Below are 136,113 nucleotides of genomic sequence, written 5' to 3' on the forward strand. Positions count from 1 at the left end.
AGCAATTTGTTGGTTCTGTTAGAGTAGACCTGTGTCCTACAAAGGACTGGCTGGAGGAAGATTGCTCATCTAACAGATTCTGCACTGGTGGAATTCTCCCACTAGGGTGTTTTCTGCATGTTCTCGTTTCTAAGAAGAAATTTAGGCCTCCATTCTCTTCCTTTCTTTTCCCCATTTGTCCTTGTGCAAAGAGCTTGTTGGTGTCAGTTACAGATTCCTGTCATCTTGAGAGTCAGCCCTGCTGCCTACCCAAGGATCTGGGGCTTCATTTTTTCATTGTATGTGCAAAGTGTAAACTAGTGTAGCAACTCTGAGAGTAGTTTTATTTTCATGAGGTCAGAAGAAACCACCAAAGGGACCAGCATTGTGGCACAGTGGGTTACGGCACCACTTGGGACACTGGCATCTCCTAACAGTGCAGGTGCAACTCCCAGCTCCCTGCTAATGCACCTGGCAAGGCTGCGGAGGATGGCTCAAGTACCTGGAACCCTGCCACCCTCCTGGGAGACCCAGGTGGAGTTCCTGGCTCTTGGCTATGGCCTGTCCCAGACCTGGCCATTTTGGCCATCTGGGGAGTGAGCCAGCAGACGGAAAATCTTTCTTCCCCTCTCTGCCTCTGCCTCTGCCCCTCTCCCTCTCCCTCTCCCTTTGCCCCTCTCCCTCTCCCTCTCCCTCCCTGCCTTTCAAATAAAATTTTTTCTAAGAAAAAAGGATGTGTGTGTGTCATTCTTGACTTTCAAATAAATCTATGAAAATGCCTCCATAAGCCAAGGCCCCTCGTTTTCCTACAAATCTTGGCCACAGAAGCGAGCTCTGCAGTTAAATGGACACTCCTGCCCCTCTGCTGAGTGGTCCTAAGGGACAGGTGCCAAAACTAAGGCCATTTGCTTGGTCAACTTGATCCCAAGCTGCTGGCAACCGATACCATGACCTTCTCCCCAGACAGCTGCAACAACCAGGGCTCAGCCAGGCCAAAGCCAGGAGCCAGCAGCTTCATCTGGGTCTCCCTAGCGGGTGCGAGGGTGCAAACACTCGGGCCATTTTCCCCTGCTTTCTCAGGCACATTAGCAGGGATCTGGATCAAAAGTGGAGTAGCCAGGACTCAGACTGGCGCCCACGTAGGATGCCGGCGTTGCAGGTGGCAGCTTTACCCGCTATGCCACAGCGCTGGCCCCTCTGATGTATTACGTCCTGGACTTTTCATTGCATATAAAAGCTTTTATTTTCTGCCCAAGTGGGATGATGTGACTACTGCACCATGTCAATATCACACCGTCTCTTGTGTCATCTTAAAGGGCTCGCACCATTTCCATGAATGGATATACCATAAATTGATCCAAATTCTTGTGATATTTATGATGTTGCTAAACTTTTTCTTTTCTGAATAGCAGGTTGTTAAACACCCCTGTGGTTAAATGTGCACATCTCTGATAGTTTTGTGGGGTGTTTTTTTTTTTTTTAAGATATATTTGTTTATTTAAAAGGCAGAGTCACAGAGACGAGACGAGAGGCAGAGAATCTTCCATCCGCTGGTTCACTCCCTAAATGTTCCCAACGGCCGGAGCTGGACCTATCGGAAGCCAGGAGCCAGGAGCTTCTTCAGGGTCTCCCACATGCGTGCAGGGGCCCAAGGACTTGGACCATCTTCTTCTTTCCCAGGTTATAGCAGAGAGCTGGATCGGAAGAGGAGCAGCTGGGACTCGAACTGGCACCCATATGGGATGCTGGCACTGCAGGCGGAGAATTACCCTACTATGCCACAGTGCTGGCCCCTGTGCTAATTTTTCAGGAGGGGAAAAAAAATTCTGGAAGTAAAGTTGCTGAGTTAAAAAAAGGATAACTTTTTATTGTTTTCAATATTTATGTTATCTTTGAGTTGTAGTCCAGAAAAGTCATGTATTTCCCTCTCTGCAGTGTGTGAACGTGCTCCATCTCCCGTCTCTCACCACCTCCAGAGCCCTTACCGACAACTGGCGCCTGGAATGTCCCCCTGGAAATCGCCCGGGTGTCTTCCCTCTAAAGCTCTTTGGCTTCCCCTCCCGTGGAAGACCTCAGTCTCCCCCCACCCCAGTCACCGCCCTGTCTCCCCCACTTCCTCCCTACGCACCTGAAGTGGAACTTTCATCTCCACCGACCTGACCTGTGACCTCCTAATTGCCATTTTCAGGGGTCTCTTATAAGATCTTTGCAGATGCAGACGTAACCCAGACCCTACCTGACACAGTGAGTGACCCGATGTCTCTGTTCTTACAGTTCAGAGGTCAGATTATGTAAACTGGGTTCAAAATTCAACCGTTTGCTCTGAGAGCCCTGGAAGGGTCCATGCACTGGACATGGGTCGCAGATAACCAGGATCTCACAACAACTGCTATTCAAGAAGAGGAGAGGCTCGCAGGGGTGGGAACATTTTCAGCCAAGGACCTTTTAGATATTTATTATGTTTATTACATCCTTGGAGGGCCACACAAAATTATCAAGTTGGGGCCGGCGCTGTGCCATAATGGGTAAAGCAACTGCCTGCAGTACCAGCATCCCATATGGGCTCCGGTTCAGCCCCAGCTGCTCCACTTCTGATCCAGCTCTCTGCTATGGCCTGGGAAAGCAGCAGAAGATGGCCCAAGTCCTTGGGCCCCTGCACCCACCCGGGAGACCCAGAAAAAAGTCCTGGCTCCTGGCTTCGGATCCATGCAGCTCTGGCTGGTGCAGCCAGCTGGGGAGCGAACCAGCGGATGGAAGACCTCTGTCTCTTTCTCTCTCTAACTCTGCCTTTCCAATAAATAAATAAATCTCTAGAAAAATAAAAGTACAAAGACCCGACTAAATACATCTACCGTGTCCTCGCCCTTCTGCGAGGGCCTGGGAATTTTCGGAGGTGACAGCCCTGGTGCAGCAAAGCAGAGACCCGGGAGACCCGGAGCAGCCATGCGCACACCACCGTGTTGTAGGCGAGCGGCTGTGATTGGAGGGAAGCTCACGTGGGGAGGAAACAGCCCAGAGAAGGAGCGTGCTTACCAAGTGGTGTGCGATGCCAGGGCGAGAGGGCCCGGGCGGCTAGCCCGGGGCTGAACGCCGGCTCTGCCGCTCGTTGGCGTTGCGAGCTGGGCCCGGCATCCTCTACCCTGAGCTCCTGCTTCTCCAGTGGGAACCCCAGGGAGGCACTCAGTGTTCCAGATGGGTTCCGGAGTGGGACACTCGCGGCGTGTGCGTGTGCGCATGTGCGTGTGTGCGCGTGGGAGGCGGTCTTCCAAGCAGAGGGGAGAGCACCCAGTGCGCACGGGGGGCTGGAAGGGTGGGTGCTGACGGAAGCGAGTGGATCGGAACCGGGTCCTCGGCAGCTGCCATCCCCTCCCACAGGAGGGAGAAGGAAGGAAAGACAGCTAGAAATTCGCATCTTTGCCTTCCTCCACCTTTTCCGGAAATGACGGAGGAGGCTGCCACTCGGCTGATGCTCTGGCCTCCGTCTCCCCATCCAAAACAGGACAAAGGAAAACTGAGGGAAAATCTGTTGCTGCTGGCTGCCGGGGTCCCCTCGGGACGGGGGGGGGGGGGGGGGGCGCTTCCGCTTCCTGGGCATTGATTGGGAGGTTGTGAGCGCCGCTGGTAGGGTCCCAGGAGCCCTCTCCAAGTGGCGTCTGTGACACGCAGGGCACAGGCGTGGGGACCACACAGCTCTCCGGGTTTTCCCATTTTCTAGCCGGGCGAAGCCCCAGGCTTTGCTGAGCCTCAGTCCCTCCCAGCGACAAGTGAAGACGGTGCGACCAGCGTTTGGGGGGTGAGGGGTAAGCTGCCACCTGTGACGCGGGCATCCATATGGGTGCCTGTTCAAGTCCGGGGCTGCTCCACTTCCCATCCAGCTCCCTGCTAATGCTCCTGGAAAAGCACCGGAGGATGGCCCAAATACTTGGGCCCCTGCACCCACGTGGGAGACCCAGATGGAGTTCCAGGCTCCTGGCTTCTGCCTGGCCCAGCCTCAGACGTTGTGAAATCGGAAAAGACCTCCTAAAATTTACCCTGAAATGTGGCCCCTTAAAGTCCCCTAGAAATACTATCCGGGGTGCCACATGCGCTACCGGAATTTGGGGTGCCTTACGATTTCACCACGGGCTTATTACTAAATCCCCGATATTAATAAGCCCGAGAGGGTTCTTGCCTAATAGAGAATTCTAAATACCGGCACAGATAAACGAGGCAGCATGTTTAGTTTTAAGCTTTTATTTAGTAAGTAAGGTGCATAAGATAGTGAGAGCTTTATTTAGGGGAGAGAGGTGAATAGGGGTTCATACCGAGCACCAGGAACCAGCCATGTGGATGAGCATCTAGGCCAGGAAGCCTAGAGCACTTGGCCCTAAGGCCATGCGCCCTGGAGGCGCAGGGCTACAGCAAGCCCTGTCCTGGCAAGAGGCCAGGGAAGAAGAGCCGGGGCCTGGCACACCGTGCCCTAGGCTTTTAACCTATTCCAAAGGGGAGTGGTTAATTAACCTGATTGGCTGGTGGGCACCGGGGTGTGGCCAGGTAGGGGAATGAGGCCACACAGGGGCGTGATCTTCCAGTTCACAAATCTGATGGATTTTTTTTTAAAGAAATGTGCCTCGCCACATTTATCTTTTTTTTTTTTTTTTTTTTTTTTGACAGGCAGAGTGGACAGTGAGAGAGAGAGAGAGAGAGAGAGAGAAAGGTCTTCCTTTGCCGTTAGTTCACCCTCCAATGGCCACTGCGGCCGGCGCACTGCGCTGATCCAAAGCCAGGAGCCAGGTATTTATCTTGGTCTCCCATGGGGTGCAGGGCCCAAGCACTTGGGCCATCCTCCACTGCACTCTTTAACACGTGCAAGTTGTTTAACGTTAAAATGGTAATATTACAGAATGGTAATCTCACAGCAGAGAGCTGGCCTGGAAGAGGGGCAACCGGGACAGAATCCGGCGCCCCAACCGGGACTAGAACCCGGTGTGCCGGCGCCGCAAGGTGGAGGATTAGCCTAGTAAGCCACAGCACCAGCCAAATCTGATCAATTTTAACCTGTATGCCTGCCTACTTCAGTTGGGGCCATTTGGGGAATGAATCAGTGGATGGAAGATGTCTCTCTCTGCCTCTCTCTAACTCTGCCTTTCTGTCCTTTAAATAAATAAATCTTAAAAAAAAGGGGGGGGGGACCGCCTCCTTGGCCCAGGGCTCATCAGAGCCAGCAGGTCCCGCCCTCCCCAGCGTCCTCCCCGGGCCCCACCCCCGAGCCCCCCTGCCCCTCTGGCCCCTGGGGTGCAGCAGCTTCTGCCCCCTCTCTTTGGAATGCTCCTTTCCTGAGGCGCTCAGTGGCACCACTCAGCCACACTGGTGTCGGTGTCACCCCTGGTCCGCCCCAGGTCAGGATACCCCCTGTCCTATGCCCTCTCACCCACCAGCCTTTCCCTCGCCGTCCTTGTTACGGTGTGGGGTTCCAGGTGTCTTAAACACCTGCTCTGCCGTCCCTCGACAGCTGGCTTCCTAGCCGGAGGACAGTGGCCCCTTGGCTGGGTGTGCCTGCTGCCCAGAGCCGTGCCTGGCGGGGGAGGAGCATGCAGGCCGTTTTGTTGAGTGAATTGCCTGGCACAAAGGCACGCCAGCACCTCACCAGGCCCTGAGGCCAGTGGCAACTTGAAACTGCCCTTTTGTAATGTCTAGGCTTTTTAAATTCGATTATTTTTTATTTGTCTGAGAGGCAGACAGATGAAAACAGAGAGAGAACAATTTCCCTCCCATCTGCTGGCTCACTCCCCAACAGCCAGAGCTGGGCCAGGAGTCTGGAACCCCATCTGGGTCTCCCGCATGGGCGACAAGGGTCCAGGTACCTGAGCCATCACTTGCTACCTCCCAGGGTACGCATTAGCAGGAAGCTGGGTTGAAGCAAAGCAGGGGACTAGGTCTGGAATGCGGGCGTCCCAGGCTGTGGCTTAACCCCAACGCCTCCTCTGACAATAGGATTTTAACCTGCATCGTAATGTTGGATCCTTATACAATTTTCCTTTTTTTTTTTTTTTTTTTTTTTTTGACAGGCAGAGTTAGGGAGAGAGAGAGAGAGAGAAAGGTCTTCCTTCAGTTGGTTCACCTCTCAAATGGCCGCTACGGCTGGCGCGCTGCGCCAATCCGAAGCCAGGAGCCAGGTGCTTCCTCCTGGTCTCCCATGCAGTGCAGGGCCCAAGCACTTGGGCCATCCTCCACTGCACTCCCAGGCCACAGCAGAGAGCTGGACTGGAAGAGGAGCAACTGGGACAGAATCCAGCACCCCAACCGGGACTAGAACCCAGGCTGCCGGTGCCACAGGTGGAGGATTAGCTAAGGAGCCACGACACCGGCCTTCCATGGTTTTCTTAAAAATCATTTTGAAATAATTTTAAGATTCAGAGGGAGCTCAAAAATATTACAGAAAAGATCTTATGTCCCCCAGTTTCACCAGTTTATATGTACCCATTTGTGTGTGTGTGTTTCTATCAAGTTCATCACATGGAGAGACTCGCATATTCACACCACAGTCAAGACACAGACCTGGGGGAGGCGTTTATGGTACAGCAGGTAAAGCTCCCACGTGCCATGCTTTGAGTCCTGGCTACTGCACTCCCAGCCCAGCTTCCTGCTACTGCACCTGGGGAGCAGCAAAGGGTCAAGCATGTGAGTTCCTGCCACCTACAGCAGAGATCAGGAGGGAGTTTATGGTTCCTGGCTCTGGCCTGGCCCAGCCCTGACTGTTGCAGCCATTTGGAGAATGAGCCAGCAGATGGAAGATCTGTCTCTTTTCCTTTCTCTCTCTGCCCCTCCCCCCACCTCTGTAACTCTGCCTTTCAAATAAATAAATCTTAAAAAAAAAAAAAAAAACTAAATTTCTTATGTTTCAAGTAAGTTGAAGAGGGTATGTGGAAGTCACAAAAGGTTATGAAAGAAAGAAATATTGGACATGCTGCTCTGGGAGGTATCTGCCATGTTCCAGGAAGAATGTCGTCTCTGGGTCAATCAGACTGGACAAGTACAAACCCAAATTCCTACTTTTCTGGACAAACACAAACAGCTCCAGGACCAGGCCAAGCAGGGCTGGGATTTCTGGCCTGACATCTGGTCATGGAAATCCTGGCTATTTCCTCTCCTTGGCCCAATAACTTTTGTAATCTTGCTGCTTCTCTCTGGATCGTGTGTTTTTAATGCCCTTGTTTGTTTTGTGTCTAACAGAATAAAAGCTGTCAAACTCCAAATAGTTGTCAGACAAGGCTTCCAGCCCATTCCACTGGACGACCTGAGCAGCCCTCTGGACCGAGCAGGACAGTCTTTCCAAGGCCACTGTCACACACCATAAGACAGATAGCAAGAGGAAATACCCAAATCCTCCTCAATGCCCACATGCCAGTGTTGAAGAAGCTACAGAAAACGGAATGCCATCCATTATCCCAAAAAGAATTTTGGGTATTCCCTCTTGAGGGGGGAATGTTAGGTAGGAAGTCAGATATGAGCTTATGTGTGTGTAACAAAGGCCTAAAGAGAAGATGTCTATGTTCAGCATCTGCACCTCAAAGTCATCCCGATAATGTTTCAGGGGCAGCCCAGTATTGGCATCCTGCCCTGCCCTCTTCTACCTGATAACCTGCCAGGTGGGGGTCCCCGCCCCTTCTGCCTGACAAATCTTCCACAATCTCCCAGATGCAGCCCAGTATCTGCATTTCAAATACCCTGCTCTGGATCCTGATTCCCCAAGGGGTCTTGCTCACCCTTCCTCTAAACCCAGGGCATCGCCAGCTAGGCTTCCTCCTGTCTGATAGCTTCAGGAGAAAACTCAGATAGGAGTTTTTCTATTTACATCCATAAAGTCTTTTTTTTTTTATTTTTATTTTTTGACAGGCAGAGTGGACAGTGAGAGAGAGAGACAGAGAGAAAGGTCTTCCTTTGCCATTGGTTCACCCTCCAATGGCCGCCACAGCCGGTGCACTGCGGCCAGCACACCACACTGATCCGAAGGCAGGAGCCAGGTGCTTCTCCTGGTCTCCCATGGGGTGCAGGGCCCAAGCACTTGGGCCATCCTCCACTGCACTCCCGGGCCACAGCAGAGAGCTGGCCTGGAAGAGGGGCAACTGGGACAGAATCCGGCGCCCCGACTGGAACTAGAACTAGGTGTGCTGGCGCCGCAGGTGGGGGATTAGCCTATTGAACCACGGTGCCAGCCCATAAAGTCTTCTAAGTTTCAGGAGGAGATGTGTGAAGACAAAGACCCATCTCCTTAAAAACTCCCGGCCTCAACCGGATGGTGCGCTTGGCCCTCTGCCTCTCTGCTGAGCTGCCCAGCTGGCCTGCCCAGGTGTAATCTCTCCACTCAACCATGTAACCTCGCCCCCCCACCCCCCCCAGTCCAAGCGACTAGGCACTCTCTCTCAGGTTCTGTCTGGAGAGATGCCCATCCGTCCTTACGAATGTCCCTTCCGTAATAAACCTTGCTATTTACTTTCCACTACTCTCTGTCTCACCCCTGAATTCTTTATTGCGTGAAGACAAGAACCCTGCCAATCACTGGTTTACAAAAGAAGCCTAGAACCAAAAATAAAAATTAAAAAAAGGTATGTTTAGTTTTATTCTACACTGCATTCCAGAGTGAATATACCATTTTACATTCCTGACTACAAACATGAGAAATCCAGTTTCTCTACATTCTTAGAATTTAAATCACTTTTTAAAAACTTTCAGTTGTTTTAATGTGTGTAATAATATCTTATTGTGGTTAAATTTGCATTTTCCTAATGATGTTGAACATTTCTTGGTATGTACATGAAATCCCCCCTTTGGTAAAATGTTTTTGTTTAGTTTTGAGAGTTCTTTATATATCTGAGCTGTAACTCTTTCTTTCAGATGCATGGCTTACAAATTAAGGGCTTTTTTTTTTTTTTTTTAAGATTTATTTACTTGAAAGAGTTACACAGAGAGAGAAGGAGAGGGAGAGAGAAAGAGAGATTTTCTTTCACTGGTTCACTCCCCAATTGGCCACACCAGCCAGAACTTCGCCAATCCGAAGCCAGGAATCAGGAGCTTCCTCCAGGTCTCCCACGTGGGTGCAGGGGCCCAAGGACTTGGGTCATCTTCTACTGCTTTCCCAGGACATAGCAGAGAGCTGGATTGGAAGAGGAGCAGCCGGGTCTCCAACCGGCACCCATATCAGTACTGCAGGCAGTGGCTTTTACAACTTTTAGAACTTTCTCAGACCTCCAGGGTCCCGGGGCCTCAGTGGCTCCCTCTATCTAGGCCACTCCCAGTATCCTCCTGAGCCTGCAATTTGAGCCCCACCTGTGGCTAGGGCGACACCTGAAAATGCTGCCCCCCGGCATCCACCCTTGGAGATTGCCAAGCACAGCAGCACGGCCAAGGCGAGGAGTCCCATTGTCAGCGTGGTGTTCAACAAACTCCTCTGACCTGCAGCCCTCTCTTTAAAAGCCACAAACCCTGTGATGGGCCGCCAGGGGTATTCTGAAACATACGTCGGGGAGCGCTCCGCTGATTCTGTGCCCTGATCTGGAGATGATCCTAAGACCGAGAGACGTGTTCTGACGCAGGCTCTGGTTAGCAGCATCACCAGCTCAAGCTGAGGTCGGCTGACCCCAGCCGCTGCTCCCGCCTGACCAATTTTGCTTTGTCATGCTAATAAATGAGCTTCAGCCAATGTTCCCTCAGGCCCAGACACCAGAGCAATGCAATCCTGTGGCCCACTGGGTCCCTTGGGTGCCTCTGTGGCCCTTCACCCTCTACTGAGCTTGGGCATGGAAAGGTCAACGCCATGGAGTTTCGGTGGGGTCCCTGGCTGGGAGGGTGCCATGTAACACAGGCCTGGCTAATCACGCCATTCTAGCCCCCGGGAGCAGCCGATGGTTCAGGTATGGCCACCCAACCGAAGCTGTCCTAACAAGACTTCATCCCAGAAATCTAGCCGGAATTTTTGGGAAAAGTGGTGTCCCCCCCACCCCCCGCCCCGAGATGATGCCCTGGCTGCTCCCTCCACTTCCGACCCAGCACCTTCTGAGGTGCCTGGGAAGGCAGTGGATGATGGCTCCCGGACATGGGTTCCTGCACCCATGGGGAGACCCAGATGGAGCTCCCTGGCTTCAGCCTGGCCCAGCCCCAGCTGTTACAAGCGTCTAGAGGGTAAAGCAGTGCATGGAAGTTGTTTCTCCTCTATCACTTGGGAAAAAAAATCCTAACCTTGAGTCCCTTTGCCTTGCCTGATGCCCTGCTGAAGTCGGGAGAGAACCACACTCAGGACGCCAGGCAGGGACGCTTGTCACTCGCCAACAGACTGCACGGCCAGCAGGGCTCCCAGCTAATAGCCACTGAGAGCTGGCGCGGAGGATGCTGGGAGGGTCTGCTAATTGCCCCAGGCTCCTGTCAAGAACAATCTTTCCTGCCCCACCTCATCCCTCTCTGGGCCTTCTGCTTCCCACTGGGTAAAAAACAAAAAACCACAGGTAGCCAAAGGCAGCTTGGGCCATACTCGGTATACATCATACATTTATTAGTGAATATCCCTCTGAAATCAGCAACAATATTAAAAAAAATAATGATTGCACTACTTGGTCAAGCAGAACTAGCAACTTTCATTTTAAAAAAAGTACAAATCTGTTAAAAATTTCAATCAGTATACACATATATAATACAACAGACTAGTTATGTTAAATGCTACAAACCAACGTGAATCCAATGGAATGGAAAAAACCACACATTTAAGCTTTAAGAACCATTTTTTTTCTCTATATATTAGCATTTTCTCAAATACATACATGGGAAAAATGAGGTAACTGTAAATGTGCAAGGAACAGGGCCCCCCAAATTACATATATTTTATATCTATATATGTAATGATAGAAAACCTTTCTAGCACAGAACACAGGCGCTGGGCCGAGCCAGGGCTGGGGGGAGGGGCCCGCTGTCACGCCTAGGCCAGGAGTTGGTAAATCAAAGAGTAAACAGTGACAAGCCCTCACCACAGGAAATCATTGCTAACACGGCATCTACAGCAAGGTTGGCAAATCACAAACATCCTAAATAATTGTTTTATAAATCTTGTTTTTTCTTAAATGATGATTTTCGTTTTGTTTAAATGTTGTGTCTCCCCCCCAGCAGCCAGCCGCTCACTGCCATGGCCACTACAGCCTGTCTCCGCCCGCCCCCAGGAACCGCAGGGTTTTGAAAACCTTTTGTTGGGGTGGGGAAGGGGAAGGGGGCGGGAGAGGGCGGTTGTCTGTGTAAAACACTGCTATAAATATAGAAACATCACCTGGAGTTATATATACAGTAAGACTTTGGGTTCTCCGTGGGGGTGGGGCTGGGCTGGAGGGGAGGAGTGGTGGGGGCGGGGCCAGGGCCGCTGCTGGGGTGAGAACGAGGGTGGTTGGAGCATCCCTGAGGCAGCAGGCGCCAGGAGCCACCTGCTAGGATGTGCCGGCCCCACACGCAGTTCGTTCGTTCGGGGCAGCAACCCCAGTTACAGGTAGGAAAGGAAAGCGATGGGGCTGGGGTGGGGGGAGCTCAGCCAGACCCTTAAGAGAGAGAGAGGGGGCCTCCTCCAGACCCTCCCTGCCCCCCATCCTCCTGGGTGTCCCCGGAGGAGACCGGTCCAGGCGGGTGGGAGATGGGCCCTGACTGGAGGGAGAAATGCCCTTAAAAGCGGTGGTCCCGGTGGGCTCGAGGGACGAGCGCAGTGCAGTGCATTGGCAGTTATCAGCTGAGCACAGACCTCCCCCCAACCCTGCCCCACCGCCAGCCACAACACCCAGCCCCAGCCGCACACGCGCGCATGCAGACAGGGGAGGGGGTGGGGGCTCGGCTCTGGTTGGTCCCTACACACACACACACACACCCCCACCCAAAACCAAAAGCAAAGCACGGTCTGAAATACCACAACCCCCAGTCCTACAAGCGAGTTTGGGCCGAATGCATAACAAAAACGGCAGCTCCTCACGTTCATGCAAAACAGAAGAGGGTAGGGGGCGCCCCAGGAACACAGGGGCTCGCTCTCCCCCTCCCAGCCCAGGCCCCCACCCTGGGCAGACAGGTGCCCATCCCAGGGCGCCCTCCAGCCTGGAGGTAAGGCTGGAATGTTGTGCAGGGGGCAGGGGCCCCAGAAGCCAGACCCACCCACAGCAGTCCAGTGGGAGTGGGCTGCCCGAGTCCAGGGCGGGTGGGCAGGGGTCAGGGCTGAGGACTCAGCCCTGGGGCTCAGGAAATGGCCTCAAGCCACAGCCTGTCTGCTAACCTGGCAATGTGACATCCACTATACAGTGCAAGAGACCACGTGACCCAGGACAGGGCGCTCTCCCTCCCTAGCTTTTGCCCATCCTGGGGCCAGGGTCTCCACCAGCCACACTGGGGGAAGGATCCCCTCCGCTCCCAGGGCCAGCAGGACAAAGCAGGACCCCGAGGGCAACCAGGAGGGAGACAGTGAGGAACACTCCGGCAGCCCAAGGTGGGCACACAGGCAGGCAGATGGGGAGGACTCTTTGGAGCTTGGCAAACGCAGGGCCTTATTGCAGGGGCTTCTCGTGGGGCGGACCCTGGCACCAGCTCTGGAGATGCAGGTGGGACAGACGGGGCAGGCCTCCGCCGCCCCCGCCCCGCCTTCCCTGGGTCTCCCCCCACCCCCAGAGTTTCCAGAGCTTCAGGCAGGGTTCTCCTGGGCGGCTGCAGGGCCTCACTCGGACTCCCTGGGCACCTCGGAGGCATCGGCCCGGCAAATGGGACATGTCCGGTTGGCCTGGGGGCGGGGGGTGGGGAGCAGCAGGCACATCAGTCCTTGCGCACTCCCCTGTCCCTCAGCCCACCCAGGTCTGCTTGGCTGCCTGGTGGGCACTTGGTCCCTCCCTGTCCCCTCCAGGCCTGCCCTCCCCGCCTCATCCCAGGAGGAACACCCGGGGAATGGGAGTGGGGGGTGGGGGGGTAGCTTTACCTTCAACCATTTGTCAACACACTTGGTGTGGAACTCGTGGTTGCAGGGCAGGACGCGTAGCAGCTGCCGGGCCTCGAAGTCACTGAAGCAGACCACGCACCTGCGGGGGGCACAGAGGGTGGCTGTGTGCTGATGGGGGGAGGGGGCGCTCAGGGGCCTGGAGGACGGGGCCGGGGCGGGGGATGGGGGGCAGGCACTCACAGGGTCTGCTCTGACTGATGGCTGTCGGGGTTGAAGCGGTACGATGGGAGCTGCTCAATGTCACCTTTGGTGAGGCCTCGGGGCTTGGCGTCTCCCAGCCGCTCGGCCAGGTTCAGGAGAGCCTGGGCGTGGTGGGAGGGGAGGGGAAGGTCAGCGGCTCCCACCCCCCACCTCCCCACCCCGCCAGGGCCCGCGTGCCACCTCATAGTTCTCCATCTCCACATCATCCACGTCCAGATCCAGGCTGATGGAGGGCCCCATCGCTGTGGGCGACATTGGCAGCATCGAGCTAGAGAGACAGGGACCGGGTTCCAGGGTCAAGGTCAGCAGGGTGGGGGGTACCGAGCTGGGTCTCCCGCTTCCAGCCCAGCTCAGCCCAGGTCATGCTGGGACCCTGGTGTTCTGCCCCGGATGTTGAGGGGCAGGGTAGGGCCCCCCACTCCCACGCTATGCTTGTGTGTCTGGGGCCCTGTTTGGGTCTAAGCAAAGGCAGCCCCGGGGGAGCACAGGGCACTGAGCTCCAGGGCAGATGTGTGGGTACTTACAGGAAGTAGGGCAGGAAGCTGGGGTAGTAAGGTGGCGGGGGTGGCGGCGGGGGCGGCGGCGGGGGCAGCGGCTGTTGCAGGCGGTATCTCTGGGTGCTCAGTCTCCGCGGCATCACGTGGGAGTACGGCTGGGAGAAGGGGGCCAGGTGCGGGTCAGCCCAGTGGGCCCGGTCCCCGGGGACCCCTAGAGCCTGGGGGTGGGGGCAGGGGAGGGGCGGCACTCACCACCCCAAAGGACAGCTCCTGGTGCAGCGGGTCGTGGGGCAGGTAGTGCAGGGGCACCGAGGGGGACAAGGTTGGGCCGGGGGCAGAGGTGGAATAGGTGAAGCTCCCCAGAGGGTGCTGGTCCCCCCGCAGGTCCACGTCGTTGTCGAGCCGCTGGAGGGGCTGAAGCGGGGGGGGGGGGGGGAGTCAGCCACAGGCAGTGACAAGTGAAGTCACCACGGCCCCTGCCCCCCATTCTGGCCCCTTTTAGCATCGCATCCATCCCCAGACTCACCAAACGCGGGTGCTGGGTCTGCAGCGACATGAACTGCCCCAGAGGCGCCATGTGGGTGGGCTGGGGGGGTGGGGCCGGTGGCGGAGGGTGCAGGATGTAGTGCTCACTGGAGATGAGGTGGGGGTAGGCCTGGTAGGGCACAGGGAGCTGCTGCATAGTGCATGCCTGGATCAGCTGCTGAGAGAGGGGGTGGGGCTGGCCAGTGCTCCTCTGGGCTCTGGGTGGGGCCAGCCCAGGTCCCAGCTCCGCCCTCGGCCACCCAGGGGGGCCGGCAGCCTCTACTTCAATGTCAGGCCAGGTCCCTGAGGCCTAAGCTTGGAGGCCAGGTGGACCCTGGGACAAAGCAGGGGTGGGCGCCATGAGCTCTGCTCCAGGCTTGCCCTGTGCCTAGGGAGGAGGGGGCACGCACGCACGCACACACTCACCGGGGGCGGGAGGCAGCAGAGGGGGTAGTGCTGCCCGCTGAACATCACGGAGCATGCTGGGAGCTGCTGGGCGCTGCAGCCAGGGATGTGGTGGCCTGCAGGCAAGGGGAGGCCTTGGGTCGTCACTGTGGTGACCGTGTAGGACAGAGGGACGGGTCCCTGGTGCACCTGCGGGTAGACAGAGAGCCAGGGAGCTGTGGGAAGGACTTCTGCCCACACCAGGTCTACCTACAGGAGCAAAAGGTCACAGCAGGCACAACCCTTCCCTCCCTGCCTCCACCAAGGCCCAGGGCCACCCCTGCCCCAGGACCCACTGCAGCCAGACCCCTCCAGGACTTGGGGAGGGGGCATTACCTGGACACCAGGGCTAGGCGTGTCAGCCTCGACCCCGCAGGGAGTTCCACAGGGTGCTGCTGGGGGCCCTGCTTACCTGCTCGTGGAGATCCACCATGAACGGGCTCTGCTGGGTGGCCGGGCGCAGCATCCGGGGGCTCCCGCCGGCAGGAGCCGAGGCTCGGCGCTCCGCTACGGGGAGGTGTGGAGGTCGGGGCAGTGGCTGCTGGGAGGGGAAGCGCTCATCCTGGGCAGGCTGGCTGGCCAGGGGGCCCTCGAGGCCGGGGCTGCACCACAGAGAGGAGGCCCCGGTAGGACTGAGAGGGAGCCACTCATTGTGGGAGCAGGGAGAGAAGCCAGGGTCACGACCCCCCACTGGGGAGGCCCCTTCCTACCTTGCCCAGAGCTGGCCTGGAGCGCTGCTGGGTCCTGCAGAGACGCGCCGCTGACCCACAGGGGCAGAGGGTGGCCACCTAGTCACTGCCAGTGCCCATGGTCGCATCAGGGGGATACGGGGGTGGAGGGGCTGGGCCGGGGCTCACAACCCTAGGAGGTAAGTAAACAAGGAGACTGAGGCTCAGAGAAGGCCCCCTCCCCCACCCCAGCTTAGGGGGTGGGGGAGCAAGCACCCATGGGTGCACTCTTGGTGCTGTCAGAACAGGGCCAGGCCTCGACTGCTGGCTCTGTGAAATGGGATCAAGTCCGTCTGAGTCCCAGCTGCCTCCTTCCCCTTGGCTGCGGCAGGACTTCCAACAGGCCTGCCCCCACACCGCTTTTCTCCCCCCACTGCTGGCCAGGAGGGTCTGACCAGGTTCCTGCCTTCGGGGCTTCCTGTCCAAGACCAGACCAGCACGTATGTTCTTTCCCTAACCTGTTCCCACAGTGCCTACCCACATGGGACTTGATCTACTGTCCAAGGAATGCCTTGTCAGCCCATTTGACAGAGGAGAAAACCAAGCCTCAGAAGAGAAGCTTGCTCAAGGGAGGCAGACTGGCTGCCAGCCTCCCTCTGCACCCTGCAGCCCAGGTAGAGGAGGGCCCGCCCGAGGCCTCGCGGGGGTGAGGAGGGGAGCAAGGCAGCCTGCTGGCTCTGGTGTGCAGCCAGGCCGGTGCTCTGCAGGGCCCGACGCGGCTCCCAGAGTGGGAGGTGGGACATGCGCAAGAAAGGGAAGCAAGAACCTGAGAGAGGAAGTGGAGCAGCAGCGGGCTGGGGCTCCTCCCTTGGGTCAGAGCTGCAGGTCCAGGTGAGGGAAGTGGGGGACCCAGCTCAGCCCCAGCCTGGAAAACTTTGGAAGCCGTCAGGCCCGACACATCGGAAGGGTACAAGAAACTGGCCAAGTCTTTGGTGTTCCTGCACAGGGAGGCCCCCTCCACCCCTTCTGCATCTAACCAAACTCCTACGTAGCCTTGATACCCTACTTTAAATGACACAGCCAGGGAGCCAGTGACAGGGGGGCAGCTCAGCACCTCTCTCCCGGCTACCTCGGTAACAGCTATGTCCTCTGTGGCTCCAACCCGAATTCTCAAAGCGAAGCCTGCACGGAGGATCTTCTCCATTTTCTAGAACTGCGCCTGGTTAGGGCCAAGCAGCCAGGAAGTGCACAAGCCCAACCCACTCCTGCTCACTGGCCCTCAGCAGGGGGCCAGGGCCCAGCTTGCCTCTTGCACAGGGTAGGGCCTCCTGCAACTCCAAGTGCAGAAGGAGATGGACCACACAAGTCCAAGGCCTCAGTCTGGCAGCAGCCACAAGCCAGTGCCCATGATTAAATTATAGGAGATCATGAAGGAAGGGAAACAAAACCCGGTCCCCCTGGGCCTCGCTTCTGCTCGCTGCGGGTCTGTGCTGTGCCCGCCCACCACCAGTGACCAGGGCTTTGTAGCACGGGCCAAGCACACATCCTTCCACACGTGTGTTCACACACAGCCCCAGATGCCTGCTCACAACTCAGCTAAGCAAACAAGGGCCACTGGAGACCCAGAAGAAACCCCCAAATAAGTGACAGTGAAGACTGCCCTGCCCACCCAGTGCTTCCGGGTCAGAATCTTATTGCAGTGCTGGGGAACAAGGGCAATGAAGATTTCTCTCCAGGTGCCCCAGAGGTTCTAAGGTGTAGCTCGGTTTGGGAACCTCTGCCCTAGCTCAGAGGCCTGGGGAGCCTGGAGAGGGGTGATGAGAAATCAGTAACAATCAGTGCCAGGACACATCCCCCAGAGCCCACTGCAGGGCTTCTCACAGCCCCCAGACCTAAGGACACCAGCTGAATCTGGTTCGCGGCCAGCCAGCTAGAATTATGTGTGCTGGGATATGACCCAGCAGTCTGACCGTAAAGAACCCATGAATGGGGACCAGTGCTGTGGCGCAGTGGGTAAAGCAGTGCCGGCAGCCCGCCCCTATGGGTGATGGTTCGAGTCCCAGCTGCTCCACATCCAATCCAGCTCTCTGCTGTGGCCTGGGAAAGCAGTAGAAGATGGCCCAAGTCCTTGGGTCCCTGTAACCCACGTGGGAGACCCGGAAGAAGCTCTTGGCTTTGGATCACACAGTTCTGGCCTCTGCAGCCATCTGGGGAGTGAACCAGCAGATGGAAGACCTCTCTCTCTCTCTCTGTCTCTACCTCTCTCTTTCAAATAAATAAAAAAAAATCTTAAAAAAAAAAAAAAAGAATCCACGAATAGCCAGAGCCAGTGGCCAGTGGTTGCAACCGGTCCTCTTATGCCAAGCTCAGGGTACTGAGCCACAGAGGCCCAGGACCCTGGGAAGCTGCTCTGTGGCAGCCCAACGAAGGCCTCATCCACTCCTCCTGCTGCTGCACCGATGGTGCCTTAGGAGACAGCGCCAACCCTCGCAGTCCCGCAGGAGACCTGGACTCCTGGCCAGAGTCTAAGCTGCAGACCTTGGGCCCCTGGCTTCCCCTTTCTGAGCCTCAGTTTCCTCAGCTGTAAGATGGGAACAGCTAAAAACCATCTCCCAGAGCACCAGCGAGGACCGCTCCAACGCAAGGCGGTCCAACGCAGACAGGGTATAAAGGATCATTAGGAGAAAATCCGATACGTGGACCCCCACCCCCCAAACTGAAACAGGCACCCTTTGAAGCTCTGCAGGAGGCAGCAAGGGACTGCTGGTCCTACCAGGCACAGAGGACACACCCACTTCACAGCTGAGAAAACCGAGGCCCAGACACAGAAAGTAACTTGCGCTAGGCCACAGAACCCCAGGTCCAGACTCTGCATCTCCGGGATCAGCAGCTCAACCCTGTCCCAGGCCTTAGAGGGAGAGAGGGCATTCTCTTCCAAGGCGCCTGCGCTTAGCTCTGGCCTGGAGAGAAGCGAGCGAGCGAGGCCCAGGTGAAGCCAGCACCCCGCTGGAGGTCCAGCAGTAACGGGGGCCACGTGGCCGCCCTTTCCATACCTGCTTGGTCCCTGCTCGCCAGCAGGTCGGGGTAGGTGGGTCTGTGTAATGGGTCAGCATAAATGAGGGTCCCTGTCCCTTCACTAAGTTCCATCTTGTCTGAGGTAGGCACTGCACTTTGCAGAGTTCTCTCCTCCCCAGGCCAGCGCTCCAAGCAGCTACCCTGACCCTGGCTTGGGGAGCGAGCCCCTGCCTTGTTCTGGGCCTGGGGTCCCCCAGGAAGCAGAGGCACTCCCTTTGGGACATGAGCAAAGTCAGACCCCCCCCAAGCAGGAGCAAACCCCTGGGGGGAAGCTCCCCAGTGCACGCTGCCCAGATAGCGGGACCCCCGACCCCTCCCCTCCCAGCCAGATCTCAGCCAGTCCAGACTCCCTGCGTGACCTTGGTCAAGGAAATCCCTGCCTTCGCTGAGCCTCAGTTGCCACGACTGTGAAATGGGGGTGGAGGTCGCTCCTCCCAGAGTGCCCCAATAAAGCCAGAAGACACCAGAGGCAAGAAACCAGATGGTCCCGCTGGTGGGGGAGGAAAGCACGGTTCCCAAAGGGCACAGCTTTCCACGGCGCGGGCCAGGCGCAGGCTGCGAGGCTCAGGGAAGCCTCTCCGGCCATCCCTCCAGGGGACGGGGGCCCGAGCCTCGGCCCGCAGCCCCCGAGAGCCGCTCCCGCGTCCCCCTCCCACCCTTTTGTGCCGCGCTCGGAGGAACACCGGGGCGGGAGGCCAGACTGCGGCGCCGGGGCCGGAGCGCTGTGACTTTAAGAGTCGAGGATCCCGGACCATGTGCTCGGCGTGAGACAAAAGCAACAACAAAGGAAGTGGCGGCCGCAGGGGGAGGGGGCGGCTCCTTCCTTTCCTACCGCAGCCCTCAGCCTCTGGAGAGGGGAGACCCGACCCGGCCTTGGGGGGCACTGGAGGGGGCTCCTGGTCCCAGGGGTCTCGCCGCCCCTAGTCCAGACCGCCTCTGATTAACCCCTGCGGAGCCAGTTAGGTCACGGTCCCCATTCCCAGAGGAGTTTCAAGGGTGCGGGAATGAGGACTTAGGGGCCCCGGCCCCGACTCACCTTCGGCCGCCCGGCCACACGTTGACTCCTTTGTTCCCCGTCTAGGATGGCCAAGCCGGGCCGGGGGGCGAGGGGGCGGCGGCCTGGACCCTTTAAGAGCCCCCGCCCTGCGGAACAATGTGCTCCCCACCCCACCCCCTGTCCGGGGGCAGCCCGGCTCCTTCCGGGGCCCTCTCTCTTTGTTGTCCGCCCGACGGCGTCTGCCTCGCGAGGCCCACGCGCGGTCAGTCTCTCTCGGCCCAGGCCCTCGGGGAGCGGGAGGCGGCGCAGGACGCGGCTTGCTGGTGCGGCTGCCGGCGGCTGGCCCTTTAAGAACTGTCCGCGGCGGCGGCGGAATGTAACAAATCCCACATTTGATTCACAACATTCGAAGCGGCAGGGTCGCGCGCCGAGCGGGAGGGGGGCTCGCGGGGGCGCGCCGGGAGGCTCCGGCAAACAGTAGCCGGAGGCGAGCCCGCGGCCGCCCCGCCCCGCTCCGAGAGCTCCGCCCCGCGGGGGCCCCGAGAGCCAATCACGCTCCGCGGCGGGGCACGTGACTTGCAGGCCGCCATCTTGACAAAAAAATTTTTAAACCTCCTCCTCGCCCCCACCTTCGCACTTAAAGCGACCGCAGCCATAGTGAAAGGCAAGGGGCGGGGCCACATAGCCTGACAAAGATGTAGACCCTAGGGTGGCAAAGAGCAATCAGCTGCAAGTCGAACTTGCTACGAGCACTCGAAAACTGTTCACGCCTCCGAGGCTCAGATTTTCTGCGGGAGAAATGGGTACCACTGGCAGAGCCGCAGGCCAGACTTACTGTGTCATGGTCCCCTCCTCGGGGACGGAGCGCCGAGACACTGAGCTGCAACGAGCCTGACCTCCGACAGGGGCAGGGACCGCCTCTAGCCGGCCGGAGTGGTTAGGAGGATCCTAACAGCCCTGGGCCGGCGAGCTTCCTGGAGATGACGTCACCTCCAAGAGCTGCGGCACCACGATGATATCATGGCCCGACAGCCCCACATCTCCTTGTTTATAATACGCGGCGTCTTTAAAAAGCGGAGACGGCTTGGGTCGCCCGGCAGACCAATGGCGGGCGACCTATGCAAACGAGCTAACGTCTGCTGGGCCGAGGGATTGGCTCTGCGCGCGCTGACGTCACAGAGGCAGCTAACGGCCCCGCCCCCAGCGTGGCCGGGGAAAGGGGCGGGGAGCAGAATGTAGTTTCAGGCTAAACCGCTCTTGCTGCTCTCGTCGGGGTCCCTGCGGGGAGCTCTGCCCAGTGCGGCTCCTACAGTTTAGTTTTCTACGCCTCTCTGCAGTTACGGGGAGGAGGGAGTACCACAGCCCATTTACAGGCGGAGGGAGGGAGGTCACACAGCTGGGAAGTGCGGTGGCGCAAGAATGTGAACCCAAGCCTTCTCCTTTCCCGGGGAGAAACACCCAGAGTCGGGGTATTAGCTCCGCAGGACTTAGAAGCAAAAATCGGTAAAGCCTCAAATAGTCAAGAGCTGGGGGGTGGGGGAGCCTGAAAAAGAATGAGGCGTGCATCCGTGTGTCATTAACACCTGGAAGCCAGCTGGCGCTGCACGGCCACGGGCTGCCTGCACGCGAGGTGACAGAGCAAAATGTCAGCTTCGGTTAAGCCTGTGGGGCAGTGCTGGGTCCGGGTGCATTTCTTAATCCCAAACAGCGACAGTAAAAATGGAAGGGGCAGGAGTCTGGCGCAGCGGGTAAGCCCCTGCTTGGGACAGTCCCCACCCCAGATCAGAATGCCTGGTGGGAGTCGCGGCTCTGCGGTGTCCAGCAAAGCCTCCTGCTCACTTGCACCCTGAGAGTCAAGGACCTGGCTCCCCGCCACCCACGTGAGAGACTCAGGTTGAGCTCCTCGTGCCCAGCCCTGGCTGTTGCAGGCAGTTGGGGAGATGCAAGATCTGTGTGCCTTTGAAATAAAATAAAAGAAACACTGACACCAGGTATCAGCTTCTAAAAATCGGATACATAGGGCAGCCTCATACTACATCCTGGACACTGCTGAACAGTCGTCCTTGGGGCAGAAAGAACATGTATATATGTGATTGCTTGCACTGCCTTAAGAACTAACGCTTTACAGTATAACTTGCCAAAAACTGTGAAGAAACGACTAGAGACCTTTTAAGTGTTTTATGCCATAAGGCTTTTGTTCCCTAAGTCAGAAATCCCCCTTCGGGAAAAGTATCCAAAGGAAAGTCTGCTGGGCAGCCCTGCTATCACAGTGCCCCACCAGCGACTATCGCAGCCAGCAGCACAGGAGTGGAGAGGTAATTAGGGAGACACCTGCAGATCTCTGGGCAAGGTCAAGTTCATGATGCAGGGCTGCTCCATCCACCACTGATCAAACTATGGTACAGGAGCGTGAGGGGGTTTTTCAAGGCAACATCTTCTTTACTTGGCTCCTTACCATCAACTCTCCCCCCAACCCTGTCTCTTCCAACCTTTAATGAGGGGTCTCCAAAAAGTTCACAGAAAATGCATAGGATGAGAAAAACTACAAGTGGATTTCAAAAACTTCTACCAAAATTAATGTTCTAATGTGACTCTTCCATGGATGCTTTGAAGTACTCTTGTATCTTTCCCTCATCACCCTCCCCATACTGCATCTGTTAACCCGCCCCTGCCTGCCTCTTTGGGGAGGGGGCCTAGTGTGGCTCCAGCACACAGCCAGGTGCCAAGCCCAGCCTCGCCTCGGGGACCAAACTTACCAAGCTGTCCCTGGCCACAGTTTTGGGGCTCCCCACCTTCCCAGCCATGGGGTACTCCCCAGGGCCTCTGCCACCTGCCCCCTTCCTGCGCTTGGCCAGGCTGTGCTGGCCACCTTCTCCTCCCTCCCAGTCCTCTCCTTTTCCACCTTCCGAGGGCTCTGCTGCCTCTCACCTCTTACAGAAAGCTGCTTGTGATGTCTCCAGCTTGTAGGAAACTCCTCCACCTCTGAACACAGGGCCAGGTGCACCCCAGCCTTCGGCTCCTGCCATTTAAAGTGCCCACAGCCCTGTCACAATCGGAGTGTCTCACTCAACAATCCCCTCCCGCCCGAGGCAAGTCAGCATTGAGTGACCCGGTGTCTGGCCTTCCCAGAAGGCACTGCTCAAAGAGTTAGGCTCAGCCTCATTTAACAGACAGGGATTTGAGGCTGCCTGGGGCCTGAGAAAGGTGGTTGAAGCCAGTGCTGGAGGCCACAGAGCAAGAACACCTCAACCCTCCCCCTGTAGCCACCCAGCTACGAGCTTGGAGGCCATTCTCTCTGTCTAACGTGTCCTCAACACTCCCTACTCACCTCTGGCCAACTTCTGCTCAAGCTGTGGGGCTAGATCAAAGTCAGCCCCTCCCTCCGGGGCTCCTGGAGCTGTGGGCTTGGGACAGAAGATCAAAAGCCCTCTCCATGTGCAGGCTTCTGCCTGCTCCTAACAGGGCCTGGCTCTTGGGTGGATGCCCAGGGGCGGGCTCTTGGGTTTGCCCCTGACCCTACAGGGCCGGGAAATCCCAGCCATGCCAGCCTCCCCCTCCTGCATGACCCTCATTTACTTACTTCCTCCACCCTGGGCCTGGCCCCAGGAAGCCTCGCTCCCGGCTGTCTGTGGGGTGGGGGGTGGGGTGGGGGATCCTCCCCAGGGCTCCAGGCCAGGTGCGAAGCATTCCTAGACACCTGCAAAAACTCCTTGAAGCGAGTAGAGAAGGCGTTGGGCAGAGGGGCACAACTTGACCAGATTTCCCAGAAACGTGGCCATCTCTGTGAAATCCTTCACTTTGGAACCCCAGCGTGGGGAAGTGGCCTGCACACCTACCACGGGGCTCATTTGCATCACACCCCTGGCTCCTTCGGTCTTTGGACAGAAAATGGTTAGGAAGTCGCTTCCCTCACCAGACACCGCAGAAGTGTGGCCTGGTGGGCAAAGGAAGAGGTAGCCCACCTGTGTCCCAGGCTCTGCTGTGAGCATCTGTAGACAAGCATTTAAGGGTCCAGGCAGCTGCATCCCAAGAGGGTCTTCTAACGAGGACCTTTGAGCTCAGGCCAGTGTCCGCCCCACTTCCCAGGTGCAGAAACAGACCAGAAGTGATCCCATCCCCCCAATGTCACACGGAGGGGCAAACCTGGGACCCCGTTCTTTAGTTTGGTTCATGCAATGCAAATGCCAGCGGCGGGGTGGTGGTGGGGAGCAGGGAGGCTGGCTACAGAGGCTGCTCAAGAATCTAAGGTACAGATGTCCCCCCCTTTCCCAGGAGGAGACGCAGGGAGGTAGCTCCAGGTCACAGAGAGCGCCCAAGCGAGAGATCCTATCCTCTCAAGTTCAAAACACACTGGATCCTACATTCCAGCTTCCTCCTGCCCGCCGCCTCTGCAGATGGGAGGGGCTTGGACAGGCTGAGACAGGAAGAGGAGGGTGTGGTCCCGGCTTCCTGCTGGGGCCCTGCCCAGCCCCAGTTCCTGCCTGCTCGGGAGCCCAGCTGGCTGCCTCCTTGCCTCTGTCGGGGTCTGCAGGCACCAGCCCTTTCTTGCACGGTCCCTCAAACCCTCCTCCAAAGAGGGAGGATGGAGACTGAAGTAGCCCAGGGGCCACAGGCTGATACCGTGGAGTTCACACACCAGGGTGGCTGGACATGCACACACCCAAGTCCCACACTCTAGCTCCCACAGGGGAAGGGGGACCTGAATGCATTTGTGCACGAGGGAGGTGGGAGGCAGGCACCTGCCGAGGTCTTGCAGGCCTGGGGGTCAGCTCTGAGATCTCGGGTAAGTTAGGTGGCTTCTGTCTGCCTCCGTTTCTCATCCGTAAAATCGCCGACAGCAGAAGCACGAGTGACAGATGAGCACTTTGCAAGCGCACGGCTCGTCGGTCCCCCGCAGGCTGCAGAGGAACAGGACTACAGGGATGGTTACAGACAGAGCCACAGAAGCCAGCCTGCTCCCTGACCTTGAGGAAGTGTGCAGGTGCAGGTGCAGGCGCAGGCGGGGAGGAGCGCTCTCTGCGTGCACCTGTGCGTCTCGGTCCGCACCTGGGTGTGGGAGCCTTGCTCGCCTGGGTGGTGGGGCGCCCCTTTCCCACTCACACCCCCACCTCCGCGCAGCCCACACCACTGGAGCCCATGGTGTACACAGGGAGCAGGCACTGTGCCCACAGTGCTCGCAGATGAACACTGGGGCCCGCAGGAGGGCGAGGCCAAGCGGATGCAAGGAGATGAGTCCAAATAAATGTCCCATTCCCCTCCGCCTTAAGGGTCTCCCTTCGCCGTGGCCACCAGCTGGACTCCGACCTAGGGGCCTCAGGCAACGGTGTTGTGTGACCTTGGACAACTCACGGACCCTAGACCCCTGGCCATTCAGACAGCCTGAATGCAGTACCGACGGCTTCGGGGTGCAGGGGTCATTTCCCGGACCCCGGCGGGGACAGAGGTCTCTGCTGCAGTCGGGGCGCGGAGCACTCTGGGACTTGTGGTTCCGGGGGCTCCCCCGAAGGCAGGCACTACTTGGATCGGCGCAGGTCCGGCTCCCGGATCGGGGGCAAACGAGGTCCGGCAGGGCGGGCGCGCTCAGAGGCCTCGCTGGAAACCCCTGCGCTGCTCTGCTAGTCAGCGACCGCCCTCTGTCGCTGTGTGCTCGCTGGCCCCGCGCCTGGGGCGCTCGGCGCAGAGTCGAGGCCCGGCGTTACCTGGGGCTGCGGCGGGGCTCTACCCTCCGCGACCCGGCGGCAGGAGCGCCACTCCCGCTGCAGCCCGGGCTCCCGGGACAGCCGCGGCCCGGGCGCCGCCTGCCGCGACCCCCTCCCTGGGCTGGCGCAGTGGAACTGTCCGCGGACTTTACCAACAGCACGCGCGCGGGGGCCCAAGCCGGCTGCGCGTCTCCAGGACCGCCCACCCCCGCCCCCGCGCCAATGGATCCGCTTGGACTGCACCAAGCGCGCGCGATGGGGGGGGGGGAGCCCGGCGGGAGTGGGTGCGGCGTCTTTCGACCACGCCCACTCTGCGTCGGGCGGCAAAGGGCGCGCAAGGGCAGAGTGCCCAGCGCTTTTGGGCATCCCTGCTGCTCGCTTCTGGCTTCGGTGACCTTGGCCGAGTAGCCGACTCAGGGACAATTGTACGAGTCCGTGGTCGTTCAGAGAATCTTCGCCTGCCGGAGAACTTAGTCCTTCCCCCAGTCTCGGAATGGGGGCGGGCAGGAAGGCAAAGGACAGGCTCTGCGGTCTGCAGCTCCTGGCTCCCCGCTTTGGGCCGTTCTCTGAGCCTGTATTTCGGCTGCCTTCAGGAGGAAGTTGCGAGACTCCAGGAGCGAGACGAGGCGGTGGCCCAGACGCCGAGAGCGGGTTGGCTTTCCGCACCGCTGTGTGCGGGTCGCTGGAGCCGAGCCGAGCCCAGCCCGCGCGCCTGCAGGGGCTGCTCCGGGGGCTGACTGCGCTTGTCGGTGACGCAGCCACCAGGAGGGGGCGCTGTCAGAGCAGTGTCGCCCTGAATAGGGGCTGCGGGGCGCGGGTAGGGAGCCGGTGACCGAGAGGCTGTTGTCCCTTAACTGTAAAACAGAACAGCACAGGGACTTTGAGAAGGTTTTCTTTCTTAAAAGGTGCGAGTATTTACTGGGAAGGCAGAGTTACACAGAGAGGAGAAACAGAGATCTGCAATGGCCAGAGCTCGGCCAGGCTGAAGCCAGGATCCAGGAGCTTCTTCCGGGTCTCCCACGCGGGTGCAGGGGCCCAAGGACTTGGGCCATCTTCTACTGCTTTCCCAGGCCATAGCGGAGAGCTGGATCGGAAGTAGGGCAGCCAGGACTTGAACCAGCGCCCATATGGGATGCCGGCACTGCAGGCAGGGGCTTAACCTGCTATGCCACAACATGGACCCCTGTTTTTCTTTTTCTTACACTTTACTTATCGTATTTGAAAGGAAAAGTTAGAAAAAGGGAGAGACAGAGATCTTCCATCCGCTGGTTCACTCCCCAGATGGCTGCAGTGTAGCCAGGAGCCTGGAACTCCAGCTGGGTCTCCCACGTGGGTAGTGGGGGCTCAAGCACTTGGGCCATCCTCTGCCACTTTCCCAGGCACAGGAGCAGGGAGCTGGATCAGCCGGGACTTGAACTGGCACCGACAGGGGATGCGAGCTATGGAGATGGTGGCCTAACCCACTGTGCCACAATGTCTGCCCTGAGAAGTTTACATATATCCATCCCTAGGGGTGTGTGTGTGTGTGTGTGTGTTTAATTTGAGAGAGCAAGGAAGAACAGAGCTCTTACTGGCTGATTTCCCAAATGTCAAAGCCAGGAGCTCGGTCACTTGAGCTGCCCCCAGGGTCTGCATCTGCAGGGAGCTGGAGCCCAGGCACTGCATGGGGCAGGGGCGCCCTCAGCCCCAGGCCAGTCACCAGGGAGAAAGCCTGTGCGATCCAACTGCGGCCTCACCTGGACATCACCCAGTGACTCGCCCTGCGCTGAGTCCCTGAAGGCACGCCTGGTGAACCCGTAGCATAAGCCCAGCCATGGGAGACTGCCCTATGCCCATTGTACAGAGGAGGACCTGGAGGCTCAGGTGAGGTGCCTTGCTCAAGGTCCCCAGCTGGTGAGTGATCGCAAGGGGACTAGGACCTAGGTCTTCTGGGTCCACGTCCTGGCCTCTGAGCCCTCCTTTCTGCCCAGCTGCCTGCCTCGCCCTGAAGCTGACCCTGGACCTGGACCTGTTCCTCAGACTTGGGTTGTCATGATCCGACCTACAGCCCAGTGAGCTTTCCAGGCTGCCTTGTGGCAGGTGGACAGATGCCCCTTGAGATGGGTAGGGCACCATCTGCCCACTTCCAGCTTGCCCAGATGGCCAAAGGTCTATACCTTTGCCGGCCAGTAAGCATCATCGGACAGCTGGCGCTCTGGCCCTGGCGTGAGAGCCAGGAGGGAGGGCAAGGGCTTGGCTCTAGGGTCTGCCCTACCTAGGGCTGGGCAGGAAGACCAGGGTGTCTGAGGCAGAGCTGGAGACTAGAGCCTAGAGGCCAGGGGCCGGTGGGGTACCTGGCTGTCTCCCGCTAGATAAGGCACCAGCAAAGATCGGTGGCAGTTTCCAGGAAGGAATCACGTGGCCCTTACGTCAGGGCGAGAACTGCCACCCACTGACAGCGTAGGTCTTGGGTGGTGATTTTTACAGCCACCGCTGCGACACACCCAAACCACCATCCCCCAAGGCCTTACTCTGCGCCAGTGCTGTGCCCGGGGCACTGACGCCTGGGACTTCTTTCCACGATCACCATCTTCTTCCAGGGCAGGTGTCCTTATCCGTGATTTGTGGATAAGCCGTCTGAGGCTCAGGGTGGCTGTGTAACTTGCCCTGCGGAGATGGAACCTAGTGGGCAGACCCCTGAGTCTCATCTCATTGCTTAGTCACCGCCTGTGGCTGTCACATCATCTGTGCTCAGAAACGCCTCTCGGGTCTCAAAACTGAGACCTGCACCTGGGCTCCCAGATCCCGGCTGTGTGTGGGTGGATGCCAGGCTTAACTGATCCTGTTACCCACCCACTTTTTTTTTTTTTTTTTAAGATTTCTTTATTTGAAAGAGTTGCAGAGAGGGAGAGAGACAACGAGAGAGCTTCCATCTGCTGGTTCACTCCCCAGATGGCCGCAATAGCTTGGGTTGGGCCAGGGCTGAAGCCAGGAGCCAGGAGCTTCATCCAGGTGGCCCACATCAGGTGGCAGGGCCCCAGACACGTAGGCCATCTTCTGCTGCTTCTCCCAGGTGCATTAGCAAGGAGCTGGATGGGAAATGGAGCAGACAGAACACAAACCTGTGTCCATATGGGATGCCACTGTCACAGGCGGCAGCTTTATCCACTATGCCAAAACTCTGCCTCATTTCCCCCTTGTTTGTATCAAAAATTATAATTTATTTGCGATAGAGAGGGTGGGGGGAGACACAGAGAAAGAGCTCTCATCGGCTAGTTCACTCCTACAGTTGCCCACAATGGCTATGGGGCAAGGTCAGGAGCTGGGAACTCATCCAGGCCTCCTGTGTGAGTGACAGGAACCCAATGACCTTGCCATCACTGGGTTCACATTAGCAAGAAGCCAGAGTCAAGAGCCACAGCCAGGCATCAAACCCAGGCACTCGGTGTGGGGTGTGTGTGTCCTAGCCAGCATCCTGTTCCCCTCTTTGCCTTGCCCGCTGGGAAGCTCAGAACCCGATTCCTGGCCCACCTCTTTTACCTGGAACTTCTGTGGACTGCATTCAGGCCGAGGTTCTCCCTGTTTTTCTCACTGGTTTTCCCTGCACCCAGGTTTTTTCATCTTTTTAAGCTTGTAGCATTTAGGATAATCTGCTTTAAGTTTGGGGGCAGGGGACAAAGTACCTGGTTGGGGGCAGGTGTCATGACACACAGCAGGTTAAGCCGCTGCCTGGGCCACCCATACCTCTCCTATGCCCAGGATAGAGACCCATCTCCGCTTCTGATCCCGCTGTGCTAGCGCGCCCGGGAGGCAGCAGATAATAGCCAAGTACCTGAATCTCTGCCACCCACGTGGGAGACCTGGGTGGGGCTTCTGGCTCCTGCTTCAGCCTGGAGCCTGACCCGTGGGGGCCACCTGGGGTGTGACCAGCAGATGGAAGGCCCCTCTTTATCCCTCTCTCTGTTGCTGGCTGTTCAAATCTGTGAATACACACATATATTTTGTGATGCCTCATTGTAGTCACCACTCGATATATACCCATCCCCCGCCAGCCTGCCAGTGGGTGTGTGTCTTCACAAGGTTGTGGGTGCAGCGCTGGGGAGCTCAGAGGAGCAGGAGCCGGAGTCCGTGCTGTGCCCCAGGCCCCCTCTTGAGTATCCGATTCTGTCCTCACCCGGACCCCGTGAAGTTGGCAGTATCATTTTCTTCCAGTTACAAATGGGGAGGTCTGCTATTGTCTACAAGGGTGAGTAGGGACCCCAAGAGGCTTAACAGTTGGGTCTCTGGCCTCTCTCACCTCTCGCTGTACCCCTGCCTGCACATCTGGGTGGAGCTTTGTGGGGACTTGCTCTCTGGGGGACATGGGCACCGCGACTTCCCCTCTGCGAGCCTCAGGAGGTTCCATCTCTGTAGAATGGGCATGAAGAAAACGGTCTCTGATTCTCCTGGGTGATGCCAAGCGTCACCAAGAGCGACACAAGGCATACAGTAGGTGCTCAATAAATGCAGCTTTTGACTTCTCCGGGAGGCACGAGGACAACCTTTTGCCAGGACATCCTGGGATCGTGAGATGCAGTTCTTGTCATTGTGCATCTCGGGCCCTCTGGGCAGATCTGGGCTCGCCGAGGGGCTGCCCGTCGGTCCTCACAGGCTCCCAGCAGGCCCTGCAGTCATGGTTCAGAGATGCGTGGGTGGTGACTTCCCCAGAGAGACTACTGCTCATGCCCTTGGGCCCCCTTTCCCTGGTGTCAGCTTGGGTGGGCTTGGTCCCTGCTGGGAGCCACTCAGCTTGTGGGGGCGGGGGAGGGGTAAAGCCGATGGAGAAGGGTCATCCCCTTTGAGGGTCTCAGTGAAGTGACCAGAGAGCAGGAGTCGCCCCGCCCCGTGTGCAGCTGTCGCACCATCCTGCTGACCTGCCCCTCCCCACCAGGACTCTGGCAGCGGGGAGGGGCCCGAGGGCTGTGATGTCACTCCCCCCTCCCCGGGCTCCCAGGCCCTCTAAGCTGGCTGGTGCCAGCCCAGCCCCGGGGTGCGGACTCCAGCAGGGTTAATGATTGCTCAAGGGAAGGTGGAGATGGTGCTAAAGTCTGCCAGCTGCACGCTGCCGGTCCTAAACAGGACCCACCTGGGCCCGCAGGTGCCCGTCTGCCGCCTCTGCGGCCCCTTCCGGGGCACAGGTAGGGACACCCCAGGGGCAGGGTGGGGTGATCAGGATCAGGGCAAGCCTGAGGGTCTTTGGGGAGGGCTGGGTGCAGGCAGTGAGCCCCAGCGCTGTGCTGGACAGGCGGGGGTTGAGGCCCGGCTGGCTGCACAGCCCACCCTGGCCTGTCTGTGCTGTGTGGGTGATAAGGCTCTGCCTCCCGGGGGACCCACTGAGGAATCTTCACAGGGTCCGTGGGAGGCAGGGGCCCCCTGGGGCGGAGAACTTACCCTTTCCTGGGCAGCCTGGAGGAGTGAGGATGGGGTGACCGCGCCCTGGGCCTCGTTTGGGGAGAGAGCTGGGCTGTGGCTCTGACTGCTTGGTTCAGGCCCTCGCTGCACCCCGACGTGGAGGCCAGTCTCCTCAGTAGAATGGGGATGCTCACAGTGGGGGAAGAGCCTGGGCACCCCACAGGCTCACTGATGGGGTCCGGAGCTGCCTCAGCCACACGGACAGGTGTCAGGTGGGGACTGGCGCCCAAGCCTGGCTCGCTCCAGGCCTTGACATGACACAAGCACAGGTGGAGCCTCAGCCAAGAGCCCGGGGCCAGACCCACGGGGCCGAGGCACCAGGCACAGAGCAGGTGCCGCTGAGTCTGGAGACCCCACTGACAGACACAGGATGGGAACTCACCCTTGCCCTGCTTCCCAGTGGGGAAACTGAGGCCCAGAGAGGGGAAGGGGCTTCTCTAGGGTTGTACGAGGTGAGTGGGAGGCTGGACTCCGCCCCGGGACCATTTAGCTCCAATGCTATCTGCTGGAAGAAGCAGCTATGGGGCGGAGGGCTCTCCGCAGCGGGGAGCCGGTGCGTCTGGGGCTCCCACCCTGACACCAAGCCACTGTGGCTGGGCTGGTGTTTGTCCCCGTGGAATCCAAGTGGAGCCCAGACCCAGGTGGCCCACGGACTCCTGGATCTGGAGCCAGCCCAAGTCCAACCCTCGGCCCCTCTCTCTGGGTGTCCACTGAGTCTCGGTTTCCCGAAAAGGAAGCAGGTGGAAAGGAAAGCGTTGTGAGTGCAGGTGCCCACGGCCGAGGCTGGGGCCTTGTAGCGCTGTCCCTCGGATAAGGTGGGCACACTCCACCCTCCAGTCTTCCTGGAGCCCCTGGCAGGCCCGGAGTCCTTATACCCAGCGGCTCCAAGTCCTAGAGAGCCCGAGCCCAGCTACTCCCAGCGAGGTGGAGCAAGGCAGCACCCGAGGAGATGCTGGGGTCTGCCATCTCAGGGTGTGTGTGTCCACTGCCATCCTAATCCTGCCCTGCATCCTTTCTGCCCCTTCCGCAGGTGCTTTTTTTTTTTTTTTTTTAAAGATTATTTATTTATTTGACAGGTAGAGTTACAGACAGTGAGAGGGAGAGACAGAGAGAAAGGTCTTCCTTCCATTGGTTTACCCCAAAAATGGCCACTACGGCCGGAGCTACACCGATCCGAAGCCAGGAGCCAGGTGCTTCCTCCTGGTCTCCCATGTGGGTGCAGGGCCCAAGCACCTGGGCCATTCTCCACTGCACTCCCGGGCCACAGCAGAGCGCTAGACTGGAAGAGGAGCAGCCGGGACTAGAACCCAGTGCCCATATGGGATTCTGGCACCGCAGGTGGAGGATTAGCCATGGCGCCGGCCGCCGCGGGTGCTTTTTAAGAGCAGGGAACATGGCCGGCGCCACGGCTCAATAGGCTAATCCTCCACCTAGCGGCGCCGGCACACCGGGTTCTAGTCCCGGTTGGGGCGCTGGATTCTTTCCCGGTTGCCCCTCTTCCAGGCCAGCTCTCTGCTGTGGCCCGGGAAGGCAGTGGAGGATGGCCCAGGTCCTTGGGCCCTGCACCCCATGGGAGACCAGGAGAAGCACCTGGCTCCTGGCTTTGGATCAGCGCGGTGGGCCGGCCGCAGTGCACCAGCCATAGCGGCCATTGGAGGGTGAACTAACGGAAAAAAGGAGGACCTTTATCTCTGTCTCTCTCTCTCTCACTATCCACTCTGCCTCCACTCTGCCTGTCAAAAAAAAAAAAAAAAAAAAAAAAAAAAAAAAAAAAAAAAAAAGCAGGGAACAAACAGGAGTGGTGGGAGAGGCTCGGGGGCAAAGAGGCTGCTACTTCTAGAATGTTCCTGGGCCCTATTTCTTCAGATGAGCCAACAGACAAAAAGGCACCCCGTGGACAGTCGTGGCTCACCTCAGCCCCTTGCTGGGAGACAAGGGTGCCTAGGGAAAAGACTGGCGGGAGGCACCGTCAAATCCCCCCAGACCCCGGCCACGGGCGGCTCCATTCACTTTCTTTGTGTCTACACTTGGCAATGGCTCATTGCTGGGATGCAGCGACTTAGGGACCCAGAGGCAGGGCCACACCTGACCTGGGCCCTCAGTCATGGAGAGGATTTGCCCCCACCTGCTGTGTGGAAGGCAGGGGCTGGTGTTCTGGCCAGTGGGGAGGTCTGTTCCCATGGACCACGCACGGGGCCAGGAGGAGAACAGCGTGTGTGGACAATGGGATGCAGGAGCTGTGGGGACCTTGCTTACCGCACCCAGTGGGAGGACGTGGGTCCTGCAGCCAGCGGGAGCCCCGGGGGAGGTTGGAGCTTTGGAGGGACTGCGCCCGGCGAGGCTCGCCTCTGTGCCTGTCTCTCTTGTTCATTCCTTTCAAGTGATTGTGTCAACAGCGTGACGCTGGCCGGTACTTTGGCCTCACTGTAATCAGATGAGTGTGTCCGTATGAAGTCTTCATGACAAACACAAGACAAGAACACTGGCCATCCAGGGTCAACCCTAGCCTTGTAGCAATGAGGCGAGGCAGGGGTGTGGCACACAGGAACACTGGAAGAGAAGTCAGAAGCGGTGGCCTCCTGACTCCACCCCTGGTGTGGGGTGCTGGGCAGGAGCCTGAGGTTCCCTGAGACTCGGGGTCGCCATGTGGAGCTCCCAGGGGCAGGACTGGGCGTGTGCCATCCACAGAGGCACCGGGCTGTCGCTATCGTAGTAGGGGGCGGTTGCCTGGGGTGGTTCAGGGCTCCTGCAGGGTGCAGGTCCCCTTGTTCAGGCCGCTGTCCCTCAAACTCAGCCTTCCAGAGGCTCTGCATGGCCTTGGGGAGAATCTGACCAAGCAGGAGGCTGGCACTGACTCAGGGCCTGCACTTGCAGAGCGGGGAGTGACTGGAACGTTAGGCTGTGAGGGCCTCACAGATGCCTCTGAGTCCCAGTGTCCTCGTCTGCCGCGAGGACGAAATGTGAATTCCAAGTCTGTTCCCTCCAGCCCTGCTGCCACTCTTTGTTTTGGTGCTTGGAGACAAGAGGCCAGAAGGATCTTTCTGGAACATAAATGAATGCGTTACCCCTCCCTGTTTAAGACACTGGGATGACTTTCTGGTTTTCTTAGGATAAATCAACCGTCCTTTGGGCCAGTGTTGCAGCACAGCGGGTCAAGCTGCTGCCTGCAGTGCCGGCATCCCATATGGGCGCTGGTTCAAGTCCTGGCTGCTCCAGTTCCAATGAAGCTCCCTGCTAATGACCTGGAAAAGCAGCGGGAGATGGCCCAAGTGCTTGGGCCCCTGCCAGCTACATGGGAGACCCAGATGGAGTTCCAGGCTCCTGACTTCCACCTGGTCCAGCTCTGGCCATTGCAGCCATGTGGAGGGTGAACCAGTGGGTGGAAGATTCTCTCTCTCTTTTTCTCTTTTTCTGTCTCTCCACCCTCCCCATAACTCCGCCTTTCAAAGAAAAAATACATATTTTTAAAAAACTAAAAAATCATGCTCTCTGTGCCTTACAGAGCCTGGCGTGATCTGGCTTCTGCCGATTCCCTGACCCTGTGCACATCCCTCCCCACCAATGTCCGTCCCCTCCCAATCTCCCCAACCCCCCACTATTACTCCAGTCCGCACTCTTTCTTTCTTTTTTAAAAAATTATTTATTTATTGGAAAGTCAGAGTTACACACACATACACACACACACACACACAGAGAGAGAGAGAGAGAGAGAGAGAGGTCTTCCATCCGCTGATTCACTCCCCAGTTGGGCACAATGGCTGGAGCTGCGCAATCTGGAGTCAGGAGCCAGGAGCTTCTTCCGGGTCTCCCACGTGGGTGCAGGGCCCCAAGCACTTGGGCCATCTTCCACTGCTTTCCCAGGCTCATTAGCAGAGAGCTGGACTGGAAGCAAGGCGGCAGGGACTTGAACCAGCATCCACTGGGATACTGGCATCACAAGCAGCAGCTTAACCCACTGCGCAAAAATGTCAGCCACTGATTTTTCTTCTTAAAAAGAAATTTTAAAATCTATTTCCATTTTATTTGAAAGGCAGAAAATTTAGACACAGATATTCCACCTGCTGATTCACTCCCCAAATACCCATGATAGCTGGGTCAGGCCAAACCAGGAGACTGGAGCTCCATCCATGTCTCCTATGTGTGTAGCAGGGACTCAAGTACTTGAGCCACTGTCTTCTGACTCCCAAAGGGTGCATTAGTAGGAAGCTGGATCAGAAGTGGAGGAGCTGGGACTTATACCCTGGCACTCTGACATGGGACACAGGTGACCCAGGGTGTGTCTTAACCATTGCACAAATAACTACTCTTATCTATTGATTTCTTTTTCTTTTAAAAATTACTTAATTTATTTGAAAGGCAGAGCTACAGAGGCAGAGAGAGACTGAGAAGTCTTCCACCTGCTGGTTCACTTCTCAAATGACCACAATGGCCAGAGCTGGGCATTCCAAAGCCAGGAACCAGGAGCTGCTTCTGAGTCTCCCATGCGGGTGCAGCGGCCCAAGGACTTGGGCCATCTTCTACTGCTTTCCCAGGCCATAGCAGAGAGCTGGATAGGAAGTGGAGCAGTCACGACTCAAACCAGCATCCATACGGGATGCCAGCTCTACAAGTGGCAGCTTAACCCTCTACTCCATAGTGCTGGCTTTACTGATTTCTTAAAGATAGACATGGAGATTTTATCTTCTTATGCTCCAACTACTTGCCCTTATACTCACAGTAAGGTTATAGTCCAATGAGTGTGATAAAAGCATCCAGTGCTGAGCCAGCCCTTCCTAGCACAGCTTTCCCTCCTCCACCTTCACTGGTCTTGTTTGCTTAATTTTTCACACTCTAGCCTTCCTTGCAATGCCCAGACCATCAACTGTTTCTGTATTTTTAGGGTCAGCCCTCTGAAGCTTGCTGGTTCCCATTGGAGCCATTGCTATCTCAGTTCCCCTTTCTCTTTTTGTGTTAAGCTGTTTCTATCCCTTTGATACAATATATCCTATTTTATAGTAGCTTCCCAAGGAAAGATGAATGAGAGGTAAAATTTTTGGTTTTGCATGTCTAAGAATATTTTACTTTTACCCTCATAATGTGATTGATAGTTTTGCTGGGTATAGAAATCTAGGTTGGAAATAATTTGTCTTCAGTATTTTGCAGGCATGGCATTCTGGTTATTTACTACTGGATAACCAAATACCCTAAAAAAGTATCATTATATTGCATGATTCTAAAGGACAGGAATTTGGACAGGGCGTAGCAGGACTTGCTCAACACTGCTCATGGTACTTTTTTCTTTCTTTCTTTTAAAATATTTTTTTATTTATTTGAAAGGCAGAGTCAGAGAGGAAGAGGCAGAAAGATATTCCAAATACTGGTTCACTCCCCAGATGGCTGCAATGGCCAGGGTTGGGCCAGGTAGAAGCCAGGATCCTGAAAACCCATTCAGATCTCCCACATGGGTGCAGGAGCCCAAGTACTCAGGCCATCTTCCACTTCTTTCCCAATCATGTTATCAGGGAGCTGGACAGGAAGTGGAGCAGCAGTTCATATGGGATGCCAATGTTACAGGCAGCAGCTTAACCTGGCCACAACACCAGCCCCTGTTCTTGGTATCTTTTTTTAAAATAAAGATTTATTTTATTTATATGAAAGGCAGGGTTACAGAAAGTGAGAGGGAGAGACAGAAAAAGAGAGGTCTTCCATCTGCTGGTTCACTCCACAAACGTTTGTATTGGCTGAGGCCTCGTCAGTCTGAAGTCAAGAGCCAGGAGCCAGGAGCCAGGAGCTTCTTCTGGGTCTTCCATATGTGTGGTAGGGGTCAAAGCATTTACGCCATCTTCCATTGCCTTCCCGGTCATTAGCAGGGAGCTGGAACAGAAGTGGAGCAGCTGGGACTTGAACTGGTGTCCGTATGGGATGCCGGCATTGCTGGTGGTAGATTAACCCACTGTGCCAAAACACCAGCCCCTCTCATGGTGTCTTGAGCCTCACCTGGGCTTTGTGAAAGGCTGGGGTCTGAAGAGTGGGGGCTGCCTTGTCAGCTTGCTCTCTCTCACCACACAGGACACATAACGTGCTTAGCTTGGGTTTCCTTGTAGCGTGGTGGGCTCAGGGTACATAGACTTACTTTCTCTCTCTCTCTCTCTCTCTCTCTCTCTCTCTCTCTCTCTCTCTTTCTCTCTCTGAGATTTATTTTATTTATTTGCAATGTAGAGTTACAGAAAGAGACAGACAGTGGAAGAGATACAGAGAGATCTTCCATCTGCTGGTTCAATTCCCAGATGGCCACAACAACCAGGGCTGGGCCAGGCCAAATCCAGGAGCCAAGAGCTTCTTCTGGGTCTCCCACATGAGTGCAGGGCCCAAGCACTTGGACCATCTTTTACTGTTTTCCCAGGAACATTAGCAGGGAGCTGGATGGGAAGTGGAGCAGCCAGGACTTGAACCAGCATCCCTGTGGGATGCTGGTGCTGCTGGCGATGGCTTTACCCACTATGCCACAATGCTGGCCCCATTTAGACTTTTTACAAGGCATCTCTGGGTTCCAAAAGCAAGGGTTCCAGCCGGCGCCGCGGCTCCATAGGCTAATCCTCCGCCTTGCAGTGCTGACACACCAGGTTCTAGTCCCGGTCGGGGCGCCGGATTCTGTCCCAGTTGCCCCTCTTCCAGGCCAGCTCTCTGCTGTAGCCTGGGAGTGCAGTGGAGGATGGCCCAAGTGCTTGGGCCCTGCACCCCATGGGAGACCAGGAGAAGCACCTGGTTCCTGCCTTCGGATCGGCACGGTGCGCTGGCCGCAGCGCACCGGCCGCAGTGGCCATTGGAGGGTGAACCAATGGCAAAGGAAGACCTTTCTCTCTCTCTCTCTCTCACACTGTCCACTCTGCCTGTCAAAAAAAAAAAAAAAAAAAAAAAAAAGGGCAAGGGTCCCAAGAGGCCCAGGTGTAGACTGTGAAGCTTCCTCTGAAGTCCCAGGCATTCCCTCAGGCAAACAAATCGCTAGGGCTGGCTCAGGTTCAGAAGGAGAGGATCGAGCTTCACCTCTGAAGGGGCAATGTTAAAGAACTTTCGGCCACCACAGATCTGCCACACAGCACTCCCAGGATTGCTGTCCCACAGCCTTCTGATTCTGAATCCTTCTTTTCTCTCGACTTTTCAGGGTCTTCTCATCCCTGGTAGTCTGAAAACTGCTTAGTACATTCCCATCATTTCTGGGAACTCAACCTCGAAATCTGTGTTCTTTGTTTATGAGGAATGTTTTGCTATACTTACCTGATAGTTCCTTTTCTCTTTTCCTTTGTTTTCTCTCATAGAGCCTTCTGGATGAATCAATCCTCTATTTCTTATGTTTTTTCTCCCAGTTTCTATCCCGTAGCCTTCTATTCTCCTCCCTTCGTTGTGTTTTTCATTTCTGCTATTGTACTTTTTAATTCTACATTGGTGTTTCTCTACCATGGTGATTTATACCCCAGGGAATACTTGCAGACTTTCTTGCCTGCCACAACCTGGGGGCTACAACTGGCATCTAGTGGGTAGAGGCCAGAGATGCTGCCCAACTATCTGCAATGCATGGGACAGGCCCCCACCACAAAGAATTACCCAGCCCAAAATGTCAAGTGTGCTGAGTTTGAGGAATTTCAATTTATACAAATCCTCATTGTTCTGTGGGTGTTTGTATCATTATCCTATTCATGTTCCAGTAACTTCTATCATTCTTTTTTTTAAGGTTTATTTTTATTTACTTGAAAGTCAGAGTTACACTGAGAGAGGAGAGGCAGAGAGAGAGAGAGAGAGAGAGAGAGAGAGAGAGGTCTTCCATCCGATGGTTCACTCCCCAATTGGCTGCAACGGTAGGAGCTGTGCCAATCTGAAGCCAGGAGCCAGGAGCTTCTTCTGGGTCTCCTATGTGGGTGCAGGGGCCCAAGCACTTGGGCCATCTTCTACTTCTATCCCAGGCCATAGCAGAGAGCTGGATAGGAAGTGGAGCAGCCAGGACTCGAACCAGTGCCCATATGGGATGCCGACTCTTCAGGCCAGGGCATTAACCCACTGCACCACAGTGCCGGCCCCTCTCCTATTATTCTTTAAGATTTACTCACTCATTTATTTATTTGAAAGGCAGAATGACAGGGAGAGAGAGAGAGAGAGAGAGAGAGAGAGAGAGAGAGAGAGAGAGAAGATGAAGATGAATGTGGGAGATCCAGATGGAATCCCTGGTTCCCTGGTTCCTAGCTTTATGGACATTTTAGCAGGCCACTGACTGCTCTTTCCAAGTTTCTCATCACCTTCTCTCTCTCTCTTTTAAGATTCTTACTTATTTGAGAGGTAGAGTTACAGAGAGAGAGAAAGAGAGACAGAGACAGAGAAAGACAGATAAAATCTTCCATCTGCTGGTTCACTCCCCAAATGGCCACACGGCTGGAGTTGGGCCTATCCAAAGCCAGGAGCCAAGAGCTTCTTCCGGGCTCCCATGCAGGTAGGGGCCCAAGGACTTGGACTATCTTCCACTGCTTTCCCAGGCCATAGCAAAGAGCTGGATCAGAAGTGGAGCAGCTGGGACTTGAACTGGCACCCATATGGGATGCCGGCACTGCAGGCAGCAGCTTTACCTGCTATGCCACAGCACCAGCCCCTTCACTGTCATTTTAATGGGGTTTCCAGAGGAAGGAATTGGAGTTGTGAGTCCTCTGTGTTTAATGGGATGCTCCTTCACCCCTTGCATAAACCTCTTTTTTTATTCTTCAGATCTCTGGGGGAAACTCACCTCTTGCCTGTTCCCATTATCTACTGCTGTGGAACAAACCAGCCTAAAACTTACTGGCAAGCAATAGCAGCCATCATTTAAGTCAGGGCTCAGCTGGGATGGCTCATCTGGAGGCAGATATTGGTGTCAGGATGGTTGGCTCAAAGGACTGGCAAGAGGGATTGGCTGTGGGCTGGGAGCTCTGCTGGGCTGTTGGCAGGAGACTGGGCTCCTGGGCACAGGAACCACTTCAAGGTGCTCCTTGGACTTCCTGGCATCATAGTGTCTGAGATCCAAGAATGGGTTTCTGAGAGATAGGAGGGGAAGCTGCCAGGATCTTGAAGCTAGGCTTGGAAAGCATCTCTGATTCTATAGTCTCCTGGTTACTCACAGAGTCTTGTCAGCTGTCTTTATTGCACCTGCAAAATTTAAAACTTATAGAGGCATGGGGTGGGCATTTGGTGCAGTAGCTTTAAGACATTACTTTCGGGGCTGGTGCTGTGGTGTAGTGGGTTAAGCTGCTGCCTGCAGTGCCAGCATCCCAAATGGGTGCCAGTTCAAGTTCTGGCTGCCCCACTTCCCATCCAGCTCTCTGCTATGGCCTGGGAAAGCAGTGGAAGATGGCCCAGGTCCTTGGGCCCTGCACTCTCGTGGGTAACCTGAGAGAAGCTCCTGGCTCCTGGCTTCAGATCAGTGCAGCTCCGGCCATTGTGGCCAATTGGGGAGTGAACAAGCAGATAGAAGATTCTCTCTCTCTCTCTCTCTCTCTCTCTCTCTCTCTCTTTCTCTCTCTTTCTCTGTGTGCCTCTCCTTCTCTCTCTGTGTAACTCTGACTTTCAAATAAATAATCTTTTAAAAACAAACAAAAACAACAATAAACAAAGACATCACTTTAGATGCCTGCATCCCATATTGGAGCTCCTGAATCAAGTCCTGGCTTCATATTTCCAATCCAGGAAGTATCCTGAGCAGCAGGAGATGATGGCTCAGGTGCTTGGTCCCTGCTATGCACAAGGGAGACCTGGATGGTGGTGTTCCAGGCTCCCAGCTTTGACCTGGTGCAGCCCTAGCTGTTGTGGGCATTCAGTGAGTGAACCAGTGGATGAAAGATCTCTCGCTCACTCTGCCTTTCAAATAAAATGAAAACAGATACATAATGTTTTAAGAAGAAATAAACATACATGTCTATGAATGATGACACAGAAAGGTCAATGCCATTGAAAGAAAATTTTGATTGCAATTCCTGAGAGGATGGGGTGCAGCATGCCGGGCAGGGCCAGCTAGAGGAGCACAGAGGCAGAAGGGCAGGAGGCAGAAGGCGCAGGGGAAAGCCTTGGTTTGTGTTTTCATGGGAAGGCAGCTGTAGGACAAGCAGGATTGCACTGCTCTGGTGCTGTTTCATGGTCAAGGTTTGGTCAAGGTCCAGCCTTGGAAGTCGTTCTCTTTCTGCTTCCTGCTTGAGGGCTGGGCCACCTGCTGCAGCCTCGAGGGGGCAGGAGGGAGAGGGACCAGGAAGGGCAGGGGCCAGGGCGGGTGAAGGTGGTTGGCATGGAGCAGCATCCCCTTGTGTGCCTTAGAGCCGTTCTGTAACTTCTTTTGGGGGCAGGCGTTGTGCTCACTTAGCGCAGTGTATGTAGGAGTCAGCAGGTAGTGCAGTCTGAGGGAGTGATTACGAAGCAGTGAGCACTGGCAGCACTTTCAGGACAGGGAGCAAGAAACGATTCACCTGGGGAGCGCAGCCTCTCCCCTCTCTTGGCGTAATGCCACCTGTCTCCTGGGGCGAAAGAGCGTGGGGTCCAGGTTTCTCAGGGACTGCAGAGGCCCCCTCTCCTCCTTTTGGCAGAAGAACAACAGCTGATGATATTGAGAGGACCAAGAAGGGGGGCCCAGGCAGGCTTTTCCTAAGGGATGCAAATGCTTCCCAATCAATCAACAGAGGAGCCCTTTGCAAACTCACCTATCCAGGGAACCCTTCTGCTATGAGGACCAGGGTTCCGTGGAAGACTCTTTGGGAAAGATGGCAAAGGCATCTCTCGCCTGTATCAGTGAGCGGCACAGAACTCCTGGAGGAGTCACAGTCCTTCTCTGGGTCCCTGACTTTGAAGAATGCTTGGCTACTTCAGACAGGCAGGGTGGTGTAGTAGTTTCCATCCGGAAAATGGGCAGAGGGTGATGGGGCCTGGTGAGTGGGCTTGGGGCCAGCACCAGGCAGGAGTGAAGCTCTTGGGTGAGGGAGGTGTGGGTACAGGTGCCACTCCCTGATACCTCTTCTCCCAGGTCGCTCCAGACGTGATGGCCTGGCTGTGGCTGCCCTTTGTCCTGCTTCCTGCCCTCGTGGTATCTGGTAGGTGCTTCCCCTCTCCTACCTGGAGACCCTCAGCAGGACCCTCTGGAGGGGACGGGGTGAGCCCTCATCAGCAAACACCCAGCTCCTGCGGCCGGCCCTGACCTCGGTTGCCCTGGAGAGGAGTCCACCCAGTGAGCTGGGCTGATGTTGGCCACAGGGCGGTGTGGGCCCCTGGGGGAGCAGGAGGGGTCAGGCCGTCCAGATGTTCCAATTTTCTGTGCCCTTACAGTGGCAGCCAACGTGGCTCCGAAATTCGAGTCCAACATGTCGTCCGTGTTCTTGCCTGAGGACCTGTCAGTGGGTGAGTAAGGCTCCCTGTGCTGGATGGTGCCCAGCTTTTACCCATGAGGCAGTCCCAGGGGCTCCTGCCTGGGCTTGTCCCTGTCCCCCAGCACCCGCTCCACTCGGTTCTGGTGAGGACCCTCTTCAGATTTCTCACGGTGCCCTCAGGGTCCCTGACCTCTCCTCGAGTGGCCAGGAGGCCTCCACCCCATGACCTAATCACCCCCAAAGGCTCCACCTTCTAACACCATTACGTTGGAGTAATAACAGGGTGCAGTATGTGAACTTGCGGGTACACAGTCAGCCCTAACTGTGACAAACACATAATACGGAGGGGCCTGATCTGTCTTTTATTTATTCTTTTAAAATTTATTTATTTATTTATGGCAGAGTGACACAGAGAGGAGGAGAGACAGAGAAAGGTCTTCATCAGCTGGTCCACTCTCCAAATGCCAGCAATAGACACTTCAATATGGGGTACACCTAACCTGCTGCACTACAATGCCGGCCCCCAAGTCTCTTACTTTTGTAGTTCTGCTTCTCTTTTTAAGATTTATTTATTTATTTGAAAGTCAGAGTTACAAAGAGAGAGAGGGAGCAAGGCAGGGGGAGGGTCTTCCATCGGCTGGCTTACTCCCCAAATTGACTGCAGTGGCCGGGACTAAGCCAGACCAAAGCCAGGAGCCTGGAGCTTCTTCCAGGTCTCCCACGTGGGTGCAGGGACCCAAGCACTTGGGCCATCTTCCACTGCTTTCCCAGGCACATTAGCAGGCAGCTGGATTGGAAGTGGAGCAGCCGGGACTCAAACCAGCACTCAGATGTGGGATGCCGGCAGTGCAGACAGCTGTTTAACCCACTTTGCCACAACGCCAGCCCCTATTTTTGTAGCTCTTATTGATCATTTGTTACATGTAAACTTTTTCAGGAGGATTTTTAAAAATATTTCTTTCTAGATCAATTTCTAGGCCACAGACAAACAGTGTCATCCTCAGATTGATTCTAGGATCCCCCGCGGATATCAAGCCTCTCAGACGCTCACGTCTTCCATGTAAAATGTGCACAGAGCCTACACACCACTCCTGTGTACCTGGAATCGTCTCTAGATGGCTTATGATACCCAGTCCAATGTAAATGCTGGATTTTTAAAATTTATTTATTTATTTGAAAGGCAGAGTTACAGAGAGAGAGGTCTTCCATCTACTGGTTCACTACCCGAATGGCCACAACGGCCAGAGCTGCCAGGAGCCAGGAGCTTCTTCTGGGTCTCCCATGCCATGCGGTGCAGGGGCCCAAGGAGTTGGGCCATCTTCTACCGCTTTCCCAGGCCACAGCAGGGAGCTGGATAAGAAATGGAGCAGCCAGGACTCGAACCAGTGTCCATATGGGATGCTGGCACTGCAGGTGGTGGCTTTCCCTGCTATGCCACATCGCTGGCCCCCAATGCTGTTCTTGTTCATACTTTTCTACCATGTTGCTTGCAGAATAAGGTAAGAAGAAAGTCTGTATATGTTTAGTGGAAATGCAAACTTTTTTCCAAATATTTTCTAACCATGGGTGAAGGTGACCATGGTGGAAAGGCAGGGCACACAGATAAGACTTTGTGCACACCTGCTTGCTCCCAGGTTTCCTCAGGTGTAACGGCTCTTTCTCTTTGCGTTTTAACCTTTCTAAGCCAGAGATAGTCACCCATCAGAGAATGACCCTCCCCAAAGCAGCCATTGAACGGACAGGGTATCTCGCGTGATATAGTCATGATGGCTTCTTAGCAGGAGGCTGGCCCTGTGGGCCACCCCAGCCAAGGGGGCGAGGTGGGGAGGGGTTGAGACCACACCTCCTGGGTCATGCCTGGTGGGGCAGAGTCTAGGACAAACGGCCAAGCCCAACCCTGAGGGCCGTCACTGGCAGTGGGGGGCATGCGAGCCCCTCAGGCTGGGTTGGGCTGAAGCTGCTTGTGGCTGTCCTGGGAGCTTTTACCTCCTCAGGTCCCTTCCTCAGAAAACTGACGACTCATTCTATTTTTTTTAATTAATTTATTTAAAAGACAGAATTACAGAAAGGTAGAGCCAGAGAGAGAGAGAGAGAGAGAGAGAGAGAGAGAGGTCTTCCATCCGATGGTTTACTCCCCTAATGACTGCAATGGTTAGAGCTGGGCCGATCTGAAACCAGGAGCCTGGAGCTTCTTCCTGGTCTCCCATGGGGTGCAGGGCCCAAGTACTTGGGCCATCCTCCACTGCTTTCCCAGGCCACAGCAGAGAGCTGGATTGGAAGTGGAGCAGCTGAGACTTGAACCGGCACCTATATGAGATGCCAGAACTGCAGGTTGGAGCTTTAACCCACTGTGCCACAGTGCCGGCCCCTCATTCTATTTTGTGTCTGTCTCGGCCTCAAGGCAAACATCTGATGCAGGCTGGATTAGGAGTCATCGTGTTCTTTCTGATTTAGAAGACACTGAATATTCCCATGGGTCCCTGAAAGGATCCCGAGTTCTGGGCTCTGCGCTTCCTGTGCCAACAGGTGCAGCCCTAGGAGTCATGGGAGGAATTTGAAGGACACCCAGTTTGGGAAGACTGAGATGGGGTGCTGGGGAGTAAAGGGGGTGCTGACTGGCAGAGGGAGTTTTGGGCACTGGAGGTGACCCAGCAGGGGCTGAGGGGGTGATCTGGGGTGGGTTTGAAGAATCTGTGGAAAGTTCTTTTTTGGACTGGAGAGCTGATGACCTTGGGTTGGCAAGCGCCCCTCTCCCAGAATCTCATGGCCCCTGCTTTGCCCAGGACTCAGTGAAAGCCTCAGGCTGGGGAGACCAGCAGGAGGTGCTGCTTTGGCCAATTGGAGCAGAAAGGAGCCTTCTTCTGGAAGGTTCCAGATGAGCTCTTGAGGTGAAAGGAACAGTGAAAGAAGGCCAGGCCCAGGCACCTCCGAGAGTCTTAGCAGCCCCTGACCCGAGGAAGCATCTGGCAGGTGCACCAGAACTCATGAACTCCAGCCGGGTTTAGTCCTCTCTCAACTAAGCCCAGTGTTCTGAATCCAGGCAGGGCAGAGCCTTGGGCTTGGCCAGGGGTTGGGGGTGGGGGAAGGTGGATCACAGCCACCCCTCACCGTGTCCCTGGCAGTTTGGGATCATTTCTCCAAATAAATCAGGATGCTATAATCAAAAAGCCTCTGAGTAAGAGTGACCCGCAAAGTCAGTGACCACAGGGGCTGGAGCCCTGGGACTGGGCAGGCCCCAGGTTTCCGGTGGTGCCTGGGTGCCAAGGAACCAGGCCCCATCCAGACCGTGCTAAAGAGGTGGCCTTGGATCCCGGCAACACCCTGTCTCATGGACCCCGGGCACTCCCTGTCTCAGGTGCTGAAGCCTTCTGGTTGATAGCAAAGGACGATGACCAGGACCCTCTGACCTATGGGATCAGTGGCTCCTATGCCTACTTCTTCACTGTGATGTCAACCACTGGAGAGGTGAAGCTGGCCAGCCCTCTGGACTTTGAGGTAAGAGGCACAGCATGGGTGGGGCACCCAGAGGAGGGTCCCCCAGGAGGGGCTCACCCCAGGCCCTTTCTCTCTGCCCTCACAGACACTGTACCAGTTTAGCATCACCATCTCCGTGAGTGACGGCCACAACAGCCCGGTGAGTGCCGCGTCGGGGCAGGGGTTCAGGGGAGGAGGACCTGGTTCTGAGAGCGGGGAACCCCACAGGCGCCTCGTCACCTATCACTTTCCCCAAGGAGGAAGAGAGCCCTCCAGTTAGCACAACAAACTCAGTGTGGATTCCTGTCAAAATGCACTTGCCCATGTTTTGCACGTTACCATGAATTTAGTATTATTAACTTTTAAAAAAAGATATATTCATTTATTTGAAAGGCAAGGGCAGAAAGAAGTCTTCTATCCCCTGGTTCACTCCCCAAATGGTCACAACAGCCAGATCTGAGCTGATCTGAAGCCAGGAGTAAGGAGCTTCTTCCGGGTCTCCCATGTGGGTGCAGGGGCCCAAGGACTTGGGCCATCTTCTACTGCTTTCCCAGGCCACAGCAGAGAGCTGGATTGGAAGTGGAGCAGCCGCGTCTTGAACCAGTGCCCATATGGGATGCCTGCTACGCCACAGCGCCGACCCCTTATTAGTTTTAATTATATAAATATATCATTTATATTATAGATAGAAAGTTGACTACATTATTAGTTTAGATTAATATAAATATTGATTAGAAAAGCAAATGCCAGGAACTGGCATTGTGGCACAGTGGGTTAAGCTGCTACTTGGGATGCCTGAACCCCATATGGGAGCACTGGTTTGAATTCTGACTCCTCCACTTCCCAGGCAGTTCCCTGCTTTCGCCCGTGGGAGGCAGCAGACTCAAGCACTTATGTTCCTGCCACCCACATAGAAATCTGGATGGAGTTCTGGGCTCCTGGCTTCAGCCTGGCCCGGTCCTGGCTGTTGAGGCCATTTTGGGGCATGAACCAGCAGATGGAAGATCTCCCCCCCCCCCCCATCTCTCTCACTCTCACTCTCTGCTCCTCTCAAATAAATGAATCTTTTAAAAATCAAACAAGTGCCAGGACAGGCATTTAGGCGAGTGGTTAAAATGCAGGTTAGGATGTGTTCATGCCCGCGTGGCCCATATCAGAGTTGCTGGGTTTGCTACTCAGTTCCCGTCCTGACTCTAGCTTTCGGCTAGTGCAGACCCTGGGAGGCAGCAGTGATGCCCAGGAGGCTGAGTCCCTGTCACCCGCATGGGAGACCTGGATCGACATTCTGGTTCCTGGTTTCCATCCTGCCCAGCCCTGGCCATTGTGAACATTTTTTTTTCTTTTCTTTTCTTTCTTTCTTTCTTTCTTTCTTTTTTTTTTTTTTTTGACAGGCAGAGTGGACAGTGAGAGAGAGAGAGAGAGAGAGAGAGACACAGAGAGAAAGGTCTTCCTTTGCCATTGGTTCACCCTCCAATGGCAGCCATGGCCGGCGTGCTGCGACCAGTGCACCGCGCTGATCCGATGGCAGGAGCCAGGATCCAGGTGCTTCTCCTGGTCTCCCATGGGGTGCAGGGCCCAAGCACCTGGGCCATCCTCCACTGCACTCCCTGGCCACAGCAGAGAGCTGGCCTGGAAGAGGGGCAACCGGGACAGAATCCGGTGCCCCGACCAGGACTAGAACCCGGTGTGCCGGTGCCGCTAGGCAGAGGATTAGCTTAGTGAGCCGCGGCGCCGGCCCCATTGTGACCATTTTGAGGAATGAACCAGTGGATAGGAATGTTCTCTCTCACTCAAAAAAAAAAAAAAAAATAAATAAAAATAAAAAACAAGTGCCAAATATCTCCCCACCCTGGTGCCTCTAAAGTGATCACTCTCAGCTCCTTTGGCTGAATGTGTTGGCATCTACACTTGCATTTCTGAATAACAGGTTTATGCTACTGGACATTGAGTCTGTGGGAGTTAAGGGTTTGTCTCTAGCATTTTGCCTCCTTGCCTTCCATTTACAACATCATTGTGATCCCTTGCTGTATTGGTCTGTTTTCTATTGCTACAGCAGGGTATTCAGGGCTAGGCAACCTCATAAAGAAAGGACGGTTACTTAGCTCATGGTCCTAGGAACACAAGGGCATGGTGATGGCACCCGTGGGCTCCGGTGAGGGCTCCTAGAAGCTGGCATCCCAGTGGCAGGAGCTCGTGCCAGAGGCAGAGACCGCCTGGTGAGACAGGAAGCCAGAGAGAGGGTGGGGCTAGGAATACCCCCACCCCCTATATCCTACTCTTAAAGGCGCCACCAAACTGGGGACCACACACCCAATACAGGAACCTCTGGGAGACCTCTGTGTCAGCCTCATTCAAACTATTGCTGGTGCAGGGTCGGGAATGCACGCTCTCTGGACACACTCCAGAAACTGCACCTGGAGTCTCCTTGGATGAGCTTTCCCAGCCCTATCCCACTACAGTGGCCGCTGGGAATACATTTTTCCCTAAGTAGCCTTGGAAAAAAAGACTGCATTTGTCGGTGCATTTTCTGAAACCCCGATGGGATCCTGCTGTCAATATTGTCTTGAAGCTGCTGTGTCCACTCTGTGATTGGGCCTGGGGCTCCTGCTGTGTGTGAGCACGGGTCCCCTATTTGTAATGTGTGCGCCCGGCGAGGGAATGTACCTGGTCCTTGCTGATGGACACTTGGGTTGTCCACAGCTTTGCACTGTGGCAAACAACACTGAGATGTACATTTCTGAAATAGGGCAGGCACACTTTAGGTTTTTAAAAGATTACCTAATGATGTCTGCAACTTACTTTCAAATGATTCAGAACATATATATATATATATATATATATATAGAGAGAGAGAGAGAGAGAGAGAGAGAATGAACCGGTCTGGATGAGGGCACAGGAGGGCTTTGGCTCATGCTTGCCTCTTTCCTGGCATTTTGAATCTTGGTTTCTGGGCTTTCTCTCCTGCAGGTGCAGAGGGAGATGCGAGTGATCGTGGATGACAGAAATGACAATGCGCCCGTTTTCCAGAACACTGGATTCTCCACCAGCATCAGTGAGGTGATGTTGGCCTCCATGGGGTGGGAAGGACAAGGCACAGCCAGTGGGGCATCAAAAAATCAGGCAAAACCTCTCCAGGCAGGAGCGGGGAGGCGGGGAGGGGTGCTGCAGGAACCAAATTCAGATCCTGTTAAATCCGCGAGCAGTGTCTACATCAGCACTTTGCAATCATAGTGGACTCACTACTTTCAGTTATATAAAATCAACATGAACAGAAGGGAATTTATTCTCTCCTGTATCTGAAGTGTGTAGAGGTGCCTTGGACTACAGGCACAGCTGGATCCAGGCTATTGAGTTGCGTCATCAGGAAGATTTGTCTCTGTGTCTCTCAGCTCTGCATCCCTGGGTGCCTCCATCTCAGGGCATGGGAGCCATTCTGCCACATGGTGGCAAGAGCAGCCCCCAGTAGTTCCAGTCTCATATCCCGCCACCTTTGCAACTTCCACAGAAGGACCGTCTCCCTCTCTCTCTCTCTCTTTCTCTGTCTCTGTCTCTGTCTCTGTCTCTCTCTCTCTCCAGTTCTAGTCCAGGCACCAGGCTGACCTTCAGTGGTTCATTTTGTGTCCTATGCCCATCCCTGAACCAACTTTGAAGTATGGGAGACTCTGCCAGCTGGGTCGGTGTCATAGGCCTTCCCCTCCGCAAGGCGGGGCAACCCCGCTTGAACTACATGGTGGGGGGAGGGTCCTCAGTTGTTACTGGCAGCAAGCCCAATAGCCCTTGTGAATCTTTATTACCACGTGGCTGCAGGTACCAGAGACGGGGAGACCTCACACTAGGCCAGGCTTGAGGCTGGTGAGGTTCACACTTCCCACAGCCTCTGTCCCAGGTGATGAAGTTGCCTGGCGACCCAGATGGCTCTGGTTGCCACCTGCAGCGGCTTGCAGAACCAGAAACCCAGAAAGCACAAGCAGGCTTATTGTGGGTGGTGCTGAGCACTGTGAAGATTGTAAAGCCGGCACAAGTCGGGGTTGGGGTGCATGCGCAGTGGGCTGCTCCGCGGGCAGACTGAGAGGAAAGGTTCTCTGAGTGGGTGACCTCTGAGCAGAGACTCACAGCAAGGGTGTGCTCCAGGCGGGGGAACAGAGTATGCGAATGACCTGAGGTGGGATGAGCTTGGCCAGCGTGGCTGGAGGATAGAGGGCTGAGCAAGGGGGGATGTCAGAGATGGGGCAGCTGTCTGGCCCTGGGAGCCTGCACCCTATCTGGGCAGCATGGGGGACACTTGGAGAGCTTTAAGGGATGTGGTCTGACTCACAGTTTCAAAAGATCTCATTGGGGGAGGGTATTGTGGCCCGAGGGGTTAGGCTGACTCGTGGGATGCTGATATCCCATATGGAAGTGCCTGGTTCGAGTTCAGTCCAACTTCCTGCTAGGGTATCCCAGAGGCAGCAGGTGGTGGCTCAAGTCCTTGGGCCCCTGCCACTATGTGGGAGACCTAGATGGAGATCCTGGCTCTGAGCTTCCGCCTGGCCCAGCCCTGGCTGTTGCAGGCATCTGGGGGAAAGAACTAGTGGATGAAAGATCTCTCCCTCCTGCTCTGCCTTTCAAATAGATGCAAATAAGTAAGCCCTAAAATAAATAAATAATCTCTTTGGCCACCATGAGGAAGTAGCAAGAGTATGGATGGGGCCCAGGAGCGAAGGTTCCAGGGGGAAGCTTCTGGCTCTGCAGGGCACTGTTTGAAATTGAGGGTGTGTAGATGTTGGAGCAGGGGAGTGACCCAGCCAGGCTAGGTTTGAGAATGGTCTTTCCTTCTGAGGGGCTCCACAAATCAGAAGCCAGCTCAGCCGGTGGTGAGGCTGTGTGGGGAGTGGGGAGGTTGGGGCCCTCTCCTGGCTGCCTCCAAAGGCCTGATCTCAGAACAACTTAGAAGTACAGGAAGGAGAGGAAAGGGAGCCCCGGGGTGCCGCTGAGAGCCTGACTCTGGGGAGGGCGGAGATGGATCTGAGCCCACAGATGATTGATCGGTCCCTCCTTGCAGACGCTGCCAGTCGGCTCCCTGGTGTTCACCGTGCTGGCCGAGGACAAAGACACGGGGTCGGCGGGGGCCGTGGTGTACTCCATAGAGAAGGTACGCGGGCGTCCTGGAAGGTGACCTGCGGGATGTCTGCATCCTGACTGCTGCTCACAGCCACTAGGGGGCAGCATCTCCACAGAGAACCCACAGGGTCCTGGAGCCTCTCAGCCCTCCTCTGACCCGTGACCCTTCCCCTGTGTACTGAGTCTCCCTTTGCCCAGCTGCCTAAGGAGGGTGCCTGCCCCTCACCCTCCTGCCCAGAGCACTGTCTGGGCCCTTGATAAAAGCTAACATCCCCGCACCTGGCGGCTCATGCACGCCTGACCCCACGGAGGAGGCGATGGCGGCTGGGAGAGGCGCTGGGTCTGGTCCAAGGTCACGCAGACAATAATGGGAAGGGTGGACCCTGTTCTAAGACAAGTTTGCTAGTGGCAGCTGCATCTGTGGAGCACTAGCGATGTGCCTGCCCATCTCTTGTCTTATCGAGGTCATCTCACCAGCCCGTTTCCCAGAGGTGGAAGTTGAGGCTGGGACAGGCCATTTGACTCGGTGGCACCTGCATGGTCAGTGAGTGGGAGAGCCGGGATTGGATCCTGCGTCTCTCAGAGCACGGTCAAGGGCAGGGCTGTCCTGGGCCAGCTTGTCCGCTGTGTGCTCTGCCTCAGGTCATCCCTAGCACTGACGACAGCCAGCACCTCTTCAGGATCCTGGACAACGGCTCCATCATACTCAACGGCAGCCTCAGTTACAACAACAAGAGTGCCTTCTACCAGCTGGAGCTGGAGGCGTGTGTGAGTGCAGGTGCAGGCCGGGTGCCGGGGTGCCTGGGTCCACGGCCTGGGCTCATGCAGGGGCCGTCTCCCCCCACAGGACTCGGGCGGCTTGTTCAACAACAGCCACACCATCCAGTGCTCCTCGCCTGTCTTCCTATCCGTCACGATCATCGACGAGCCTGACCTGGACCCGCAGTTCATCAGGGAGTTTTACTCGGCCTCTGTGGCTGAGGACGCAGCCCAGGTGTGCTTGGGGGCCTGGTGGGGGAGGGGGGCTCTGGGGGAAGCAGGAGGGGAGGAGAAAGGGTCAGGGCCACTGACCATGCCTCCTACCAGGGGACTTCGGTGCTGACGGTGGAGGCCGTGGACAGCGACAAGGGCATCAATGATCCTGTGACCTACAGCATCTCCAGTGAGCATGGACGCGTCCCCAGGGCGGGGCTGTGGTGGCGAGGGCCGGGGTAGGGCTCCACCAGACGCTCTGCCTGCCTCCTTGCCAGGTTCCACAAGGCCTGGCTGGTTTGACATTGGGGCAGACGGGGTCATCAGGGTCCATGGCTCCCTGGACCGGGAGCAGCTGCTGGACGAGGATGAGGAGGTGCAGCTGGAGGTCACGGTCAGTGAAGCCACCACTGCCACCCCCCCCATTGTGTCCCCACCCTCAAGCCTCTGAGTTTTGGGCTCACTCCATCTGAACACTGGTTCTCTGGCCTCTGCTCTGTACATCAGGCCACTGAGACGAACCCCAACATCTATGGGCAGCAGGCCAAGGTGAGCACGTGGGTCACCCTGGTGGTGACAGATGTCAATGACCACACTCCTGAGTTTTACAACTGCAGCCTCCCAGCCTGCACCTTCAGTCCCCAAGAAGCCCAAGTCAACTTCGTGGGTTACGTGGATGAGCACGCTTCCACCCGCATCCCCGTCGACAGCCTCACCATGGTGGCCTATGACCCAGACAAGGCAGGTTCCCCTGGGGGCAAGGACAGGGAGGGAGGGGGCGGAGAGCCAATGGCAGGTGCATGGGGGAGAGGCGGGCAGTGGAGCCGAGGACGATGATAGAAGGGGATTTGGGGTGATATTTGGGAATGTCGGATGGCGTGGTTAGTGTTGGCTATTGGGTTGGGTGGAGCATGGTCTCTGGTGATGTGGGGTGGAGGTGGTGGGGGTGGGGGTGAGGTCAGGTTGGGGAGGGTTTTTGGGATTGGGGGAAGCTGGGCAGTGTTGAAGCCAGAGTGCTCTGGGTGAGTGCCAGCCTGGAGGGCACTCACATGGAGGCTGGGGCTGGGAGCTGGTGACCTGGTGGCGCGATATGATGAGTAAGCATGGATGGTCAGGCCATGCAGCAGCCCCTGCTGATCATGGTGAACCATGGTCTGAAAATAGGAAGCAGAAAATTCCAGAAATAAACAATCCTTATGGTTTTTATTTTCTTTCAACAGATTTAGTTTTTGTTTTTGTTTTTTGAAAAACATAGTAGAGAGAGAAAAAGACACACAAAGAGAGGAGAGGGCCAGCACCGTGGCGCAGTAGGTTAATCCTCTGCAGGCAGCACTGGCATCTCTATGAGCGCTGGTTCGAGTCCCGGTTGCTCCTCTTCCAATCCAGCTCTTTGCTATGGCCTGGGAAAGCAGTAGATGGCCCAAGTCCTTGGGCCCCTGCACGTGCGTGGAAGACCAGGAAGAAGAACCTGGCCCCTGGCTTCGGATTGGCGCAGCTCTGACCATTGTGGCCATTTGGGGAGTGAACCAACGGAAGGAAGACCTTTCCCTCTGTCTCTCCCTCTCAATGTCTATAACTCTACCTCTCAAATAAATAAATAAAATCTTTAAAAAAATTTAAAAAAAGAGAGGGAGAGATTTTCCATCTGCTGGTTCATTTCCCAAATGACTGCAACAGCCGGATTTGGTTCAGACTGAAGCCAGGAGCCCGAGCTCCATCCTGTCTCCCATGTGGAGTGGGTGGCAGGGGTACCTCCTCTGCTGCTTTCTTTCTTTCTTTTTTTTTAGATTTATTTATTTATTTGAAAGGCAGAGTTACAGAAAGGCAGAGGCAGAGAGAGAGAGAGACAGAGAGAGAGAGAGAGAGAGAGAGAGAGAGAGAGGTCTTCCATCCACTGGTTCACTCCCCAGATGGCCACAAGGGCTGGAGTTGCACTGATTCAAAGCCAGAAGCCAGGAGCTTCCTCCAAGTCGCCCACGTGGGTGCAGGGGCCCAAGGACTCAGGCCATCTTCTACTGCTTTCACAGGCCATAGCAGAGAGGTGGAGTGGAAGTGGAGCAGCCGGGGCTGGAACCAGCGCCTGTATGGGATGCCGGCACTACAGGCGGCTACTTTACATGCTATGCCACAGCGCCAGCCCCCTCTGCTGGCACCTAGGCACATCAGCAGAGAGCTGGATTGGGAGCGGAGCAGCCAGGACTCCAGCCAGTGCTCCGATACAGGATGCTGGTGTCACAGACCGTGCCGTGCCACAATGCCGTCTCTAATTCACACATTTTAGATATTTTTTATTACAGTATACCATTGTCATTGCTTTACCTTATCGTTATCTTACTGTGCCTAAGTTATCAGTTGAACTCTATCACGGGTATGCACGGATGGGAAATGTGCACAAATCCTCGTGTGGTGTTTGGTGCTCTCCGTGTCTCACCGTCTGTGACGCGAGGGGCAAGTCTGACACGGCAGCAAGTGTTGTGTGAGGATGGTCCTGCGTGGATGGGGCATGGGTGTGGTGAGTGGTGCTGGTGCTGACTGAGGTCCTCGGGCCGGCGATGCTGGTGCCAGGTGGTGCTTGGCACTGCTGTGCCGGTGGTGGCAGCTAAGGAAGGTTGGTAGGAATTCTCTGTGGGAGCAACGGGAAGGGTCCTGGGAGCCGCAGTGCCTGGGAACGTCCCCTTTAGATGAGCCCACATTGGCAGGGACCACGGCCTTGTCAAGCCCCTCCCCGCTGTGGGACCGCCTCAGGCAGGAACCCTGGGAGGGGCAGCAATGCGGGTGGGTGCGTGGCAGGGCGCTGGGTGCTGACTCCACAGCCCACCCAACAGGGCAACAATGGCACTTTCCTGCTCACGCTGAGGGGCCCAGACGCCGAAGCCTTCAGTGTCTCCCCGGAGCGGGCAGCGGGCTCGGCTGACGTGCAGGTGCTGGTGCGTGCGTCGCAGCTGGTGGACTACGAGACAAAGACGGTGATGCTGGTGCAGGTGAGGGGGGCTCAGGGGACCGCGGGCAAGGGAGGGCCCCCCGGATGGGGGCTGCTCAGGACCCCCGTGCTGCCTCTTCGCTGTGTCCTCAGGTCGTGGCCACTGACTCCGTGAGCCAGAACTCCTCCGTGGCGATGGTGACCATCCACATTAGGGATGTGAATGACCACAGGCCCTCGTTCCCCCAGAGCTTGTACGTCCTCAGTGTGCCAGAGCACAGTGCCACTGGCTTTGTGGTTACTAACAGCATCCACGTGAGTGATGACGGACATGATGGGGCCAGGCTGGGGACGGGGTTGGTGGGGATGCCTGGGGGTGGGGGAGGGACCTGGATGGTCAGAATTGTGTGGCCCTGTTCGTGTCTGTGGCCTCTGATGGCACTGGGTCCCAGCCGGCATGAATGTGCGGGAGCCCACCAGCCCCGTCTCCAGTGGGCAGCTGCCATGGCCTCCACAGCATCCCACTGTCTCTCTGCCTCACAGGCCACGGACCCCGACACGGGCGAGTGGGGCCACATCACCTACAGCCTGCTCCCGGGAAACGGGTAAGGTCCCGGGGGTGGGGGGTGGCAGCTGAGGGGTGTGGACTCAGGCCCTGCCTCTTCCGGCCTCGCCATGGAGTGAGGGTGGCCAGAGAAAATACAGGCCACTCAGTTAGGTTTCCATCTCAGAAAACCGACTGCTTTTTCTTTTTAAGATTTATTCATTTATTTAAGAGGCAGAGTTACAGACTGAGAGAGGGAGAGACAGAGAGGTCTTCCATCCACTGGTTCACTCCCCAGATGGCTGCAATGTCTGGAGCTGAGCCGACCCAAAGCCAGGAGCCAGGAGCTTCTTCTGGGTCTCCCACGCATTTGCAGGGGCCCAAGCACTTGAGCCATCTTCCACTGCTTTCCCAGGCCATAGCAGAGAGCTGGATTGGAAGTGGAGCAGCCGGGACTAGAACTGGCACCCATATGGCATGCCGCTGCTGTAGGCAGAGTTTCAGCCTATTACACCACAGTGCTGGCCCCAACAAGGAATACTTTCTTAACAAAAATTTTTTTAAAGATTTGTTTTGTTTACTTGAAAGGCAGAGTGACAGAGGGAGATATGGAGAGGGGAATCTTCCATCCATTGGTTTACTCCCTAGATGGCTACAGCAGCCAGGGCTGCACGAGGCAGGAGCCTGGAGCTCAATCTGGGTCTCCCAATGGATGTCAGGGGCCCAAGTACTAGGACCATTTTCCTCGGCCTTCCCAGGTGCACTAGCAGGGAACTGGATTGTAAGCAGAGCATCCGGGACCTGAACTGAGTCTGTGATATGGGATGCTGCTATGGCAGGTGGCAGCTTAACCTGCTGAGCCACAGCACTGGCCTCAAAGTTTTTAGGTCAATCAATTAAGCAATCTGAAAGACATAGTGACAGGGAGAGACGGAGAGGGAGGAAGGGGGGTATCTTTCATGCACTGGGTTACTGCCCAAATGGTTGCCACAGCCAGGGGTAGACCAGGCCAAAGCCAGGAGATCTGAACTCCGTCCAGGTCTCCCTTGAGGGTGGCAGGGGCCCAAGCACTTGGGCCGTCCTCCACTGCCTTCCCAGGTACACTAGCAGGGAGCTGGATTGGAAGCAGAGCATCCAGGATTTGCACAGGTGCTCCTATAGGGTGTGGGCATCCCAAGCAGTGGCTTAAACTACTGCACCACGACGACCACCCACAAACACTTTTTTATTGGAATGAGTGCATTATTGTGTTTTCTGTTCTTATCATGAAATGCCCGAGGCTGGGTAGTTTGTAGAGAGCTGTGTTGAGCTAACATTGCTGGAAACTGAAGGACGTGGTACCAGCATCATCTTCAGCTATGTTCTGGTGAGGACTTCGTGACAGATAGCACCACAAGGGCGGGCCACAGCATGTTAGGGATCATGGGAATAGGGAAACCAGAGAAGGGAGGAGCCAATCTTGTGACCCCCACCAGGCCCCACCTCGTAAAGGTCCCACCACCTCTTAACGGTGCCACACTGTGGAACAAGCCTTGGGGGACAAAGTCAAGCCATATGGAAACCATAGCAATAAGAATGTTGTACATGTGAGAGGCCTTGAAACGGTTCATGGGAAGGGTGCATTATCTTTTAGTTCCAGGTTCCCATAAGCTTTTTGAAATACCCCCCACCCCATTTTGCGTGGGACAGGCAGCACATGTGTGTCCCTGTGTATCTGAGAGTCACCCGTAAGAGAGCATTCTGTAATTCCATCTGCTACATCTGGCCACCCTGAGCAGGGCAGACCTCTTTGCAGTGGACCCAGACTCGGGGACTGTGACGGTGAGGGATGGAGTGCTGCTGGACCGGGAGACGCAGGCAGTGTACTACCTGACGCTGCAGGCGGCAGACGGCGGCAACCTGTCGGCCTCCGCCTCGCTACAGATCCACCTGCTGGACATCAACGACAACACCCCGGAAGTCAGCGGCTCCTACAACATCTTCGTGCAGGAGGAGGGGGGCGAGGTCTCCGTGACTATCCAGGTGCGAGCCCACCTGCAGCACGGCTGGGCAGGAGGAGGGGCCACGCCCAGTTCTGCAGTCCTGCCAGCCGCGGTGGAATCTGGGCTCTGCCAGGAGACCCCGGGGAATGATGAGATGATGGCTGCAAAGTGCTTAAAGCAAGCCCTCAAAAGCACTGCTGTTTTATGTTCACTCTTCTGCCCCTTTCCAGAAAGTAAGATATATATATATATAACAAAGAATATAATATAATATAATATAATATAATATAATATAATATAGAAGAAAGCAGAGTTAGAACCCACTGTCCAAAGGGTAAAACCCAAAGGCAGAGTTGTAACATGGCTGCTAAGATTTTTCTTAGATTTATTTATTTATTTGAAAGTCAGAGTTACACGGAGAGAGAAGGAGAGACAGAGAGAGAGAGAGGTATTCTATCTGAAGGTTTACTCCCCAATTGGCCGCAACAGCCGGAGCTGCACTGATCCAAAGCCAGGAGCCAAGAACTTCTTAGTCTCCTACGTGGGTGCAGGGGCCCAAGGACTTGGGCCGTCTTCCACTGCTTTCCTAGGCCATAGCAGAGAACTGGATTGGAAGAGGAGCAGCCAGGATCCGAACCAGCACCCATATGGGATGCCGGCACTACAGGCAGTAGCTTTGCCCGCTACGCCACCACGCCACACCCCAAGAATCAGTTCTTTTAAAAATAGTTTTAAAACACAGCACTAAAGTAGTGTTCCTGGGAACAATCAGGCTTCCCACTGATTCTGCGTTGTTTCCTTGAATTTGTGAATGTCTGTGATGTCTCCCTTCCCACTAGCCTGTCAGCTGTCTCAATGACAGCTCTTCTCCTAAAACAGGGCCTGGAATGCTGTCGAGTGCCAGCAAGGTTTTGGGAGGCGAAGCAGCCTCGTGCTCGGGACCTGAGGACCTTGTGTGGCTGTTGGCTCCTCTTAGACGGGAGATGGAGGCTGGGAGAGCGGACAGCACCCCGCTGACTCCAGCCACCACTGCCCGCTGGCTCATGGCTCATGTCCACTCTGCTCATCTGCACAGGCCCAGGACAAAGATGAGCCCGGCACCAGCAACAGCCGCCTGCTCTACAGCCTGCTGCCCGGCCCCCACAGCCACAACTTCTCCGTGAACCCTGATACAGGGCTCCTCACGAATCTGGGGCCCCTGGACCGAGAGGCCATTGAGCCTGCCCTGGAGGGCCGCATTGTGCTGACCGTGCAGGTGGCTGACTACGGCGTGCCCAGTCGTAGCACCGAGGTCAACGTCACGATCACTGTGGAGGTGAGGCCTGGCTCAGCCAGCAGCAGGCTGCTGCAGGTGCCCAGTCCCTCCGGCCCCAGGGGAGCCACGTTTTTGTCCTTTGCCATACGGGAGGAGAAGGGGTGGGTAGAGGAGAGAGTCGTGTAACCAGACTGGGCCAGGCTCCTGGCTCTATACTTGGGAGCAGCCCCAAGAGCCACGTGGCCACAAGCATCAGAGAGTGTGATCTCAGGGGAACTGGAGACAGAAGCAGGATTAGGACTTGTGGGCTGTCCTTGGGAAGTGATGGGCCACACAGAAGGCAGAAGCAGAACCCTGCTCCCTGCGAGCAAGTCCTTGTACCTCCGGGAGCTGCCTGGGGGAAGTGCTACCCCACCTTGCAGAGAGGGCGGGCTGTGTGTGTGTGTGAGAGAGAGAGAGAGAGAGAGAGAGAGTGAGCGAGGTCTTCCATCCACTGGTTCACTCCCCAAATGACCGCAATGGCCAGAACTGCGTTGATCTGAAGCCAGGAGTCTGGAGCTTCTTCTGGGTCTCCCATGTGGGTGAAGGGACCCAAGGATTTGGACCATCTTCTACTGCTTTCCCAGGCCATAGCAGAGAGCTGGATCAGAAGTGGCGCAGCCAGGACTTGAACTGGCACCCATATGGGATGCCGGCACTGCAGGCCACGACTTTGACCTGCTGCATCAGGCCCTAAAAAACTGTATTTCTTTAATTTATTTGAAAGGCAGTGAATCAGGGAGAGAGAGAGAGAGAGAGAGAGAGAGAGAAACAGAGCTCCACTGGTTCACTCCCCAAATGCCCACAACAGCAGCCAGGACCAGGCCAGGACAAAGGCAGGAGCATGGGACTCCATCCAGGTCTCCCATGTGGGTGGCAAGGCCCCAAGGACTTGAGCCATCCCTTCTGCCTCCCAGGATCTGCACTAGCAGGGAGCCAGAACAGACAGTGGCCGAGCCCAGGCTGTGAACCCAGGCCCTGTGCTACAGGCTGCAGGCGTCCCTTAGCTGCTGGGCCAAGGGCCTGCCCCTCCCAAACCTTTAGAAGTCCGTTTGCACATCTCATTGAGAGGGAGGCTACTTTGTTTCCCAAGGTGTTTGTTTTGTGGGACTCCAGTAGGCGCTCAGATAAGGGGTGAGGGCACCCCCAAGCGGCAGCTTCACCTTCTGCACATCAACACCAGCCCCAGCTCCCTCCTGAAGGCTGCACCTCATCTGCGGAGTGGGCAGTTCCCTGTGCTTGAGACACAGAGGGAAAGAGAGGGTCCCGGCCTTGGCCTCTGGCAGAGGAGTCCCTGCCTTCTCAGAGGGGCCTGAGGAGGCTGAACTCCCAGGGCTCCAGTTGCTGGCGCTCAGGCCCGCCTCTGCCCGCAGGACATCAACGACAACCTGCCTGTCTTCAACCAGTCCAGCTACACGTTCTTCGTCAAGGAGAGGGATCCAGGTACGCCCTCCCTCGCTAGGCTGGGCATCTGGGTTGGGGCCCTCCTGGAGCGGGGCCTGAGGGGGTGGAGAGGCGGGGCTTCCTCCGAGCTCTGCCCCTTGACCCGCAGGTGTGCTGGTGGGAGTGGTGGAGGCCTGGGACGCGGACCAGACAGAAGTCAACAACCGTATCAGCTTCAGCCTGTCGGGGAGCAGCGTGAACAGGTTCATTCTGCAAGGCTCCGTGCTGGGGCCTGGGCGTGCCGAGGGCCGCCTCTGGCTGCCGCTGGACGAGAGCCTGGACTACGAGAGCCAGCCCTTCTTCTATCTGACTGTGAGCGCTGAGAACCCGGGCCCTCAGGACCAGGAGGCCACGGCGGAAATCAACGTGACAGTGGTGGACGTGAATGACGAACCACCCACCCTGGTCGCAGCCTCGCTCCAGGGCATCCGTGTGGCCGAGAACGGCTCCCAGCACGGCCAGGTGGCCGAGGTGCGGGCCCAGGATGTGGACTCCACGGCCCTGCTGCAGATAAAGCTCCTAAACACCATCTGTGCCAAGGCCGGCGTCGCCGTGGGCAGCCTGTGCCATGACTGCTGGTTCTCTGTGATGCCCAACGGCTCCGTGTACATCAACCAGAGCGAGGCCATTGACTACGAGGTCTGTGACCTGGTCACGCTGGTGGTGCAGGCCTGTGACCTCCTCACGGATCCTGGCTTTCCGGCCTGCAGCGACAATGGTGAGGGGGCCTGGCCTGCCAGGCTTGGCGGCTGGCAGCCTAGGGGTCCTGGGATAGAACCTGGGCTGGGACCCACAGGTCTGGGTTCAAATCTTGGCTCCAGAGTCGCCCATCCCTCTCCCAGCGTCAGTTTCCCACTGGTTGGTGGAGTTGGTGTGGCTTGGCTGTGGCGATGACGTGAGAAATCACAGATAAACACCCGCTGCAGAGCCTGGCACGCAGCAGTGCCTGCATGGTGCTCTGCTGTTGTTAGGCAGTGTAAAAGCAAGAGCACGCTCTGGCCAGACGTGTGTTGGCATGTCACCAAATCGTGGGTGACCATGGTGACAGCCAGCGCACGCTGAGTCTTTGCAGCAGCCAAGAACTGTGGCAAGCACCTGCTGAGCATTTCCTCATTTCATTCCTGCCCCACCCATGGGGCAGCTGACTCCTAGCCAGTCTCGCAGATGAGGAGGTTGAGACATTTTTCTTAAACTACTTTTTTAAGATTTATTTTATTTATTTGAAAGAGTTATAAAGAGAGGTAGAAGTAGAGACGGGGGTGGGGGGTCTTCCACCTGCTGGTTCACTCCCCAAATGGCCGCGATGGCTGGAGCTGGGCCGATATGAAGCCAGGAGTCAGGAGCCTCTTTCGGGTCTCCCACATGGGTGCAGGGGCTCAAGGACCTGAGCCATCTTCCACTGCTTTCCCAGGCCACAGCAGAAAGCTGAATCAGAAATGGAGCAGCTGGGAGTTGAACCGGTGCCCATATGGGATGCCGGAGCTGCAGGCCAGGGCTTTAACCCACTGTGCCACAGCACCAGCCCCAATGTGGACATTATTTTATTTGAAAGACAGAGAGACAGAGACAGATCTTCTATTTGCTGGTTCACTCCCCAGATGCCCTTCATCTGGGTCTGCCAAGTGGGTGGCAGGCACCCAAGTTCCTGACCCATTTCGGGTGCCCACCAGGATCCACAGCAGCAGGAGGCTGGAGTCGGGCGTGGAGCCAGGACTTCAGCCCAGGCTCTCTGCTATGGGATGCGGGCATTCTGAGTGGTCCCTTTACCGCTGTGTCAGAAGCCCGCCCCGTGTGGCCATTTCAGCACCCAGCTGACGCCGCTACAAAGTGTCAGTGTGACGTTTTGGTCAGCTGAGACGCACCGAGGCCAGGCCCGAGCCTGGCCCACCGCTCTGGTTGTGTGGCTGTGACACGCCACTCACCCCCAGCAAGGACGGAATGTGCACTCGAATTGGGACTGGGGAGGGAACTGTGTGACACTGCAGGGGCGTGGCTGAGGCCATGGGGGGCGGGGCTCTGGGCCCAGCCTGTGTGGAGCCCCCAGCCAGCTTCCCTTCTGTCCCCAGGAAGCCTCCCCATAACGATTGAGGATGTGAATGACAACACACCTTATTTTGTGCTTGGCAACAAGACTTTTGGTAAGCAGCAGGCCTGAGTGTCACCCTGCCGCACACACACACACACACACACACCCCTGCTCCCTTGGGACCCCACACACCCTCACCGCCTGCCTCCCTCCAGGAAGGAGGGACTACATTTTCATTCTAGCTCTGCTCCTCTTGATCTCTGGCCCTGGGCTGAGCCCTGGCCTCTTTGGATCCCAGTTTTACCACCTGTACAATGGGAGATGGATGACTTGCTAACTACTGGCTGTCGTGGGGGGGGGGTCCTTTTTTGATAGAGAAGTTGAAGGCAGGTTTGGTGGGGACAGGCGTTGAGCCCTGAGCCAGTTTGTGGCCAGCACTGGGCCAGGTGGGCCCTGCCCGAGCCCCACTGACCTCCTTCCTGTCTGACTTGCAGTCATCATCCCAGAACTGGTGTTAATTGGCCAGCAGGTGGCGACTGTCCAGGTGAGTCCGTCTTACCAGGCTCTGTGGGTCACATGAGCCCCGAGGGACAGGGGGCTAAGGCGTTCAGGTCTTCTGGCTGCCCGCAGAGTGTTTGAACCCTAGAAAGGAGACATATGGGCTGCCATCTATGCAAAAGAAAGCTCTAGAACAGAAACAGACACCAGCCTGCCTGATGGGATCATCGCTAGCTGTGGAATGTAGTGTCCACACAGATGTCATCACCGTAGGTTCCACTTTGCAGGCCTGACTTTCCCCACTGCCACAGAATTCCTGAGTATTACAGAGAAATCCTGATCAACTGAAACTCAAATGAGTTCCTTGTAGTTAATTTCTAGGACTTGTAATCGTAAATGCACTTGCCTTTTCTTTCTTTTTGTTTTAAAGAGCTATTTATTTGAAAGGCAGAGTAACAGAGGCAGAGAGAGAGAGAGAGAGGTCTTCCATCCGCTGGTTCACTCCCCAACTGGTTGAAATGGCCAGAGCTGGTCTGATCCAAAGCCAGGATCCAGGAGCTTCTTCTGGGTCTCCCACATGGGTGCAGGGGCCCAAGGACTTGGGCCATCTTCTACTGCTTTCCCAGGCCATAAGCAAGGGACTAGACTGGAAGTGGAGCAGCGAGGACTTGAACTGGTGCCCATATGGGATGCCAGCCCTGCAGGTGGTTCTTCACTCGCTGCGCCACAGCGCTGGCCCCACCCCTACCAGTTTTGGTACTGATGTGTTTATTGGAGGGCCGGGGCTGAGCCCCCCGCACAGCCCTGAGTCTGGGCCTGGCTGGACCTCTTACTCACCCGTGAAGCCGCCTCACCCTCTGTGACTCAGTTTCCCTCCCCAACAAGGAGCTGGCAGCACCAGCAGGTGGTCTCTGGCTGCTGCTTCCTACGCTGTGACAAACACATGGGTGTAGGAGACAGATGGGCCTGGCCTTGCCCACTGAGAGCTGTCCCACGGCCAGTGTCTCTCATAACCCCAGTTTCTTGTTGGGCAAGGATAGCGGTTTGCCAATCCTCAGCCAGCTACACTCCAGCGTCATCAGTTCAGCCATGGCATGGAACCCTCTCCTTTAAATTGACTGCTTTTTGAAACATAAACCCTGGCTCCAGCTTCTCTCTGAACAGCAGGCTCGTGGCTCCGTGGGTTGGTTATGCTTTTCTCTAGAAGGCATTGGAATGAACATAAATGCATGCCCCCGCCCCGACTCAGCTCCTGGTCGCCCAGGAGAATCCACAGTCACGTTAGGGAGGGATCTCAGGGCAGGCGCCCGGCACACAGTAGGTGCTTAGGAAGCCAGAGCGCTCCCCAGCATAGCATCGTGTGCGTGGCAGGTGTGGTGGGAGCTGGTAGGATTTGCTTAGGGCACAGTGATCTGTCAAGCTGGGGTAGAGCCTTGTCCAAGCCTAGATCTGCGGAGCAGCCACACCGATGATCAAACACTTGCTTATTGCGTGGAGCTGGCAGGGGCAGGAGGAAGGCTGACAGGGGCTAGGGGCCACCGCAGCCTCAGACCCCTGCTGGAGTGGGGGAGGAGAGAGGGAGGTGTGGCCCAGCCCAGCCCCCAGATGTTGCCCACTCTTGTTCCCAGGCCAGAGACGATGACTCAGGGGCCAATGCGGTCATCGAGTTCAGCATCCTGCAAGTGGATTTCGTCTCTAAGGATGGGACCACATTGCCTTTGCAAAACGTCTTTGAGATCCCCACCTCGGCCGAGGGCACTGTGTTTACTGGCAGCATTGAGTAACAGCGGGCGCCCCCCACCACCGGAGGCTAGGGGCGGGGGGTGGGGGGTGAGGCCAAGAGGCATCATGGCATGCCTCCCATCCTGGGAGGGGTGCAATTGGGTGCCAGAGGACTCCAGCTTGGGTGTCAGGATGGCTCTGTGTCCCTGCCCCTTTTGCAGGCTACTGATCAACCTTGACTCCACTCTGCAAGGGACCTACCAGGTGACCGTGCAGGCCCAGGATAAACCTTCCGTGGGGTCTGCCCGGGAAGCCCAAGTCACCCTGAATGTGAGTACCAGTCCCGGCCTCCAACCTAGTTGCCCCTGCTGGCCCCTGGGCCTAGGTCTCATGCGCTCCCACCCGCTCCTCCCCCAGCTCTTCACCGTGGACCAGAGTTACCGCGTGAGGCTACAGTTCTCCCCACAGAAGGAGGAGGTGGGCGCCAACATGGAGGCCATTAAGGCGTAGGTTTGGGGGACCAGGACAAGGCCTAAGGGGGCTGCTCCCTGACAAGACCTGGACAGGCTGTCTCTCAATCCTATCCATGACCCACACTTGACTTTGTCCATCTCTCACCCTGGACCTGGACCTGCACTACCTTTCTGCACACATCCAGAAGCCTCTGCCCAGCCAAGGGCAGAGAGAGGGCTCAACAGAGCTGCCATGTACCATTGTGAAGGCTGGGCACTGCACAAGGGCACTCTGTTTGCTAAGCTGTAAACCCAGTGACAGGACGGGATTTCCTTTTCTCTTCTTTGCATAGAGGTGCCACCTGCTGAGCCAGCACAGCTGTCCTGAGCAGGCCTGGACTCTGTGACCATTTGCTCCCTTTGTAGGGCTCTCGGCCAAGCGACCAGGACCACCGTCTACGTTGTGAACGTTCAGAACCTCGACTCCGCAGCCAGGTGAGTGTGTGCAGGCCCCGCGACTGGTTGGGGGAAAGACGCAGGAGCAGGAAGCTGGGTGGCGCACAGTGAGGGCGCAGCACCCCTGCAACCCCTTGTCCTGTTCCCCCCTGACCCCGCCCAGGTCCCGAGCCCACTCCTACATGGATGCCTACTTTGTCTTCCCCAATGGGTCAGCCCTGACGCTGAACGACCTGAGTGTGTGAGTGGGGCTGTCCTTAGGGGCTGGGCACAGTGTGGGCAGGAAAGCCTGGGTCTGAGCTGGCTTCTGTACCCAGGATGATTCGGAACGATGAGGACGCGCTGACACAGCTGCTGCAGCTGGGGCTGGTGGTGCTGGTGAGCATGGGCAGGATGGAGGGGCTGCGGGGGGCAGGGGGAGGCAAGAGCCAAAGGTGACCGCCCCTCCCCCTCCCCCAGCCGCAGCCCCCTCACGCCCTTTCTCTTCCAGGGCTCCCAGCAGAGCCAGGAGTCAGACCAGACGAAACAGCTCATCAGCGTCATCATAGGACTGGGAGTGGCCTTGGCACTCGCCATAGTGATCGCAGCCACTGTCCTCGTGTGTGTACGGAAGAGGTGCGGTGCCATGGCCTGCCGGGGCTCTAACCGTCTCCCTAGACACTCGGGTAGGGAGTGGGGCAGAAAGAACTGGAATTTAGGTTGGCAGCAGCTAGCTGTGTGTTCAGTGCCCAGGGATTCCTGAGATCTCTGTCATCTCCCCACCCCCGCCCCCCGGCCCCGAGCCTCAGTTTCTTCCTCTGCACAATGGGCATGACACAGATTTCTCAAGGCACTCAAGGATATAGCGTGCCCGCGCTGCACCCTGCAAGACACCTGGTGCCTGCTGTTGTGTCTCCCCTTTCCAGCGCAGCCACATGTGGATTTGATCCCAGGCCTTGCTGCTGGCTGCCTGGGGGCCTTCGGGAAATCATTGCCCTCTGTAAAGGGAGCTAATGCTCTGGTCCGCCAGTCACCGTGAGGTGCCATCAGGGCCCCCACGGGGCACATGGTGAGTGCACAGCCAAAGTGTGACCCCCGTCCTGGTTCCCCCACAGCCACCGCCGGAAGCTTCAGGCTATGAAGGCTGCCAAGGAGGCCCGGCAGACGGCAGCAGGGGTGATGCCCTCGGTCGCCGCCATCCCCGGCACGAACATGTACAATACTGAGCGGTGAGCAGGGGGTGAAGGGCAGGTAGGAGATGTGGGGAGGTGGCTGAGGGCCATGGGCACTTGACTGAGGGGCTTCTCTGCAGGGCCAACCCCATGCTGAACCTACCCACCGGGGACCTGGGCTTGGAGTACCTCTCCTCCAATGATCAGGATCGCATCAGGTAAGCAGGGGGGAGGTGGTGTTGGTGTTGGTGTTGGTGATGGTGATGGTGGTGGTGGTGGTGGTAGTGGTGGTGATGATGTTGATAGTGGCAGTGATGTTGGTGTTGGTGATGGTGGTGGTGATGGTGATAGTGGTAGTGATGGTAGTGGTGGTGATGATGGTGATGGTGGCAGTGATGTTGGTGTTGGTGATGGTGGGGTGGTGATAGTGATGGTAGTGGTGGGGGTGGTAGTAGTGGTGTTGGTGTTGGTTATGGTGGTGGTGGTGGTGATGGTGATGGTGGTGATGGTAGTGGTGGTGATGGGAGAGATGGTAGAGATGGTGATGGTGATGTTGGTGTTGGTGATGGTGATGGTGGGGTGGTAGTAGTGGTGTTGGTGATGGTGGTGGTGGTGGTGATGGTGGAGGTTCTTGGTCACCGAGGGGAGGACTGGGCCTCCTGCCTACCTGAGTGCCATCATTTCTCCCATAGCCTCAACTCCCTGGATGACAACTCTGTGGACCTGGACAAGAACAGTAAAGGAATCAAGGCAAGATGGGGCATGAGATGGTATCTGGGGCTTCTGACTTGAGGTTCTTCTCTGAAGGAGTAGGGTCCCTCCAGAGCGTCAGAGACCTGCTGTTGACTTGAGCAGCCTCGTGTCTCTGCTCCAGGTGCCAAAGAGCCCCATGGCTCTGCACTGGGGGCCCCTCCCTGCTCCTCCACTCTCCAATGCACCTCTGGTTCTCAGTTTTCTCATCTGGGAATGGGGACTACACCTTCAACCTTGCAGGGCTGTTGCCGGGATTCAATGAGAGCAGCCATGAGAAGCATCCAGCACAAAGTCAGGGTCCAGGGCTCAAGAGCCTGGTTCCGCCTTTTATATCAAAGCTGGTGGGGTGGGGGAGGGACCGAAGTGGGTGATACAGCAGTAGCAAAGGAGAGAAGCTAGGCTGGGAGGAGCGCTGGTACCACACTTGCTAACCGGGTTGGCTGGTTAGATGAGTTCACAGCATAGAATCACTCAAAGGGCTCATTAAAAATGCCCACGTCACCCCCAGAGCTTTTGGATTCCCCAGCGTAGGAACTGGCTGAGTTTCAAGCTCCCTGGGGGACTGAAATGGACAGGGAGGGGACCCTGCAAGGGCAGGGCTCTGGAAATGGGAGGAACTGCCCCTGTGTCCCCCTCCCCCACCATGCAGTACAAACTCTAAGACCCACTGGCATGGCAACAGCCCAGGGTTGTGGTGGTGGTGGGGGTGGGAGGCGCCCACCCCACTGGGTCCTATTGCAGGGCTCCTGGCTTGCCTACATGCTTCCATCCTTATTTTGCCTTGAGAACTCCTTACTCAGAAAGATTTGGTCCACAGAAACAGTCTGGCTGCTGAGTACCAGAAGGGTGCCTAGGGGCTGGAGGCAACACAGTGCAGGTCCAGAAGTGGCCTCAAGAGAGGCAATTCCAGTGACCTCCAGGTCGTAGCGCATTTGTTGGAAGCTGGTTAGCGTGTGCTGGGGGGGAATGGGGCAAGAGGGTCTGGTCTTGCCTGCTGGAGCTTGGGGTCCCCCCAAGGAGGCCGGTGTTGCCCCCCAGAGGAGAGTGGAGTCAGCCCCTACTCCCCACTCCCACAGAGGTGGGGCTGCATCTGGGAGCTGCGAGTGTGGAGAGGGAAGGGGCCAGGGCACAGAGGGACTTCAAAGCCAGGAACCAGCTAAGGCAGGAGTTGCCCCAGGCTCCATCTCTTCGTCTGAGTTTCTCAGGGACTCAGGGGGCCTAGACCCTTCTCGGGAGCCGCCTGCCTGCTCTGTTCCCTGGGCTGGGCAGGCAGCACAGGTGGGCCCTCTCCTCACCAATCACCAGGTGCCAGGACTTGCCTGAGAGCCCTGTGTTTTGCCTGACCCAGGAGATCATTCGGTCCAGCCTTTCTAAGACATCAGTGGGGGAAGACACCCAGAGAGGGTGCTGGCTTAGGCAAGGTTGAACAGCTTGCAGGGTACAAGCTGGCCAGGACCAAGGTGTCTGGCCTTGGGGGAGCAGGCCACAGTATCCTGGGTGGCACTGCACCAGCTTGCCCTGCTCAGGGTCTGTGGGAGAAGAGCAGGATGTTCTGCCCCCTGCAGTCCCTCAGTGTTCTGCTCTTTCCCAGGGACCTACCTGAACAGCCCCAGGCTGGACACAGCTCTGGGAGTGCCCGGGAGGGGGTGGGGTCGGGGTTCTGGCCCATAGGAAGCTGTGTGTGTGGTGTGTCCAGGGGAGGGGGAGAGGGAGGGAGAGGGAGGGCAGGAGAGTTCCCCTGATGAGGGTGTACCGTGATGAAGTGCAGGGGGCACCCCATCTGGGAACGCATCCCCCCACCAATGTTAGCAGAAAATGTCAAATTGCTTTAGAACCAGCAAGACCAGAGATTCAAACTCTGCTCTGCCCCTTTCTGGCATCAGCTTCCGCGCCTGTAAAGTGGGGGACATGAATCCTCCTTCAGGGGGGTTCTGTGGGTGTTTCAGGTGATGTGGGGTGCAGGTGGCAGCCTTGTGCTGGATGGGCTGTTTGGCACCGGGTGTGTGGCCTGGCATTACTCAGGAGTTGGCAGGACACCGAGGGGCCAGTCTGGGGGGAGGGGCATAGCCAGAGCATACTCCTTCCCCCTGGGGGCCCACCCCTTAGCCTGAGCCTGTCCATGACCACCCCTGCCACAGCCACCTCTGGGACAGAGCAGCCCAGGAGAGCAGGTGGGACGCCAGCCAGGGCGCCATCTGGTGGTGGCTTGAAGGCCCAACACCTCTTCTCTCCACTGCAGGAGCCGGGCCACCATCCCCCTGGGCCCTATGCAGAGCCTCTGAGCATGTTGCTGTCAGGAAGGCAGCACACGGAACTGGCCTTCACCAACGGTGGCCTGGACACCACAGACCTGTGATGGCCGACCCCACTCCTCTGGGCCACCTGGGAAGAGGCCTCGTCATCCCCAACTGCACCTTGCCCTCCCCTCCCCCACCCCGGGAATGATAATATACCCTGCTGTCAATTGCTTGGACAAGTGTTGGGGAAAGATTTTATTACCAATGTGGACTGTGACAGTTTGTAGCCAAAAATTGAGGCCGGAGGGACGGGGACAGGGACACTGAGTGGTCACAAAGGACTTGTAGGGGCTCACAGCACGGGGGGTGGGGGGGTGGATGGAGAGATGGAGAGAGTGGCCTTTGAGAGACAACTGTGGCTACAGAATGGGCTCTCTGTGCTGTCCCCAATACCAAGACCAGCTGTCACCCAGGCCGCCAGTGGCCCAGAACCTTCCATAAGTCACCCTCCGACCCTCCGGTGACTCTCCCAGGGCACTTCCTGAGCCCCCAGGACTTCCTGCAGCTGCCCCCCCCCGCCCCGCCTTCTTCCCGCCCCCCCCCCCCCTTCCCATGCTGGGAATTGTGAACTAGTGACCAGTGGGAGGTGACAGGGCTGGGGGACTGGGCCAGGAGGGTGGGAGACAGGAATTGGGGAAGGGCAACCCACAGCATGCAAGAGATGGCCCGACCACGCAGGCCAGCGCCGCCGAGCCGCACACTCAGTTCAGAACTTGGCCGGGCACACTCAGGCCCCTCGCTCTTCAACCCGCGCACGCTCGGAGGACCCGCCTGGAGATTGGCCTGCAGTCTCTCCCGGTTCTGGGGACCTGGCGCTCCCGAGACCTCAACAGGCCAGCCTGGCCGTCTCAGGAGCCCGCCTCAGCTTGGGGTGGGGAGGAGCGGGGGGTGCTGAGTGGGTCCCCGTGCTCGCCCGGTGTGACCAGGAGTCCAGGTGAGGGCTGGGAAGGGGCGTGGGGGCTCGTTTGCGTGTCTGGGACGGGAAGGATATGACAGGGTCCTAGAGGCTGCCCACTCCTCGGAGGTCCGCCGCTCGCCGCCGAGGGGACCCCTTCCAGGGGCTGGGGTCAGGAAGGGGGCCTGAGCAGGTTGGAAACCCGGGCGTACAAAAGGGCGCCGATCACTCGGCCGTGGGTCCCGCCCGCGAGCAGCACCGCGGCCGGCGCACGCTCTGCAGCAGCGCACGGAACAGGCCGGGCGGCCGCTTGGCGGCGCCATCCTGGGGCGCGGCGCGCACCGAGCCCGCTCGGCCGGGGCCCGCGCGAGCGGCGGGCGGCGGCGCGGGCGCCCCTTGGCGGCCGTGCTCCTCGATCTGCCGTTCCAAATGCTTCTGGATGGCCATGCCCAGCACCTCCACCTCCATGGCGGCCCCGTACACCTCCCACGTCATGCCCTTCTCATCCCAGCTCACGTCGCGCACGGGCTCCGACGCCTCCTGGGGCGCCACGGCGGCCGCCAGCACGGATCCCGGCCGCACCCGCACTTCGGGGAAGGCGGGCGGTACGGCGGGCGGCGCGGCGGCCTGCGGCGTCATGGGCCCGGTGGCCACAGAGCGCGTCTCGGCGGCGCCCAGCGACACCTGCAGGCCCGCGTCGCGGCGCGCGGGCGGCCCGGGCGCCGGGCTGGGCGCGCGCGGCGCCGCCTGGAAGCTAAAGGCCGGGCCACCCGCGCCGTCCTGCGGAGACATGGGGCTCACGGCCACCGAGACGCAGGCCTGCGCCCCAGCCTGCGTGCCCGCGTCCTCGCGCGGCGGCGGTGGGGCGCTCGCGTCCCACGACGGCGCCTTGGTGAAGTTGTCGCGAGTCCGCGGCCCCGGTGGGGGTGCTGCCGCCTCCACGCCGGGGCTTCTCTGGGCCCCAGCGGCCACCAGGTCTTTCTGGCCCAGGCTGGAGGCTGCCCCGCTGGCCGCCGCTTCTAGCTTCCCGTGCCCCTCGCTGCTCCCGGCAGAAGGGGCCAAACCGCAGGGTTTGCCATCTGATCGCCTGGAGGAGGAGGAGGAGTCCTGCGCCTGCTCCACAGTCAGAGGGGCCGCCTGTGCCAAGGGTGGGGGGTCTGCGTTTCTCAAAGGTGCAGGGTCGGCCTTCCCCAGGGATACAGGCCCCGCCTTGCCCGAGGCCGGGGGCTCCGCCCTTCCTGAGGATCCGGGATCCACCTTCTCGGGAGCCAGGGATCCCTCCTTTTGCAAAGATGTGATCTCCGCCTTTCCTAGAGGTGTGGCAGCCTCTGCCTTGCCCCCAGGCTGCAGCTCTGCTGTCCCCAAGACCCTGGGGCCCACCTTGGCGCTGGGCACGGGGCCACCCTGCTCTAGAGGCAGGGCCCCCCCCTTGGGCCCTGGGCCAACTTCTGCGTTCCCCAGGGACACAGAGTCCACCTTCCCGGAGGGCGAGGCCAAGGGACCTGCTTGTCCGGCTTCTGTCTTTCCCGAGGGTGTAGGGCCCACCTTTGTGGAGTCAGAATGCAGGGCCGGGGGCTCTCCTTCCTCTCGAGAAGGTGGAGGACCCGCTGCTACCCCCAGGGACTTGGGCTCCCCTGAGGACACAGGGTCTGTCTTTCCCAAAGGCTCAGCACTTGCTTTTCCAGAAGGTGGTGTTTTCGTGGCTTCCCCGGGCGTGGACTCTGCCCCTTTGGGGGAGGCAGTTTGTGCCTTTCCGTTGGAGGCCCGTTCTGCCCGCCCAGGAGGCCAGGGCTGCGGCTTTCCCGAGGCCCCAGGATCCACCTCGCTGGAAGACATGCGCTCCCCAGCTTTCGAATAGGTGGCCGCCGGCTCTCCTGAAAGCACTGGGTTCCCCGGTCCGGCAGCCCCTGTTTTGGGCATCCCCTTGGGCCCAGCACTCCCTGTTCCTGGGGAGCGCGTGTCCTTCTCTGCTAGGAACCGAGGCTCCTCTGTCATGGAGGACAGAGTTTCTGCATTTCCTGTGTGTGCAGGATCTGCCGGTCCCAGGGGCGCAGGATGCGTCTTCTCCAGGGCTCCTGCAGCCGCTGTCCCAGAAGACACAGACTCAGTTCCGCCCGGCGACACTGGACTTGGCTTTCCTGAGGGCCCAGGAGCTGACTTTTCTGTGGATGCGGGATCCGGGCTCCCCAGCGAGGCGGGCGCCACCCGTCCCGAGGCCACCAAGTCTGCTTCTCCCACGGGCTTGGGATCCGCCTTTCCTGAAGACAAAGGACGTTCTTTTCCAGAACAGCTCGGCTCCTCCTGCCTTGGGAACACAGGATCCACTTTGCCTGAGGACACAGGATCCCCGGCCTCTTCCTTCCCTGGGGACGCTGCAGCCGCCTGGCTGGAGCACCCAGGGTCAACTTTTCCCAGGCGGCCACCATCTTCCTCTCTTGGGGTCACGAGATTCCCCTGCCCCATGACTGCAGGCTCTGGCTTTCCTGTGACCATGGAATCTGCCTTCCTGGAGGATCCAGCATCTTCCTTTCCCACAGAAGCGGAAGCTGCCTGCTTTGAGAACTTGGAATCCATCTTCTCATTTCTGTTCCCTGAGGACCCGGGCTCAGGCTCCCCGGAAAACGTGGAGTCTGCTGTCCCTGAGATGCGGGTCTCCTTGCCGGCTGCCTCTTGGGGAGGACTACAGGTCTGGGAGGGGTGGGCCAGGCTCCCGCCAGGGCCCTCAGAACAGGAGACCTTTTCGCTGGCCCCCTGGGGACTGCTATGCCTAGGGTCCATGCCTGCGCTGTGGTCAGGGCTATGCCTGGGGGGTGCAGGGCTGGCCTTTTGCAGGGAGGGGCAGCATTCTTTCATGGCCAGCCCCCCAGTCCCCCGGCCCCCATCCTGGGGGCGGCAGAGGACTGTGGGGTGGGAGTCGTTCGGAAGCAGCTGGAGCCAGGCTTGGTCTTCAGCAGTGCCCATCTGCCTTCGTGGCCATGCTGGAGCCCACGGCTACTGTGTGGTTCTGAAGCAGAGAGAGAGAGAGAGAGAGAGAGAGAGAGAGAGAGAGAGGGAGAGAGCAGATTCAGACATTGTAGGGGGATCCATGGAGGAGGCGCCTCCATCCTGGCCTCTTGCTCACCTTCCTGTTAGCAGCCAGGCCTCCTAGTGGGGTCCTCTGCTTCTGTGTGGTCTCCTCCTGGCCAGGGGGCATGGGCTAAAAACATAAGCCCAGGCATTTCACTCCCTGGCTTCACTGAGCTCAAGGGGCCCACTGGACAAAGACTTCTTGGAATGGCATTCAACGTGGCCATACCCCAACTTTTCTGTTTCACCTTCTGTCACCACTCCTTTGTCAGTCCCACCCAATGCAATAGGCTCCCCCAGAAGCCATGCACTCATGCTATAGGCCACAGGCTGCAAGCTTTGATGCCTAAGGGGCCAGGGAGGTAATGAGTGCAGGAAGTGAACTGGGCATAACACAAGAAGGAGCAGCGCGGACTACAGCACCACGGAGAGCGCATGCCCTCTCTAGGGGGAAGTCACTGCAAAAGCAGGTGCTACCCTGGAGCTGCACCACCTGGGGGCACTCTCCCCAGGTCCTGAGAGACGTGGGGAATCCAGGCTTTGATGTGAATTAATCCAATTTTTTTTTTCTTAAAGCCCAAGGTGCTATGTGGGCCAAACAAGACGTGTCCATAGGCCACCAGCTTGTGTCTGTGCAGGCCAGGGAGCTCTGAACAACTGACAATCAAGGAAGGGCCACAGTTAGATGTGCGGGCTTCCAAAGATCCCTCTGGGCTGACAGGAGAGGGACTGGCCAGGCTGCTCAGTCCTTCCTTGCCGCTTCCATTCACTGAATCCTGCATTCATTCCTGGTCCCTTCTCAGCACCAGGCTCTGAGCAGGTGCCATGGTCCAGGTCTAGGCGAGAGGTGGTGCAGCACGGGCCAGGGAGTGGACGCTAAAGGCGGAACTGCAAGCTCCAGTGGAAATTGCATGTGGCTGACCACAGGGTGGCCCCTCGGGTGCTGGCTTAGGGTGTGTGGGGGGTGCTGGGCGACAGCGCTCGGCAGACCTGGGGAAGGGGGTTCTGTCTGTGGTGCTGGAAGACACCAGGAAGAGGGTCAGCCAGGTCTACCAGCAACTCCAGCCCATTATGGGTTCAGCGGCCCAAGCAAGTGGAGCTCCTGCATCCTTCCAGCCTGTTCCAGAACCATCTCTCTAGTGCGCAGGCCCAAATCCCTCAAAAGTCACCCTTGACTTTCTCACACTTCATGTGCCAACCACCGGCAAAACACGTGGATCCACCTTAGGTAATGCCTCTGCCTGCAGCACCAGCATCCAACACAGATGCTGGTTCAAGTCCCGGCTGCTCTACTTTTGATCCAGCTCCCCGCTAATGTGCCTGGGAAAAGCAGCAGAAGATGGACCAAGTGCTTGGGCCCCTGCACCCACATGGGAGACCTAGAAGGAGTTCCAGGCTCCTGGCTTCAGCTTGGCCCAACCCAGGCCATTGCAGCCATCTGGGGAGCACATGCTCTCTCTTTCTCTCTCTATTTCTGCCTTTCAAATAAATAAATAAATCTTTAAAAAAATTCATCAGCACTTGGCTCCTGGCCTGGGCTAATGGCCACTGTCTCTCCCTAAGAATCATCCTTGGCTTACATACAGTTTATTCTCTCTTTTTTTTTTCATTTTCAATTCTCTTTTTATACAGAAGATCAATTTAGTATATATTAAGTAAAGATTTCAACAGTTTGCACCCACACAGAAACACAAAGTGTAAAGTACTGTTTGAGTACTAGTTATAGCATTAATTCACATTGTACAACACATTAAGGACAGAGATCCTACATGGGGAGTAAGTACAGTGACTCCTGTTGTTGACTTAACAATTTGACACTCTGGTTTATGGCATCAGTAATCACCCTAGGCTCTAGTCATGAGTTGCCAAGGCTATGGAAGCCTTTTGAGTTCGCCAACTCTGATCTTATTCTTATTTAGATAAGGTCATAGTCAAAGTGGAGGTTCTCTCCTCCCTTCAGAGAAAGGTACCTCTTTCTTTGATGGCCTGTTCTTTCCACTGGGATCTCACTTGCAGAGATCTTTCATTTAGTTTTTTTTTTTTTCCAGAGTATCTTGGCTTTCCATGCCTAAAATACTCTCATAGGCTCTTCAGCCAGATCAGAATGCCTTAAGGGCTGACTCTGAGGCCAGAGTGCTGTTTAGGACATCTGCCATTCTATGAGTCTGCTGTGTATCCCACTTCCTATGTTGGATCGTTCTCTCCCTTTTTAATTCTATCAGTTAGTATTAGCAGACACTAGTCTTGTTTATGTGATCCCTTTGACTCTTAGACCTATCAGTGTGATCAATTGTGAACTGAAATTGATCACTTGGACTAGTGAGATGGCAGTGGTACATGCCACCTTGATGGGATTGAATTGGAATCCCCTGGCAAGTTTCTAACTCTACTGTTTGGGGCAAGTCCAATTGAGCATGTCCCAAAACATACAGTTTATTCTCAACACAGCAGCTGGGGCGGGGGGTGGTTCTCAGCAAAACCCAAGGCAGCCCATCCCCCTCCTCTGCTCACAGCCAGGGGCATCTCCCCATCCCATGCAACATCAAAGCAAGCTCCTTAGAACACTCACAGGACCCTGTGTGTCTAGCCCTATCACCTCTTCTGGCTTTTTCTCCTGCTCCTTTCTCCATTATGTCGTTTCTGTCGCACTGATCTTGAACACCTCCTGCCTCAGGGCCTTTGCACTGCCTACTGCCTCTGCCCCTGGTGTGCTTTCCCTCCAGGTCTCTGCATGGTCCTCCCCTTGAGGCTTTCCCTTACCCAGCCTGTATAAAACAGCCCCCTCCCCCACTCTCTCCAGTACCCCTCACTCGCTGTGTCTGTTCAGCTTTTCTCTGCTGTACCTGTCACCCTCCGACATATCACACATATTAGGTTTTGCTTATAGCTTATCTCTCATTAGAATGCCACGGAATCTGTTTGGAAGGACACATTGATTTTTTACCAAAGTTTACACTGCACAAAGCTTGCAGCCAGCACACCCATCTCCAGGGATGGCCCTAAAGGCAGAAGGATGGTGCCCAGGGTACCTGAGAGCATGGCTGGGGACGAGAAGGGGCCAGCTGGAAGCAGCTTCTGTGAAATGTGGGACAACCCCACCATGGACACCACATGGCCACTCAAATGTGTGGAGTGTTGAGGAAAGAGGCTCAAGATAGATTAAGTGCAAAAAGCTTGGGTACAGCATGGTAACTGGGACCTGAGGCACACAGCCTTGGAAGAGGCCAGACACACTTGAGGGTTTATTTCCAATATTTCTCCTGCATGGAATCCATGAAACCGAGCAGTGCCCGCCTCTTGGAAGTAGGACTGGGGATCAGAGGGTACTGAGACTTTTCTTTTTTTTTTTTTTAAGATTTATTTATTTGAAAGTCAGAGTTACACAGAGAAAGGAGAGGCGGCGGGGGTGGTCATCCATGCACTGGTTCACTCCCCACATGGCCACAACGGCCATGGTCAGAGCTGCGCTGATCTGAAGGCAGGAGCCAGGACTTCTTCTGGGTCTCTCACGTGGGTGCAGGGGGTCCCAGGACTTGGGCCATCTTCCACTGCTTTCCCAGGCCACAGCAGAGAGCTGGATTGGAAGTGGAGCAGCCGGGACTCGAACCAGAGCCCATATGGGATGCCGGTGCTGCAGACGGCTGCTTTACCCGCTACACTACAGCGCTGGATCTGCTGAGGATTTTCTGTATGCTCCTTGGTGATGCCAGAATTCTGGTCATGTGTGCACACAGTGCTGCTCTTTCAAAAAAAAAGGGGAAGGGGCCAATGTTGGGGTGTGGCAGGTTGAGCCGCCGTGTGGGATACTGGCATCCCACATCAGAGCACGGGTTTGAATTCCAGCTGCTCCACTTCTGATCCAGCTCCCTGCTAATGCGCCTGGGAAGGTAGTGGAACATGGCCCAAGTGCTTGGGTGCCTGCCACCCACGTGGGAGATCCGGATGGAGTTCCTGGCTCGAGGCTTCCGCCTGGCCCAGCCGTGGCTGTTGCGGCCATTTAGAGAGTGAATCAGCAGATGGGAGATCTCTCTCTCCTTCTCTGTCACTCTGCCTTTCAAATAAATAAGTACAGATCTTTAAGAATAAATAGGAAAGAAAACCAAACTTTTAATGATTCCCTGTTATCTACAGGGTCAAATCCAGCTCTTGAATGTGTTTCTTTCTTTTTTTTTTCTTTTTTTTGGGGGGGGGGGGCAGGTAGAGTTATAGACAGTGAGAGAGAGAGAGAGAGAGAGAGAGAGAGAAAGGTCTTCCTTCCGTTGGTTCACCCCCCAAATGATCGCTACGGCCAGAACTGTGCCGATCTGAAGCCAGGAGCCAGGTGCTTCCTCCTGGTCTCCCATACTGGCAGACGCCCAAGCACTTGGGCCATCCTCCACTGCCCTCCCGGGCCACAGCAGAGAGCTGGACTGGAAGAGGAGCAACCAGGACTAGAACCTGGTTCCCATATGGGATGCCGGCGCCACAGGCAGAAGATTAACCAAGTGAGCCACAGTGCCAGTCCCTTGAATGTGCTTCTAAGTCCTCTATGTACCTACTGGGATTTATGGGTGACTATGCACTCCCTCCCCTAAGGTATGTATGTGCGCACGCACACACACACAGCACAGACACTGGAGCGTGACCTCCCCTCGCATCCCCTCCACACCTCCTGCTGGAGCAATCTATCTCTCCCTCCTTATCTCTTAGCAAACTCCTGATCTCGATGTAAATGCCTCCTCCTCCACGGAGCCTTCTTTGCTTTCCAGCTTCCTCCCCCAAGCTCCCTCATGGAGACATTTACAGCACTGGGTCGATGAGCGAGCCTGGGGTTCCTGGATAAGGACCCGGTTGGTACTGTCACTCCTGGGTTCCTATGGCTTGGAACTTGGGAGATGCAGGGGGAATGGGGGTCTTCACTGACAAGGGGACACAGGAGGAGGGGGCAGTTTTGCAGGGGACAGTGGGGCAGTGGACTTAGGTCTGGTTTGCAACAGTAAAGAAAGGGGGGAGTTGGAAGGTCACAGGTCTGCAGGGGCCAGGCGGGCACCGGATCTGAGTGGGTCTAGCTTCATTTTTTACCTTCTGATATTATTAACATTTGCTATTGGCAGAGATAAATATTTTTTCTCCCATGAGGAAAACAACAGGGGCCAGCATTGTGGCACAGCAGGTTCAGCCCCTGCCTGTGATGCCGGCATCCCATATGAGCACTGGTTCGAGTCCCAGCTGCTCTGCTTCCAATCCAGCTCTCGCTGATGCACCTGGAAAAGCACTGGAAGATGGCCCAAGTGCTTGGGCCCCTGCACCCACATGGGAGACCAGGATGGAGACTCTGGCTCCCAGCTTCAGCCTGGCCAAGCCCAGCCTCGGCTGTTGTGGTCATTTGGACAGTGAACCAGTGGATGAGAGATCTCTCTTGTCTCTCCCTCTATAACTCTTTCAAATAAATGAATGAATCTGTATTAAAAAAAAAAAAAACAGAGCAAGGGATGGAGATGACTGAAATCTGATCTCCTCAGAGGGATACAAAAGGGAGTGGAAGGGCCTGTGGCAAACTGGAGGGCCAACTGCACTCAGTTCCATCCCCCTTGACATTTATGGAGCAAGTGTGTGGTGCAGGGGGCAGGGTGAGGAATGCCTGCTCCTTGCCGTTCAGGTAAAGACAGCAGCGGGGGAAATGAATACATAGCAAATAAATGGTATAATTTCAAATACCAGATGCTATGAGGACAAGGGGGCAGGCAGTTGGTTTAGACACGCGATGGCGGTCACGGTCAAGAGGATTCCCTCTGAAGAGGTTAACATCTCGGCCAGCCCTGGAAAGATCTGGGTGGCTGCGGTGGGAGCTGGAGGGGCCTGGAGGAAGGGGGCGGGCACGGAGAGGCAGCTGATCCCAGCAGGGCACCTGCGCTCCGTGGGAACTGACGCTAAGGGGGACTGGGAAACGCTGGCGCATCTTCAGCAGGGACACGAACACAGTGCCGGTTCCCATCATTTTTGAGCACAGACACGAATCTGGCTAAACTATCAGACAGACTAAGCAAGAACACTCCAATCAGCCTGCTTGACCCCTGGCTTTCTTGTGCGTGGCCTCTGATCGCTGGCTCTTGGGGCTGGGGGGTGGGAGGGAATGGGGAGAGTAACTGGGTGGGTGGGAGGGCAGGCAAGCAGGTGGGCAGGCACGAGAAATGGCCCAGGTTCCAGCGAGGGCCAGGATCTGCCTGCCAGGCCTGCCTCAGTTTCTTCCTCTGTGGCTGGCAGGTGAGTGTGGAGTTTAGGCTGCAGCTGGAACAGGTCCACAGAGGTGCCTGTGGGGTGCTCTGGGTCCTCCCGGGAGTCCCCACACAGCAGTCCCTTCCAGGGGGCGGCCTAGGCTCACTGCTCACCAGCTCTCTGACCCTGAGCAAGTCTTCCTCCTGTCTGGGAGGCCTGCAGAGCACACCCTCGGCTCCCCCAGGGCTGCTGCGGGAGTTACAGCAGAGGAGGGGTGCGCGTGGCTCCGCTCACTTTGGGGCGGGCTGGGGGCCGGGCTGCGTGTGCGCAAGGCCTGTTTTTATCTCCTCAGCCTGTCAGAGCCCAGCTGTGCACCCAGGAGGAGGCAGGGAGGGAAGGGCCTGCGGCAGGAAAAGCTGGCCCTCAGAGGTGCACGTTGGACCCAGAGCGTTACAAAAAAAAAAAAAAAAAAAAAAAAAAAAGAAATGTAAAAGTCAATTTTTCCAAAAAGGAGTGAACTGATCAACATTTAAAAATGAGAAAAATGAGAAGATTTTGGCTTCTAATCTGACTTCCAGCTTCTCTTGGAAAACTGAAATTTGGCTATCTGAGTGTGCTTCCTGTGTGGCAAGACAGCTGCAGCCTGGCTGGGGCTGCCTCCCTGGATGGAGGAGGGTGTGTGTGTGTGTGTGCACTCTCCAATCAGCCACAATCCCCAGCCCTCCCTCCCTGGGGGTGTCCCGCACACTGGGGCTGACTGCCTGTCACCACCCATCAGGAAACTCATGCAGTTGGCTTTCTTCTGGTTAGGAGGCCCCTGGGGTTTGAACCTTGACCAAGAAAGGTAGGTGACCACGCCCAAGTCAGGCCTTTGCTATATGCAGCCCCTGTCCACCTGCCCCACAGGTGTCACGGTCCTGTTTTCCAGGGGAGGACACTCAGGTTCTGAGAGGCAGACCTGGTCTGTGGGTGCTGTGTCCCCTGGGACAGGGCCCCCAAAAGGCTGGCTTCCTAGCCCCCGAGCTCCCAGGCCTCAGCCTCTGGACTGGGAAAAGGTGGGATGGAGAGCCTCAGAGTCCAGCCAGGGAAGCAGAAAGACATAGGCTCAGGCCCAGCCTGGTCCCTTATAGCTCTGTGCCCACTCTCTGGGCCTCAGCTCTCCAATCTGTGAAAGTCGGGGGGTGGGGATATAATTCTATCTAGATGAGACCACCTGCCTGGAGACCATCCCCACCCCGAGGTCCTGCCACTCACAGCTCTGCCACACCCTTCCTGGCCCTGCAGCCATCCTCCAAGAGGCAGCCCAGGCCTGGCGACCCCCACCCCACCCCCACCCTATCACTGTGCCTCCCGACCTCCAGGAAAACCCAGCTCCATCCATCTCCCACTACTCGGGCTTGGTTTCTGATCTGGACCCGTAACAAGCACATGAGGTCGGCACTGTCATCCCATTTCATGGATGAGGACACTGAAGGCAGAGGGAGGAAAAGACTTGCCCAGGGGCACACCACCAGGGAGGGGAGGCTGTGGTGCAAAGCCAGCTGTGTCAGGTCTGAAGCCTGGGTTCTCTCCACTCATCCAGCAAAGGTCTTGGACGTGGTGCTGGGCTCCTGAAACACTTCTGCTCTTTGTGGTCAGGCCAAGGTTTTCCTTGATTCCAAGGAGCACGCGGCAGAGCAAGCAAGAATGATCACGCACACGCAGGCCCCATGAGCAGATGAACTGGCACACTTGGCCACGTACTTATGAGTGTGGTCCAACTGAGGCAGAAGGCCGAGCAGGCTGCTTGGGTGTGCGGGCCAGCTCACCCAGCGTGCCAAGGAGTGACCAGACTGCTAGGGAACGTGTGGTCTGGGGCCAGGACCTAGCTCCTGCTGTTTGCTCAGGAAGAGCGGGGTGTGCAAGTGCCCACCCTATATGCACTTGTGTGCCTGTGCCTCGGGGGCCATTTGGACTCTCTGGGTGTGCACACGTGGCCTCTAGGCCTCACAATCTCACTCGGAGGAGAGCTGGCCTGAGTGTGCTGGTACTGGGTGTGCACAGAGCAGCCCTGGAGATGCCCATTCTGGCCACAGAGAGCTGCTAGCCTGTTCCTTCCTCTCCCAAATCTCTTCCCCACATCCCAGCCAGGGCCAGAGCTGCCAGGTGCCTGCAAGCCCCTTCCATAGTGACAAGACCAACAAAGGCGCCGGCTTCAGGGGGCGCATGTGCCAGTCCTCATCCTTGTCCCCTCCTCTCCTACTGCCTCCAGAACAGCAAAGCCTCCACTTGGGGCAGTAGGGGGAGAAGGAGCCCAGCAAAGGGTGACAGCCATACCTTCTTCCAGAAACAGCGCCCAGACCATGCCTCCCACCCTCCCTCCATCTGTAGGAGAGATGTGCCAACTTGGGCTGGTGCAGGTGAAGCAGGGCGGCAAACAACCAGCGTGAACAGTGTGCACACAGGCGTGCCAGCCTATTGCAGGGTCTGGGGTAGGCAAGGGACACCAGGAGCCGCCGAGAGCAGGCAGGGGCAGGCCAGCCAGTGCAGGGTGGCTGCCAGTGTGTTGCTATCAGGGAGTCCTGTTGAGTGGTGTGAATGCGCAGCTGTGCCTGCGTGTGGACACAGGCACAGGTTGACGATGGATACACAGGTGGCCGTGGATGTGAGTCTGATGGAATGACAGTGGTCAGTGTGCCTGTAAGCGGGTGTGTAGACCTGTAGCGGGAACGAGGCGCCCGAGCGTGAATGCGGAGAGTGCTTGGCCCCGTCCCGGAGTGTGTGCCATGCCGGGCGTGTGACGGCGAGTGTGCTCGCTCCGGCGAAGAGATGAATCAATGCGGGCGGACCCCTCCCCCCAGTGGCGGGAAGCGCCCCTCCCGCACAGCCTCGCCGAACAAAGCCGCCGGCGGCGGCGGGGCCGGGTGCGGGGACCCAGTCCCACACCCAGGGCGGCCTGGCCTGCAGGGCCCCTCGGGTCTCTGGACCCGAGCTGCGGGACCCGCCCCCGCCCGCCCCGCCCCAACGCGGAGCCCGGCCGCGGCCGCCCGCCGCCCCCGGCCGTACGCGCACAGCCTCCCGGACCCACAACGCACCCGAGCCCCGCGGCCGGGGTGGGGTGGGGCTGGGGGCTGAGGACCCTGGACAGCAGCCCCAGGGCGGCCACAGCGGATCGAAGTCGCCCGCCCGAAGGGGCGTGCAGGTGCGGGCGCGGCGCTTACCCCGCGGTGCCGCCGCTGCTCCGGCTCCTCGGCGCCCTGCGCGCAGGCTCCCGCCGCCGCCACCACCACCGCCGCCGCCGTCGCCGCCGTCGCCCGAGCGGCCTCGGGCTGCCTCCGGCCGGGCTGGCGGGCGGACCCGCGGACTCCGCGCCGCCGTCCCCCGCGCCGGCTCCGCGCTCCCAGCCCGCGCCCCGCCCCGGGCATGCGCGCTGCCGTCTCGCGGGCTCGGAACCCGGGAGGGGCGGTGCCGGCGGGGAAACCGGGGCCGGAGGGAGGGAGGGAGTGCAGAGAGGAGGGAGGAGCACCCTTCGCCCACCGCCCCTCAGCGCGGCCTGCCGGCTCCTGGGTTCCCCGCCCTCCTCGGCCGGGTTCCCATTTCCCAGACCAAGAGACTGAGGGCGGAGAGGCTGCTGAGCGCTTGCCGAGGCGGGGCCGAGACCTCGCCTTACCCAGCCCCGCGAAGGCCTGCTCCTCGTTTTGCTGAGGACCGAGCTGCGGCTCAGAGTGGGCCGCTCTTGCCCGCCAACCTGCCGCACCTGCTTGAAGACCCAGGCGGCGAGATTCGCCGCCTCCCACTCGGCCGCACTTCCGGCCTTCTCTCCCCTCCCCCCGCCCCGCCCCCGGCCCTTTGTCTCGCCGCTGCCCACGCTCCGCGAGTGGCGGGGTCCCTGGCAGCGGGGGTGCGGGAGAGGCGCTTTGCACTTCCCCTGTGCGGGCCTCCCCGACCAGGGTGCCCGCCCACCTCCTGTCCGTGTTCTCTTCCCCGCGGGAATCCTCCAGAGAGCCATTTTACCTTTTTGAGCCTCAGTCTCCCGATCCGTAAAATGGGACTAATGTGGATGACCGCGCAGTGGCCTTGCCCGGAGTAGGTGTCCAGGGGCTTCTAGTTGAATCTGCATTGCCAAGGATACGAGGACTCGGCTGCCCACTCGCTCCTCATTTCCCAGCAGAGAAGAAATCCCCTCCCCTTGGACTTCCCAGAGGAGAAAAAATAACTCTGAGTGTCCTGGAGGTGATAAAACCCTCTAGCGCCTGTGCTATGAAACCATCTACTAAAAATGGTAACAATTAATATTAATGAAACTCTTATTTAGGGGCAGACGCGTGCCAAGATACTGTTCACAGGTCTCATCTATTTCAATTTCCAATCACTTAGGAGCAAGTTAATGTTAATGCATCATATCCCCCTTTTTCAGATAAGAAAACGGATACAGATAAGTGATTTGTTCGCGGTCACAATGCTAGTTGGGAGTCGAGCTGGGATTACAAATCTAAGCAGTCCAACTCTAAAACCTCATACTTAGCTCTCACATTTTGATCCTTTCCCTTACCTGGTGGCCCATACTTCACCGTGACCTTTAATTTTTTAAAATCTTGATGGCAAGTAGAGAAAACCCACGGAACCAGCATCATCAGCCAGCACCCGCCCGGGGAAGGGGAAAACTTCAGACTGCGGACCGATTTTCAGCACCGTGGCCAGCGCACCCGCGCCCTGGTATTTCCTCTTCTGAAATTTGCTCATTCCACACCCATCCTTCCATTTCATCCCCCTATGGCCCTTCCAGGTAGGCACTGCTCGCTCCATATTGTACATGGGCAAGGCAACTAGATGTGCGAAGTGGCGAGAATCACCCAGTGATCTAGAAGGCTCCCTTGGAGCAGAGCAGGGGACAGGAGCAGGAAGGAGGAGCCTGTTCAGGTGAGCGACAGTGATGCCCAAATCAAAACAACGTTGCCTCGGCTGGAGAGGAAGGGGCAGGATCAATGTCTATTTAGGGGTATAATCAAGAGGCCTTGATCATGGATCATGGAGGGGGGGATGTGGGCATGAGGGGAGAGGAGCCGTCTCCACAATATTCTGCTGTGGGGAGCCAGGTGGAAGGAAGACAGACATCTGATGAGCTCTGGATGGCCCAACAGAGACAAGTGAGTCTGGAGCTAAGCTCTGGAGTGGCCAATCTGGAGACACAGTAGGAGCCCATTAATGGAGAGTGGAGTGGGGAGGCTATGGGAGAGGAGAGTGTAAACCAATTGTGGGGCACTGGGGCCTTAGGATGAGAAACAAAGGTCTGCGAAGCTGGAAGAAACTCAGAAGTGTGGCGTCTCCAAGGCCAGGGGGAGCATGTTCCAGGAGGGCTGTGCCAGCCGCATCAGGAGGACAGAGTATGGCATTCAAAGGCAGTGAGAGGGCTGGTGCTGTGGTGTAATGGGTAAAGCCAGTGTCTGCTGTGCTGGCATCCCATATGGGCACAGGTTGGAGTCCTGGCTGCTCCACTTCTGATCCAGCTCTCTGCTATGGCCTGGGAAGGCAGCAGGATATGGCCCAAGTCCTTGGGCCCCTGCACTTGCATGGGAGACCTGGAAGAAGCTCCTGGCTCCTGGCTTTGGACAAGCCCAGATCTGGCCATGCAGCCATCTGGGAAGTGAACCAGCAGATTGACTGGTGGAGGGGAGGATGAGGAGGGTGTGACAAGGAGGAAGTGGAATGGGCAAGTGGGCCATTTCTTGAGAAGTCTGAGCTTTGAGAGAGAAAGGAGGTAGGTCGTACAGAAGCAAAGATGGAGGCAATTTGATGGTCCTGTTGAGAAGCACCAGCAGAGAGGGAAGAGGAGATACCAGAGTGAGACCCACCAGCCTGGGCCTGGATGCTCAGGGTGGAAGGGGAGGATGGGATGCAGAGCCCTGGGGCGGCTCTTAGACCCTGGGATGTAGACTGGAGGCCTGTGCTCAGGGCGTGGGCAGGTGACCCAGGGAGGGAAGGCAGCCAACAAGCCATCATCACTAAGGCAGCTACTGCGGTGGGTAAGTGGAGCTTTGTCCTGCAGGAAGGCTTGGGAGTTGGGGCCGAGGCTCTGTAGTGCTTTGGATGCAGTTTGTTCCCCAGAGGTTTACGTGTGGGGGTCGTGGTCCTCAGTGCCTGGTGGGGCCTTTAAAAGGTGAGGGCTGGTGGGAGGTCCACAGGTCACCGAGGGCGCTGCCCTTGGGAAGGGTGAAGATAACTCTCAGGGAACCCTGGGTCCGTTCTCATGAGGACGCAGTGACCTATGCAACAGCTTCCTGTCCAGCAGTGTGGTAAAGACATCTTTCATTAGGCCCTCACTGGAGCTGCCCAGTCTTGGATTTCTAGCCTTCAAGACTGTCAGCTGAACAACTTCTTTTCTCCATAGGCACCCAGAGTCAGGTATGCCATTACAGCAATGGAAAAGAGACTACTAACACACACTTCCGAATTCTCCTATCCGAGGGCCAAGGAGCTGGGGTATTTGTAGCCCAGCACCTGGCAGGTGTTGGTTAGGGCTGTCCCTGGGGTGTGTTGTGTGTGGTTGGGTGTTGATTCCCAGTCTTTCTTGTCCTCAGGAGTCTGAGAGCATCTCTGACAAAGGTGCAGGTCCTGGCTGTTGGGAGACCTGCTGGTGGGCGCTGGAATGGTGAGGGTATCCAAGGGGTGCACTCAGGGCTCTGCTAAGCAGGCAGCTTCAGTGTCTCTTCCCATCTGTCCTCTGTCACACTCCCTGACTACTGTCATTCCATAGGGACTTGTTAATTAAAAAAAAACACATTTTTTACATGAAAATTTCCAGGGGCCAGCCTTATTGGTGCCATGGGTTAAGCCACTGCCTGCAACACTGGCATTCCATGTGAGTGCCGGTTGGAGTCCTGGCTACTCCACTTCTGATCCAGTTCCCTGCTAATGCGTCTGGGAAAGCAGCGGAAGATGGCGCAAGTGCTTGGGCCCCCGTACCCATGTGGGAGATCTGGAGGAAGCTCTAGGCTCCTGGCTTTGACCTGGCCCCATCCTGGCTGTTAAGGTCATTTAGGAACTGAGCCAGCGGATGGAAGATTTCTTTTACCCTTTGTCTCTCCCTCTCTCTCTCTCTCTCTCTGACTGCCTTTCAAACAAACAAATAAATCTATAAAAATAATAAAATGAGAAATTCCAGACAACAAAACAAAACACATGCTAGAGCAGAGGAGGAGCTCAGGCGGGGACGGAGGGAGTCAGAGAGGATTCTGTCTGACTTCGCAGTCCTTAGCCATGTGGCCTTGATGGAGCTCTCTGAGTCTCGGCTTCACCTCGCGTAGCACTTGGCTCTTGGAGCTATGGGAGGACAGAGGGAAAGACAACACACCAAGTGCTGGGTGTAGTGTACACCCCCGTGGGAGCACCAGAGTCAGGGCGAGCCAGGACGTGCACCCTTTCATAAACAGAGCCTCCAGTTTCCCAATTCATATTGTGGGGAGGGACAGCACCCACCGCCAGTCCTAGGACAGGGAGTGACACAGGCCTGGCCAATCACTGTCCAGTGATTTGTTCTGGGGGTGTGGTCAGAGCATAAGACCCAACTCAGGGTGACTGACTCCCACATGGCCCTAGAAGTTTGGGGGTTACCAAATCGGTGGTGTTGCCTTTGTCCCCACGTGTGACCATCTGCCTGGGCCCGGGGTTGTGGCTCATCCTGAGGTCCAGGCTCACCCTGTGCTGACCAACCTAGTCACTCATGCCCACGGGCTTCTGTGTGTGCCTCCTGGCGTGCTCTGCGGCGGGGAGCCACACACACTCGGACGCACCGAAGATAAACAAGTGTCGGCAGCTCCTTGGCTGGCACCCAGGCCGGGGGTGGAATAAACAATCCCAGTGACTTTCTGAGAAGCAGGCTTGTGTGGCGACAGGCTCCATGGAGACAAGCAGGCTGTACCAGAGCAGAGACGGCAGCCCACCACTGAGGCCACCCTGACACACGCATGTGTGTGTGTCCCATGCTGTCTCCCCCTCACTCTCATGTCCATGTCATGTTCACATCCATGCTGTGGAACGCAGTCAAGAACTTCTGTTTCACACCCCAGTGCACCCTCCCCGGGAGCCTGGCCAACTACCCTCCTTCTGGCTTTGCAAGGGGCAAAATGCTTTTGAGAAGCTCTGAGATTGGGAGCCTACACTGTGGCATTTCGGGTTACACCACCATTGCCTGCCATATTGCCTCTGGTTCAAGTCCCGGTTGCTCCACTTCCGATCCATCTCCATGCTAATGCACATGGGAAAAGCAGCAGAAGATGGCCCACATGCTTGGGCCCCTGCATCGACATGGGAGACCCAGAGGAAGCTCCTGGATTTGGCCTGGCCCAGCCCTGGCTGTTGGGGCCATTTGGGGAGTGAATGAGCAGATGGAAGATCTTTCTGTCTGTCCCTCTGTCTCTCTGTAACTCTGCCTTTCAAATAAATAAAAATAAATTGAGGAGGGGGAGGGAGAGAGAGAGAGAGAGAGGTAGGTCTGAGATTCCTAACGCAATGGCATCCATGGTTCCTGACCCCTTTGGCTTGACACAGGTCCTGTGTAGGCTGAATTTCTGCAAATCACAGCCTCTGTGCACACAAGCATATGCTGTGTGCGTGTGTGTGTGTGTGTGTGTGTGTGTGTAGTTGGAGGTATCACACAGCAGGCAGTGCCAAAAGAGCCCAACTTTCTTTCTTTCTCTCTTTCTTTCTTTCTTTCTCTCTCTCTCTCTCTCTCTTTCTTTCTTTCTGACAGGCAGAGTTAGACAGTGAGAGAGAGAGAGACAGAGAGAAAGGTCTTCCTTCTGTTGGTTCACCCCAAAATGGCCGCTACTGCCGGTGCGCTGTGCAGATCCGAAGCCAGGAGCCAGGTGCTTCCTCCTGGTCTCCCACGCAGATGCAGGGCCCAAGCACTTGGGCCATTTTCTACTGCTTTCCAGGCCACAGCAGAGAGCTGGACTGGAATAGGGGCAACTGGGACAGAATCTGGCGCCCCAACCAGGACTAGAACCTGGGGTGCCAGTGCCGCAGGCATAGGATTAGCCAAGTGAGCAGTGGTGCCGGCCAAAAGAACCCAACTCTGTAAAGTTCTTGTGCTTGCTTCAGGACTGCACACACAACATAGGATCCCCCAGGAAGCTCTGGCCCAGGCCCTGTGCCCCGAGTCTTGCCTCCAGACTCTCATACGTGCATCCATTGTCACGAGTGTGGGGTGAAAGCCAGGGCTCCCTGCCAAGGACAGCATGGTGTGTACCATTCCTCACTTTCCAAGTGCTTCCAAGCTCACCGTCACACTGAGATGCTACTGTTGTTAATCTCATTTCATAAGTGAGGGGGCGCTGAAGTTCAGAGAGGTTCAGTAACTTCCAGGGTCACACAGCTGGAAAGCGGTAGAGTTGGCAGTCAAACTCCCCCTTGCAACCAGTGCCACTCATGCCCACACCCACACCCACACACCCTGCTGTCCCCTCAGCCCAGATTACGGATGCCCATGGGGTCATCTTTGCACTCCACCTTCCCAGCATGCAGCACTCTGGCCCTTACTGTGCTGCCCTGCTGTTTACAAGATACCCTGGTCTGGACATACAGGAGCACAGCCTCTATCCACACAGCCCCGCCTCCCCACTCACCTCTGCACCTGCTCCACCCTGGGGCCATATCACAGCCCAGCTGCTCCTTGGCAGCCCCCTCCCCATCCTGCCCAGAAGGCAGAAGTGGACCTTGGGGCAGGGGTAGGGAAGGGGGCACTTGAAAAGGAGGAATGAGGCACAAGGGGGCATGATGCTCCTCAGGTGCTCCCAGGCAGCCCCCTCACGTCTGGTCCTTCTGTCCAGACACTGGGCTCCCTCCCTTTCAGGGTCTGTTTGGGCTCCTCTGCCCCTCTCTTGGCTCTAACAATGACAATAAGAATATGAATGATTCGCATTAACTGCTCCTGTTTTATAGCACGCTACACTCCACAGAGTGCTTCCTCACAGCAGCGCTTTCACTCATCTCCAGTCCTCCGGGGAGGAAGGAAGCACCCTCGCCTTGGAGCTGAGGAAACCGAGGCTCAGAGAGGCTATGTGAACGTCCCTAGCTCACACAGCTGCTAAGAAGGACAGCTAGGAAGTAGCTCAGGCTCCCTGATTGGATCTGGGGTAGACGAGCTGTCAGACCAGGAGTCCAGCTGTAACTGAGCCAGGTGCTGGCCCAGAGTGGGGGATACACGGCAGGGGGCAGGACAGAGGTATGACCAGTGATTTGGTGTCTAGCGAGACTGTGGCAACATTTTTTCTTTTCCCCTCCTGCAATGAATGGATTACGGCGATCTGCAAGCTTTTAAAGCTTTTCCGTGTTTCAGGCTAATATCTTAAGGCCAACAGATTCAGTGTGTGGATCCTGCTGAGAAAGCTTCAGTTGTGGGACCTGGGCTTCCTGAACCCTCAATTTCCCCCTAGGAAAAGTAATGCGTGCAGGCCCCCAGCAGGATGGGCTTGAGAGAGACCAGGGTCATCCCCGGTCTGTAGAATTTGTGAAGGACTTCCCAGGGGCTGCTGTTTTTCACATTTTGTTTTATCTTTCAAAGAGCTTCCATTCGGTGGTGCTGGCAGAGGGCGCGGGGTGGGCTTCTGGGAGCCTGGGGGTGGTGCTGCGAGGGGAATGGGTGACAGCTCTTCCTCTCCCCCTGCCTGGGCTCGGGCCTGGCCTTCCCCCTCCCTCAGCCCAGAGCTGGTTTCTAGGCAACGGGATGGATGCAGGGATGGCTCGGAGGGGAGAGAGCTATAAATAGGGAAGGGAAAAAACAAAAATAAAGTTCCAGGGAAGGCTGTGGAGCCGCAGTATGGGAGGTGGGGGCAGGGAGCCGGACAAATGATGGGGGCTTCGGGGCCAGTCCCCAGCCCTGTCCCAGGGAAGAGGGCAGTTTCCAGGTGAGCTGCTCAGCCAGGGTCCTCAGCATTCTGGTGCATGTGTGGGGGGTCTTTGTGCACAGCTAGGCAGGTGGTTGGGATGACACAGACTCGCTTCTGTTCAAGCAGGAGAAGCTGAGAAGTGGGCAGGCTCTCAACAGGCAGAGGGCACAGCAGCTGCCCAGGTGGGAGAGGTGGGGCAGGCTGCGCGGAGGGCTGGCCAGGCTCGCCTTGCTGACCACTCGCTCCTGAGAACACCAGAGCAGTGGGTTCCTCCTCTACCTGCAACACCTGTCCACCCCACCCTCTTCTGAGTCAGGTTTCAGCTCCAGCCTCGCCTCCTCCAGCACCTGAGCTGGCCACCTTTCTTCAACCGTGTGCACCAGCCCCTTCCTGTGCTGGTCTGGCACCTCCGCTTTCTTTATGTTTTTTGTAAAACTCCAGCTGAACTTGTGTTCCCCGGATCTGGGGATGACTTTGGGATTGCCCGGAGGTGCGCTCTGTCCGGGCAGCAGCCTGCAGGGCTGTTCCTGAAGCCGCTCACTCCTCAGAGCGGAGCAGGTGCACGGTGTGCAATGTGAGATCACTCCGTGAAGGCACACCACACGCACACACCTGTGTACACACGTGAACACAGATCCAGACATGGTACATCCCCATGCCCGGACCGCACATGGAGACATGCACACCGCTCACCACCACCCACGCACACAGCCTCCTCCCAGTCCACCTCAAATGGCCCAGGTGTCTGTAAACCCCGCTGCTGCCTCCACATTTTCTTATTGTTGTCATCTGCTGTTTGTCCCCTCCACTCACAGCCACAGCCATTCTCTTTTGGAAATTTCAAAGGAGTTGAGCTTTTGGGGGGGGGGGGTCGGGCTTGGGGGATCAATATGACCTCAGGTAGGTAACTGTGTCTCTCTGGCCTCTCAGTAGAGCTCCTGGCCAGGAAGTCTTGAGGATGGTTTGGAGTGAAATGAATGCAGAGAAGAGCCATACGTACTGGGCACTCAGCACATGGCTCTACCCTGTGTGAAGCCCACACGTGCCTGGGCTCACGTGCGGGCTGTTTGCACTGCAGTTGGGACCCTGAGCTGTGTCTTCTGCGGGGGCCCCTGGACCTGTGCCTGGGGCGGGTTTAGAGTGACCCCGGGGCAGAGCGGAGCACTGGTTTGTGGGCAGAACCTTCTCAGTAGGGTCAGGTGAGAGGCTTGGCATCGCGAGGGAGAAGCGCATTTCCCCACGGGCCAGATGGTGAACCTGGTTTGGGTGTCTACAAATGGGCTCAGGGGCTGACTCCAATTCTTTAAAGGCGAGCAGGTCTCAAGGAGGGTAGTGCCCACAGCACCGGGCGCAATACAATAGTGAGGGACAGAGGCCACTGGAACAGGTGTGCCCAACCCAAAGGTATTCACGTCTTAAAACTGTAAAACCTTGTGCCAAACTCAGCCCGAGGGCGGAGTCTCCAATCCTCGCGGGCACAGGGCCGCGTCTCAGGTCAGCCAAAAGGGAGGGCAGCGGCGGAGGCTCCAAGCCCGCGCGGGTCTGTCCTCAGCACGTCCCGCCCACGGCTGCCTCCCGCTTCCGGAAACCCAGCGGGCAGCGCTCAAGCCTTGCCCAGGCTTTGCATAGCCTCTAGCCCCCAAGGACTCAGGGCAAGAAGCGCTAATACGTGGAGACTTATTAAACGGAGCAAGCTTCTCCCGCTTCGGGGCTGCAGGGACGGACGCTCCCGCAGGCACGGAGGCGTCCGGGGTCTTGCGCGGGCGAGCTGGAGGTCTCTGCGGCAAGGCCAGGCCGGGCTTCCACTGCAGGGCGGGGCGGGGCCGCTGCCGCAGAAGAGGGGCGGGGGGGGGGCCGAGCAGGGAGGCGGGGCCTCCGCAGTGTGAGGGCGGGGTCTCGGTGCAGGCAGCTTCTGTGCCAATAAAGGCAGCGCTTTCGCATGGCAGGGGCGGGGCCTCGGAGCAGAACCCGCAGTGCAGTGGTCCCGGTCTTCCTCGCTCGGAAGCGGTGTAGGGGGCCCCCTGGTGCCTATCCTGATCCGCTCCCAAGCGCCTGGCCAGTTTCTCAGATTTTTCCGACCCTCGCCCATCATCAGCCTAGGTCTCCAGCGGGAGCCCTTCCGGATGTAGGAGTTTTGCCCTCTTCCCCCAGGGCATCTGCCTATCTCCCCTCCCCTTCGGTGGGTCTTTTCGCGCTGGGCAGGTGTGCGTGTACCCGTTCCGGAGTGGGACAGTGCCGTTCGGCACCGGCGCCGCGGGCTTGATGCAGCCGTTAAGTGCGTGCGGCTCTGCACGCTTAACCTGGGTTTGGTGCGCAAGGGCGGGCGAACGTGCACGCAGGTCCGTGCAAGCTGGGGCCTCGGCGCGCCTGCGCGGCTGGACGGGTGGCCCTCGGCCCCGGCTCCCCGGTCACCGCTTTACGGCCCAGCAGGTGGCGCCCGAAGCTACCCTCCCGCCTCCTAGCGAATGCGTGTCCCAGCCCCTGGAGAACCCCTGCGCCTCGGGTCATGCCCGGGAATGGGGTAGGAGAGGGGGCAGCTGAGGCCCGAGATGGTCAGTTTTGTGTATGGGCCTAGCGTGCCTGACCCCCAACGAGCAGAGCGGGAGCCCATCTGACGCTGTCACCCCGCACCCAGCCCAGCCCTGCCCATTCGGCGCTGGCTACGGACAGATTGGCTTTATTCATGGACACGCGGGGGGGCGGCCGGGCCCGCCCGCCCGGGACACGCTCACACAGGGGTAGGGGCGCTCCTGCCACGATCACAACACTCGACGCCCGCGCTCGGGCCGGGCCGGGCCGGCACAGCCTGGCTCCTGGTTTTAGGTTTAAAAAAAAAAGTTCTTGGGAGGAGAGTGGGGTGCTCTGGGGGCTGCCCGGGTTCCCCTGGGGGCGGGGAGGAGCCGTCGCTTTCCGATCTTGGTTTAAAAACACAGAGAACATGCTACATCCGCAGACGCTGGACGGGAGGGGCTACGCTGGGGACGGGGGTGGGGGGGAGAGGGGGCGCGAGGCTCCCAGCCCCGGCCACGTTCGTGCCCCAGGGTTGGACGCGGGCGGGTAGGACAGACAGATGGACAAACACTAACACGGGCTCCGAGGGGGCTGCCTCGGAGCGGAAGGAAGATCTCGTGTTTGCGGGGAAAGGGGCAGAGGGTCAGCCCTGGCTCTGGGGGCGGGGCGGGGGCAAGGGCGGCATTGTGCTGCTGGTGGGCGGCCGTCCTGGGCCCTTACGCCTCTGGCTCATACTCCTGATAGTCCTCCTGCATCAGAGGGAGGGGTGGCGTAGACAAGAGCAACAGGGAGGAGAGGTTGGAGACCAAGCGGCCACCAGCGGCCCCAGGTCCCTGTCCCTCTCCCGGGCAGAAGAGGAGCCTGGAGTCCCCGACAGCCAAGAGAGTCCCAGGCAGGGGAGTCTGGGGCGCTGTCCTCTTATCCATCTGCTCTCCCCTCCCTGCTCCCACCTCCTGGGGCCTGGGTTGGACCAGGGTCCTCCCATCCCACCTGCGGAGGCAGCCGGAAGTCCCACCCAGCCCTGCCGCCCTCACCTGCGGTGGCTCCTCATAACTTTCCCCTTCCGGCTCCATCAGGGGCTCAATCAGCGGCTCCTCAGCGGCTTCCTGGGCCACTTCCTCTGGCTGTGGGGAAGAGAGGGTCAATGCTGGGGAGGGCAGCCGGGATGTTGCCTCCATTCCCACATGGGGAAGCTTTTGGCTGCTTGGAAGTGGAGAGCAGGCTGGGGTGGGTTGGCGGTGCCAGGAGCATGTTTAATCAAGTTGTTTATTTGGAGTGCCTTGGCCATGTGGTGGAGGTGTGAAGGGTGGAAACCCGCCAAATCCGCTGGGAGTGGAGGGGGCAACGGGCTCTCTCTGCCCCTCCCCCCAGCATCTGGCCGCTTCCTGCGCCTCCGCCATTTGGACTGCATGTGGGGACAGCTTGCTCAGTCGCCCTTTTCCCCTGACTCCTGGGAGGCAGGCGCTGTGCTCAGCCTCAGGACCCCAAGGGAGAACCCCGGATGCCCCCTCCAGGGCTGGTGGGAGACGGAGGTTCAGGGACAGGGCTGGGCAGGGGCTCTGAGCCATTCCTCTGCTGCTTCCGCCCATCCCTCCCCCAGGGCCCTGTGTGGCCTGGTTTCTTCGCTGTTGCTATTTTAAGATAAGCTGGGAGCAACAGCTCATAGTGTTGCTTGGATGTGTGAGCTAAGACTCCCCCTCCCCCCTGCGTCTGCTGCCCAGACAGGGACCGGTGTGTGTGTGTGTGTGTGTGTGTGTGTGAGAGAGAGAGAGAGAGAGAGAGAGAGAGAGATGTGGCTGGCCACCTGTAGGTGAGTGCATGTATGTGCACAAACACAGGACTGAGTTAGCTACACACAGACAAAATAACTCCAGGGTCGTGCATGGCTACATGTGGCCAGGCACATGCTTGGGACCTTGGGGGATTGGCACTGAGAAGTTGGTACTCCAGCTGCCCCCAGACCTACCCCAATAATGGTTCCTTCAGAGTACCTGTCCAGGTGGGCCCTGTGGACATTCAGGTTTACAGCTCCTGACCTGGCTCCTTCCCCCTAACTGTAGAGGAGGGTACATCAAGCCCAGGATAGGGAAATATTATTTTGCTCCAAGTCACCCAGAATCTAGGGAAGAATCATGGTGCTAAAAACCCCAGCTTGATGGGGCTGGTGTTGTGGCACAGTGGGTTAAGCCACTGCCTGTGATGCTGGAATCCCATATCAGAATTCCACATCAGAGCAACAGTTCACATCCCTGCAGCTCCACTTCCGATCCAGCTCCCTGCTAACGTGCCTGGGAAAGTAGTGGAAGACGACCCTGCACCCAGATGGGAACTCCAGTCTGGCTTTGGGCTGGACGAGCCCTGGCAATTGTGGCTGACTGGTGAGTAAAGCAAGCATTTGGAGACTTTCTCCCCCCACCCCCGTAAGTTAATAAATAAATCTTTTTTTTTTTTAATCCTAGCATAAGCACATTGATCAACAACAACCTCGCTGTCCAGTGGCAGTAGGATGGGCGTGCAGTGGGAGCCTACACAGTAAGAATGAAGGTGACACTGAGGACGTGGGCAGGGCGGAACCTCGCAAATGTACATGGTGAATGAAAGAAGCAGGTACAGAAGAACATGCACTTTTTGAAGCCCTTCACATGAAGTTAAAAAAACACCCACCTGATTTGTGCGGCTGGAAGTTAGCAAGCAGTTCCCGTAGAGGTGGGGGTGGGGATAGGCAGGGCCAGGACAGAGGGGGAGTGAGGGGGCCGTCTGTGAGGCACCCAGGCCCAGGTGTTAGGAAGGCAGTCCCTCTTTGAGCCATGCACATGAGGCCCCACCCCCACTCTGCCCCGAGTGAGCACCTGGGACACTTGTCTCACCCATGTCCTGGCCATGCTGACAGTAAGGACTGGGAGGGGCCACGAGGTGGCCTCTGGCAGGGGAGGGGGGATGTGCTATGTGTTGGGCTGGCTCCTGGTTCCATGGGGGCTCCCTTGGTGCAAACAAGTGGAGCTGCTGGTTTTCGGCGTAGGCAGGCTGCCCTTCAGTAAAAGTCCCCTTGACCCACCCCAGCCTGGCCACTGGCTAGTCCTCGCATCTCTGATCTCAGCAGCCCCGGGTGGGAAATATGGGGAGAGCTGTCTGCTCGCTAGGCCTGCGGTGCAGATGCCACCATCGTGTTTGGGAAGGGAGCAGAGACTCAGAAATGATGACCGTGGACTTGCCTGCCTTCCCTCTGTTGTTTGAACTCCCTTGAGAGAGCAGCCTTGGGGGCATGGGCAAGGAGGCAGGAGCTCAGAGAGCCTGCAGGCGGATACCTGAGGCTTGCTGTGTGCCTGGGCACCCCAGCTGTCAGCACAGGACCTGGCCCTGTGTCAGCACCAGGATCTCAGGCAAATCATTTTAGCTCTGCGAGCCTCAGTTCCTTCAGCTGCGAAATGGGCTAGGTATGGTGCCTTCCTCCTGGGGACGTGGCGCACCTTCAAGGAAAGAAGACCCAGGCATCCCACAGCGGAAGGAACCAACTGTGCAAGATGTCTGGAGTGGAGGGGGGGAGTGGAGGCTCCCTCAGCCCTACCGACATGCGTGTGCTGAATGCGTGGTGCTGATCACCCAAACCAAACGTTGACAAAATCGCCCCTCCCTGCATGGAGGCAGAGTCTGCTCGTGTCCACGGGCAGGCACTGAGCACCCACTGCGGAAGGGCTGTACGCACGTGGGCAGGTCACGGCACACTTCCCCACACACCTGCACTCACGGGACCCCCTGGGGACAGATGTGAGCTGCTGGCGCAATCCCACCGCCACACTCTTGCTGCGCTCTATCATGATCCTCACGGCGGCGTGCTCCCCGGAACTGCACGGGGAGCATCCCCAGGGGACTTCTTGTTGGAAGTGCAGATTCTCGGGCTTCGCCTGAGACCCACTGACTCAGAAGCCGGAGGAGAGGAGCCTGGTGCGTGTGAGTGCCTGTGTGTATGCGTTTGTGTGTGTGCATGTGTGTGTGTGTGTGTCTTTTCCCTTGGTGATTCTGATGTACGCGCTGGGTTGGAGGGCTTCTGATTACTTTATCTCCAATCTGCACAAGAGCCCCACTGCATTCCTCTTCCATCATGAGGCTCAGAGCCAGGGTGGGGTGCCCCACCCCCACCCCAACCCCTGCCCAGGGTACACAGCCAGGAAGTGGTGGAGCTGGGATCCACACCCAGCTCTGTGGGGCTCTAAGAGCTCACAGCTCTTACCCCGCAGGGTGTCCTGAGAGGGACCTCTGTGTGCACAGAGCAGCCACCACCACCGCTTGGGGAGACACGCCCGCACTACCGCATGACACAGAGATCACCCCCACCTCACCATGGTTCACACCTGCCTCAGAGCCTTCGTACTTGCTATTCCCACCACCTGAAATGCACTTCCCACACATTTGCTCACGGCTGCTTCTCTCTCATCCCTCAGGCTTCAGCTCAAATATCACCTCCCCAGAGAAGCCCTTCTAGCTACAGTAGCCTGCTCACTGCTGGACTGTCGCGTCCGCTTGTTGTCGTTTCTTCCCTGTCTGAAACCATCTTGTACATTCGCTTCCTTTTCACTGTGTTCGCCTAGTACCCTGTCAGCTGCATGCAGGTGGGACCCGCCCACTGCCGTACCGCTAGAACTGTTCTCTGGCGTGGACACTTGTCAAGCAGAAAGAAATGAGTGGACACCAGGCGGCACATGCAGATGTCGCCAGATGTGGTACGGGCCCCGCTGGCCAGCAGGATGCCCAGAGACAGCCAGATGGGGTCCCGGTCACTGGGAGACTGCACATGCACGCATCTACCTCACTATGGGCAAAGTCTCCCATGCAGCCGTTTGGAGCAGGAGGCCAGGTTGTTGGTGCTGCAGGCTGGCAGGCACTGGGAGAGTGGGGGCAGCAGGGGCCGGCTTGCTTGGTGGCCTGGGGTGTGTGTGTGTGTGTGTGTGTGTGTATCCTGAGGATCTCTTACCTTCAGATCAGTAGGAAACTCTTCCCTCTTCACCAGCCCTGTGGCAGCTGCGATGTTCCCAGCCCCAGAGAACACAGCTCCTCCCAGATGTGACGCCTGCTCCTTGGTTTTCTCAGCCACTAGAGCAGGGAGGGGGTTGGGGGAGGGGTTTGGGGGCCAGGGTAGAGGAGGCATAGATGCCCCTGCCCCTGCTGTCTGGTGTCCTAGGGTCTGCCCTCCCCCCCAGGGAGCACCCAAGAAGTCTTGGGACCTCACCCTCCCTTTCCCAGCCCTGCCCTCTGGATCTCAGCAGACCACAGGGCCCAGGGTGGGGGAGGGGGTGGGGCTGGGGCGGGGCTGGTACCTGAGGCCACACCTTGTACCACCCCTTCTCGGGTCTTGCTTCCTGCAGGGAGAAAAAAGGAACACAGGTAAGAGTGCTGAACGGAGGGGCACAGTGCTACAGAGTGGGCATCGGGCGGCTGCCGTCCCAGCCACCCTGCTGACCCCCTTTCTTCTCAGCATGCCAGTGCCCACGTGTCCTGCCTCAGGCCTTCCACTGAGGGCCAGCACTGTGCAGAACTCCTGGCCTGCCCCCAGCCCTGGGATCTGGGTTCTGCCCTTGGGATCTGCTGTTATTGTTCCTGTGTCACACGTGGCCCTCGGAAGCTTGGGGAGGGCCCCAGTTAGTGAGTGGCTGCACGGGCACTCAAGGGACCTCCAAGTTCCAGCTCCCGCTCATTCTGTGAGTGTGCAGCCCAGGATGGGGGGGGGGGTCAGGGAGGAGGCAGGCAAGGGATGGAGCTGAGGGGCCACCAAGCTACGCATCACACAGTGCAAGGCTGCCCATGTGCCCCCTCCTCTCACTCCACTATCTCCAAAGTCTCTTCCCCATAAGGGGCAAACCCTTCCTCTGGCCAAAGTGGGGTGTCTTAGGTACAGGGTGGGTCTAGGGGGGCGTGCAGATGGGACTGGCATCCCAGCCTCAGCTGGCAGCAACCTGGTGACATCAAATGTGGGAAAGGCAAGAGCACCTGATGTGGGGCGAGGGGTGGAGCCCTCGGAGGAGTGGGGAGCCTGCTCTCCCTACTACAGTCCGTAGGTCTGGACACTGGCACCTGCACAGGCTGAAGCCCATGCCAGCAATAGCGTAGAGGCAGAGAGAGGCGACGGCAACACCTCCCACCCCATTCTTTCCTCCTGCAAACAGCTACTGGCGCTTGCTGTGTGTCAGGCCCTGCGCTCATGGCTCACGGTCTGAAGGGGGCAGGAGAAGGGCAGAGTCACACCCTAGACCTCAGGTCCCAGGGAGAGCACCCCCAGCCTCCCGGGGTTTGTGAGTGCGGCGGGGACATCTCTCCCTTGAGAAGGAGCAGGTGGTTGTTTGGACAGGAGACTCAGGAGGGTGTTCCAGGCTCAGGGAGCCAGGCAGGCAGGCAGGCACAGCGACTTGTGTTTTCAGAGCCATGTGCTAGGAGCCATGGGTCTGTGAGAAAGGCAGCTGGGAGCATAGACCAGGGCAGGACCAGGGAAGGCATCGAGTACCAGACTACAGGGAGCTGAGGCTTTAATACGTAGGGACTGGGAGAAGACACCAGGGCTCCTGGGCAGGGGGAGAAGCAGGAGGTGCCAATCTAAGGGGAGTGGCAGGAAGACCTGGAGAGGCTGAGACATTTAGCAGAGTGGCAGGGTCAGGGTGGCAGGAGTAAAGGGGCAGGAGGCCAGAGCTGGGGTCAGGCAGACGTAGGCTCAGGCATTCTGCTGGTGCTACTGCCCTCACCCCAGCCACCCTCAGCCAGCGGCTGTGCGGCCCCTAGTGGGTTCTGTCCCTGGAAGCCTGAATGAAATCTGATCACAGCAGCCCCTCACTGACATCAATGTCCTAGAAGAGCCTCCTAGTGAATTGGCTGTTGCCCATTTGCGTCATCCAATTGTCTACGGCTACCTCCTGCTCTCCGGTGGCTGTCCAGCCCACCGCGGGGCCTTTGCACCTGCCTTTTCTGCCTTCTCCCACCTGCTACCTTGTTGTTCAGGGTTCAGCTCCAAAGCCAGCTCCTCAGGCAGCCCCTTTTTCAACCTTGCCCCAGAGTGGTCCCCACCCCTGCCTGCCACCCCTTGTCAGTTCTCGCTATTGAAGTGCTCTCTGCCACCTTCTCTGGAGGGCAGGTGCCTTTGTCCCTGGCCAACTGATTCAGCCCCAGCATTCACACAATGCCTGGCACATAGTAGGGACAACCCAAATCTGCCACGACCTTGGGCAAGGTGTCCAGCCCTACTGGAGCCCGCACAGGAGATAATTATGCTTGCTGCACCTGGGCGAGCCCTGAGTCACTGAATGGGTCTCCAGCCTTCCCTCCCTTTATGTAAATGACCCTGCAGTCTCAGTCTCCTTTCTCGCTCAGGGTGGGAGATTTTAACCAACCCAGCCTCCTAAATCCTGGCACCAGCTGGCAGCTGCGAGGAGGGTGGATGTGGGGAGAGCTGGCCACAGCAGAACCACAGGCACTGGGAAGCAGGGGCGCCCGGAGAGAAACTCAGTCCTGGAGGGAGCTGGGGAGGAGGGCAGGAGGGAGCCCCAGGAATTCAAGAGGATGGGCCAGGGAGGTAGGGGCGGGACTTCCGAGTCTCTACAATCCGGTGGAAACCTCCACCTTCAGGTTTCACCCAGCTGTGTGACCTTGGGCAAGGTAGTGAGAGCCCAGTTTCCCCATCTGTGGAATGGGCTGACAGCATGACTTGAGGCAGTGGGCACTGCGACCTATCACTCTACTTCCCTCAGAGACAGGGCTCCAGGCTGGAAAGGAGGCCATGGGCTCCGACCCCACCCTCAGCAATCCCCACTCCGTCCCTGCCCGCCTGTCTGCCTGCCATGTCCCCAGTGACCCCTGCTGACCAAGCCCTATCTGCTGACTCATATCCCACTCCCTGTGAGGACCCCCAGCCCACACCCTCGGAACGCGCTCCCGGAGCCCTGCCCCCGGCCCACCGACGTAGAGGACGCCCTCCTTGGTCTTCTCCGCCGCCTCGGTGACCCCCTGCTTGGTTTTCTCAGCAGCAGCCACAACGCCCTCCTTGGCCATGGACAGGCCCTTCATGAACACGTCCATCCTGGAGCCTGAGGAGGGCGAACACTCGGGCACCGGGGCGCTCACCCCAGCCTCTCCCGAGGGACCGGGCGCCCGCTCCTCTCCCTCCCCGAGGCCAGCAGTCCCCTCCCACGCCACCCCTCTCCCCAGTACGAGGCCTCAGGGCCGCGACGAATCCTGGCGTCCTTGAAACCCAGGGACGCGGGAGGGGCCCCCGCCTCGGTTATCCGGAGCCCTGCAACCTGCAGCCCCGCGGAACCGGAGTGCCCGGCTCGGCGCGAAGACTGTGCACACGCGCCCGTCCCACAGCCATGCACACAAACACACCACGGACACGCTCACGTGCACAGAGAGGCCACTCAGGCGTCCACACGCGCACGGACGCCCCCCACACACGGGCACGGACGCACGTCCACACGGCCGCACAAGCAGGTGCAAACCCCGGGGGGCAGTCACACATCCCAGGGGTTCACCCTGACGCGCAGTCCTCAGTTGGCTGCCTAACTCCTTCCCGCCCTCTTCCTCATCCCGTCGCGGTCCCCCCCGGCCTCCCCATCCCCTTCTCCATCCTCAGCGCCCGGCGGGCGCGCGGCCGCCTCACCTGGATGCGGGGCCGGGGCTGGCGGCGGAGCGGCGGCTGCGGCTGGCGGACGCGGGGGCTCGGTGAAGCCGGGCCGGGCGGGCTCAGAGTCGTTGGGCAATCAGGCCGTGTCCAGGCGCTCGGGTCGCGGGGCCCTGAGCTGGGGCGCAGCAATGCGCGGACCTCGGTGCGTCGCCGGCCACCGCTCGCCGCTGGCGCCCTGCTCGCTCGCGCGCTGCGCTCGGCTGTTCTCGGGCTCCGGCTCGCGCGCTGCGGCAGCTCTGAGCTCAGCGCCCCCCCTGGCGGCTGCGCCGCCCCCTCGGCCTGACTGACAGGGGGCGGGGAGGGTGACATCTCCGCGGAGCCCGGGAGCCTCCAGGGGCGGCTCCGACGCGCCGCTAGGGACCGAGGGGCGCGCGGAGGCGGTGGCGGGTGGGGGAGCGGGGAAGCTGCGGCGTGCTCAGAGCGGGGAGGCAATACTGCGGCTGGCTTGGGAGTTGTGCGGGGTGCCGGGCTCAGCGGTGCTTTGAGGGACCTTGAGCTGCCTTGCTAAGCTTTGCCCGAATGTTCTTCAGTTTTCTCTTTTGAAAAACGCGGACAGTTGAGTGGGTATTGAGCACTTGGCAGGTGGCTGGAGACGGTGGAAGCCAAAGACAAGCTTCCTGCTCTCAGGAAGCTACCCCGGGGGAGTGTGTGTGCGGGAGATGGGAGGCAGGCGCGAGAGGAGGCTGCAGCCCGGTGAGAGCAGAGATCTCAGAGACGTGTCAGGACACAGGTGATGCTTACGGCCAGCACTGCAAGTGCAAAGGCCCTGAGGTGGGACTGTACTGAGGCATAGCTAAAAGGTAGTGCAGGGGCCCACGTTGATGGTGCAGCGTATCCGAGTGTAGGTTGGGGTCCTGGCTGCAATTCTCACCCAGTTTCTTGCTAGTGTGCCTGGGACCTACATAATTGGGGTGACCTGGATGGAGTTCCAGGCTCCTGGCTTCACCTTGGCCTAGCCCTGGCTGTCATAACAGCTGTCTGGGGAGTCAGTGGACAGAAGATTCTCCCCTCCCTCTCTGGCCTAACAGTGTCTCATATCAGAGTGCCCGGGGTTTGTCTCCTGACTCCGGCTTCCTGCAAATGCAGAAGTCACCACTCAAGTCATTGAGTCCCTGCTACCTGCCTGGGAGACCCGGATGAAGTTCCTGGTGTACAGTCCAGCCCAGCCCAGCCCAGCCCAGCCCCTGCAGTCACAGGCACTTGAGGAATGTACCAGTGGGAAGGAGCTTTCTCCATCGTCATCTGTCTCTCAAATAAATGAGCTGAACGAAACTTTGTATGAGCTTTTTGTTTGTTTCTAGAATGACCTTAGCAGGCCAGGCACGTAGTGGGCCCTCTGTTGGTTTCTTGACAGAATTATGTTCATGAAACTGTGGGATCCTGGGGGAAAGGGACTCTGCCAGCTCAGGGGAGCCAGGGAAGGTTGTAAAGAGGATGTGACAAGGGGCCGGCGCTGTGGCACAGCGGGCAAGACTGCCTGAAATGCAGACATCTCATGTGGGCGTCAGTTCAAGTCCCGGCTGCTCCACTTCCAATCCGTCTCTCTGCTGTGGCCTGGGAAAGCAGTAGAAGATGGCCCAAGTGCTTAGACTCTTGCACTAACATGGGAGACCTGGAGGAAGCTCCTGGCTTCGGATCAATGCAGCTCAGGCTTTTGCGGCCAATTGGGGAGTGAACCAGTGGATGGAAGACCTCTCTCTGTGTGTGTGTGTGTGTGTGTATGTGTGTGTGTAACTCTGACTTTCAAATAAATAAATAAATAAACCTTAAAAAAAGAGGAGGTGACAGCTGGAAGATTTCATGAGGCAGAAAGCAAGGGAGGGAATTTTAAGCTATGGGATAGCATGGGCAAAGGTACTGTGGCCAGAAACACTGGGTAGGTGAGCGACAGGTAACCAAGCAAGGGGGAACCAGCAGCAGAATCTGAAAAAAAAAGTTCCCAGGCCACTGGTGGGACTGTGAATTGGCGCAGACTCTTTGGAAGGCGAGTTGGCAATGTTTACCAAAAGCATACACACATGCTCCTTCTGAGCCAACAGCTTCCCTTCCAGGAGTTTGTCCCGTGGAGCTCCACTCACACAAGTCACAAAGACATTTGTGCAGGGATTTTCCATGTCAGGCAGCGCGGTTTTACCGTAGCAAAAATCCGAACATATCTAAGCGTCCATCTTCAGAGGACTGCCTAGTTAGCCGGGTCCACCAACCCTGTGGTTTGCTATGGAGTGGTGATAAAGGATGGGTTAGACCTGTGTGCACTGACAGGGACTGTCCAGACATGAGGGAGAGAAGCAAGTGCAAAACTTTAATATTGGGAAGGAGTCGATCAAAAAAAAGAGATTTATTTATTATTTATTTTGAAAGTCAAAGTTACGTGTGTGTATATATATATATGTATGTAAAAAGTTACATATATATACATGTATATATGCATGTATATAAAGAGAGAGATCTTCCATCTACTAGTTTAATCTCCAGAGCCAGGTCTGGACCAGGCTGAAGCTAGGAGCCAGGAGCTTCTTCCTGGTATCCCAACTGGGTGCAGGGGCCCAGCACTTGGGCCATCCTCCACTGCTTTCCCAGGCCATAGCAGAAAGCTGGATTGGAAGTGGAGCAGCCAGGACTCGAACAGGTGCCCATATGTCATTGTCACACGCAGTGGCTTTACTTGCTATGCCACATTTCTGGCCCTGGGATGAGCCAATTTTGATACTTAGAAACTTATGTATAAGTATATACTATAAGTATAACTTATACTTATGTATAAGTTTCTAAGTATCACAATATATTAATATAAATGTCTGTTGCTACTCACCACATACCACATTATACACAGACACTTTATATACAAATACGTGCACACAGCAGCCCCTCTGCATCTGTAAGGCTGTGGGTCAGAAGACTCGATGAAAGTAAGTTGATTTACTCAAAGGAAATTAACTTGGCAAACGAAAAAGCTGTCTGCACCTTAATGTTTATTGCAGCTCAATTCACAATAGCTAAGGCCTGGAATCAACCTAAATGCCCATCAACAGTAGACTGGATAAAGAAATTATGGGACATTTATATACTCTATAGAATACTATACAGCAGTAAAAAACAATGAAATACGGTCATTTGCAACAAAATGGAGGAATCTGGAAAACATCGTGCTGAGTAAAATAAGCCAGTCCTAAAGGGACAAATATCATATGTTCTCCCTAATTAGTGACAACTAACCGAGCACCAAAAAGGAAACCTGTTGAAGTGGAATGGACACTGTGAGAAACGGTGACTTGATCTGCCCTTGCCCTGACTGTTGATGAACAACTTAATACTTTATCCCTTTTAGTATTTTTTTTTGTTCTACTTAATACTATTGGTTGAATTCTGTAATTAATACACAGTTATTCTTAAGTGTTGAAACTTAACTGAAAAGTGATCCCTGTTTAATATAAGAGTGGGAATAAGAGAGGGAGGAGATGTACAATTTGGGACATGCTCAATCGGACTTGCCCCAAACAGTAGAGTTAGAAACATACCAGGGGATTCCAATTCAATCCCATCAAGGTGGCATGTACCAATGCCATCTCACTATTCCAAGTGATCAATTTCTGTTCACAATTGATCATAATGATAGGACTAAGAGGCAAAGGGATCACATAAACAAGACTAGTGTCTGCTAATACTAACTGATAGAATTAAAAAGGACAGAACAATCCAACATGAGAAGCAGGACTCATAGAATGGCAGATGTCCTAAACAGCACTCTGGCCTCAGAGTCAGCCCTTAAGGTATTCGGATCCGGCTGAACAGCCCCTGAGAGTATTTCAGGCATGGAAAGCCAAGACACTCTGGAAAAAAAAAAAAAAAAAAAAAAAAAAAAAAAAAAAAAAAAAAAAAAAAAACACCTAAATGAAAGATTTCTGTGAGTGAGATCCCAGTGGAAAGAATAGGTCATCAAAGAAGGGGGTACCTTTCTCTGAAGGGAGGAGAGAGCTTCCACTTTGACTACGACCTTGTCCAAATATGATCAGAGTCAGCAAACTCAAAAGGCTTCCATAGCCTTGGCAACTCATGACAAGAGCCTAGGGTGATTACTGATGCCATAAACAAGAGTGTCAATTTGTTAAGTCAACAACAGGAGTCACTGTGCACTTACTCCTCATGTAGGATCTCTGTCCTTAATGTGCTGCACATTGTGATTTAATGCTATAACTAGTACTCAAACAGTACTTTACACTTTGTGTTTCTGTGTGGGTGTGAGCTGTTGAAATCTTTACTTAATATATACTAAACTGATCTTCTGTATATAAAGAGAATAGAAAATGAATCTTGATGTGAATGGAAGGGGAGAGAGAGCGGGGGGTGGGAGAGAAGTTATGGGGGGGAGCCATTGTAACCCATAAGCTGTACTTTGGAAATTATATTCATTAAATAAAAGTTAAAAAGAAAAAAGAAAGTAAGTTGAAAGGATTCCGAGGGCTGGCGCTGTGTTGCGGCAGGTAAAGCTGCCGCCTGCAGTGCCAGTATCCCATGTGGACGTCAGTTCAATCCTGGCTGCTCCACTTCCCATCCAGCTCTCTGCTATGGCCTGGGAAAGCTGTAGAAGATGGCCCAAGTCCTTGGGCCCCTGCACCCACGTGGGAGACCCAGAGGGAGCTCCTGGCTCCTGCCTTCAGATCGACCCAGCTCCAGCCATTGCAGCCATCTGGGGAGTGAACCAGCAGATGGAAGATCTCTCTCTCTCTCTCTCTCTCTCTCTGCCTCTCTATAACCCTGCCTTTCAAATAAATAAATCTTTAAAAAAGAGAAAATATTCGGAAAATAGAATTGCTTCTCTCTTGAACATGTGCAGGCTTTGTTCTTGTCATTATTCCCTAAACACTACAATGCAACAACTATTTACATAGTGCAACTTTTTATTTAAGATTGATTTAAGAGGCAGAATTACAGACAGAGTGAGTGAGTGAGAGACAGAAAGATCTTCCATCCGCTGGTTCACTCCCCAAATGGCCACAACTGCTGGAGCTGTGCTAATCTGAAGCCAGGAGCCAGGAGCTTCTTCCAGGTCTCCCACATAGGTGCAGGGGCCTAAGCACTGGGGCCATCTTCTACTGCTTTTCCAGGCCACAGCTGAGAGTTGGATCCAAAGAGGAGCAGCCGGACACGAACCAGCACCCTTAAGGAATGCTGGCGCCACAGGTGGAGGGTTAACCACAGGCCGCCGCAGTACAGCAGCTTATTTACATAGCGTTTAGGTTGTCCTAGGCACTTCAAGTCATTTAGAGATGATGTAAAATACACAAGAAAGGGGTCAGTGCTGTGTCACAGTGGGTTAGGCCACCACCTGGGATTCCACTGCCATCTCATATGTCAGTTCGAGTCCCGACTGCTCCACTTCCAATCCAGGTCCCTGCTAATGCTCCTGGGAAAGCAGCAGATGGCCCAAGTGCTTGGGCCCCTGCACCCACAAGGGAGACCCAGAAGAAGCTCCTGGCCCCTGGTTCCAAGTTGTTGTGGCCATCTGGGGAGTGAACCAGCAGATGAAGGATCCCTCTCTCTCTGTAACTCTGCCTTTCAAATAAATAGTTTTTTTTTTTAAATTACATAGGAGGACAAGCACAGAGCTTATGAAAATAGTCATCATTTTATACAAAGGGCTCTAGCTGACATCTGTGGATTTCACTACCCTCACAGGGCCCTGGCATTAGCACGGTCCTCTGTGGACGCCAGAGGTTGTAGGATTGCACTTATTTTTAGCTGGAGATCCAGAGGACGCATCAGCAAGGGCTTCCCAGGCCCTGTTACCTGCGGCTGCCACTGGTGGAGAATGGGCGGGAGGGCTCTGGCCTGTCATCTCCTTTCTGTGTGTTGTTTGGTTATTTTACCTTGGATCGTATTTCCCTTGTATACATTTTCAAAATATTTACTTTATTTATTTGAGAGACAGAGAGAGGGAGCAAGTCATCTTCCATTTACTGGTTCACTCCCCACGTTGGGTGGGTGGCAGGGGCCCGGCCACCTGGGCCATCTTCTGCTGCTTTCCCAGGCGCATGAGCAGGCAGCTGGGTTGGAAGTGGAGACGCCAGGACTCAAACTGGCACTCCCACAGGGGAGGCTGGTGTTGCAAGCAGGGGCTTAAGCTGCTGTGTCACAATGCTGGCCCCGGGTTGATCATTTTTCCCAACGACCATGGGGGACGCTTGCTCTCAGCCACTCAGCATTGGGATTGGCCCTTTCCTCTGTTTGAGGCAGTGCTCACCGCCCCTCTAAGAGCCGACAGCAACAGTCACCGCTGGGCCACGTCCCTTGCAGCCGGGTCACGTGACCGAGTGACTGGCCCAACCTCAGCCGCACAGCCCCAGACTCAGGACCTGAAGGCCGTGCCCACAGGTAGCACAGAGCAGGGAGAGTCGGGGCTGATGAGAGTGGTGTGTGTGTGTGGGGGGGTGGCAGACCCAGCAGGGACCGTGGGTGGCAGTGACCCTCATTCTGGAGGTGTCCAGCACCCACAGGGAAGGCCCACAGTCTGCCCAGCTGTAGCAACCAGGAGCCTTTCACAGGCTTGGCACTGGGATCTGAGCAGCACTGTAGGCCGTGGGGTCTCCAGAGTGCATTCCCTGGGCTTCCAGAGATCCAACGTCACTAATAAACCCCACATCTGCTTACACGGGCTGTGTCTCAGGGCTGGGAGTGTCCCAGCACGGGGTGAAGAGGGTGATGGACGAGGCCAGGAGGAAGGAGGCCCTAGGAAGGGTGATCCGTGAGTCACGTGGTGGACGCGGGAAGTCGCTGAAGGGTCTTCCGCACAGCACGGACCTCCCGCGACTTGTACTCCACGGGCTGAGTTGCAAGAGGCTGGGGGTAGAAGCAGAGAGACTAGGGAGGAGCTACGAAGCCTGGGCGGGGAAGCAGTGGTGAGGCTGGACCCAGACTCAGCGGGGAGGGCTGGTGTCACTCAGGAGGTGGCTCACTGGGTGTTGGGAAAAAGGGAGAAAGGTGGGTCCTGGGAGATCCCCACACTGCTGGCTTGGATATTGGGGTGAGGATGCTGTCCCCAAATGACACAGACCTTGGGGGGTGGTGAGTGCCTGCTGGTGGACAGGCCGGAGGAGGTGTCCAGCAGGCAGCAGAGCAGTCTCTGCCCGGAGCTCGGGAAAGCGCGCGCGGGGGGGGGGGGGGGGGGGCGTGTCCTGAGAAATGCTTCACAGACAGCGTGAAGCCTCTGCCAAGGCCCCGCCTGGGGAGGGGGTAGGTAGGTCAGGGGCAGCAGTTTGATTTGTAGTGTTTGCCAGATACCTGTGGTGTAAACACTCCCACCATGGTTGATTCCACTCTGTCAAGGCGATGCCACTCAACAGAGCATGGGTTCAGTTGCATAGTATTTTCATGCTACAAATACCATAAATAAAAACTATCTTAAGGGGGCCAGTGGTGTGGTATAGCAGGTAAGGCTGCCACCTGCAGTGCCGGCATCCCGTATGGGCGCTGGTTCGAGTCCCGGCTGCTCCACTTCCAATCCAGCTCTCTGCTATGGCCCAAGCATTTGGGTCCCTGCACCTATGGGAGAGACTTAAAGAAAGCTCCTGGCTCCTGGCTTCGGATCGGCCCAGCTCCAGCCATTGATGCCATTTGGGGAGTGGACCAGTGGGTGGAAGACCTCTCTCTCTCTCTTTCTCTTTTTGCCTCTGCCACTCTGTAACTCTACCTTTCAAATAAATAAATAATTTTTTAAAAAATCTTATCTTATGAGCACAGACAATAGTAAAACCTTTTTTTTTTTTTTGACAGGCAGAGTTAGACAGTGAGAGAGAGAGACAGAGAGAAAGGTCTTCCTTTTTCCATTGGTTCACCCCTGAAATGGCCGCCACAGCTGGCGCACCGCGCTGATCTGAAGCCAGGAGCCAGGTGCTTCTCCTGGTCTCCCATGGGGTGCAGGGCCCAAGCACCTGGGCCATCCTCCACTGCACTCCCGGGCCACAGCAGAGAGCTGGACTGGAAGAGGAGCAACCGGGACAGAATCCGGCACCCCAACCGGGACTAGAACCCGGGGTGCCGGCACTACAGGCGGAGGATTAGCCTAGTGAGCAGAGGTTCTGGCCATAAAACCTGTTTTTAACATGAGTTATGTAAGTTCATATAATATGATTTAAAAAAAAAAAGTAGTTACAGAGTGAGAGGAGAGACAGAGAGAGATCTTCCATGGGTTGGTTCACTCCCCAAAGGGACACAATGGCCGGGGCTGGGCCAGGGTGAAAGCCAGGAGCCAAGAGTTTCTTCTGGATCTTCCCAGAAGGGGCCCAAGCACTTGAGCCATCTTCTGCTGCTTTCCCAGGCACATTAGCAGAGAGCTGGATCAGAAGTGAAGCAGCTGGGACTCGAACCAGTGCCCATATGGGGATGCCAGCACTGCAGGCAGCAGCTTTACCCACTACACCACAGTGCTGGCCCCCGTAATGATTCTTTATAAAGACTTCAACAATTGGCTCATAAATTCCTGAAACTTTAACATTTGTTCTCATCTTCTATCTGCTGGGTCACTCCCTAAATGCCCACGACAGCAAGGGCTGGGCCAGGCTGAAGCCAAGAACCAGGAACTCCATCTGGGTCTCCCGTGCGTGTGGCAGGGGCCCAAGCACCTGAGCCATCTTCCGCTACCTCCCAGGCACATTAGCAGGGAGCTAGATCGGAAGCCTGGAGCAGCTGAGACTCAAATGAGTGCTTCAAGGTGGGATGTGGGCATCCCAAGCAGTGGCTTGGCCTGTTGTGCCACAATGCCCGCCCGAGCGGTAACATTTGCTACCTTTTCCTTCCTCCGTCTGCTGTCCCCAGAAGAAGGGGGCGTGGATATTGGGGAGCCGCTTTCTAGCAGGGCAGATCCATTCCCAGGCCACGCCAGTACCCCACTTAGGGCATAGGCTCGGGCCCCTAGGTCTCTTTCTGTCTGGGCCCTAAGCCTGGGAGTTGGGTCTCCTGCTGGGAAGTGGGTCTTTCCGTTCCCCTCTGCCCTGTGCTCTTCCTACGGCTGTACAGAGAGGACCACTGAAGTTCTGGACCAGGGAAGGCTGCCAGTTCGCAGGGCATGGATTGAGAGTCTATCCCAGCCTGAGCCGAGGGCTCTCTGGTGAGGCTCCCTGGATCCCAGCCCTGCCTGGGTTCTGCAGAAAGCCATTTGCCCCTTTCCAAGTCTGTGCATGGAGCATGTGGTGTGAACTGACAGTCACCAGCGTGCCTGCTGTCCTGAGGCCTGAGGTCAGGGGAAGACAGGCTGGCCGGCTCCCTGCAGGGCACTGGGACAGGTGGCTGATAGCAGAAAGGGAAATAAGTGGGTGACATTTATTGAACACATACTATGTGCCTGGTATTCCATTATATCTAAAACACTAAACCGAATCTCCCAAAGCAGTAACTGTATTCTTTGCGATCAACTTTTTCTGTGTGTCTATGGTGTGCAGGTACCACTCCGGGTCCAGAAGATTCAGCAGAAAACAAGAAACAAAGTCCCTGCTCTTCTAGAACTTGACATTTGAGGAGGACGGGACAATTAACAAGGGGTCTTGTGCCCGGTAAGGTGCTTTAAGCTGTGTGGCTCTCCCAGAATCATCAGTGACCTGCAGCTTGCTAACGCTTCCCACCGTGACCTTGGGGCACTTGCCATGAGTCAGCCGCTGTTCGATGGGGACTTGGCTTGAGTTCCTTACTCCTGGCTTTAGTGGACATAGATGCAAACTTGGTGTCTCTCTCTTCCCTGCCCCCCTCCCCAACTTTGCCTCTCTAAAATTTTACAACATTCCAGCAGGAGCAAGCTTAGGAAGCAAGGGAACAGGCCGTGGGAAGTCCAGAGGCGGGCGGGGGGCTGGCACCCTTGGACATGGCCCTGCAGCTTGGAAGGCCTGAGTGGCCGGAGCAGGGAGAGGGTGAGCAGAGGGAGTGGGGGTTCAGACACCTGTGCTGTGAGCAGAGGAACACTGCTGATGGGAGCCATGCAGGGCGTGCGCTGCTCTCCGGCAAGAGAGGAAGCTGGGGCCCGTTCTGAGGCCATGGCAACACGGGCTCCACTCAGGCTGGGGTGGCAGCCATGAGGGAGACGAGCAGTCAGATCCCACGTGTGACTTGAAGGAACAGCGTGCTGCTGCTTTGGAAAGACAGGCATCTGGGAGAGCCGGCGTGGGGATGGGGGTGGCCAGGAAGCACATTGGACACCCAGAGGGGACTGGGGAGGGGGGGCAGCGGGCTCTGCTCTTCTGGACTCCAGGTCAGGGCTGGAGGTAGCCCTGTACCTGTGCCTTTCAGTGCCTGTGACGGGGTGAGGGCGGGCCACCTCTCCAGACGGGGTCCCCGGCCATAGTCTGGGCCTTCTGAAGCTGAAAGGAGAAAGCACCTCTGTCCTATGTTGTTCACAGCTTTGTAGCAGATTTATTTATTAGAAAGGCAGAGTTACAGAGAGGAGGGGAGGAAGAGATTTTTTTTTAAACATTTTAAAAATACTTACCTATTGGCCGGCGCCGCGGCTCACTAGGCTAATCCTCTGCCTGTGGCGCCGGCACCCCGGGTTCTAGTCCTGGTTGGGACGCCAGATTCTGTCCCAATTGCTCCTCTTCCAGTCCAGCTCTCTGCTGTGGCCCAAGTGCTTGGGCCCTGCACCCCATGGGAGACCAGGAGGAAGCACCTGGCTCCTGGCTTCGGATCAGCGCGCCGGCCGTAGAGGCTGTTGAGGGATGAACCAATGGAAGGAAGACCTTTCTCTCTGTCTCTTTCCTCACTGTCTAACTCTGCCTGTCAAAAAAAAAATTATTTATTTATTTGAAAGGCAGAGAGAGATGTCTTTCATCCACTGGTTCACTCCTCAAATGGCCACAATGGCAGGAGCTGGACAGATCTGAAGCCAGGAGCCAGGAGCTTCTTCTGGATCTCCCACGTGGGTGCAGGGGCCCAAGGATGTGGGCCATTTTCCACTGCTTTCCCAGGCCATAGCAGAGAGTTGAATTGGAAGTGGAGCATCAGAGACTCAAACCAATGTCCATACGGGATGCTGGCACTGCAGGTGGCGGCTTTAACCACTATGCCACAGCACCAGCCCCACAGAGAGAGAGATCTTCTATCCCTTGGTTCACTCTCCAAATGGAAGCAACAGCTGGGACTGAGCCAGGCCAAGCCAGGAGCCTGGGACTCCATCCAGGTCTCTCAGGTCGGAGGCAGTGCCTAAGTGCTTGGGCCATCTTCCCCTGCTTTCCCAGGCCCATTAGCAGGGAGCTGGATGGGAAGTGGAGCAGCCTGGTGTGGGATGCCAATGTGGGCTTACTCTCCTGAAAGCCTAAAGCAGCGCCTGGCTCAGAATAATAGGAAGGTCAGTATTTGTGGAGTAGCTGAATGGATGGGTGGATGATGTTAAGGGGGAAACAGGGTGATAAATTAAAGAACACATCTGGGAGCGTAGTAAATTTTTTTAAAGATTTATTTATTTATTTATTTGAGAGGTAGAGTTACAGACAGAGAGATGAAGAGACAGAAAGATCTTCCATCTGCTGGTTCATGCCCCAAATTGCTGCAATGGCCTGAGCTGTGCCGATCCGAAGCCAGGAGCCGTGAGCTTCTTCCAGGTTTCCTATGCGGGTGCAGGGGCCCAAGCACTTGGACCATCTTCTACTGCCACCCCTCTCCCAGTCTCCAGGGGCTGCCCCAGGCTGGGAGATACAGTAGAGGGTTGGGAAATGGTGCTGTGGCCACATTGTGCGCCAGGACTCACATCTCGGGGAGCGCCCTTCCTGCCTGCCTTTCCCCCTCCAGGAATCGAGTTTCCTGGTCTCTCCCGCAGCCTGGTCCTCCTCCAGAATTCCCTCTGGCCACAGTTCTTCCACACTGCTCCCATGGAAGCATGTGATGAGGCCCCTGCCTTGGATTCAGGCCCCATGACTCCCACGGAACCCAGCAGGCTGGCTTCTGTCCCCCTTTGTGTTCCTTGGGGACGCCCGTCCTGGGAACCCTGCCACCGTGCTGTGAGGCGGCCAAGCAGCCACATGCAGAGGCCACGCAGAACCAGCCCAGCCCAGCCCAGCGCCCAGCTGACGGCCATCATGGAAGGAGGCAGCAACTCTGGGCGGGGCCAGCAGTGTGAGCCCAACCAGTCCTACAGGTGCCTCTGATCCCGCACTTGAGAGCCCCTGCTTTGCAGCCCCCGGCTCAGGCCACAGACTCAGCTATCGTCTCCTATTCCCGAAAGCCTTTCCTTCAGAGGCTTTTTTGAAGATTTGTTTATTTGAAGGAGACACAGAGAGGTCTTCCATCCACTGGTTCACTCCCCAAATGACTGCAGTGGTTGGTGCTGGGCTGTCTTTTCCTGCTTTCCTAGGCACATTAGCAGGGAGCCGGGCCAGAAGTGGAGCAGCTGGGGCTCAAACCGGTGCTCATATGCGATGCCAGTGTCACAGGTGGCGGCTTTACCTCTTGCGCCACAACAAAGGCCCAGGAAGTGGCTATAAATATTCCCATTTTACAGTTGGAGAAACTGAGACTGGTTTTCAGAAACTCGGCCAAAGGCAGGGCTGGAACCCAGGCTGTGTGGCTATGGTAGTGCCTTGCCAGTGATGCCCAAGCAGAGTGCTCAGATGGGGTTCAGGGGGTTGCATGGGATCTCATGTGTAGATCTGTGAGGTGGAAGGCCCAGACCTTCCAAATTCTCAAGAGAAACCAAAAATGTGGAAAATTAGCAAGTAGTTACATTTTTTAAAGATTTATTTATTTATTTGAAAATCAGAGTTAAACAGAGAGAGGAGAGGCAGAGAGAGAGAGAGAGGTCTTCCATCCGATGGTTTACTCCCCAGTTGGCCACAATGGCTGGAGCTGCGCCGATCCGAAGCCAGGAGCCAGGAGCTTTTTCCTGGTCTCCCACGTGGGTACAGGGGCCCAAGGGTGTGGGCCATCTTCCACTGCTTTCCCAGGCCACAGCAGAGAGCTGGATCAGAAGTGGAGCAGCTGGGACTCGAACCGGTGCCCACATGGGATACTGGCACTGTGGGCGGCGGCCTAACCCACTACACCACAGTGCCAGCCCCCAGTAATTACATTTTTTTAAACAGGCAGAGTGGACAGTGAGAGAGAGAGACAGAGAGAAAGGTCTTCCTTTTTTGCCGTTGGTTCACCCTCCAATGGCCGCCGCGGCCAGTGCGCTGCGGCCAGTGCACCGCGCTGATCCGAAGGCAGGAGCCAGGTACTTATCCTGGTCTCCCATGGGGTGCAGGGCCCAAGCACTTGGGCCATCCTCCACTGCACTCCCTGGCCACAGCAGAGAGCTGGCCAGGAAGAGGGGCAGCCGGGACAGAATCCGGCGCCCTGACCGGGATTAGAACCCGGTGTGCTGGCGCCGCTAGGTGGAGGATTAGCCTAGTGAGCCGCGGCGCCGGCCCCCAGTAATTACATTTTAAAAGCTCAGATGTTTGGGGAACCAGCAGATGGGCGATCTCTCTGGCGTTCTGCCTTTCAAATAAATAGAAACAAATAAACATATACAAAATTTAAAAAGCAACTCAGATGCTTCAAGAGTCCAACATAAATGCCTGCACCAGATGACGCTGGGCAGACAAACCAAGGCTGTGAATGTTCCAGAAACCGGGGGTGGGGTGGGGTGTGGAAGTCCGCTTTAAATACAGGGGCCACTTTTGGTGGCTTGTCGACTTCCCTCTCCCTGAAGGCAGACCCCAAATATAGACCCTTACCTTGGCCCATATCTTGGCCCACCCTGGGCTGGGTCTGTCTGGTCTCAGCTGTGGCCAGATCGGAACTTGCATACAGAAGGTGCTCATTTAGTGCTTATGGATGGAAAGAAGCCATTAAACCTCTCCAGCTCGGAGCACCCTCCCCACTCTTCCGGTTCCCTCCCCCTCCCCTGCCTTGGGCAGGTGGGGGCAGGGCACTGGTGGGTTAAAAGCTTGCAGCTGGGGGCTGTTGGGTGCTGGGTCTCGGTGGAGCTTCAGCAGCAGCATGGCTGCCGCAGGCCCTGTATGTCCCCCTGCCTGACCCCTGCTGGGGGAAAGGTTGGGGGCAGTGGGGGCCAGGTGCCCAGCCCAGCCTCACTCCTTTCTTTGGCCAGGTTTGTGAAGTTGAGGGTGGAATCCAGGAGCAGCAGGAGGAACCGAAGGAGAAAGAGGAAGAGGCGGCAGCGGTGGGTGCGTCCCCCGGCGGGCAGGCTCAGGACTCGCCCAGGGCTTCTCAGCCTCTGCGGAGAAAGGTTCAGAATGAGGGCCCCGCGGAGGCCCACCTCGGGGTGCACCCCCTGCACAACAGGTGAGAGCAACCACAAAGCTGGACACGGACCCCTGCTGTTAGGTCGGCCTCTGTGCTCGCTGGCGGCAGGGACTTGGGCGACCCCTTCCTCTCTCGGGCCCCAGGTCCTCATCCACAAAAGGCCAGGGTTGGCCTAAGCCTAGAGCCCTGTTGCCCACCCCACCCCACCTCGACTGTCCCCCTCCCCCCAGCCTTAACCCTGCTGAGATTCTTGCTTAAATGCTGCCCTCTGTCCCCTGGCCCTGCAGGATACCTGTACACACACACACGCACACACACACACACGTGTGTGTGTGTAGGGGTGCCTCTGCCCCAAGTCCCATCTCTGTCCTTAGAGGGGAGAGTGAGAGAGAGACCCCTCTCAGCCCAGGCGCTGCTCAGAGCAGACCTAGAGGGCTCTGGGCTTCCTCCCGGCCACTCCCCTCATTCCCTAACCCCCTCCAGGTGGGCTCTGTGGTTCTTTAAGAATGACCGCAGCCGGGCCTGGCAGGACAACCTGCATCTCGTCACCAAGGTTGACACCGTGGAGGACTTCTGGGCGTGAGTGTGTGCCCGGGCGCCGGAGCCCGGGCTCTCATCCCGCATGGGAGTGGGGGTGGGGGGAGTGAGTGCTTCCGGCACAGCCCAGCCAGACCGCTCCAGGGAACCCTTCCATGTGTGCTGAGGGTGAGGCTTGGTGGGTCTCAAGCTAGGGCACAGGGTTGGGGCCCAACCACCTCTGCCACCTGCAAGCCTTCCTGCGGCTCAGGGGGAAAGAGAGAGCCTGGGTTGAGGAGTGGGGGAAGCAAGGGGACAACCTTGACTCTGCAAGTCCATGGCCATGTGTTGGAGAAGCCATGGGCAAGGTCTCCTCCATGCCTGAGCCTGTGTCAGCAGCCAAAGTGTTCCCAGGAAACTGCTCTGCAAATGCTGGGGCGAGAGAGTCCCAGGCTCCAGCTGGGGCAGCACAGGCTTCGTTGGGTTGGGCAGCAGGGGGTGGGGTTCCAGGGAGAGGTGGGGCTTGAGTAACTGGGGGTGGGGTTTCAGGTGGCAGGGCGAGCATGAGCACAGGCCTGAAGGTGGTGGCGAGGACCGGGCAGGGCTGAGGCCAGCTGGAGCCAGGTTCAGAAACCCTGACTTGAGCAGGGCTGGGGTCCCTCTGCAGGATGTATGGTCACATCCAGCTGGCCAGCAAGCTCTCTTCCGGCTGTGACTACGCCCTGTTCAAGGTGAGCTCTGCTCCTGGGAGCCCCATCCCCAAGGGGGTGGGGGCTGAGCCTCCTGGCTTCTGCTCTGTTCCTCCCTCCCAGGGACCAGGGGAGGGGGCAGGGGGCAAGACAGCTGTGATTTCTGGCCCAGAGGGTCAGTCAAAGCAGAGTGGTTAAGTCTGCAAGGGGAGGGCAGGGAGGAGGCGACTGGCCTGGCTCAAGCAAGGGACAGCACCGGAAGTCCCTAGAGATGCTGACCTTAGCAGTCCAGGACTTGTCCTGGTGACTTCCTTCCCGCGAGGTCTGGGGACCTAGAAGCCATGCCTGGGACATCTCTGGCCCCGGGGATGTCAGCCCCAGAGACTTCCTGGATCCTCCCCATTTGAACTCCTGTCTCAGGAACTTGGTTCAGTAACACACATGGCACCCAAACAGACAAGGCCCACAACAGGCTATGAGTGGTTCAGGGTGGACCCTGCTCCTGGGGAGGGCTGGAGGCTCGCAGAGGCTGGGAGGGGGCGGGGCCCGTCCCTCCGACCCCAGGGGGGTCGTGGACCTGCACCCCCTGGCAGGATGGCATTGAGCCCATGTGGGAAGACAGCAAGAACAAGAGGGGTGGCCGCTGGCTCATCAGCCTGGCCAAGCAGCAGCGCCATAGTGAGCTGGACCGACTGTGGCTGGAGACGGTGAGTGGGGGGAGGGGCGGGACACCCGGAGGGGCCTCCAGGGCAGCTGGGGGCAGCCCCAGGCCTCTGCCGGAGGTCTTGCCACCCTCTCCCGCTTCGGGCGCAGCTGCTGTGTTTGATCGGGGAGAGCTTTGCGGAGCACAGCAGAGAGGTGTGCGGGGCCGTGCTCAACGTCCGCACCAAGGGAGACAAGATCGCCGTGTGGACCAGGGAGGCCGAGAACCAGGCAGGCGTGCTGCACATCGGGTGAGGGCGGCTCAGCTGGGTCTCCTCTAACGAGAAGGGGGGTGGGGGTGGCCTGGCCTGCAAGGGAGGTCCCTGGCAGCTCTCATACCCCTGCCCCTCGCCCTTACCCGCCCCCATCCTTACCCCGCTGTGTAAAGGGGCTGGGGATGCAGAATTCCAGCTCTCCCTAGCACTAGAACTTTGGCTGCATTGGGGTCCTACCTTGAGCTCCCGCACCAGTGAAACACATGAAACAGGAGTGGCTGGGGCTGGAGCCACGTCAGGGTTAGGAGGGCAGGGGTCATCTTGGCCCAGCCCCTCTGCTGCCCACCTGATGTGGGTCTCTCCTTTTTGTGCCCCCACCCACCCAGGCGGATATACAAAGAGCGCCTGGGCCTCTCCACCAAGACCATCATCGGCTACCAGGCCCACGCTGACACAGCCACCAAGAGCAACTCCCTAGCCAAGAACAAGTTTGTGGTGTGAGGACACCGGAGCCTCTGACTGCCATGGTGGGGGTGGGAGGCAGGGGGCTCGAGCCTTACCCATCCCGGAGTGAAAATAAATAGCTTGACATAGGATGACCTGGGCCTTGTGGTGGCATGGGGTGGTGGCCGGAGGAGCTGAGAGGGGTTCCCTGGGGAGAGTGTGTCATGACGGGGGTGGGGGGAGGGATGGGGAGAGAGGGCTCACAGCAGGTGGAAAGATGAGGGTGTGTCCCGTGATGACTTGACTTGGCCTCCATGGGAAAGGGGCTTCTGCTTGGAGGGAGGGGGTTTGAAGCCACTGTTAACTGAGAGCTGGCATTCAGCAATGAGAGTGGGGGGTTCCTCTTTGTGACCCCTCTGCTTTAGCACCTGTAGGGGTTGCCTTTCATCACAGCCTGTGTCCTGTCTCTTAACCAGCAATGAGGGTTGGGTCCCCTGCACAGGCTGCCCTCCCTGCCCACGGAGCTGGAGGGTTGGAGGAGATCACCCTCCCCTGTGCAGAGGGGCAAAGGGAATAGCGGAAGCTGGAGAAAGCCTGTCCCGTCTCTTGAAGAGCGCAGGCCGGTGGCCCAGGCCTCCCCGGCATCAGTTAGAGCTAGAACACTTGCACCTTCCTGTTCCTTCTAAACATATACTTCCAAACAAAGTTGCAAGTTTTTAAAGGAGGGCTCTACAATTTTGAATAGCGTTTGGATTTCCTGAATCCTTGCTCTGGGAGCTCATATGAGATCCTGGGTACTAAGGAGCCCCATGAGAGCCCCAGCCCGGTTACAGGAGAGAGGGGAATGCCAGGGACCCTCAACTTAAGGGTTGGAGGACAGGATGCTGGCAAAACTGGGGGATGGGGTGGGAGAACAGCAGGTGAAGCACGCATGAGACCCCGGTCCCCATGGTCCCCATCGGGCCTGAGTCTGAGTCGGTACGGATGGCACTAAATGCAGCCGATTCCACATCACCATCCTTGCTGCTCCCAGGGGCAGCGGTCAGTCCTCTGGGTTCTGACAGCAGGCCCGGGATGGGGCTGCCACTGGTACTGAGCCTCGTGGGGCTGTGCGGCCCAGGGATCTGGACGCCTATAGTTACCAGCCCCTGGACGTTCAGCACGATGGAAGAGCGCTGGGAGCTTCCCCTGGCCGCCTGCGCAGGGGGCGGGGTCGGAGCAGGGCTGGGGGCGGGGCTCCGGACGCCGGGGGCGGTCCCTGCGGGGCGGGCGGGGCCCGACCGGCGCTCTGTGTGGCCGCGGCCATGAAGCCGCAGCCGCCGGGCTAGGCCCCGGGCGGCTCCAGCCCTGGGCGGCCCGCGGAGGGCTGGGCCCGGCCCCCGGCTTCGGCTCCGGCTCCCGGGCCGGCGGGCGTCCGCTAACCATGCCCGGCAAGCACCAGCACTTCCAGGACCCCGAGGTCGGCTGCTGCGGGAAATACTTCCTGTTTGGCTTCAACATTGTCTTCTGGGTGAGCTCGGGGTCTGCGCCGGGCCCTGTGCTGGCCTGGTGGGAGGGTGGGGGGGTGGGTGACGGGCAGGCTAGGGGAGGCGGTCCGGGCCCTGCTGGGAAACCCGCTCTCTGCTCAGGATTTAGGGCTCGGGACAGCCCCCCACTTCCTCTTTGCACCCCCACGCCTACTCCCAGGGCCGCTCGAGGGGGCGCCGGAGAGGCCCGGACTGCAGGCGGCGGATCTCGGCGCCGGCGTGGCTGGGAGTGGAGGGAGGCTCCCTGAGGACTAGGGGAGAATGGCAAGGTGTTTCCCGGAAGAACTCAGGCACTGGGTGCGAGTCGCCCCCTCTCTCGCCCCTTGCATCGTGTAGGGTACGAGCTGAGCCGCACCCCTGGTTCAGCCCATGGGTCGAGAGCCTGGTGCGGAGGCCAGGCCGGCTGGGTACCCTTGCCTCTCCACCGCCTGGGCTGGCCGCCTTAAGCTGATGCAAAGGGGGGGGGAGGTGTCACAGCCCTGCCCCCACCCTAATCCGGTGCTTGGAGGCTTGTGGGCAGGGAGGGGCTACAGAGATCTGCCTTGCTGGGAACCCAGGGGCCTGCCCTGGGGGAGCAACCTGGACATCCCACAGCTGACCACACCGGGGGGGGGGGGGGGGACTCCACCCCTGCCCACAGAGGGGGCTGCTCCCAGGGTGGCATCTGGACCCTGTCAACCGAGTGCTGCCTCTGCGGTCTGCTCCCATGCCTTGGGTCAGCGTGCCAGGCGCCTTTGGTCTGCGTGTCCTGGACCCACCTGCTGGGGGCGCTTGCCATTGTGAGGGGGGTCCTCGGGCCTCTAGGGTGTGGGTGGTGTACAGAGAGTGCTAGTGAGGGGTCAGGAGGTGTCTCGGAGGGCACCGCAGGCCTGGCCGTGAGTCCCCTGGGCCTCAGCTTTCCTAGCCTGGCCGTGGGCGATAATGAAGTCTGCCCCCCACCCCCAGGGTTGTTAGGCAGATCGAGTTCCAAGGAGTTCTAGTCACATGGCCGCCTATTACTGTCTACCGTTTGCCGGTGGGAGACGTGAAGGGACAGGCACGGAGAGGTTAAGTCATTTATCTGGGGTCACACAGCAGTCAGGTGCAGAGCTGTAGGCTGGAGATGACCTGGAGTGGCTGGGGGCAGCAGGTGGGGGTGACCCAAGTTTGTTCGGGGGGGGGGGTGGAGGTGCGCCCAGCTTTTCCTGGAGTGAGTGTGTGGGGGTTGCCCTGCAGGAGTGATGGGTGGGTGAGGGGCAGTGGGGGGGAGGAGGTCGGGGTCTAGCTGGGAAGCTGAGGGTGGGGGAGGGGAGGGCAGCTCCAGGGAGAGTCCTGGGCTGAGTTGATAGGATTGGGCCACTCGGGGGGGCTGAGGAAGGTTTCAGGTTAGGGTGAGGATGGCCCCAGGGAGGCTTCTACACAATGAGGGGGTGGCGTTGTTTGAATGTCAAGTGGACCCTGGCATTGCCCTGCTCTGAGCTTCACGTGGGACACGTGGTCTGGCAGGCGGGACTCAAAGTTCAGCGAATCTCTAGCAGGTTAATTTCTGAGTTTTGTGTGGCCGACAGATGATGTTGTAAATATCCAAATGGCCCTTGGCAGGCAGAAGGTCCCCCCGCCCTGGTGGGTTCTCGCTGCTCCCAGAACACAGTCCAGATTCCTCCCCAGGGCTCCAGTGCCTGCTGGGTCTGGCCCTCCTTGCTCCTGCCAGGTGGGAGTTGCCTGAGGCCCCTTCACTTTTTTATCTCTGCCTGTTGGGATCTTCTCTCTCTCCTTGTCAAACCTCAGCCAAAACGCCCGCACCTACCCTGCCACTTCTTAAAAAAAAATTATTTAGGGGCCTGTGCTGTGGTGTAGTAGGTTAAGCATCTGCCTGCAGCACCCGCATCCCATATGGACGCTGGTTCAGGTCCCGGCTGCTCATCTTCCGATCCAGCTCCCTGCTTATGGCCTGGGAAAGCAGTGGAAGATGGCCCTGGTCCTTGGGCCTCTGCACCTGCATGGGAGACCTGGAAGACGCTCCTGGCTTTGGATTGGCCCAGCTATACCATTGTGGCTATTTGGGGAGTGAACCAGTAGATGGAAGACCTCTCTCTCTCTGTCTCTCCCTTTCTCTGTCTGTAACTCTACCTCTCAAGTAAATAAATAAATCTTTTTTAAATTACTTATTTGAAAGGCAGAGTGACAGAGGAGGTGGTGGGCAGAGAGAGAGCGAGTGAGAGGGATTGCCCACTCACTAGTTCACAGTCTAAGTTAATGCAACAGCCAGGGGCTCCATCTGAGTCTTCCACATTGGCAGCAGGAGCCCAGATACTCAGGTCATCATCTTCTGCCTTCCAGACATTAGCCAGAAGCTGGATCAGAAGCGCAGAGTAGCTGCACTACTGATCAAACAAGACACTTTGGTATGGGACGCGCTGTCCCTGCTGTGGCCGCAGTGCCTGCCACTCTCTAAAACACACCCTACCCCTGATGCATCCGTTTCCTTTACGGGACCTATCAGTACCTGAGGCTTGTCTGCTCACTGTCCACTTCCCCCGCTGGCGCGGAAGCTCGCCTGTCCTCGGTGTGCGCCCGGTGCCTGGGGTGCCAGGTGTTTGCGGCAGGCAGGTGGATGTGGGGTCCTCAGCCTGGGTGAGGCCTGGGGGGAGATCTGGGAGATGCCAGCGTCCTGGTGGGATGGAAGGTGGGTGTGAGATGGGAGAGGGGCAGAAGGCTGAGGCTGGAACCCACCGGAGTGGCCACGGGGCCGGGGCAGGGAAGGCAGAGCCTCCTGGGAAGAAAGCGGAGTAGGATCCTCAGGGTCAGGCATGGGAGGGCAGCTGCCCTTGAGGTCCAGGGCTGCTCAGGGGAGGAGCCCAAAGCTGGCCTTTGGAAGGCCTAGGCAGGGCCATAGCCAGGTGTTTAATAGGGCAGGGCTGATGGCCAGGCCAGGGGCTGCTCAGCAGAGAGCTTGCGCTGTGTGGAATTGACCAGGGGTCATTGTGAGCTATGACAGCACGCTGGCTGGCAGATGGAGGTTACTGTGGTGGGTTGGGCATGGGGGAGGAGCCCTGGGTAGCATTGGGGAGGGGGAGGGCAGTGGCAGAAAGGCTGGGAGCCTGGAACCCCAGCATGGGCCTGGGGGGGGGGGGCGGCAGTGTCTTGCCACTCTCTGCTCCAGTCTTAGGTTCCAGGAAAGTGCTCCTAACGTCCATCTCATTAGGCTGGGGCTGGCTCTGGTCCCCTAGACGGTGTTGTGGGGACAGAACATGTGTTCTTGCAAAGGTAGGAAGGACCCCAGATCCAATCACAGGCCCCTAGCACTGGGGAGGAAAGAGTGAGCGAGGGGGCTGGTGCCGCTGCTGGTGCCCAGCCCTGAACTCCGGCCGCTGCTCTTGCAGGTGCTGGGAGCCCTGTTTCTGGCCATCGGCCTCTGGGCCTGGGGCGAGAAGGTAAGGTGGTGGGTAGGGTGCGGGGCTGCCTGTGGGGTGAGGCGGTGGGCAGCTCCGCGGCTCACACGTGCCCCCTCCCCACCCCAGGGTGTCCTCTCCAACATCTCAGCGCTGACGGATCTGGGTGGCCTGGACCCCGTGTGGCTGTTTGTGGTAGTTGGAGGTGTGATGTCGGTGCTGGGCTTCGCTGGCTGTATCGGGGCCCTGCGGGAGAACACCTTCCTCCTCAAGTTTGTGAGTGTCCCCGCACCTCGGAGCCCCCGGGGACCCCAGCCGCCTCCATTCACGGCCAGTTCTTGCAGTATAGCAGTTCTTGCAGTATAGCTGGGGGCATGCCGCCTTCCCCCTGCCCGCCGGCCCGGAACTCCTCCTGCTGGGGGTTGGAGCTGTCTTTCCCCAGCGGCTCGCCCACCCCCAGGCTTTAATCACCTCTCCTTGGCTCTGATTGGCTGTCTCCAGGCCATTCCCCGCGGGTCCTGGGGAGGTCGCGCTCTGACTGGTGGGCTGACGGCACGCGCCCACTCCTTGTCTGGGATGGGGTCGGAGGTTGCCCCTGCTCCGTTCTAGGCAGGGCAGCAGAAAGTAGAGGGTGGTTCTCTCGAAGGAGGGTGTGATTAGCAGGTGGAAGGAGAGGCCGGAACAGTGCCGCTTGTCACCCTCGGGAGATAACCGAAGGTGGGGTGCTAGGCTCCAGGCTCTCCATGGAAGTGGGGGTGGGGCTCTGATACGACTCCAGCAGGTCCCAGCCGACTGTCGCCAGAGCCCCATCGTCTGTGTGCCCTCCCCACCCCCATCCCCAGTTCTCCGTGTTCCTCGGCCTCATCTTCTTCCTGGAGCTGGCGACGGGGATCCTGGCCTTCGTCTTCAAGGACTGGATCCGAGACCAGCTCAACCTCTTCATCAACAACAACGTCAAGGCCTACCGCGATGACATTGACCTCCAGAACCTCATTGACTTTGCTCAGGAATACGTGAGTGCAGCCTCCAGCGTGCGCCACCTGCAGGGGGCGCCCACGAGCAGAGGACCAAGAGCACGGTCCCTGTGTGTTGGGACCACGCCCTCACCGCAGGCCCCTGTCCCAGGAGAAGCCCAGACCTGGTGATGCCGCGGGGCCTCACGTTCCTGGCCTCGCAGGGACTTGGGCTTGGGGAACAGAGGCAGAGGCTCCAAAGGCTACCGCTCCCCGGCCAGGGCATTCTTTTTTTCTCAATAAAGATTTCTTTATTTACTTGAGAGGCAGAGTTAAAGACAGGGGGAGAGAGAGAGGTCTTCCATCGCTGGTTCACTGCCCGAATGGCCACAATGGTCAGAGCTGGGCTGATCTGAAGCCAGGAGCCAGGAGCTTCTTCTGGGTCTCCCACATGAGTGCAGAGACCCAAGGACCTGGGCCATCTTCTGCTGCTTTCCCAGGCCATAGCAGAGAGCTGGATCAGAAGTGGAACACTGGGACTGTTCCATATGGGATGTTGGCACCGCAGGCGGGGGCTTTACCCGCTACGCCACAGCGCCGGCCCTGAGCCCCACTTTTATGCAGTTGGCAGTGTGGCAGGCATGTTCTGATGCCCTACTGTGTGTCAGGTCCTGGGCCGGTGGAACCCATCCTTTTGGGGTTAATGGAGAAGGCAGATGATAACCGGTGGCGTCAGAGTCGCCCAGAGGAAGAGAGGGAGCAGTGATGTGAAGGGAGGGGTGATTGCTCCCCCAGCAGTTGCCTCTGGCATTGAGCAGGTGGGAGGGGTCGGCTGCATTGCCTGCCCTCCAGGGCTGCCTAGGGATGAGCACCTTGGTTCACCGCAGGCCCCACGCTGGCTGTCTGGGCAGGGGTAAGGGGGCTTCGGGGTAGTGCTGGTGACACGGATGGGGTAGCATGGGACAGCTGTGAGGATGGGCAGTGGGAAGAGCTGGTATACACGTGGGGTTCAGTGACGTCTGGCCAGAGGAAGCCAGAATCCAGACTGGGAACCCCCATTCTCCTCCTGTTCTCCAGCCTCTCCCGGGTTGGGGGCGGGGCAGCTGAGGATCCCCTTCCTGCACCACCTCCAGGAGCTCTGGCCCTGGCCACTCTGTGATCCCCTTGGGCCCAGGAGCCCACCTGGCCGCCCCCTCCCTGGCTTGTTGGCGCTGGCTGAGGCTCCCCGGGCTGGGCCCAGCTCCCCTGCCCTCACGAGGGCGCTCTCTCTTCCCACAGTGGTCTTGCTGCGGAGCCCGCGGGCCCAACGACTGGAACCTCAACATCTACTTCAACTGCACTGACTTGAACCCGAGCCGGGAGCGCTGTGGGGTGCCCTTCTCCTGCTGTGTGCGGGACCCTGCGGTGAGGAGGGCGGGGCTTTGGGGGCGTGGCCGTGGGGGCCCGTTCTGGGAGTGTGGTGGTGGGGCGGCTCCAGAGCTTCCGCTTTCAGCAACCCCCCCACCTGCCTGTGCAGGGGGGTGGCAGGGTCTCCCGTTCTTGTAAAGCGGAAGCAGGCAGGTTCCCAGCAGGGGCCGGCGTGTGGGCAGCCACTGCCCTGACGTGGGACCTTGGAGACTTGCTTAAGAGCAGAGGATGTAGCAGGACCCAGGCCTGCCCCGCCTCCCTTCCCCCTCCCCCTCCACCCCCCCCCCCCCCCATCGCAGGTGCCTCTGGGTTGCTAACCGGCCTGTTGCCCTCAGGAAGATGTCCTCAACACCCAGTGTGGCTATGACGTCCGGCTCAAACTGGTGAGTGGGCTGGGGCTGGGGGCAGTGGGGACCCTGAGACAGGAGCGGGGCCTCCCAGTGGCCCCAGGGATTTTTGCGGAGAGGGGTGCCGAGTCCCAAGAGCCTGTGCAGTCCCCAGGAACATGGGCATATGCAGGTTTGCTCGCCGCAGCTCTGCAGAGCGTCGGCCATGTGCCAGGCCTGGCCCCAGCCCTGGGGGAGCCATGCTGATGAGACAGGCGGTCCAGGAAGCTCACAGCTACTAAGTACAGGCTCGCGTGCTTACTACACGTGCTTACTACTGTCACAAACAGCCTGGGGAGTGTTCGGAAGGAAATAGGAGATGGCAGCTAGGGGCTGGTGGTCACGGAAGGCCTCTTGGAGGAGGAGGGCGGTGTCTCTGCTGACACCTGTGAGAAGGAGGCAGCTGTGCCAAGGCCCTGTGGTAGAGCTGCAGGGAGCAGGTGCTGCGGGCCCTGGGCCCTGGGTGGGGTGGGGGAGAGAAGGGAGAGCCATGTGGGTGACAAGCCCGGTGTGGGTGCCGTAGGAGTTGGAGCAGCAGGGCTCCATCCACACCAAGGGCTGCGTGGGCCAGTTTGAGAAGTGGCTGCAGGACAACCTGATCGTCGTGGCCGGGGTCTTCGTGGGCATTGCCCTCCTCCAGGTACTGTGCCAGCCTGTGAGTCCCACCCTGGCCCGGCCCTGGCCCTGGCCCTGGCCCGCCCCTCACCCACCCTCTGTCTTACAGATCTTTGGCATCTGCCTGGCCCAGAACCTCGTGAGTGACATCAAGGCAGTGAAAGCCAACTGGTGAGGCCGCCGTGGGCCATGAGCACACGCCTGGCCTGCCCAGGCCGCTGGTAGGGGCCCCCGGGACCCTCCTCCTAAGCTCCCGATGGGCGAGGCTGCAGGAGCCTGAGGGGCTCCACCTGCGGGGGTGCGCAGTTCACGCACAAAGCTGCAGCGGCTGCACTGGGTGTGTGTGTGTGCACGTGTGTGCGTGCGTGTGCACGCGTGTCTTGGCTGTTGGGTAGTGGGTTATTTCAGGAGACCAGAAGGCCACAGCTAAGAAGGCAGAGGTGGGAGGTGGGAGGTAGGGCCTGGGCCCCCTGCCCCACGCTGGGACACACTCCTCTGAATGGCTGTGTGGAGTGAGCTTTGGGGTCTGTGGCTCCTCCAGCCACCGAGCTCTCCCCTACTAGCTGTAACCTTGAGCCTGCTAGGAGCCCACCTCAGCCTCAGTGTTCTAGACTCTGAAATGGGTCCAAGAATTTTCTCCCTCTCGCTTGCCTCCCAGGATCAAACGTGATGATGGCTACAAACTCCTCCAGTAAACGCCGCTTTGAACACTGCTGGCTTCTACCGGCTGCCTCCGAGGTCCCTTGGCTGCTGGGCCTTGCTGGAACTTTGCAGCCGTGGCCCTGGCCTGGACCCAGCCTCCCGGTGGCTTGGCCGCAGCCTGGTGGTTTATTCCAGTCAGCTGACCTTCAGAAATTGGGGTCTTTCACATAAAAGCCCAGCTCCCCGGCTTCTCCGTAGAACCATGGCCTGGCCCCATCCCCCCGAGGGCCCGCCCAGCCTTCCTGCTCACCTAAGTGCCCTGCCCGACCCCGTAGGCTGGGAGTTGGCTTCCCCGCCTCTGTAGGTTATGTCTGCCAAGCCCTGAGCCAGGCAAGGCCCCAGAGCGAGGGGAATGGGGAGGTGGGACCCTGCTGGGACAATGGTGTCCAGCCCTGCGGGGACCGAGGTGGGTGCCAGTGTCCAGCGGAGCGGCCAAGGGCTTGCGACAGGAGTCAGAAGATTTCACCCGGGAAGCTGCTAGAAGCTCAGGGTGTGGCCCCTGCGGGGAGGGAGGGGAACTGTTGGCCACAGATGGTTGACTCCCAGAAAAGTTGAGTCGTCCCTACAGCCTGCAGAGCTACCTCCTGGCCGACAGAGGGCGCCGGCACAGCGCCACAGGCCTGGCTGCTTGCTTCCCGCCGCTTGCCCGCTCTGCGCCGCCGCCTCCTGTGCGCACCCTGCTTGCTAGCACTTCAAGTTCAGGGAATCTGGACACTTGGACAGGAGCGAACGGCCCCGGGCGTGGGAAGCCTGGCCGCTGCCCGCAGCGCTGGCTCTTAGCAGCTGCATGGAGTGGGCAGTGGACTTGCCCCACCCCCTCCCTGGGCTGCGGTTAAAAGGAGTTGGGGTCCCGCAGGGGCCCGGTCGGCCGTGCATGGGGAGCCACTGTTACTGGAGATGTGGTGTTGTGACGGGAGAAATGTTCGCACAACCTAAGGGATGCTGGCGACTTGCCTGGGAGCGCAGTAAGGTGTGGTGGGGACTGTGGCAAGGCCCAGGTTCCCATCGGAAGGGGACAGCTGCCATCCAGCCGCAGCTGGTGGCTGTGACGGAGGTCTAGGCAGAAATCCGGGGAAGCCAGAGATGCGGATTTTTATGTGCGTGGTCTTGATTTTTTTTCAGTTCTTGGCAATGAGTTAAATCGAGCCAAACAAAAGGCATTTTTTTGCCCGGCATTGGCCCCTGGCCACTGAGGTTTCCTCGGGGATAGCGCCCACCAGGGCCCTGGCCGCGCTGCTGTTCAGGGATGCTGGGAGCTGCCGGCGGGGGTGGGGGTGGGGGCCTGTGCCCAGCAGTGTGGCTCCATGGTGCCCACGGGGAATGTCCTGGGGGCCCTGAGGCCCTGGCCGTGGGTGGCTTGTGTACGCTACAATAAACGCCGCTCACAGTCTGGTCTCTGGTCTTCTGGTCTGTCCTGTTTCCACTCGCAGCCTCACAACCCCTTTTGTGGCATGGGCCTGTCGTCCTGTCGGAGGGGGGGGAGGCGCTGGGAGGCAGCCTGCAAGACTGCGTCCCGTCCATTGGATACCTCCACGGATACCTCTGCGTGGTTACGTGGGGGCTGCACACTCGTTCCCAAGCATGCGCTGAGCATCCCCTTGGGGGTACATGGGAGACAGGAGCGAGGAGGGCTGGGTGCGCTGGGTTCTGTTAGCCTGGTGTGCACCTGCTCTGGGACGCTCTGCCATAGCTGTGGTCCCAGTCTGGGTGTGAGGGGCAGAGGGCATGGACAGAGGGAGGTGGGGAGGCAGGGTGTTGGGAAACATGACTGATGAGGTGGCGTGAGGGGAGCCATGAGTAGGAGGCGTGGTCCTGGCTGGGGACCCAGGGTTCTTTCCCAAAGCTCAAGACATCCATCCAATCTTCCATCCACCCACCCACACCTCCGTCCAGTGAAGCAGCTCTGACAATCTTGGAGGCAGACGGTGGTGTGACACGTATCTGGTGACAGGCACAAGATGAGCTTGGCTAGGAGGGCTTGGAGCTGGCTAGAGACCTTGAGCACTTCCTCACACCGAGGGGCCCTCACCCTGAGATGCGGCCTCTAGATACGGCAAGCACTATGTGGCTCGCGAGGCTGCCACCACCCATCTCTCCAAGCGGGCCCCTGGGCTGTGGGGACCACGGTCACCCTCCTACCGTTGGATGGGATGATGGGCACACTGGTAGCCGTGGGCTTCATCTGCCCGTCTGTGCTATGCCAGGAGCCTTCTGCCCGCCTTGTCTAACCAGAAGCGAGGCTTGGCGGGGGGACATGCTATGACACCTGCCTACCCAGGGGAGAGGGATCTGGAAGGCGATCTGGGGAATTTGGGCTGGTGGCCTCTGGGTGGAGGCTAAGGCAGCTCGTGCCTTGGAGGCAGCCACTCCTAGTGGCCACCAGAGGGCACCAAAGCACAGCACAAGCTGAGTAAAGAGGCTCCGTGCCTATAGATTGGAGGGAACAACCTTGCGTCCAAGCAAGGCGCCTGCAGCTCTCTCCGTCTCCTCCAGGGCTCCCCACCCTGAGGCTGCCTGTCACCGGTGCTCCAGGCTACGGAGCCCCCGATCCCGCAGGCATTGGGGATATTTGATATTTGCTAGCTGGAGCCCCCAGTCCCTGAGCACCAATCATGCGCCCCAGGTTGTAGGCACACGAGAGACACAAAGGAACCAGACAGAGACAGTCCAGACCACGGATTGCCAGACCTGGTTGTGAAGACTCAAGTCACCGGGCCCGGCATTGTGATGTGATGGGTGAAGCCACCATCTGCGACGCTGCCATCCCATGTGGGCGCAGCTCCGGCCATAACGGCCATTTGGGGAGTGAACCATTGGATGGAAGATCTCTATCGCTCTCTGCCTCTGCCTCTCTGTTATTCTGCATTTAAAAAAAAAGACACCTGAGTCTCACATCAGACTTCCTCACATCACTTCCTGGCTCCAGCTCCACGCTGGCTCCCTGCAAATGCACGCCCTGCAGGGCTCCAGGAGTTGGGCTCCTGACACCCACGTGGAAGACCTGGATTGAGTTCCCCTCCAGCCTCAGCCCAGCCCTGGCCAGCGTGGGCATTTGGGAAATTAGCCAGTAGATGGAAACTCACTGCCTCTCCCAGAGAGTCATTTAAACAACACACAGCATCATCTTTAGCTCTGGAGCTGCACAAAGCAGGCTGTGGGTTGGATCTGCCGCGTGGGCTGGCATTGGCTGACCCTGGTGGAGGGAGGTGGGAGAAATTGCACAGGGGCCGCCAAAGACCCGACAGTGGGAGGAAGTGGTGCCGCAGAGGCGGCAGGGAAGGGGCCAGTGGGGGGGACAGCACAGGCCTCAGTGCAAGATGGGACATTCTGGGTGATCTTGCCCAGAAGGCAGGAGGGAGCCAAGGCCTTTCCTTTAAATTTCAGGTTACATAAGAAGGTGTCTGACTTATTTTCCCATCTGTCCCCTCCACTGTCCCTCAGACTCATGGCAGGGTTGGCTCTGGGGCCCTTCGAAGACCCTCAGTCACTCAGGCAGTATCCTCCTGAGACCTTCTTCTTTTAACAAAGATTTGTTTATTTATTTGAAAGGCAGAGTGACAGAGAGAGGGAGAGCAGTCTTCCATCAGCTGGGTCACTCCCCCAAATGATTGCAATAGCTGAGGCCAGTCCAGGGTGAAGGCAGGAGCCAGGAGCTCCTTCTGGGTCTCCCACGTGGATGGCAGAGGCCCAAGCACTCAGGCCATCCTCCACTGCTTTTCCAGGCGCATTAGCAGGGAGCTGGATTGGAAGTGGAGCAGCCGGGACTCGAACTGGTGCTCATGTGGGCTGCTGGCACCACAGGTGGGGTTCTATCTGCTGCATCACAGCGCTGGCCCTCTGTAGACTTCAAATCATCTTGAGGTTTCTTATAATAGCTAAGACGATGTAAACCCTCAGTAACTAGTCATTACACGACAGTGTTTAGGGCTTACTGACAAGGCAAAGTGTACAGGTGCTCAGCTCAGGGGCAGTAATTGTTTCAAGTATTTTTCATCCTCACTTGATTCACTCTGCAGAGGTGGGACGCACGGATGCAGAAGGCCAACCGTGTGCGTCTTCCTAGCTTCTGCTTGCAGGAACCCACTGAGATGCTCAGCGTCGTTGTCTGTGTTTTCAGTGGCACTGTCGACGCTGCTGCCTGCATCTGTTGCCCCCCCCCCCCAGCTCTGGGGCCCAGCCGTGCCCGGGAGTGGGAAGCTGGGTCACACGCACTGCAGGGGCTGTGTCACAGCAGGGAGAAGCCGGGCTGCTGTCCTCAAAGGGCACTGGGGAGTCAGGCTGTCCCCACTCTGCAGCTGTTTCCACACCAGCGCTCTGATTACAGGCACAGCCCAGCCCTCCTGGGGGCTTTGGCTGGAACAGCCCCTGCTTTGCTGCTGCGAGAGGGGATCCCACGTGAGGACTGATGGCAGAGAGGGCCCCAGAAGGTCTCTGCTTGGGCCTAGGCACCTAATTTTGGCCCTCAGTCTGGACATCGGCCAGGGTAGCATGCTCTCTGATCGTGGGGCCTGGAGCTCAGCCCGCTGGACCGTTAAAGCCACACAATTAACCCCTGGCACTGCCAAGGCTGTGGCCATGGTGACACCTCTCTGGTGCCCTGTGCAGCCAAGAGCTAAGGTCATCAGCTGGGGCCTCTGCAGGGGCATAAGCATCCGCCTGGTTGGAGGCTGCCTGAGGTTCCATCAGATGCACCTGCTCGCCGGGATCTGCTTCCAGATCCAGTCATTAGCTCAAGGTCTGCCTCCTAAGGGAGCTGCCTGGCCATCAGCCAATCTTGGTCAAATCTTCTGGTGTGTCTGGGCCCCAGGAACTAGCATGAGCACCAGGAACTCAGCACAGGCACCAGGAACCCGGCACGGGAACCAAAAACTCAGCACAGGAACCAGGAACTCAGCACAGGAACCAAAAACTCAGCACGAACACCAGGAACTCAGGATGGGCACCAGGAACTCAGCATGAGCACCAGGAACTCAGCATGGTACTAGGAACTCAGCACAGGAACCAAAAACTCAGCACGGGCACCAGGAACCCAGCACAGGAACCAAAAACTCGGCACGGGAACCAGGAACTCAGCACAGGCACCAGGAACTCAGCATGAACACCAGGAACTCAGCACAGGCACCAGGAACTCAGCACGGGCACCAGGAACTCAGCATGGGCACCAAGACTCAGCATGAGCACCAGGAACTCAGCATGAGCACCAGGAACTCAGCACAGGCACCAGGAATTCAGCACGGGCACCAGGAACCCAGTACAGGCACCAGGAACTCAGCACGGGCACCAGGAACTCAGCACAGGCACCAGGAACTCAGCATGGGCACCAAGAACTCAACATGAGCACCAGAACTCAGCACGGACACCAGGAACTCAGCACAGGCACCAGGAACTCAGCATGAGCACCAGGAACTCAGCATGAGCACCAGGAACTCAGCATGGCTCCTGCACAGTCCCTGTCCTGAGGGGTCTCACGCTTTGGTGGGAGACAGGCAGGTCCATCAGCAGCCTTTCAACACGGGACACCTGTTCCAACAGGTGGTCCAGGCAGGTGATTGCAAACAGTGGACTAGAGGGGGTGGTTAAGCCTCTGCCGTGACACTGGCGTCCCTTACCAGACTGCCGTTTTCAGTCCCTGGTGCTCTGCTTCCCATTCGGCTCCCTGCTGATGCACCTGGGGAAGCAGTGGAAGGTGGCTCAAGTGCTTGGGCCCCTGCCACTCCAGTGGGAAACCTGGGTGGAATTCCTGGCTCCCAGCTGTTGCAACCATTTGGGGAGTGAGCCAGCAGATGGACGATCTCTCTCTGATCTCCCTCTCTGCCTCTCCATCTCCTTCTCTATCATTCTGCCTTACAAGTAAATAAATGAATCTTTTAAAGGAAAGAAGATGGCAAGATGCGTGGAGACACAAGGGCCAATTCCTCAGGTCCCTGCACCCCGCCTCCCCTCCTGGGAGCAGCCACAGCCGCCAGGCTGGCCTGCACCCTCTGGGAGCCCCTTTCTCCAAGAAAGAAGGCAAGGAAGAGGCAAGCCCACGTGCCGGAGCTGTTTCTAGGAGGTGATCACACGGAGGAATGCCAACACCCCCCAGTTCTTGCCCACAGCATCAAGCTGGCCACGCTGGCGAGAACTGTACTTACCCGGGTGCTGGGTGCTCTGTGCTTTGTCTGTAGCAACTGATATCCTCCTAACGACTCGGACAAGCACTGTGCTGGTCTCACTCTGTGGGGAGGGAGCCAGGGGGCCCCCGCTGGGCCCGTGCTGGACCCAGGGGCACGGGGTTTCCAGGCAGCCACGCCTTGGAACTCAGGCCTCAGACACTCAGCTCTTGGTAGGATACGCGTGGGAAGGGACTCACTGTGTTGATGGACAGGTGGCTTTTAAATTTTCCGCAGCGTTTGCAAGCTGCCTCTGCAGAGATCCCACGGATTGAGCGTCCCACGAAGCTCACGAGGTGGCACCAGCGCCCTCCCGCGGCAGCCGTCAGGGCCCGCACCGCCTCCGCGCATCCGAGAGGAGAAGACCTGTCTGGCTTGGTGGTTCGGCCTCGCGTGGCCAAAGAGGTCATGCCTGTTTCCCAGCAGACCAGAACAATCTCATAGAAACTGGGTCACACAGGCGGGAGCCCCCAGGCGGAAGCGGCGTTTCGGTATGGGGTGAGGGCGGAGGATTCGGCGCCGGCAGGTCCTGGGTGTGTGGGGCTGCAGGGCGCTGCGGGCGGGTGGAGGGACCGAGGCACTGGCCTCATCTGCAGATCCCCGAATCCCTAAGGCTCCGGCCCGCTGTTCCCCATGGGCTCCCAGTGAGCGGGCAAGGACCCCTTCCAGCGTCCGCGGAGGGCCCCTGCGGCTGAGCCTCCCGCGCAGCGGCCCCACGGCCCATCCCTCGGGGCCCCACCGGCGCGGGCGCGCGTACATCCTCGTTAGCACGGTTCAGCGGCCGCGCCAGTAATGGATCTACACGCGGCCCAGTGTGGACAGCGGCTAATGGGGATGGATGGGGCGGGAGGTGCCGCTCAGGGACGCTCACCCGGAGGCCCGCGCAAGGCAGAGGGGGCAGGCAGGACACCTGCTGCCTCTGCTTCCAAGCGGGGCCCTGAGCAGGCCGAGGGGATGGGGGCGGGTGGGCCGCAGCGTGGCTCTGGAATTCAGCTGCCCAGGGCGCAAGAAGGCGCCAGGGTGGGGGGCTGGGGGTGGAGAGTAGAGCCAGTCTAGAAGGTGGGGATGGAACCTCAGGATGGTGTCCAGGGGACTGAGAGCACCAGGCTTAGGCAGGTGGTGTCCCCATGAGGGTGGGAGAGAGGGGGACTCGTGGCCTAGCTGGACTGGGCAGCCCTGGGGCAGAGCTGCCACAGGAGCCCACCACCGCCCCAGTGGTCACTCAGTGAAGAAATAGGCATGGTGGGGGCGGGGTGCAGCCCTGTGGTGTAGAAGGTTAAGCCTCTGCCTGCAGTGCCAGTTGGAGTCCTGGCTGCTCCACTTCCAATCCAGCTCCCTGCTAATGCACCTGGGAAAACAGCAGAGGATGGCCCAAGTGCTTGGACCCCTGCATCCATGTGGGAGACCTGGAGGAAACTCTGGCTTCTGGCTGGCCCAGCCCCACCTGTTGCAGTCATTTAGGGAGGGAACCAGCAGATGAAAGACCTCTGTCTCTCTCTCTCCTCTCTCTCCTCTCTCTCCCCCTCTCTCCTCTCTTTTCTCTCTCTCTATCTCTCTCTCTGCTTTTCAAATAAATAAATAAATAAATCTTAAAAAAAAAGAAAAGAAAGCAATGGGCATTGGGCAGGCGGAGTTGTGGCACATCGGGTTAAGCTGATGTCTGCAGCCTGCATCAAAGTGCTGCTCCAAGCCGGATGCTGCTGTTAGGGCTGCAGGGGCCTGAGGGGACCTGGCCCCCATAGGAAGGTGACCACAAACCACAGGGGTGGTGTCTCAGGTGCAAAGACCCCGCTGAAGACGTGGTCACATCCTGCACCCTGGCTCTGCACTCCCCCCAACCCACAGTGCCACTCCCTGGACACCTGGTCAGTTTCTTTGTATCCTGGAAGGACTTACCTAGATGTCCCTTCCTTTCCCTGGTTGTCTCTCCTCCCCCTTGCCCTCTCCTCTAGGCGCCTACCTCTTCCAGGTCAAGGAGAGCAGTCAGCCTTCCCTAGCCATGGGCTGTCTGTAATTCAACCAACCATGGGTCAAAAATACTTGAACGAAAGATGCACCTGTACTAAACATGTACAGACTCTTTTCTTGTCATTATTCCCTGAACAATACAGTGTAACGGCTCCTTACATAGCATTTACACCGTATTAGGTGTTTTAAGTGATCCAGAGACGATGTCAAGTCTGTGGGAGGTTCTATGCAAATTCTGGGCATATTTTTATCTATTCTGGACCTATTTTATATAAGGGACTTGAGCATTTGTGGACTTGATATTCAAAGGAGTTCCTGAACCAATTTCTTGCTGATACTAAGAGAGTGCTGTGAGCTTGTGCTGTCATGGATCCCAGTAAAATATGATCTGGAAGTATATTCTGCACGTCAGCATCAAGTTGTGATTTTAAAAGAACACAACATCTGGGCCGGCGCCGCGGCTCACTAGGCTAATCCTCCACCTTGCGGCGCCGGCACACCGGGTTCTAGTCCTGGTTGGGGCGCCAGATTCTGTCCCGGTTGCCCCTCTTCCAGGCCAGCTCTCTGCTGTGGCCAGGGAGTGCAGTGGAGGATGGCCCAAGTCCTTGGGCCCTGCACCCCATGGGAGACCAGGAGAAGCACCTGGCTCCTGCCATCAGATCAGCGCGGTGCGCAAGCCGCAGCAGCCATTGGAGGTGAACCAACGGCAAAGGAAGACCTTTCTCTCTGTCTCTCTCTCACTGTCCACTCTGCCTGTCAAAAACAAAACAAAACAAAACAAAAAAACACAACATCTTAGCAGCCAGAAATAAGAGGGGATTTCTGTAATCTGATCAAGATTGCCTAGCAGACACACAGAATGAACTTTGTACTTAGTGTGGAAGCGTTAGTAGCGGGAATAGGACAAGGATGTGAGTCCAAGGGCTCCTGTTAGGCATTGTTTGCAGTTGTAGCCAACACAATAACACAAGAAAATAAATGTGAGGATTAGAAGGGAAGAGACAAGGGCAGGGGCTGTCACTTCTTGTTTTCAGCGAAGCAGATACTTAATAACTGTTGTCTAATTGAAGAAAAATCCAGGGAGTCCATAAAGCAGTTTCTTGAAGGCAGTGGGGGGTGGAATGGACTCTGTCATAGCA

General features: G+C 57.5%; 6 protein-coding genes across 20 annotated transcripts; 3 read left to right on the forward strand and 3 right to left on the reverse strand.

Annotated features, from left to right (window-relative positions):
- Window positions 1-10,472: 10,472 nt before the first annotated feature.
- RNF44 (ring finger protein 44) lies at window positions 10,473-22,416 on the reverse strand. 9 transcript variants are annotated; one of them, XM_051843638.2, is made up of 11 exons: window positions 22,291-22,416; window positions 15,333-15,483; window positions 15,035-15,254; window positions 14,605-14,772; window positions 14,180-14,356; window positions 13,906-14,067; window positions 13,681-13,808; window positions 13,337-13,424; window positions 13,136-13,257; window positions 12,935-13,034; window positions 10,473-12,742 (listed from the first exon to the last, which is right to left on the reverse strand). In XM_051843638.2, exons 2-11 carry the CDS (start codon window positions 15,437-15,439, stop codon window positions 12,680-12,682), a joined length of 1,335 nt encoding a protein of 444 aa, XP_051699598.1. In that variant the 5' UTR covers window positions 15,440-15,483; window positions 22,291-22,416; the 3' UTR covers window positions 10,473-12,679. The 9 variants fall into 9 exon arrangements, with proteins under 9 accessions (XP_051699598.1, XP_051699596.1, XP_051699599.1 ...); XM_051843636.2 differs by lacking the exon at window positions 22,291-22,416 and adding an exon at window positions 20,198-20,577; XM_051843639.2 differs by lacking the exon at window positions 22,291-22,416 and adding an exon at window positions 20,198-20,573 and having other exon boundaries at window positions 14,180-14,353.
- A 7,669-nt stretch (window positions 22,417-30,085) lies between these two features.
- CDHR2 (cadherin related family member 2) lies at window positions 30,086-69,096 on the forward strand. The gene is made up of 32 exons (XM_070076434.1): window positions 30,086-30,217; window positions 41,494-41,560; window positions 41,793-41,864; window positions 45,189-45,328; window positions 45,414-45,467; window positions 48,275-48,364; window positions 50,349-50,438; window positions 51,050-51,175; window positions 51,255-51,401; window positions 51,494-51,569; window positions 51,658-51,773; window positions 51,887-52,120; window positions 54,205-54,360; window positions 54,453-54,614; window positions 54,843-54,904; window positions 56,622-56,865; window positions 57,901-58,140; window positions 59,493-59,562; window positions 59,672-60,280; window positions 61,629-61,700; window positions 62,083-62,132; window positions 63,715-63,866; window positions 64,030-64,138; window positions 64,226-64,314; window positions 64,687-64,755; window positions 64,880-64,957; window positions 65,034-65,094; window positions 65,207-65,331; window positions 65,811-65,924; window positions 66,008-66,085; window positions 66,560-66,617; window positions 68,860-69,096. Exons 2-32 carry the CDS (start codon window positions 41,509-41,511, stop codon window positions 68,974-68,976), a joined length of 3,912 nt encoding a protein of 1,303 aa, XP_069932535.1. The 5' UTR covers window positions 30,086-30,217; window positions 41,494-41,508; the 3' UTR covers window positions 68,977-69,096.
- On the reverse strand, window positions 69,085-83,171 carry GPRIN1 (G protein regulated inducer of neurite outgrowth 1). 3 transcript variants are annotated; one of them, XM_070076432.1, is made up of 2 exons: window positions 83,067-83,171; window positions 69,085-72,816 (listed from the first exon to the last, which is right to left on the reverse strand). In XM_070076432.1, the coding sequence occupies exon 2, from the start codon at window positions 72,771-72,773 to the stop codon at window positions 70,038-70,040; it is 2,736 nt and encodes a 911-aa protein (XP_069932533.1). In that variant the 5' UTR covers window positions 72,774-72,816; window positions 83,067-83,171; the 3' UTR covers window positions 69,085-70,037. The 3 variants fall into 3 exon arrangements, with proteins under 3 accessions (XP_069932533.1, XP_069932532.1, XP_069932534.1); XM_070076431.1 differs by lacking the exon at window positions 83,067-83,171 and adding an exon at window positions 82,274-82,827; XM_070076433.1 differs by lacking the exon at window positions 83,067-83,171 and adding an exon at window positions 72,934-73,443.
- Window positions 83,172-92,599: 9,428 nt separating this feature from the next.
- Window positions 92,600-101,384, reverse strand: SNCB (synuclein beta). Of its 2 annotated transcripts, none has more exons than XM_051843648.2 (6): window positions 101,085-101,384; window positions 100,384-100,512; window positions 97,774-97,803; window positions 97,419-97,537; window positions 93,484-93,573; window positions 92,600-93,198 (listed from the first exon to the last, which is right to left on the reverse strand). In XM_051843648.2, exons 2-6 carry the CDS (start codon window positions 100,502-100,504, stop codon window positions 93,166-93,168), a joined length of 393 nt encoding a protein of 130 aa, XP_051699608.1. In that variant the 5' UTR covers window positions 100,505-100,512; window positions 101,085-101,384; the 3' UTR covers window positions 92,600-93,165. The 2 variants fall into 2 exon arrangements, with proteins under 2 accessions (XP_051699608.1, XP_002710461.1); XM_002710415.5 differs by having other exon boundaries at window positions 97,762-97,803; window positions 101,085-101,372.
- Window positions 101,385-116,424: 15,040 nt separating this feature from the next.
- On the forward strand, window positions 116,425-118,025 carry EIF4E1B (eukaryotic translation initiation factor 4E family member 1B). The gene is made up of 4 exons (XM_008255448.3): window positions 116,425-116,575; window positions 117,127-117,240; window positions 117,347-117,486; window positions 117,837-118,025. The coding sequence occupies exons 1-4, from the start codon at window positions 116,513-116,515 to the stop codon at window positions 117,949-117,951; spliced, it is 432 nt and encodes a 143-aa protein (XP_008253670.3). The 5' UTR covers window positions 116,425-116,512; the 3' UTR covers window positions 117,952-118,025.
- Window positions 118,026-119,159: 1,134 nt separating this feature from the next.
- On the forward strand, window positions 119,160-128,249 carry TSPAN17 (tetraspanin 17). Of its 4 annotated transcripts, none has more exons than XM_051843649.2 (9): window positions 119,160-119,404; window positions 122,783-122,833; window positions 122,921-123,067; window positions 123,634-123,804; window positions 125,023-125,148; window positions 125,487-125,534; window positions 126,061-126,177; window positions 126,262-126,323; window positions 126,811-128,249. In XM_051843649.2, exons 1-9 carry the CDS (start codon window positions 119,318-119,320, stop codon window positions 126,845-126,847), a joined length of 846 nt encoding a protein of 281 aa, XP_051699609.1. In that variant the 5' UTR covers window positions 119,160-119,317; the 3' UTR covers window positions 126,848-128,249. The 4 variants fall into 4 exon arrangements, 2 of the variants coding, with proteins under 2 accessions (XP_051699609.1, XP_051699610.1); XR_011389442.1 differs by having other exon boundaries at window positions 119,176-119,404; window positions 125,491-125,534; window positions 126,262-126,373; XR_007918579.2 differs by having other exon boundaries at window positions 119,176-119,404; window positions 125,491-125,534.
- The last annotated feature ends 7,864 nt before the right edge of the window (window positions 128,250-136,113 follow it).

The sequence above is a fragment of the Oryctolagus cuniculus genome, chromosome 6, assembly GCF_964237555.1.
Source record: "Oryctolagus cuniculus chromosome 6, mOryCun1.1, whole genome shotgun sequence".
Taxonomy (NCBI): domain Eukaryota; kingdom Metazoa; phylum Chordata; class Mammalia; order Lagomorpha; family Leporidae; genus Oryctolagus; species Oryctolagus cuniculus.

What these genes read in the sequence shown, in the direction of transcription:
- TSPAN17 (XM_051843649.2), top strand. Translation starts at nt 119,318, where the DNA reads ATGCCCGGCAAGCACCAGCACTTCCAGGACCCCGAGGTCGGCTGCTGC. An exon ending in TCTGGGCCTGGGGCGAGAAG is followed by an intron (nt 122,834 to 122,920) that starts GTAAGGTGGTGG and finishes TCCCCACCCCAG; the next exon opens with GGTGTCCTCTCCAACATCTC. An exon ending in TGGGCATTGCCCTCCTCCAG is followed by an intron (nt 126,178 to 126,261) that starts GTACTGTGCCAG and finishes TCTGTCTTACAG; the next exon opens with ATCTTTGGCATCTGCCTGGC.
- EIF4E1B (XM_008255448.3), top strand. Translation starts at nt 116,513, where the DNA reads ATGTATGGTCACATCCAGCTGGCCAGCAAGCTCTCTTCCGGCTGTGAC. An exon ending in ACCGACTGTGGCTGGAGACG is followed by an intron (nt 117,241 to 117,346) that starts GTGAGTGGGGGG and finishes CTTCGGGCGCAG; the next exon opens with CTGCTGTGTTTGATCGGGGA. An exon ending in GCAGGCGTGCTGCACATCGG is followed by an intron (nt 117,487 to 117,836) that starts GTGAGGGCGGCT and finishes CCACCCACCCAG; the next exon opens with GCGGATATACAAAGAGCGCC.
- RNF44 (XM_051843638.2), bottom strand. Translation starts at nt 15,439, where the DNA reads ATGCGACCATGGGCACTGGCAGTGACTAGGTGGCCACCCTCTGCCCCT. An exon ending in TCTGCTGCCTCCCGCCCCCG is followed by an intron (nt 14,357 to 14,604) that starts GTGAGTGTGTGC and finishes CCCCTCTCTCAG; the next exon opens with CAGCTGATCCAGGCATGCAC. An exon ending in GTGTTGACAAATGGTTGAAG is followed by an intron (nt 12,743 to 12,934) that starts GTAAAGCTACCC and finishes CCCCGCCCCCAG; the next exon opens with GCCAACCGGACATGTCCCAT.
- GPRIN1 (XM_070076432.1), bottom strand. Translation starts at nt 72,773, where the DNA reads ATGGGCACTGCTGAAGACCAAGCCTGGCTCCAGCTGCTTCCGAACGAC.
- SNCB (XM_002710415.5), bottom strand. Translation starts at nt 100,504, where the DNA reads ATGGACGTGTTCATGAAGGGCCTGTCCATGGCCAAGGAGGGCGTTGTG. An exon ending in GGTACAAGGTGTGGCCTCAG is followed by an intron (nt 97,538 to 97,761) that starts GTACCAGCCCCG and finishes TCCCTGCTCTAG; the next exon opens with TGGCTGAGAAAACCAAGGAG. An exon ending in GTTATGAGGAGCCACCGCAG is followed by an intron (nt 93,199 to 93,483) that starts GTGAGGGCGGCA and finishes CCTCTGATGCAG; the next exon opens with GAGGACTATCAGGAGTATGA.
- CDHR2 (XM_070076434.1), top strand. Translation starts at nt 41,509, where the DNA reads ATGGCCTGGCTGTGGCTGCCCTTTGTCCTGCTTCCTGCCCTCGTGGTA. An exon ending in AGGTCTCCGTGACTATCCAG is followed by an intron (nt 56,866 to 57,900) that starts GTGCGAGCCCAC and finishes TCATCTGCACAG; the next exon opens with GCCCAGGACAAAGATGAGCC. An exon ending in AACATGTACAATACTGAGCG is followed by an intron (nt 65,925 to 66,007) that starts GTGAGCAGGGGG and finishes GCTTCTCTGCAG; the next exon opens with GGCCAACCCCATGCTGAACC.